The following is a 144,179-nucleotide window of genomic DNA, read 5'->3' on the forward strand; positions in this document are numbered from 1 at the left end:
CGTGTTTAAACATCGATAACTTGAACAACACATGGATCCAAATCATTTCTAGGGAGCATTGTTTGCCCATCTCTACCACTCACAAGCCTCTCCCTGGCTGAAGCTAGTGGCGGAAATGGTAACCACTTGACTAGAAGACGAGAGTCCTTGCTGTGTAGTCTCTGCCACACCAATAGACACCTTATTGTCCTTCCATGAGTCATTACCACTGCTTTCCTTATTATGCTTGCCTTCGCCTTTGTCCTTTGTAGAGGATCTACCTTTGCCTTTATATCTGCAACTCTATACAAATGACCACACTTCCCACAGTTGTAACAATGGCTATTGGTCTTCTTTCTAGAATCTGAAGCAGCAAGTGTCTCACCACCTTTATCAAAAATTTGAAATTTTCTTTCAATTATTAACACAACTTCCTCTTCAATGAGCAAAGAGTTGAGATCATCAAATTCCAGCTTTTCTTTTGTGATTTGTAGCTAAAGTGTCATAAACACCATTCTGTATGCCTCATGCAATTTTCTGAGTACCAAAGTAGCTAATTGAGTAGTGTTCATTTCACTTTTCATAGCCAATACTTGATCACAAATAACCTCAGCCTTCATAAGAAACTTGATGGAAAATAACTGTCTAAGAAGGGTAACCGCTCGCATCGTAGAATCCCAATCAAACATTCCGACGAGCTTGAACCACATATCATTGGGGCAGTCTTCAAAGTTTGCATGGCTAGAGAAATTTCCTTTGTAAGAGATTCCGCAATGGCCGACATTGCCTTCGCATTGCTCGGATCCCAATCATCACAAGATTTTTGATGCTCATCATTTTGAAGACGGGTGTACCTATTGTTGAAATCCCTCATAGGATGGGGCTTCAAAGCCGCATGATCAAATTACAATGGGTGTAACTATTGTCAATTAGTTTGTCGCTGGTGTTCGAGCAAGCGGTGGGGGGGCATGTTGCAGGTGCAAGATCTGAATATAAGGTGTGAGCTTTGCCCTAGAGTCACTAGAGTATGAGTCAAGGAAAAAGGTGCAATTATCCCACATGTAATGGTGCAAGGCTGTAGAGCTACTTAAAGCTCCTTTCATAAATAAACAATCATTCCAAATTTGCATTACATCCCTCTTGTTTATGGTGAGCTTGTGATGGGCTAGCAACTACTCAAGATCGTGTTTATGAGTCCAAGTTAATTGATCTTGAAACCTAATTCGCTTGAGTGATAATCTAGCCTACACACACTCACTTGTGTGCGCGATGTTTCTCTTTCATCCACCCTAGCTAGCACGATCCCATTCCCATCAAGTGGTATCAGAGCTCCATGGTTTGCTAGCTATATTTGTTTTCATACATTCTTGTGTTAGTGATTAGCATCTCCATTAGAGAGATTAGTATTTCTTAATCATCATTACAACCAATTGGCATTTTCCATAACTAGTAGCTATGTGTGGGCATGTCCATGGCATGCCCAAGAGGCCACTACCCTCCATGGCTAGGTAGGCTTGATTAGGGAGAGGACTAGTTTTTTTTGTGTGTTTGCATTTAGAACACATTTTCTACCCATTTTTGTGTGGTTTGCATCGTCAATTTTTTTCATCGAGTTCATTTTCTTCTTGCATTGATCACATAATCTCGAAGTGCTTGACACAATCTCTCTGTAGAGCATCCCATCATTTTTTTACTAAAATCACAGCGGGGGGGGGTGTTCTTTGCTGAATTTACTTTGCCATGTATTTTTTTTTAATGCCTCAACAAGCAAATTTTTATGGCTTAATGGTCTACTCACTATAGATAGTGCATTGGATGATCGGGGTGCGAGTTCAAAGCTCATATCCTGCTTTTAGTAAGGAGGCAACGTGGACGGATGCAAAGCAACGACTCAATGGAGCTTACTACTAGCGCTGGCGGGTCCGATAGCATCTGTTCACGTGCTAACCCCTTTGCCCATATGCTCGAACGTCAAAAGACATTGAACTTGGTTTTTTCGTCTTTCGGTTCCGTAAATTGGTAATCCCATGCTCGCCATTAGCCCACTTCTTCTTGTCCCTCTCCAAGGGGCACTCCCACGAGCAATTTTCCCACACTCCAAAGTCAACATCTACTTAGGGGGGGTTTCCCACGGGCTCTGAAGTAATTGCCCACCTGCAGTAAGAATCAAAAGAAGAGGCATTCCCACGAGCTACAATAGTATACAAAAGAGCTCAAGGCTTTCATCATAAAAAAGGAGGGAATCCAAGCACTTCAAAAGCAACCAAAGATTGTGAAGAGGGGCTTCACTCAAGGTGCTTCATAAATTAAGCGACAAAGAATCGAGCATTTGGAAAATTTTCATTCAAGTCTTGTAAAGCCTTACCCAAACACACATGAGCACACACATAATTCACGCAACTCTTGCAATGTATGTCATTACATCTATCATTAAGGAAAATAATGTCATCGTGCACTTGTACGGAATTTCACATACTAGCCTTGCAGAGTCTCCAAGTGCAAAGACCGCTTCAAGGCACCATGGGGAAATTCAAAAATTCACTTCAAAGGGAGGGAAAATAGGCAACAACATCATTAGCATCTGCATCAGCAATTTTTGCATTGCACTTGTTTTCTCAATAAAGCTCAAGACAGAGCTATGAAGACGTTGACATCATTGGCACCAACAAGGTGCGGCTAGAAGACAAAGACCATGAAGCAGTTGAAGACAAAGCATTGAAGAAGACGAAGGTGATCTTGGATTAGAGCGAAGTAAACATTTTTTCGAATTTCGTTCTTGGAGTGTGGCTCCTGGATTGGATTGTTATGTTGTGTGTGCTCTTGGATTGGAGTGTTGTCTTTCTTCATCAAGTTGTAGCCTCTCTTCAAAGGGAGGAATTTTTGTCATCCTTTGTGGATTTTTCATCCTTAGTGGATATGTATTGACAGCCTGTGTGGATATTATGTGTCATTCTTAGTGGATAAAGAATCTTCAACGTATTGTCCTAGTCCAAACCTCAAGGGGAGGATTGTAAGGTGTGAGCTTTATCCAAGCGTCACTAGAGTATCAGTCAAGGAGAGAAAAGGTGGAATCTTGTCCATGGTGAGCTTGTGATGGGTAAGCAACTACTCAAGGTCGTGTTTATGGGTCCAAGTTAATTGATCTTGGGACCTAATTCGCTTGAGTGATAATCTAGCCTACACACACTCACTTGTGTGCACGATGTTTGTCTTTCATCCACCCTAGCTAGCACGATTCCATTTTCAACACTAAAAACTTTAGTAGCTTCCTTCTTATACTCCAAAAGGCCTCAGCCAATCTTCCAAGTTGCTCCACAAGAAGGGTTTACCAAGGCATATTCGAAAACAAACACCCCCTGAAAAAGATGATCCAAATCTCCTAAACCGGAGCCAATTCGTGAGCCAAAGTGCCTCGGTCGCTGATGAGATGCACTCACCCAAATCCAACAGCTCCAAAACCAATGTTTCAAAACGTTATATAGGCGGGTCTGCAAAGGAAGGTGCACTTGACGAAGGGGCATCTCATAGGATACCATAACTTTGGGGGGGGGGGGGCTGATTAGATATGTTCATTTTTCACTTTTCTAATGGATGTAGCTATTTTTTAGTTGTACATTGGCTCTCTCTTCAAGTGTTCCTTGCTGATTTGGTCAAAATTAGAGGATTAGAAAAAGATGTGTGCCTTGCACACGTGCTTGTAGATAAACTTGAGATAGGTACAATATACAAGCACGAGTTTGGGAAATTTTGGACTTGATGATTTGGTTCAACAAGAACACAAAAAGTTAAAAGTGGCAATTTGGTCACAAATAAGGCACTAGATGGTGCAGGGAATGGCCATTCCCTGTAAAACCTATGACCAGCTAGCGATCGGCGGAGGCCAGGAGCCAGTGCTCGGAGTAGGTTTCACATGGAATGGCCACTCAGGGGCAATTCCCGACCGTCACGTGTCCAGGGGGGAGGGGGGCCAACTGTCGAAGACTACAGAGATCGTGCAGAGTACACTGGACAATAATTTCTTGCCCTGCACTGACCTGGTTGCCAATGATTGGTCTGCAGAAGTGGTAATTACAACTGCTGAGTTGTCTTCCATCAAATAGCTCCAGGAGAAAGATTACATGATTCCCTGCGCTGACCTGGCTGCCAGTGATTGGCGGCAGATATGATAATTACGCCTATTGAGGTGTCTTCAATCGGGTGGCTGCATGAAAAACTTAAGTGATTTAATCTTCCCTAAATGTACGACGGCCGAGATCATCAACCCCCCCGACCGTGGACTCCGACGGTTCCTTCGTATTTGTTCCTCTTTTATTGATTTCACTATGCCTCTATTATTCTCTAGCTACGTGACTTGGTGGAGGTAATATCTATTTTGCACTAATACATCGGAATTCCTAACAAGATGTATAGTCACAATGACTTACATAAGATGGTAGAAGAGTATGTGACTCCGCAGGTTTATGGCACATGAACTTGGGGAGCCACATACCCCACCAAAAATAGGGAAAAACATTGACTTTTTCATGTACCTCTATTCAACATGCTTAATTGATGGTCCACAATTGCTATCAACCAGCGTGATCCAATATGCAACAATTTCTCCCAAAGTTCTAAGAGTCGTCTAAGGCCTCATGTAGGCTGAAAACCTATCTCTCGCTAGCCTTACGAGATTCCATGACCTAGACCATTTGTACAACACATAACAAGAAACCTAGGCAATATGAGGGGCTCAACCGAAGGCACACATCTCTATATGAGGTTTTTTATTAGAGAGAGAGAGAGAGAGAGAGAGAGAGAGAGAGAGAGAGAGCAACGACATATCTGACACAGAACTGGCAAGGAGAGATTTTGTATGTTGTATCTGCTGCTAGAATAAATGCTTCTCTTAAGGTGCTGCAATTGAACAGCATGACAGTAGACCATGCGAGAGAGAAGCAGACTGACTGCATGCGCCAAAAAACATAGGCAGCATGACATACATATATTGCATGATCATGGAGACTCTCCAAATTCACCAAGGAAGATTGAGTGCAGCAAACAAATAGGTATATCTGAGACGGTTCAAAAAAAAAAAAAATCTACAATTCAGATAATCCCACTTAAGCCCAAGAAAAAGAGTAAAGTAATCTTTGTCCATTATGTCATGAATTCAGCCTACATTTGTTATATACATGAGATGAGAGACCATGTCTTTCTCTTGAAGTACAAGTAGTACCAACCTACTTTAACACTTGATAGTATGCAAATCGAAAAATTCTTCTCAAACCTGGAAAATTTTCGAGTCCAGTATTCCACTCTCACCCATGGCATATGAGATTATTTGCCTTTTTAGAGGACTGAAAAGCTGTGCAGCACCAAATGCCGCTGCCCGCGCCGCATTTATCGGACCAAAATCCATTGAGAACGCTTTTTGAAAGCCATCTAGGACAGCCATCATTGGCAAGTTGGCGAGTTTCTGTTTTTTTTCATACCTCTCTAGTAAGGAAACCTGCAAAATGACCATTTGAATTATTTTGAAATTGTCTAGTTCACCAAAGATTGTTTAAAAGTACTTCAGTTATCAAATCATAATACATTGCTTCGAGTTTTTGTGAAAGAAATGAGAGAGAGGCAGAGGGAAGTGAGTGAGCTCAACAGCAGCATGCCCTCCAATTGAAACCCAGCCACCCACCCTTTGCCTGCGCTTGCCTCCGCTTTACCAGCCTGCGCAATTCCCAGCCCAGCCTCCACCGGATCTCGTCAGCAAACCCGCCACCCACTCCCGCACCTGCACTCCCGTCGGCCATCCTCCACGGCACCAATGCCCCGCTCGCATCAGCCCGCACCCACATTTCCCGCCAATGCTAAAGTGCTTGGCAGGTTCTCCAAGCAGCTCTTTTAGGCAGCAGGTACTAAACAGGCCTTCTTGATTGGTTTCTCGCAGCCGTCTGGGAGACTTCTTGTTTGGAATCGCCTCCTACATCAGGTTGTTTCAGGGCAGAGAATGTATTGCTACAAGGATGTGAAGGTGCAGGATGATATGATGAGGTGTGCATTGATCCCCTTTGGGTGCGACATCTCTGACTTGACACCTTGGAGACACTCTCATAGAGGAGAAATGTTTTCATAGTAAAGCATTCTTTTGGGTTTCAGAGGAAGGTCAGAGTGTCTGAGTTTGAGGGATCTTATGCTGAGAAGATATTGCTGTTCAGCTGAACAGCAGTGGGGCATAGGAGGGCCTCAGTTGCCCTAGAACTCACCAAGAATCCTCCTAAGGAGACCAAACATCGAGGCAAGTTCAGAGTTATGTTTCACCCTCTCTTGACAAGGATCCTCCTTGCTTTATCTCTTGGGCCCGTCCGTACGCCACATCAGCAGTCTTACATGATTCCTCTTTTGAGGTTTTAGGCCCCTCGGCCGGTGTCTTCCAAGTTAGTGAAGGTTAGGGATTGAAAACCTAATCCCTTTTGTGTCTTGCTACGTCTTGTGATATACTTTGAAAGAAGAGTAATCGCCCCCGATTATGCTTAGAAAACAGACAAAGGACAAAAACTAGCTGACACCGACTCTATGTACCCATGAAAGACGACAGTCACTGAACATTCACATCATTATCCCCGTCAAGATCTCATATGAGAATCATGGTCATTGTAACTTATTTAGCAATCACATCTAGACCGTGCTGATCTTTTCACGGATGTCTTGATCTACTAAATCTCGTTACCATGACATTCACATCTCTCGTCAGGTGCGAGAGACAAAATGCTACAATCATTTCATCTTTGCGACACGTACTCAAACAATGCACACATGACAGAGCACATGTCCCTGCAAAGCTTGATTTACCTTGATAAAAGGAGTGTCTAGATCCTATGTGTACTCACCTACTTCAAAAATCTTGTCCTTGGTGCTCAGAATCGGTGGAACCTTTCTGGCACCCTCAACAACCTCAGTGGCACCTTCACCAAAGACGTGAACAGTGTTGTTGTAAGCAAACTCCACCAAAGGCAAACACTTCTCCCACTGAGTCTTGTGATCAAAGATATAGGACTTCAACAAGTATAACCTCTAAATTGGCTATCTCTAATTGCCCATTTTTCTGTGAATGGAATGACACAATGAGAATTTAAGCTAAGTGCGTATATTCTCCCACACTGCTCTCCACAACAAGCTCGTGAATCTAGCGTCTCTATCTGACAGTATACATGTAGGCATGCCATGTAGTCTAAACATTTGTGAGAAACAATTTGGCCAAATGATCGACTTTCACTATATTCTTTACCAGTATGGAGTGAGCCTGCTTACTGAATCTCTCGATGACTATCCACATACCATCATGCTGACTTTGAGTCTTTGGAAGATCGAAGATGAAATCCATTGCTATACTCTCCCAAGGCCAGATAGCAATAGGTAAAGGCTGCAGGAGACCTACCGATTTGTGTGTGTCAAACTATACCTTTCGACACACCAAACAGGCATGCGCAAACTCGTCCACGTCCCTCTTGAGGCCAGTAGAAATACACCTTTCAAGGTAATCTAGACGCTCTATGCTCAACAAAAGGAAAATTATGGTACTCCATCGACCTCTTTTTCCTCAAATCACGTGTGACACACAACATGGTTTTCCGCATCAGATATCCTTCCTTGATAGTATAACCTACAACTCGCTCCCCACTTTGTATCTGGTCAAAGATGTCTGCTAAATCGGGATCTGTCGCATATTGACCAAGCATATCCTCAAAGTTTTTGAACCTTGGTGATACCTATGGCTTTTGAGACAACACCTTTGCCACCAAATTCTCCTTTCTTGTAACATGAACAAGCTGAAAATGGAACCGAGACAAAATGTTTGCCCGTCTCATTTGCTTATTTGAAAGCTGCTTATAGGACAAGAAATATCTCAAAAATCTGATGATTTGTAAACACTGTGAGATTTGTTCCAAGTCAGAACGTATATCACCACCACTAACAACTCCTCATAGATCTGTGCAACCCTCTCAGGTCTAGAAAACATTCTACTCTCATGTCTTTAGCCCTCCTTCATAAGACCGCTCACAAACTGCTACCACAAGCATCATAGTAAACCTCAAATGGTTTCTACAAATCTAGTAATATCAAAACAAGACCAGTCGCCAACTTCTCTTTCAGTGTAATGAACGCCTCAATGTTTTAGGGTCCCTAAGTAAACAAAACACCTTTCTGAGTCAACGCAAAGAAATCTCCACAAATTTTCTAATGAACCGCCTATAATACGAGCACAAACCTAAAAAGCTTCGAACTTCATGCACATTCTTTAGTTGTAGCAGATTCCGAATGGTCTATATCTTGGCAGGGTCCATCTGTACACCCTTTGTTGAGACAATGTGTCCCAGAAAGTGTATCTCCAGCGGGAAAAACCCACTCTTTCTAACGTTGATCACCAATTTGTGTTGCCCTAGTGCCTCAAAAACCTATAATAGATGTTTCCAATGTTCTTCATTCTTGAAGAATACGATGATGTCGTCAAAGAAGGTGCCCATAATCTATCTGTACTCTCAAAAAATCCAGTCCAGTATCCTGTTGAACATTGCAGGAGAGTAAGACCAAAAGGCATCACTAAAGATTTGTACAATCTGAAGGATGTCTTGAACACAACCTTGTATACAACTCCAGGAGCAACCCTAATCTGATGATAGCCACTTTTCAGATTGATTCTCCTAAAGCGCGAAGAACCCTGTAGTCCGTTAGGTAATCATCGATCTTGGGTAGTGGAAACCTGTTCTTGATGGTAATTTTGTTGAGAGCTCTGTAGTCAATGCACATTCTCCAAGATCCACCTTTCTTCGAAACTAGAAGCACTGGTACAAAAGGTGATGTACTAAGTTGAATTAGACAAGTTCTTTTACTTGGTTCATTATTCCCTCATTTGGGGCTTTGCTCACTCTGTAGGGGGTTTCGTGGCATACTATCACATATCAAATTAATCATATGATCTTTAGGTCTCTCGAGAGGTAGCTCTTGGGGCAAACCCTCAGAGAAACAATCAGCCCGAGCTTGCAAAAATTCTTGGCGTTCTTGTTCTGACTCTGACAAATTTGATTTTTTATGCTCTTCCAAATCTCTCAAAAAGATCGAGTAAACAAAAAGACTGAATTTCATTAATTTAGTAATGGCCGAAGCCGATACAAGTGGGACGAATTTGCCCTTTGATTTTACATCTAGGACGATTTCTCGGCCTCTCTCTCTCTCTCTCTCTCTCTCTCTCTCTCTCTCTCTCTCTCTCTCTCTCTCTCTCTCTCTCTCTCTCTCTCTCTCTCTCTCTCTCTCTCTCATGGGAAGCGTCAAAGAAGTGCCAGCAGCTTCCCCCACGTGTAAGAAGACACATCCCTCGCTGGGCCCCCACAAAGCCTCTTCCATGCGGACAGGGAAAAGGATGTCGGCAATAGAGAAGGAAATGAGAGAATGGAGAAACGAAGTTGAAGAGTGGAGGAAGGAGAGGAGCACTGTTCTTCAAAGATGGACCGAAGAAAGAGATGGCATGTGTAGGAGGATCGCTTCGCTCGAGGAGAAAGTGGTCATCCAAGATTCCATCATCCGAAATCTACAAGCAAAAAGTGGGCAGCTCGAAGAAGACGATATTCAGCATCCATGATTGAAGGATTGAATACCATGAGAGAAGAAATACGGGTTATCAAGGAAGGTGAGGAGAAGAAGTCATGGACTACGGTCATCTCCGCAACACAAAAGAAAGTAGAGGAGGCTAAAAAATGGATTGAGGTTGCCAAGAAAGGGAAAGGTAAGGAAGCTCCTTGTACATCCACTCTTACTCACATGACCCTCGAAGAGGAACAAAGGAGGAGGATGCGGGCTCTACATGTGAGGGTAACCGGCCTCAAGGACATAAACAATGTGGAAAAAGAGGTCACAAGCCTCGATCCATGATGACCTCTCTCATATGCGCAAGTTTTGAGAGAGTGAGATCATCACCGAGAAAAATACCTGTCTTCTTGAGAGTAGGCCTCTTTCTCAAGAATTCCTTCTTCTCTTCCAAGGGGGGGAAGCGTAGTATGAGAGCTCTCCCTTTTGAAGATTCTCCCGGTCCATCACTCTTCTTGCCCACTCTCCATGCCTTTGTGTGTGAAGGCTTGTCCACCCTAATGCCAGAGATTACGGCGGCAAGGGAGAAGGGAAAGATGGCCTTTTACAGAGATGGTCGGGTGGTGATTGTAGAGCAGCGCTCTACATGACGGTGTGAGACCTATGGGACCACATTGAAGATGGCTACTTGGAATTGTAATGGATCTATGAGGTTGGACGTTTGGTGCCTTTGAGAACAGTTTCAGAGACAGGGACATTGTTTTCTTCTCAGAGACGCATCAGGCCCCCTGACAGCTTATGCCACACGTGGTGGGATACAGATGGGAAACAGCCCACAGGACAGTCGCAAGATCTGAGCATGGGAGTAGAGGTTCAGGAGGAGTGGCAATGCTATTTAGGGAGGACTTACAACCACGACTACATATTGTACGGAGAGATGATCATGCTAGATACATGTGGGTGAGGCTAAGAGTTGAAACAGGCCGATTTCTATACATTGCCATATGTTACTTCCCCCCGAGTACGTCCGTATATGTTGCATCCAGAGGATAGTCGCCTTTCTCGATACTAGATGATGATATATGGGAGGATGGTGATATCATCCTCCTAGGGGACTTCAATGCCCAAACGGGCAACTCTGAGACAGTCTTCTAGACACTTCAGATGAGATGCTTAGAGAGCTGGATGTGGGTGAATTGGGGCTTGACAGATGCTCACACAACAGAGAGCAGACGGAGTATGGGAGATATCTCACAGAGATGACGACTGCACATGGGTTAGCCACACTTAATGGCTTACAGCGATTTCCTTGAGCAGCCGGTTTCATATGCTTTCCACACAGACACGAGACCAGTACAGTGGACTATGTTATGGCACAGCCGAGCTTTATTCCTTGTATTCAAGATTTCATAGTGGGAGCCAGACCAATGGGCGTAGCAGTGGATCATGCACTTTTGACATTTTCTGTTTCATTTCAGTATAGTACAGCCCAGACATTAGGAGGTAGGTCACATACCCGTTATACATTCACACTAGAGACTGACTCAGTTTATACAGAGGACATCTTGTTAAGTATGGAGCCTGATTTACCCTTGTAATTTTTTGTCGTAAAAGCGCACATTTGTAAGGCCCCCATTATGAGGAGAAGCCATCGTGCGTGAAGGAAAATCACTCACCGGAAACCAAAATTTTCACCGGAATATTATGGCCGGACGGCAGCCGGAAAGTGGTCGGAAAACAACCGGTCGGTTGGCCGGTGGCCGGTAGTCAATGGCCGATGGCCGGTGGTCAGAAGTCAATGGCCGGTGGCCGATGGCCGAATTCAAAAGCGGACTTGTCTTCTCAAGGGCGGCCACACATGGGCGGATTGGAGGGTCCGATTTGGACTTATTCGCACAAGGGCAACTACACATGGCTGTCTCTCATAAGAGAGGGCAGCCCTTTTGGCCTATAAAAGGAAGCCATTTCTACACACATTTCATAGTGTGAAGTTGATGCAACAAGGTGAGTGTGAGGTGGTGAGAGTGAAGCAAGGCGGCAGCTCTATCAAAGGTTTAATCCCTTTGTAAACTACTTCTTCTTTTGAAGTGCTAAAGCCATTGAGTGGCTGCTTTCCCGTGGATGTAGCCCACATTGGGTGAACCACGTATATCGTGTGTACTCTCTCTCTCTCTCTACTCTATAATCTCGTGTGTGAAATCTCTCTCTCTCCATTAAGTAATCTACTCAAAAATCTATTTAGCTACGTCTTATTTTCAAACAACTCGTATTAGAACAAGGTTTGCTCGTAGCTAAATTATCTCAAGGAAGGATTCCTTGAATTGAGTGGGAGGTATGGCGGAGGAAGGGAAGCTCAAGATTGAGAAGTTCAATGGCAAAAACTACCAACATTGGAAGATGCGGATTGAAGACTATCTCTACCAGAAGGACCTCTATTTGCCACTAGGCGGTCTTGCGAAGAAGCCTGCAACAATGGCAGATGAAGCATGGATTGTCCTTGATCGAAAGGCATTGGGAACAATCCGGTTAAGCTTGGCGTCAACGGTGGCTTTCAATGTTTCAGAGATGAAGACCACGGAGGACTTGATGAAGTCACTTGACGACTTCTACGAGAAACCATCGGCATCCAATAAGGTATTTCTTATGAAGCGCTTGTTCAATCTAAAGATGGCAGAGAATGGTTCAGTTGCAGAACACCTAAATGACTTTAACACAAACATAAGTCAACTTCGATCGGTGAAAATCAATTTCGATGACGAAGTGCGAGCTCTCCTTATACTATCATCTCTACCGGATAGTTGGGACAGCCTTGTGATGGCTGTAAGTAATTCTATTTCTAGCACAAATACTCTTAAGTTTGATGATGTTGTGGGTGTTCTCCTAAGCGAGGAAATACGAAGGAGAAGCACAGGAGAATCATCAAGTGCTGCATTGTCAGTAGAAACAAGAGGAAGGCCTAAGGAGAGGTTCAAAAACCAAAAGGGTCGTGATCGCTCAAGGCGGAGCAAGTCACGCACAAAGTCAGTTCTTGAATGTTGGAACTGCGGCAAGAAGGGCCACGTCAAGAAGGATTGCTGGTCCAAGAAGAAGAAGGAGACAGAGTCTCAAGACAACAAGCCAACATCGGAGGCCAATGTGGCAGGTAAAGTAGAGCAAGATGCTCTAATTCTCTCATTAGACAATGTGTCTAATTCCTGGATAGTAGATTCCGGGGCTTCATTCCGTGCGACACCACACAAGCAACATTTCCAAGACTACACCAAAGGTAATTTTGGGTATGTATACTTGGGAGATGATAAAACTTGTGAGATTGTCGGCAAAGGTACAGTTTCTGTCAAAACTGCTAACGGAAATGAATGGAAGCTTAAAGATGTTAGGCATGTTCCTTCTCTTCGCAAAAATTTGATCTCTACAGGACAATTGGACGATGAAGGTCACAACATTGCATTCGGAAACAAACGGTGGAAGATCTCAAAGGAATCTTTGGTGGTTGCCAAGAGAGAAAAAGTCGGTACACTTTACTTGTGTACTGTTAGCACGCAACCTTCAGCTTGTGCAGCAACTACAGAAGTTGACAGTGCGGTGTGGCACTACCGACTTGGGCATATGAGTGCCAAAGGAATGCAAATCCTTCAAACAAAGAAGCTTCTACCAGGTTTGAAAGAAGTGGACTTAGAGTTCTGTGAAGATTGTGTTTATGGTAAACAAAAGAGGGTAAAATTTCAAAAATCAGGAAATGAAAGAAAAAATAAAAAACTTGAGTTGGTGCATTCTGATGTTTGGGGTCCTGTAAGTACACCATCACTTGGTGGCTCATTGTACTATGTAACATTCATAGACGATGCGACTAGAAAAACATGAGTTTATGTCATGAAGAATAAATCCGATGTATTTTCCATATTTCAAAGGTGGAAAGCTTTTGTGGAGAATGAAACAGGTACCAAGGTTAAATGTCTCAGATCCGACAATTTTAGGCGAATATTGCAGCCAAGCTTTTGAAAGCTTTTGTGCTAGCAATGGTATTCGGAGGCAAAGGACAACCCCAAGGACACCTCAACAAAATGGGATTTCGGAAAGGATGAACAGGAAAATCATGGAGCGAGCCCGAAGCATGCGGCTACATGCAGGCCTACCGCTTGAGCTTTGGACGGAAGCTGTAAGTACGTCTGTGTACTTAATCAACCGGTCACCCTCAACGGCATTGGATGGGGGAGTTCCAAAAGAGGCATGGACAGGTAAACCGGTGAATTATGCATTTCTCAAAGTGTTTGGGTGTGAGGCTTTCATGCACATAGATAGAAGCCTAAGATCAAAGCTAGATGCAAAGTCCAAAAAGTGTTTCTTCATTGGCTATGGAGAAGGAGACTTTGGGTATCGCCTATGGAATCCTGAAGATGGTAAAATCTTAAGGAGTAAGGATGTAATTTTTAACGAACAAAATATGTACAAAGATTACTTGGAAAGAAAACAAACAAAAGAAACAGGTGATGAGTACATGGAGCTTGAGGACGGTGAAGACTCGAGGACTGCAAACGGTGACAATGTGCAACAACGTCAACCAAATGAGGAGCCTCAATCTATTCCCCGAAGATCTACAAGAGCAAGTAGACCTCCAGAAAGGTTTGTTCCTTCCTTCAACCATCTCTTGATCTCAGATTCTAGAGAGCCAAAATCATACGAAGAAGCTATGCGACATGAATCCAAAGAAGAATGGACGAAGAGCATGCAAGTGGAGATGGACTCACTACATCGCAACCAAACATGGGAGTTGGTTGAGTTGCCTAAAGGTAAGCGGGCACTTCAAAACAAATGGGTGTACAAGGTGAAGGAAGAAGAAGGTGGAAAGAAAAGGTACAAGTCTAGGCTTGTGGTAAAAGGGTTTTCTAAAAAGAAAGGTATTGACTTCAATGAAATATTTTCTCCTGTTGTAAAAATGAACTCAATTAGGCTTGTCTTAAGCCTTGTGGCTGCTCATGATCTAAATCTCGAGCAAATGGATGTAAATACGGCATTCCCTCACGGTGACTTAGAGGAGGAAATCTACATGCTTCAACCAAAAGGGTATGAAGTAAAAGGTAAGGAGAAAATGGTTTGCAGATTAAAGAAGAGCTTGTATGGTTTAAAGCAAGCATCAAGACAATGGTACTTGAAGTTTGATCGATGGATGTTGGATCATGGATTCACAAGATGCAACTCGGATCACTGTGTCTACACGAAGAATTTGGGAGATGGGAAATTCATCATCCTAATGTTGTATGTTGATGACATGTTGATTACAAGTGCTAACATGCAGGACATCAAAGACCTAAAAGAGGAGCTGTCCAAATCTTTTTCAATGAAAGATTTAGGTGCTGCATAGAGGATACTTGGTATGAAAATATCAAGGGACAGGACGAAGAAGACAATAAAGCTATCTCAAGAAGATTACATCAATAAGGTACTAGAAAGGTTTGCAATGCAAAATGCAAAACCAGTTTCTACATCTTTGGCTGGTCATTTTAAACTAACGAAGGATATGTGTCCAAAGACACAAGAGGAGATAGCCTATATGTCTAAAGTTCCATATGCTGCAGCGGTAGGTTCTCTAATGTATGCTATGGTCTGGACAAGGCCAGACATTGCACATACAGTGGGAGTTATGAGTAGGTTCATGGACAACCCAGGTAAAGAGCATTGGCAAGCTGTGAAGTGGATACTTAGGTATCTAAAAGGGACAACATCAAATGCTTTGTATTTTGGAGGAACTGATATTTTTCTAGAAGGGTATGCTGATGCAGATATGGTAGGTGACAAAGATACTCGAAGGAGCACTACTGGCTATGTGTTCACGGTTGGAGGCACAACAGTAAGCTGGGCTTCAAAGCTGCAGAAAGTGGTTTCACTTTCTACCACGGAAGCAGAGTATGTAGCAATGACGGAGGCAAGCAAAGAAATTCTGTGGCTTCACAGATTCTTAGAAGAGCTTGGATTCAAACAAGACAATTGTGTCTTGTATAGTGATAGCCAAAGCGCTATCCATCTTGCGAAGAACTCAGCTTTTCATTCAAGGACAAAGCGCATTGAGGTGAGATATCACTTCATACGCACTCTTTTGGAAGAGGGACAGCTAAAGCTAGGAAAGGTGCATACAAGTGAAAATCCTGCAAACATGTTTACAAAGGTGGTCAACAAGGTTTTGCTCATCTTCAATCGGCATTCAAGGATAAGAAGCCAGAATGGAAAGCAGTCACAGGTTTGGTTTGGAGATCAGTCTCCAAGTGGGAGATTGTTAAGTATGGAGCCTGATTTACCCTTGTAATTTTCTGTGGTAAAAGCGCACATTTGTAAGGCCCCCATTATGAGGAGAAGCCATCGTGCGTGAAGGAAAATCACTCACCGGAAACCAAAATTTTCATCGGAAAATATTTCTTTTCGTCGGAATATTATGGCCGGACGGCGGCCGGAAAGTGGTCGGAAAACAACCGGTCGGTTGCCATATTCTCAAACAAGCCTCTCCATAACAAACTTGTCATGCGTGGATCACAGTCGCTAACAATCGACTGTGGCATGCCATGATACTTGAAAATATTGCTCATAAACACGCGTGCCATCTGATCTGGTTTTATCTTCTTCCTGACAGGAATAAAATGAGCCTGTTTGCTAAATCTGCAAATAATGGTCCAAATACCATCATTTCCTGTCTGCGTTCTCGGAAGATCAAAGATAAAATCCATAGCAATACTTTCCCGTGGTTTATCTGGAATAGGTAGTGGTTGCAATAACCCTGGTGCCTTTTGCCTGTCAAACTTGACCTTCTGGCAAATTAGGCATTCTCGCACAAAGGCATCCACATCTCTTCTCAATGTAGGCCAGTAGAAGAATGTCTCAACCGCTTTAACTGTAGCATCGATACCACAATGCCCTGCATACGGTGGGACATGACTCTCTTCCATAACTTTGCGTCGCAATGGCTTTGTGACACACAATCTGCCATGCATCATCATGAACCCGTCTTTAAGAAGATAGTGTTCATGACATTTTCCATCCATTAGCTGCTCGAAGACCCTTGCAAAATCTTCATCATTTGCATACTGTTCTCTCATATCATCAAGTTCATGATGATAAGGAATTGACATAGCTGAAATTTGTGGCTTCCTTGACAAGGCATCAGCCACAACATTCTTCTTGCCTTCCACATGCACAATCTGAAAATGAAACATGGACAAAATATTTTGCCCATCGCATATGCTTCTCAGATAACTTTGTCTGTGTCAAGAAGTATCTCAACGTCTGATGGTCCGTTTGGACAACAAAATCTACTCCTAGCATGTAGTGTTTCCAACTTAAGAGCGCATGAATCACAGCCAGTAACTCTTTCTCATAGACCTGCATGGTCATCTCTAGCCCTTGCAAAATTCTGCTCTCATAGGCTACTACCCTGCCATCTTGCATTAGCACTGCACCAATGCTACTACCACAGGCGTCGCACTGGACCACAAATGACTTCCTAAGATCTGGCAACACAATGACTGGATCTGAAGTCATCTTTTCCTTTAAGAGATTAAAAGCTGAAATCTCTTTCTGTGTCCATCTAAAGGTGACTGCCTTCTTTTGAAGAGCATGTAAAGGTGAAGCAATCTCAGCGAAATTTCGGATAAACCTTCTGTAATAGGAGCATAGTCCCAAAAAGCTTCGGACATCGTGCACCGTCTTCAAATCTGGCCATGACTTGATCGCTTCAACTTTTGCAGGATCCATTCTGACACCATCCTTTGAGACAATGTGTCCCAGAAAGTGGATCTCTTCCAGAAAAAACTCACTTTTCTTTGCATTGATGAGCAACCTATGACTGCGTAGCTCTTCGAACACAATGGCCAAGTGATGCCTATGCTCCTCTTCATTCTTTGAGTAGACTATCATGTCATCAAAGAATGTACCAACAAACTGCTGGTGTGGACGGAAAATTCTGTCCATCATCCTATTGAACGTAGCAGGAGCATTTGTGAGACCAAAGGGCATCACTATAATTCGTAAAGGCCAAACATCGTTCTAAAAGCAGTCTTGTGCACATCCTCTGATCTAATGCGGATCTGATGGTACCCATTCTTTAGATCTATCCTGCTAAACATAGCTGCTCCTTCTAATTTGTCCATAATATCATCAATTCTAGGTATAGGGAACCTATTCTTGATGGTATTCTTGTTCAGTGCACGGTAGTCGATGCACATACGCCATGAGCCATCCTTTTTCTGCACCAACAACACTGGAGAACAAAATGGAGATGAACTGGGCTGAATCAGCCCCTTTTCTAACAGCTCCTGTACTTGGCCCATTATCTCTTTCTGCTGAGCCGCACTAACCCTGTACGGAGGCTTATTTGGTGGGCTACTGCCTGGCACCATATCTATCGCATGGTCCTCGGGTCTCTCTGGCGGTAATTGAGACGGTAATGAATCGGAAAAACAGTCACTATACTGTTGTAAAAACATTGACCTTTCTTTATCTAGCACAGATAAATTTGATTCATCACAATTTGACACTTCACGTGCAAAAACCAAGTACGCAGAAAGATGCTTTTTCATTACAGAAGTAATAGCAGAAGCTGATACAGTGGGAATAGACTCCCCTTTAAGCTTTACATCCAGAATGTGAGTCTTTCCCCTGCTCTGTACAGTGATCTTTTTGTTGTAGGCATCCATGATTCCCTGTACACGAAACAACCAAGGAATACCTAGCAACACATCACATCCGTCCAGTGGCATGATGTAAAATTCTTCAGCATCTACATAGGACTGGATATGTAGACGCAACTTTCCAATGATGGGTGTCACAGCCTCTGTATGGCCAGGACATGCCAAACCTGCCTCTGCTGTATACCCAATCTCTTCAGGTCTGATTCCCAACTTTGAAGCCAATTCTGGGGAAATGAAGTTGGCTTTGGCACCTGGATCAAAGAAGATAAGCACTGTTTGATCCCTGACCTTTCCCCATGCTCTGCAAAGCTCACTTGCATCTGAATTTGGCTTGTCGCCCTCCATATCTGGCACTAGACCAACCATGGGCTTCTTTCCTTTCCTGTCCTCCTTGTCTTCAAAATCAGCTGGCCTTTTCTTTGTAGGACAGATGTAAGCAATGTGGCTAGGCTGCTCACAAATAAAGCATTTGTTCTCTTTCCTCAGGACCTTCTTTTGCTCTTCAGACTTGCGAGGAAAACGTCTTTTCCAATTCTTCGCTGGTCCCTTTTCTGATTCAGTCGAAGCTTTGCCATTCCCTGCGTTGGCTGGCTCCTGAGTCACTTTAGGAACCTCCTTGGAAACATACTTCTTCGCTGAACTTTTCTTGGTTGATCCTTCCTTGATGCCAGTATTGAATTCACAATCTTCTCCCTTGAGCAAACCATTGCCAGTGTTTGCTACCTCGATGAGCTGCGTCAAAGTAGTGACTTTGGTCTTCATACAGTACTTTCTCAATCCTTTAGGTAGGCCACAACAGTACTTTTCAATCTGCTCTGTCAATGGCACAAACCTATAGGAGGTTACTGGAAGTAGAGCTTTCCAAAACTTCCGATTGTAATCATCCAGATTCTTGCAAGTAGCAACATTAAGTTGGTGCCATTCTGTCATGACATCTGCTTCGAAATCATCAGATAACCATGGTGCTACAAAAATCTGCTTGAAATAAATCCATGTGGACGGAGCTTGCCCTTGAAGCAATAAACTTGTCCACCATTGTCCCGCATTCCCTGTCAAGAAAGTGGCTGCCTTGCGGACCTTTGAAGCCTCTGTAAAGTTTCCCCCTGCATAGGCCTTGTCAAACTGCTGGAGGAATGAGAGAGCCTTCTTCCTGTCATCAAACCCTGTAAAGGTCGTGAAAGACACACCTTTGCCACCTTCTTTGTATGGAGTTGGCCTCTCCAGCGGCGTTAAATTGTCATATGGAAGTGACTGAAACATGGGAACACTATTAGGGTTCATCTCTGTTCCTTGGCCGCTATTAACTTGACTTGGAAATGCCATATTTGGCTGCTGATTTGTAATTCTAGCCATACCAAAATTTGTCTGTGGCATCCCAAATTGGCCCTGAGTGCTCTGAAACCCTGGTAGCATGCCCATGACACCATGGGGTTAGGCATCATCGTTTGAGCACTCCCGAACACTGTTCCTGGCGTGTAAAACTGATTTCCAGGTGCATGACCAGCCATGCTCTGGAATACCGATCCACCTCCAAAATAGCCAGGGTGTACTGAAGGTGGTGGGAAGACCTGTTGCATAGCCTGTAGGTTACTTCCCTGGCCATTAGAACCAGCTATAGGCTGCTGAAAGGTGGCGGGCTGAACTAGTACAGCTTGAGAGACTGGCATCTCAGCCACCTGTTCTTGCACCTTAGGCACAGGTTGTGGAGCCTGCATGTTCTCCGTCAAGTGTACAGGTGTTTCCATTGACTGTGCAGTATGAATCACCTGTGCTCGAGCCTTAACAAGCTTTTGAATATGATCCAGTGACCCAACTTGCTGAGACGGAACAAGAGGTTGCAGAAAGGCTAAAAACCTCGGATTCTGCATTACTTGTGTGAACATAGCCACAGCAGTAGCCAACTGGGTCCTGAATATATCATCATCCGTCTGTGGTGGTCTTGAGGACTCACCCACTTCATGTGTCTGTTGACCCTGTGAAGAGGCAACCTCTTCAGTCACATCATCTGGTCTGTCAGTCATAATTGCAATTCCCTGTGTCTGGTCTATGATCCCCTGTGTCTTCAAGCCCAAACTGACCAAGGCTCACTGGAACCATGAAACCGGCCTGTTCAATCCAAAAAGGGCGGTAGACTTTACTTCAAACCTTGATTTAGCTTTCACCCATTATTAGTCGTCTATTTTACCTGTACTTTCAAGACACAACAAAGGGGAGAGGGATACAGGCTGCTAGATTGCACCTGTATGAGTAGACCGACACCAGATTGGCCCCTAACTTAGGCGCCCCTTTCGGTATTTCTTTATTGTTCATAAGAGGGAATAAACGCTGTGGATCCCTACAAGCTGCCCCGCACACACTTGGCTGAATTTCAACTGTTCCGGCCCGATTTCGGCAACATAACTGTATTAGACCCTTCACAGTCAGTATTCCCACGCATTGACTGACTTTCCCGATGCATACGGGCACTTTGCAAAACCTGGCGAGAATCTGCAGCACGCTGAATTCTCTGTTTTCAGCCCCGAAAATGCGCCAGATCGCCTGTACAGCGGTCCCCTTGCGTCCCCGAACCTCCTTGGGGTATTAGGGTCCGTTTAGGGCCAAAACCCTAAACCTGCAAAAATACACAGCAGGCTGTAATTTACGGTTTCGCGCTCCGTTTCGCGTGCCGGTCGCATCCTTAGCAAGTCCTCGATCTCCCGCACCTGTAGGACTACTTGCCCTTTGAATCAAACGAGATTTCTGGCGTGAAACCTCTCCGAATTCACCTGTACCTGCGGGGGGATTAGCCGCTAGCTAATCCAGTACCTGTGCAAGAGGCTCTTGCCTCGGTAATCGCGCATGAACCCACACAACTGTACATTGGTCAAATGAAGAGCCCACTAGAGGGGCATAACATACTGCCAAAGGGGAGAGAGAGGGCAGTGCGTAGCGTGCAGGGCATCACTCCTGGCACCGCACTGTGCATAAGAGGGGAAGCAAGCACTCCATAGCTCTTAACCTGTGACAAAATCTGAAAATGAGCCTCTCCCAGCTTAAAATTCAGCGCCCCCTTCTCTTGCATGAGGAAAGTGCACCAGAAGGTGCCACTTGGCACATTTATAAGCATTTTCCCGTTTCGGGGTTGCCACCTAAAAATCTCCCAACCGGTTGCCCAGTTGACTTCACGGCAGAGTAAGAAAATGTTCCCCTTGTCATTCCGGAGGTAATGACGCAAACACATTTTCAGGTCCCGAAATAGCAATTCCCTAAATTTTAGGAGATGTTGCCATTGTATCTTCCTAGGTCATTTGACCCTCTTTGTACACTGGCCACATCCAGAATTGAAATGTAGCCTCTGTAGCAAAGGATTCCACTTTGGCTAGTCAATGACCCCACTTGGCTAACCATAGTCCTTGTCCAACTTTAGTGCTCTCTTGCCCTCAGGCCTGGACTCCCTCTGGACAATTCCACACTAGCTATGCAATGCAAGGCAGTTAGATTTCCCGAGGGGTGTTTCCAAAAAGTGAAAGTAAATAGATAATAAGAAAGAAATCAACAAAAAGGATAGATAGTAGTCACACGCTGGTGACAGCCGGTGGTCGGAAGTCAATGGCCGGTGACCGGTGGCCGAATTCAAAAGCGGACTTGTCTTCTCAAGGGCGGCCACACATGGGCAGATTGGAGGGTCCGATTTGGACTTATTCGCACAAGGGCGGCTACACATGGCTGTCTCTCATAAGAGAGGGCAGCCCTTTTGGCCTATAAAAGGAGGCCATTTCTACACACATTTCATAGTGTGAAGTTGATGCAACAAGGTGAGTGTGAGGTGGTGAGAGTGAAGCAAGGCGGGAGCTCTATCAAGGGTTTAATCCCTTTGTAAACTACTTCTTCTTTTGAAGTGCTAAAGCCATTGAGTGGCTGCTTTCCCGTGGACGTAGCCCACATTGGGTGAACCACGCATATCGTGTGTACTCTCTCTCTCTCTCTCTCTCTACTCTATAATCTCTTGTGTGAAATCTATCTCTCTCCATTAAGTAATCTACTCAAAAATCTATTTAGCTACGTCTTATTTTCTAACACATCAATAGCCGTCTCTGCACAACTGGTCCTGGCCTCTCAGTGGAGGAGTGCATCACTTTGCTGACTGAGACACTGCATGGTGCAGCATCAGAGGCATACCCAAACACTCAGCCGGGTCGGAAGCAATATTCTGGGAGCATGCCCCAGAATAGTTGGTATGATGGGGAGTGCAGAGAGATGAGAGCCGTGCTTCAGAGGGGATCTTCTTTTAGGAGTCATCACTTACAGACAATCTCGGATTTCTTCCCGACGCCTTGTGCGACGGAAGAAACCAGCTTACTTGGCCCACATGGAGCGAGACTTGTATCAGCTATTCTTGAGTAGAGACTCATGAGAGGCATGGAGATTCTTTCATGAGCACTCCCCTCCCCCGGTGATTACTTCTCCTAATGTGTGGTGTCAGTATGCCTCATCGTTATATACGGTTCCTGGACAGGACCCCCTTCCAAATCCTACAGAGCCATGTCCACCTACCAACACCTTTACCACTGAGATGGTAAAGAGAGCCATTGATAGGATGAGAACCAGCAAGGCATATGATCATGATGGTCTAGTAGCAGAGCACTTTACACATGCTAGAGATATGCTGGTAGAGGTTCTTGCAATGTTGTTCAATTGTGCTGTGTGAGGGGTTACCTGAGACTTGGAGAGGTTGTCTACTATTGTGCCTATCTTCAAACCAGGTGGTCCTACAGAGCATGGGAATTACCGCACTACTATGGTTGGGCACACATTGGCACGGTTGTATGCATCCATTCTTGAGCAGCAGTTGAGTATGATTTGGGGGATTATGGCTCTATACAGATCAGTGATGGGACATGTATGCATTCCGGAGGGGATATCTGATTTAGTTCACTCCACCATTGGGGTGAAACAGGGTTGCCCATTGTCTCCTACTCTATTTGGTATGTATGTTGACGAGGTGTCTGATTACATTGACAGAGAGTGTGATAGAGGTGCCCAGCTAGCACAGACGTGGATCCCATTGTTGTTATATGCTGATGATATTGTGTTGATCTCTGACTCACCAAAGGGTATGCAGTGACAGTTGGATGCATTACACAAATTTGCAGAGGATAGTGGATTGTCTGTAAACCTTGGTAAAACCAAGGTTATGGTGTTTAACACCACACCACAGTGGATCAGGAGATTAGCACCGACTTTCACATATGGTCAAGAGATTGTAGAGTATACAGATGCATACACTTACCTTGGGGTTGTCTTCACTGGGCCGAGGTTTTCTTTGGGGAGAGCAGCAGAGACTAGACTGACTAGAGCTTTTGCGGCCTTCGTAGGCTTGGAGAGGATATGTTCGCAGGTTCAGTTCCAGGAACCTCGGACAAAGTTATGGCACTTTGATACCTTAGTAGCCTCAGCTATGTTGTATGGGGTGCAGACATGGGGACCTTCTATAGGCCAGGATGGTTGGAGACGTATGGAGAGGCCCTTAGTATCTATGATCTCTCGATTGATCAGAGCCAAGGCCTCCGTACCCCACGCTATCATTCGAGCAGAGCTAGTTGCCCCTCCTATGGAGATTGAGGCGCTTACCAGATCAGTCTCCTTTGTGCACAGCTTGTAGGATACTACTAGAGAGAGATATGCTAGATTGGCCCTTGAGTCTTCCATACAGTTAGCTCTTCAGGGAGACACTTCATGTCACAAAACGCGCACCATGTGCCAATAGAAAAGAACAGACTGAACAAACTTTTAGCACTTCAATACCAACTGAACTGAAAGAGAGAGACGACACGTGACACGGAGTGGCGGAATTCCACCCTAGAGAGTATTGGCCCCAAACCTTTGGCGCCCCTTTCGGTATTTCTTTATATTGCATCAACACAATACAAGCCGGTACTCCAGACTCTGCACCTTCTCCAGGAAGCATCCCACAGAATGAGCCCTTAGCACATATTTAAAGGCCCTAGGCCCCAAAAGCAATTTACAGTGAAAAGTCTTGAAACTCAAAAGCATCTTGTCCAAAAGCAATGCCAAAAAGCTGCCAACGTAATTTATGGAAATCCGTACAACTGCCACATCATCAGCCAGTGCAAAACACGAAAATCCGTATAGCCTGCCACGTCATCATGTCAACGCAATTTTCGGGTTTTGACCGTACAGCTGCCACGTCATCAGTATTGGCACAAGTCTTTCTCTCAGTGTGTGGGTCCTGCTTTATTTTAATCCTTTATGTCTCTTGGGGCCCCATCAGACGGGGTCCCCATAAGTTGGTAGGACTTCTTCTCTTACTTGTTCTTCTTAGGGTTTAGGCCCCTCAGCCGGCATCTGCAAGTTGGCTCTCTTCTTCAGGGCTTTGACACGCAACAGTTTGTGACATCTCCCCTTCTTGAAAAAGAGTAATCGTCTATCTGCAAAACAACTCAAGTTAGCTCAAAAATTTTCGAGGGTCATTCCGAGGGACATTCCGAGAGACAATCAGTTTGCTCTTTTTGTTAAGGAGTTAGCTTCTCCTTTCCGCTCTTTTGATCAACGAGTTAGCTTCTCCTTTCATCCATATAGGAATTCTTGATATTCCGGCGTAGTAAAATTAGCCATCACACCCAAGCCGTACTAATCTTTCACGGGTGTCTTGATGCACTAAAATTACATACCAGGGCAATCTCATCCAATTAGGAATATTCAATGGTTGGCACATCACAATGCAACACAAATGCTCACATATGCATGTTACAAGACATAGAAACACAAAGCCGCTGATGAACACTCCTCCCGCATAACCTAACAAGGTCCGGGCCGGAAAATATTCAACGACTCCCTCATCACTCCTCCCGCATAACCTAAAAAGGTCTGGGCCGAGAGATAACGAGGCTTTTTACAACCAAACGCCCCCTAGACCGCAGCCTACGTCGTTTGGAGGTGCTGAGAGTAACCACTGCTCCGACTTCTTAATACTCCTCCCGCATAACCATCAAGGTCCGGGCCGAGAGTCACAACAACAATTATTTTACAAGCATATAACCAAACGCTCCCCAGGCATCGACCTGCATCGTTCGGAGGTTTTCTAGCATACAATGAAACACTGCCCAGGCATCCGCCAACATCCTTCCGAGGTTCAAACAATACCAAAACAATATTTCTCACTTCTCCACCCGAGAGTAAAATCACCAATCAATGAAACTAGTATTAAAACCAGAGTCAAACATTTCAAATCGGCACCAAAACAGGTTCAAAACAGATACCATCCATTTCAAACAAATTTCAAACAGAATCACCAAACAAGTTCTCAATCAGATTTAAAACTTAAAAGCAATCTCGACATCAGTCGAGCTCGAAAAGTTGACTGACTTCCATCTTGAAACCTGCACCAAAAATTAGAGTTAGGTTCATTCCATAAGGTCGTAGCCGAGCACAGCATGGTCCATCGGCTCTTGGAAAGATAGTGTTTCTTTGGCGGCGATGGTAGTCCCAAGATAGGAATCGCACTGGACCTCCAAGGTCATCTGCTTGTGAAGAGACATCTACTGAGAGATGTCGAGGAATTTCAAGTTATAATCTTCTAGGGGTTCCATGGCAAGCATTTCAGGATACCCCACTCTGCCAGAAGTTGCACTCCAAAGGAAAATGTCAAAAACCATATAACTTTGGGCAAAATTCTTCTTGAAAGCTTGCCAAGTCCTTGGAAGTGTGCGGCTTGGTAGCTATAGACATCAACATCTCTATGGCACTGCCTCTGAGAAAAACAGCAGCTCGAAACAAATCTTGGATCCTTCTCTTGTAAGTGATCTTTATGGCTTATGCCTACAAGACGTGAGCGGTGAAGACGGGAGCGGAGCGCCCGATGCGCGATGAAGTAAGGGTGGGAGTGGCTAATAAGTCCCGGGTCGGAGCATGAAGCTTCTTCGAATAAAATTCCATTAGTCTCTGATTTGCTCTATCTGCTCTTTTGTGGGACCGATATGCTTTCAGAAAAGCACATGCCTGATGCTCCGATACCACTGTCACAAGACGGGCACCACGTGCCAATAGAAAAGAACAAACTGAACACACTTTTAGCACTTCAATAACAACTGACTGAAAGAGAGAGGCGATACGCGACACGGAATTCCACCCCAAAGAGTACTGGCCCCAAACCTTGGCACCCCTTTCGGTATTTCTTTACATTGCATCAACACAGTACAAGCCGGTACTCCAGACTCTACACCTTCTCCAGGAAGCATGCCAAAGAATGAGCCCTTAGCACATATTTAAAGGCCCTAGGCCCCAAAAGCAGTTTACAGTGAAAAGCCTTCAAACTCAAAAGCATCTGGTCCAAAAGCAATGCCAAAAAGCTGTCAGCATAATTTACGGAAATCCATACAGCTGCCACGTCATCAGCCAGTGCAAAACACGGAAATCCATACAGCCTGCCACGTCAATTTTCGGGTTTTGATCGTACAGCTGCCACGTCATCAGTATTGGCACAAGACTTTCTGTGTGTGTGTGTGGGTCCTGCTTTATTTTAATCTTTTATGTCTCTTGGGGCCCCATCGAACGGGGTCCCCATAAGTTGGTAGGACTTCTTCGTCTGTTACTTGTTCTTCTTAGGGTTTAGGCCCCTCGGCCGGCATCTGCAAGTTGGCTATCTTCTTCAAGGCTTTGACACGTCAGTAGTTTGTGACACTTCATGCTGGTATGCATCGATGACATCATGGTTTCAGACGCATGGTTTCACCATGGACAGGCTGCCCCCTTTCCAGTACTCTCTTCAGGCACCCTCGCTGTCTCTTACACGGGTGGAGATTACTAGAGTCATTCGTCGGGACCTGATACAGCTGGATACCAGGAGGACATGGATAGAGCCGCCACAGGAGTTGGGCACGAAGATGGCTTTCTATAGAGAGCATCTTCTCCACCTCACAGGAGATGGGTTTCTGATTCGACCCAGCTACATGGACACGCATACGTCTCATGGTTTGCGGTGTGCCATTGGTCAAATACGCACATCCTCACATCAGCTGGAGATTGAGACTGGTAGATTTAGAAGGATACCAGCAGACAACAGGATATGCCGCTTATGCCAGTTAGAGCCAAAGACAGAGCTACATTACATATGTCATTGCACAGTGTGGATAACAGACTTGGACACTCCAAGTCGAGAAATCTATCGTAACAGCACAAATAACCACTTCAAAACGGTTCACAGTTCACAATTGATTCGACACTCGCCCGGCGGAGTTCTGTGCCTAGAGATACTGGCCCCAAAGACTGGCGCCCCTTTCGGTATTTCTTTTTGTATTGATCTACAACTCAAAGTACAAGTAAGTCGCCTGGACTACCGTGAGTTACTGACTGCAGAGCGTCAGGATGCATGCAGGAAGCAGGTGTGGGCACAGATGCCTTGCCTTGTGACTGAGGAGATGCGTCAGAGGCTTGAGCTGCCACTTCAGCTTGAGGAGTTGCACACGGCTCTTAGTGCACTCCCCCATGGTAGCTGTCCAAGTGAGGATGGCTTGACTCCTAGTTTTTTCTTGGAGTACTGGGACTTGCTTGGCCCAGATCTCTATAGTGCTTTTCAGTACATCTTGCACACAGGAGAGATGCCTGACAGCATGAGTGAGGGTCTGATCTACCTCATTCCCAAGGAGGGTGGCTCCTTGGATGAGATTCGACAGTGGCGCCCCATCACCATCCTCAACTTAGCCTACAAAATCCTTGCCAAGGCTCTGAGTTTAAGGATCCAGCCACTTCTAGAGAGCCTTATACATGGGACTCAGACACGTTTTGCAAGGGAGCGCAGTATCCTTGACAACATCTTTACTTTTTGGGAGGCTTCTGCCCTAGTGCGGCTCCGTGGTGAGGATTTGGTGATTCTTCTTCTCGATTTTGAGAAGGCCTACGACAGAGTTGACTGGGACTTTCTAGAGGGAACTCCACGCAGAATGGGCTTCTCACATACTTGGATCAGAGGGGTGTCAGCTTTGTACAGACAAGCACACAGTCAGGTACTTTTGTCAGGAGGTAGAGGTGATTGTTTCATGCTGACACGTTCAGTCAGACAGGGCTGCCCTCTTGTCCCCTTCCTCTTTCTCTTCTATGCTGAGGCGATGGAGCAGGTTTTTGGTGTCGCAGCAGGTTGGGTTACGGGGCTTAGCACTCCCTATTCGGGGAGATGAGCTACTGGACGTTGAGTTTGCTGACGATTCATCCTTGTACTTGGATGGCAAGGAGGCCAACCTTCACAGGTGTGAGCAGGCTCTTGAGACCTTCTGTTGTGAATCTGGCGCACTGATCAACTGGAGAAGACAGTGGCTTTCTCGGTTGGTAGTGCTCCTGTGCCCGACTGGATGCCAGGCGAGGGTTTCAGGTGGATTTCCCCATGGACTGCAATTCGATACTTGGGTTGTCAGGTTGGTTTGGACTTGTCTCTCGAGCAGCAAATTGCTCCCCTCCTCCTGTCTATCAGGAGGAAGTTGTTACATTGGAGCTCCGCACGACTTTCTTTGGCTGGCAGAGTTGTAGTGGCCAACCAGGTGCTGTTGGCTACTATGTGGTACATCACTTCTTGCTGGATCTTCTCGAGTTCTTGTATCAGCCAGGTAGAGCCGCTGATCGGGAATTTCCTTTGGTCGGGGCGACACTCTGACAACCCGAGCCAAAGTGGCTTGCAGATCATCATTCTTCCTTGTTCCCAGGGAGGACTTGGGATCATAGACCCAGCACAGCACAGCAGAGCCCTTCTTGGGAAGTTTATCGTCCGAGGTTTTCTTCCAGGTGAGGAGCCCTGGAAGGAGTTCTTGTTACAACGGCTTCGTGCTAGGGTGCCTCACGCAGGAGGCCCTTGGCAACCTTCGACCAGATGGATCTTCACAGAGATGCGTAGAGTTGGTTTGAGTAGGAGACTGGAGGATCGCTCCGCTGTGCGGTTGCTTCGATCTTGGGAGCACTTGCGGCGAGGCCTGGAGCAGCGTCAGCCTACTTGCACGGAGGAGCGCCTGCGACAGCCCCTTGTTTGGAACCCCATGGTTAGCACTCAGAGAGGTCACTTGGTTGGTAGTCGGCCTCATGTTTCCTGGGGCCATGGCAGCGGGTCCAGCACGCTCTTTAGGTGACTGGTTACAGTTTTCAGGCTTGTCAGAGGAGGTGCATGGTGTTTCAGCTACTACAAGGCAAGAGAGGGGTACAGAGCATGTGCCAGGACATCTCAGAGGCAGTACCAGTTGAGTGGCTCACGCCTCTCGAGTCAGCAGCGCCCAGATGGATGGGAGCCTTCACGCGACTGGAGGTTCTCATCTCTGTTCGGGCTTGCTCAGAGACCGTTCCCTCCCTGTTTTTCGAGCTACAGGGTGAGGAACACTTACAGCGAGTTGCAGTAGAGGCCCCGCAGGTGGCAGAGTGCTGTTTTCATAGGATTCCAGTGGTGGGCATCTGTGGGAGGACTTGTGTCATCGATTCTGACCCAGCTAGTGGTGGGCATCTGTGGGAGGACTTGTGTCATCGATTCTGACCCAGCTGCTCTTGCGACTGGACATTGGAGACTGTGGGCTTGGGAGTGCTGTCCACTGGCCCGAGTACAGTGGGATCTTGTAGAGTGGCTTTGGAGGGACCCCTTCTCTTTTGCAGACCACCCAGGTGTCCCTTTCTTTCAGTACACTATTCGACTGGGACGTCACATACTGGCAGCACAGAGAGAGGCTCGCCTTGCTATAGCACCTCATTGGCAGGAGGAGGGTCTCACAGCTGAGTTCTTGGCAGCTTTTTGGGAGAGGTTGTGGGACTCCAGACTGCCGAGGCGAGTCACTTTGTTTCAGTGGCTGGTCGCACACAGACCTACAGCAGTTGGAAGCTGGCTGGTGCATAGTGGCTTCTCGTCCGCATGCACAGCTTGTGACCATCTTGTGAAGAGCCAACGTCACTGTCTTTGGGATTGTCCCTTGGCATAGTAGGTGTGGCTTCGTGTTCTTCGGCAGATGCCCGCTCTTTCCACGGCTCGGCAGTACACTTGGGGGGCAGCCGTTTGGTCCACTCTCACGGGCCCGGCACTTCAGTTTGAGCTATCATCCACAAGCAGGATAATAGTGATGCAGGGGGGGCGACCTACACTCCAGCCTGCCACAGAGCTTACTCCACAGGAGTGGTGCAATGAGAGACAGGTGTGTTGGAAGCTCATCAGTGGCCTGACACTCTGGTTCATATGGCGGGCCCGTTGCTTCCGCATCTTCGAGGCTCGCCCTGTACCACCAGCAGAGACTGTTCGGGATCTTTGGCTTGAACTTGTTCATACTCTCAGAGGACAATTCGAGAGACTCCAGGGCAATTCCAACCGCATGGGGGAGCGCAGAGAGGCTTTCCTTCGACTTTGGCGTCCTGGGCCATTTTTCATCATGGTCCAAGGTGTGCTCAAATGGTACTACCGTCCACCTGTGTGGCTCTTCCCTCCACCCATCCCCTGATCTAGCCTCATTGTACATATGTTTTTTCGTTGGGAAAGTCTCCCCATCATGATTGTTGTAGTCCTCTCTTGTAGAGGAGGTTGTAGCCCTATGGGCAGTTTCATTAACTAATAAAAGGATCTTTTCCTGGGGGAAAAAAAAAGTAAGACGCATGGACTCACTCTCAGACTCTGCGTCCAGATGCTCCGAGAAGTGAGAGCCCAGAGACCCTTTTAAAAGTTTACAAGGGATGCCAAAAGCAGAGCCCAAAAGCTGAGAATGAAAAGCTCTTTTAAAAATATAACACACTCTCTCTCTCTCTCTCTCTCTCTCTCTCTCTCTCTCTCTCTCTCTCTCTCTCTTGCTTAGTGTAAAACTAAAGCAAATATCAAAAAGCGCCATTGTAGGATTTGCGTAGGCTTTTTTTTTTTCAGCTTGCCATGCGTAGCCAAAAGCAAGCCCAGCACTGCCGCAAAACCTGGCTGCTTTTCTGTCCTGCTGCCGCACTGGCGTCCGTACAGCCTGCCATGTGGCCCTTCCTCCGCAGTTTCCGGGTACAGCCAACCACGTCAGCATTTAGGGGTTCTCTGTAGGAAATTATTGAGCGGGCAGCCACGTCATCATCTCTGCCAGATGGTGTATGTGTACTAGGCAGCCACGTGTCCATTTGTACCATACCTCCCTCTTGAAAGCATTGTAATCGCCCTCGATTAAGCCTGCAAAACAGACAGAAGCCATAAACTACCTTAGCAGACACTGACTGTTAGTACCGACGCACTAGGAACACACATCTAGCACATGTACCATTCGACAGTCACATCACACGAGATCACAAGACATCACTGAAAATCACAGGACATTCAACATTCATTCGGATCTTAGAGCATGATTTATCGGCAATGTAGTTAGCAATCGCATCTAGATCCACTCAGGACCTCATCGATGCCCAATTGACTAACCCCTATTGCAACCATGTCTATTCGAGATCATTCAAACCAAAATGCTGCAGTCATTTCGTCTATCAGTTCCTGCACTTAAAAACAAGTTAAGAACAAATCAAGTTCATATTCCGGAATTCCATTTCATAAAGTCATACAACAGAATATTGTCAGCTCTCAGTATCCTTGAAGCTCGAGGAGACATCAAAATCAAGGCATCTGTTGACAAAGGAGAGGAGTAACTCCCCTCTTGTGCATCCCACTGCACCAGATCTGCGGCCAAGCTGAATTCTGGGTTCCATCTGGAATAGACTATGCTAAACCAAAAGCTTCAAGGTAAAGATTCACAATGTGAGGAGTATCTGCTAGGTCCTCCTCCTACATCCACTTCGCATCCAATGCATGATAGTTCTTGAATTTACTTTACCCTTATTCTTTGTGTCCTTATGTGCCAAAATCTGTTCAGGAAGAAGGATCTCCTCGTTTTCTTCCACTTCCGATTGCTCATCAAGCTCCCCATCTTCGGGCACATCACCTTTAAAAGTTTTCAAGAGACTCACATGAAATGCATTGTAAATCCTCCAAGTGTCAGGCAGTTTCAGTCGGAAGGAGACATCATTGATCTTTTCGAAGATCTGGAAAGGTCCATAGTATCTCATACTAAGCTTTGGAAAAAGCCTCTCCTTTCCCTTTTTCTTTCTTAGGCGTGCCTTCTCAAAACGTAAGAGCACCCAATCATCCTCCTTCAATTTCAAATCGTGACGATGGCGATCCGCTGCCTTTTTCTGTCTTTCTTGAGATTTCTGCAAAGCCTCGCGGACCTTGGCAAAAGCCGTGTCTAAGTCGTGCGTATACTCATCAGCTTCAAAAATCTTATCTTTGTGCTTAGGAAGGGTGGAACCTTCGCAGCACCTTCAACAATCTCAAATGGCACCTTCCCCGTCGAAGAGTGTATCGTGTTGTAGGCAAATTCCACCAAAGGTAGATACTTTTCCCATTGAGTCTTCTGATCCGAGATATAAGACTTCAATAAATCTAAAACCACTGAATTGGCAATCTCAGATTGCCCGTCAGTCTGCGGGTGGAAAGATGACGAGAATTGCAACCGCGTGCCAATGTTCTCCCAAATTGCCTTCCAAAACAAACTCGTAAATCTGGGGTCCCTGTCGGAGACAATCGTCTCGGACATGCCATGTAATCTGAAAATCTGGGCCACAAACAGTCTCGCTAAGTGATCCACCTTGATTGTTTTCTTCACTGGAATGAAATGAGCCTGCTTGCTAAATCTGTCAATAACAGTCCAGATACCATCGTGACCACTTTGTGTTCTTGGGAGATCAAAAATGAAATCCATTGCAATACTTTCCCAGGGGCGGGTGGTTATATGGCAAAGGCTGTAACAATCCCTGTGCTTTATGCATGTCAGACTTGACCTTCTGGCATACCAAGCAACTGCGCACAAACTCATCCACATCCTTCTTGAGTCTCGGCCAAAAGAAGTCTCTCTCTACCCCTTTCATGGTGGTAGCAATGCCGCGGTGACCCGTAAAAGGCGGACAGTGGCATTCAGTCATAACCTTTTCCCTCAACGGCTGTGTGACGCACAACATGGTTTTCCTCATCAAGTAGCCATCCTGAATGGAATATCCCGCTATTGTCTCCCCATCCCGTATCCGTGTGAAAACGTCTGCAAAATCTCTATCCGTAGCATACTGATCGACCATATCCTTGAAGCTCCTATGATGTATCGCGGAAATAGCCAGAACCAACGGCTTCCGAGACAAAGCATCTGCCACCAAATTCTTCTGTCCTTGAACATGGACAATCTGGAAGTGAAACAGTGACAAGATGTTCACCCACCGCATCTGCTTTTCTGATAGCTGCTTATGTGATAAGAAATAGCGTAAACTCTGATGGTCTGTAAAGACAATAAAATCCGCTCCAAGTAGGTACTACCGCCACTGAGTAAGAGCATAACCGCCAAAAGCTCTTTTTCATAAATATGTGTTGTCAATTCATGCCTTGAGAACAATCGGCTCTCATAAGTAATGACATGGCCTTGCTGCATTAAGACCGCACCCAGACTACGACCAAAAGCATCACAATATACTTCAAATGACTTTTGCAAGTCCGGCAAAGTCAAAACTCGTCCCGTAGTCAATTTCTCTTTGGAAGTCTGAAAGGTGGTCACCTTTGTGGGTCCCCACGAGAAAGGGAGTCCTTTCTGTGTCAAGATATGCAAAGGGGAAGCAACCTCTGCAAATTTTCTATTGAACCGCTTATAGTACAAACACAGTCCCAAGAAGCTTCTAACTTCATGGATATTCTTCAAATCGGGCCAATCACGAATAGTCTCTATCTTGGCCGGATCCATTTGCACTCCTGCTCTGCTGACACAATGTGCCCAAAAAGTGTATTTGTGGTAGGAAAAATTCACTTTTCTTTGTATTAATCACCAACTTGTGATCTCATAATGCCTGAAAGACCTGAAGCAGATGATCTCTATGTTATGCCTCATTCTTGGAGAAAACAATGATATCGCCAAAGAAAGTACCAACAAATAGCCTGTACTCTCAAAAAATCTTGTCCATCATCCGGTTAAATGTCGCAGGAGCATTGGTTAAGCCAAAAGGCATCACCAAAAACTCAAATAACCCAAAAGTCGTCCGAAAGGCTGTCTTGTAGAGGTCTCCCGGCGCGATTCGGATCTGATGATATCTACTCTTCAAATCAATCCTGCTAAAACACGAGGATCCCTGTAATGTATATCATCGATCCTAGGAATCGGAAATCTGTTCTTGATGGTGATTTTGTTGAGAGCTCTATAATCGATGCACATTCTCCAAGATCCGTCTTTCTTCAAAACCAACAACAACACGGTGAAGTACTAGGCTAGACAAGACCCTTTTCCAAGAGGTCTTTAACTTGGTTCATAATCTCTTCCTTCTGGGCTCGGCTCACACGGTAAGGTGGCCAGTTTGGTGGTGTGCTTCTAGGTATCAGATCAATAGTATGATCTTCACGACGAGCAGGTGGTAACTCGCCTGGCAGGCCCTCTGAGAAGCAATCGGCATGAGAGTGGAGAAAATCTTGGCGTCCTTTATCAAGTTTAGACATATTTGTCCTATCCTCATCACTCAACTCTTTCATAAAGATCGAGTAAACAAACAGACTGGATTTCATTAATTTGGAAATGGCCGAAGCCGATACAATAGGGACAGACTTGCCCTTAAGTTTAATATCAAGTACAATGGTTCTGCCCGCTTTCCTCGCCCGATAGTCGACCACGGCGTTGTTCTTGTGGTACCAAGGAATTCCCAAGAGAACATCACATCCTTCCAAAGGCATTATGTAAAAGTCCTCATGCCCCAAATACCCTTGACAATGCAACCGATGTTTGCCAATGACAGTTGTAATGGCTACGTTCCTGCCAGGTACCGCTAGAACTGCCTCCGCAAGTGGTCCCATCCGATCGGGAGTGATCTCGAGCCGCGCCGCCAATTCTGGTGAAATGAAGTTGGCCTTGGCTCCTCCATCAAAGAAGATCAGGGCTTCTTGATCTTTCACTTTGCCCCAAGCTCAGCAAAGATCTGTACTCTAGTCCAACGTGCTGGGATCGGTACCCACGCAATCTGGAATCAATCCTGTTTTCATCTTGCCTTTTCTTCCACGCTCCTCAGCGGCTCTCGAACTCTCAGGCCTTTCGCGTCCTTGTCATTCTGTTCTTTCTGTGCCTTTTTAGGGCACTTCGCGGAGATATGTCCAATTTCCCCGCATCCAAAGCACTTCCCTTCCCTGATGTAGCGAGCTCTCTCCTGAGGAGTGAGCTTGGGTCGTGCATCCTTCTTTTCTGGGTTGCTCTTTCTCTTTCTACTTTCATTTGTCTAAGTCTGTTCGGCTCTTTGTGTCATGATCTCATTGGTGGGGTAGGTCAAACTGCCTGAGTGGATGGCAAAACCTCGTTTCGCATGACTCATCAACTCTTGAATGGAAGCTGACTTTTGTTCCAAGCAGTGATCTCGGATCTCTGTAGGTAGACCCAAGGTGAACCGCTCAATCTGTTCCTTGAACGAGATCTTAAATGAAGAGGCGGGTAGAAAAGAGCTCCAGAATCTCTCGCAATAAGCGTCCACTGTATCCTTCTTGGTCATCCGAAGATGGTTCCAAGCAGTTCGTATATCACGTTCATACTCTCAAGTCAGCCAAGAAGAAATAAAAAGCCTCTTGAATTTCAGCCATTTAACTGGCGCAGTCTTGTTTAATAGAAGCGTGAACCACCAAGTTCGAGCATTCCCCTAAGAGTAAGAGGCAGCTCTTCGAATCTTAGAGTGCTCTGAGTAACGCCCTCCCGCAAAAGCAATGTCAAACTGTTGTACAAAAGACAAAGCCTTCAAAGCATCTCTATATCCAGAAAACATGTCAAATTTGATTGACTGTCCACCTTCCTTAACTCTTGGACTTTCTTGCTTTTGTCTTCCAGAAAGTCATACTAGTTGGCTTTGTAAAAATTCTTCTTCTTTGCATAAAAGTTGATGTCATCAAAGTCCGAACTGTCTGTAGACGAGTCCTCTGTAGAATTGTCAATCACCGGGCGAGATTTAGACTTCCTTGCCCTTTCTAAAGCGTTGCTTTTTGCTTCGCTTTTTGCCTTTTCTGTCTTCTTCACTCTAGTCAAATGAGCTAGAAGAACTGTCAGAAGAAGAAGAAGAAGAACTGGGTACTTCTTCAAATCGAACACGCTTCTTCTGTTTTCTGGCCTTTTCAAATGTAGACTGACGACCCAAATAACCCGGGAAGTCAATGCCTTTCTTCTACTTTTTGTCGTGCTTTTTAGCTTTGTTCAAAGCTGAGCAATTCGTGCATCAACCACCTCTTTTAATTCCTTCTCTATATACTTCTTGGGAGTAGGAGGTTTCTTGAGAGTCGGTTTTGGGGGTGGTTTTGTGGTTTTCTGCCACTGCATGTGCACCTCTTCGAAAGAAGCCTTGCTCATATATTTAGCAAATTTCGGGTCCTTGGCAAAATTAAGCATCATCTTTGTTGCATCGCCGATCAATTGTCGACACTCCATCTCTTGACACTCCACCTGAGTAGGCCAAGGCGGGCCATACTCCTTGCGGGAATCTTCGTTGTGATCCCTTCCCGCATCTCCGGATGCAGAGGGAGTCGACTGATCTTTGCCTGAAGCCATAGGTGCCGCGGAAAAAAATCACGGATCAGATTTCCTTTAGAAGAGAAATCGGCCATGCTCTGATACCATTGTAACAGACTTGGACACTCCAAGTCAAGAAATCTACCACGACAGCACAAATAACCACTTCAAAACGGTTCACAGCTCACAATTGATTCGACACTGGCCCAACGGAGTTCCGTGCCTAGAGATATTGGCCCCAAAGACTGGCGCCCCTTTCGGTATTTCTTGTTGTATTAATCTGCAACGCAAAGTTCAAGTAAGTCGCCTTGACTCACTTTCAGACTCTGCATCCAGGTGCTCTGAGAAGTGAGAGCCCAGAGACCCTTTTAAAAGTTTACAAAGGATGCCAAAAGCAGAGCCCAAAAGCTGAGAATGAAAAGCTCTTTCAAAAATATAACTCTTTCTCTCTCTCTTGCTTGGTGTAAAAATAAAGCAAATATCAAAAATCCCCAACGTAGGATTTGCGTAGGGTTTTTTTTTTTCAACTTGCCATGCGTAGCCAAAAGCAAGCCCAGCACTGCCGCAAAACCTTGCTACTTTTCTGTCCTGCTGCCGCACTGGCGTCCATAGAGCCTGCCACATGGCACTGCCTCCGCAGTTTCCGGGTACAGCCAGCCATGTCAGCATTTAGGGGTTCTCTGCATGAAATTACTCAGCAGGCAGCCACGTCATCATCTCTGCTAGATGGTGTGTGTATACTGGGCAGCCACATGTCCAGTTTGTGACACAGTGTACTATGAGATACGGGGCCGTTTTCACTGCTTATTCAGAGAGGGTTTCGGTCCTTTCTCTAGGGTCATGAGTTATGAGGATCAGAGATGTCTTGGGCTATATCTACTTGAGTTACACAGATATAGAGACACTTTACTGGGGAGAGATAGAGAGAGAGAGTCCCAGAGACAGATTACAGATTTCTTTTCACTAGATATGGGACAGCCAGAGGAGCAGTCATCATTGCAAAGCTCGGCCCACACTCATTCGACCGCTACCGCAATCTCATCGACCGAGCACTGGAGCTACGGAGATCTAGATGGCCACGATTGAGGAGAGGGGCTACACAGCATCGATGGAGACTACAGTAGAGGATTCGAGCCATACTCTCTCGATATCCAGAGTGCAGATGAGGATGGATTCTAGTAGTAATATCTAGTTCTTTTGTACCCAGACATGGTATTAGATTCATCATTTTGTAACAGATTGGTCTCATAGGTCATTTTGGCTTTTAAAGACGTTAATACAACATTTCATTTCGTTTCATCTATGTGTCTGTTTGTGTGTTTGCAATAAAAGTGGGGCTTTGACCCTTTGCATTACAAAGAAATCGATCATCGGTCCATATACAAGAAATACGGGAAAAACCCTGAAGGACAATGAAATCATGGGAAAAATCCCATAAGAAACCACAGGATACATCTAGGGATAGGAATACTTTAACCAGGTGGTGAAGTGTAGGTATCTGGATAGCGATCAAGTCTACACAATCTGCCCAAAGCCCTGTCCACCTCGAGCGATGTAGCGAAAACCACAAAGTCCAATGCTGATAATTTGATTGTTATAAAGCAGCCGCTTTAAAACTCCTGTAGCAGCTCGCAAAAGCCAAGGGACTATGTGAAACTCCTAGGCCGTGCCTCCAAAATCATCCGCATCCATTCTAGCATTTCTTGATGATGCACTCCAAAAAAAACAGCGGATCTACGGCACAATCAAACTATAAGAGAGGTAGGGGGGACCCACTCACTGTCCACCTCAAAAGCCAGGGGAAGGTACCAAGATGCACATCTCTCTGACCAGACTAACTTCCCTAAGGCCTCTCTAAACTGGCTCTCAAACAAATTTGCAAACCGTCTGATAGCCATAAAGTAATTGGCTTCAACCATTGTCTGCTCCTATCTGGTATCAAAGACAGTCAGTAGGAGTAATCATGTGAAACATGTACTCTGAATCTGATCATGGAGGCTCTCTCTATGCCGAGGAAGATGTGACGTGTTCCTGATAACTGCACGAAAAGAATATCAACACATAGTGACCCACTTATGAAGGAAACATCTGGAGATGTCCATGGACCAACCGCAAAGAACTGAGTTGGCAAGATCTCAGAAAGTGGGACGTCTGCTGGAGATGCAAAGCCTGCTGAATAGTCAAAATCCTCAGCAAATTGCAAGGACTCGCTCGCCTGCTCTCTCTAGACAATGCCTATTGTGAGAGGTACCTACGGGTGAATCTATAAGAGATCCAAAGTTTGTTAGGCAGGTCTATCCTGTGGCAACTCAGGCTGCTTCTGAACTGCCAACGACTACTGATCCTCTTCAAACGCTCTCTCCAACTGCCCTGGAACCTCCTCTCGATCCAGGTCTCAAGACCTCTCCTTTGGAGGTCTCTCTGGGGGCTGCTCTGCCTCTACCAACCTCTGTTTCACTACCCTTCTGTAAAAAAGGATAGCTTGTGCATGTACCTGTCTACCTGCCTGTCTCTGTCGCAATGCAAAAAGGTCCGATCATGGCCAATATTGCCAGCCCACGTTCCCACAGGCAAACCAGTATGAACTATAAACAACATGTAGTATAGTATACAGCAGCTGATCTACAAATCGCAGAGAAAGGACCAAGCTTGAGGATCCAACCACTCCTCAAGGATTTGATCCATGCCATATTGACCGAGTTTGTCCAATATTAAGTATAATTGATAACATCTTCACTTTCTCAGAGGCCACAGCTTCGGCTCGTATGCATGATGAGGATTTGGTGGTGGTACTTTTGGACTTTGAGAAAGCGTACAATCAGGTGGATTCGAACTTTCTTGAAGGGACTATCCTCAGGATGGGCTTCTCAGACCACTACTCATAGGCGAGTGTTGGTTGCAAGAGGGAGGGACATGGTTTGCATTGTCCAGATCTATAGCCTCCTTGCGCCCTTTTGTTCTTGTTCTCTGCAGAGGCTCCGAGTAGCTATCTCAAGGCTTAGGAGGTGGGTTGAGAGGGTGCATACACCTATTCGTGATGAGGAGCTCCAAGCTGTCGGATCTTGAGTTTGAAGCGCATGTTAATTAACCCACATAGAACGGTGGCCTTTTGGTTCAGCTGCTTATAAGAAAGATGGACAGCCCGCACCTAACAAGATTGTCTAGTCACTCAGTACTTTACTTGCCTCTTAGGGTGGACTTGGGTTTATCAACCTTGTCTTTCAAAGATGGTCACTGCTGGGGAAGCTCATTATTTGCAGTCTCCGCCAAGGTGGTGAGCCTCGGAAGGAGCTTCTAGTCAGGTTACATGCTAGAGTTTCCCTAGCAGATGGCGCCTTAAGCATTTTGAGGGCCTAGGAGGAGCTCTCGTTCAAAGATAGCCCTTTTGCGTGGAGGAAAGGTGTTAGCAACCATTGATATGGAACCCATTGTTATGCATAGTGCATGGAGATGTTGTAAGCATTAGATTGCATGTAGCTTCGCATCCCATGGTTGCACGTCGCTCAGAATTTTGGAAGCTGGATTTAGATCTGTACCTTGCCTGAGAGAAACTGACGGACAGATCAAACCTTATGAGAGGAGGGCTGATGATGCGATAGGACATTCAAGCGGCGATCCCACCAAATTGGCAAACTCTTGTCGAGGTCCACACCCCATGTGCATGGGTGCCTTCACACATCTAGAGGTGTTGATCAATGTAAGAGCGTGCGCAGATAAAGGAAGAGTTCTTCTTTGAGGTGCAGGAGAAGGGACATCACGTTTGAAGCGAGTCAATGCAAGTCTTCCCTAGTCTCGGCGTGCACTTTCCAGAGGATCAGAGTTCTAGCAGCGGCACCATGCCAGTGGCTTATTGACCCAACAAACTTGAGCGTCATATCTTAATGGCTAGACAAGAGGCCATATAGGCAGAAAGCAGCACAGCATTTGTGTGAGTGGAGCCACACTGAGGATTTTCTTTCTGCCATGAGTCTCGTATGATTACTGTGTTCTAGTGTAGTGGGTGTCTCGCTTGACTAAAGTGACATCCCTTTGTTTGTCTCAAGTGTGGTTTCTTGACAACCACATGAACTAAGGAGAGAGATCTTTGATGGGCTTTGATCAGCAGTCTTTGTTTCAGGTTTATATGGAGGGATCTTTGTTTCCAGGTTTTCAAGGGATGGGCTTTTTGGCCGAAGTTGATCCACACTGTCAGAGGGCAGTATGATAGCATCCATGGCACATCGACAAGATTCTGACATCTGTGGCAGCCAGGACCAGAGTCATTTTGATCCAAAGTTTTCTTGAATATGCGAACAATTTTTGAATATGATAGCATAGATTGATGAAAACGCATATGGGAGTGCAAGCTAGTTTGCAAAAGAAAAAATCTTGCCGTACTGGCTGGCTTGATAGTCTTTCTCAAAAGAATGAAGGGAGACATGATTGCTAAGCTGTTTAGTAGTTGTCCAAAAGGCATCGATTCTACGGTCCCTAGTTACACTTGGACCCAAGAATCCAATGGATGCTACCAATATATGGCATCCAAGCCACTGTCAAATGGTTTCTTTTAAATGGAGCCCATTTCAGATCTAAAACATACAGAAATACTCATTATATCTGTGTTGTGTGCATAATTTCCATGAGTGTGCATGTGTGGGGTAGTTGTTTCTGCATACTCCTGGGTATGTATGCACATCCATATGCCCGTGAGCTGTGTAAAACATCCTCTGTATATAATTGCTTAAAACATAACATGAAAACAGACATACCTCCCCAATATCCGCACCAACTTCTATTCCTGCACTGAGTATGCTAATCAAAGAAGTGGCATCACCAAAACCCAGATTTACACCTTGTCCTGCCAAAGGATGCACAGTATGCGCAGCATCTCCAACCAAAACCACGCGAGGTGAAACGTAGTTGTATGCATGGGCCAAGCTTAATGGAAATGATGCCCTTTTAGATAAGCATTTGGTGATGTATGGAGGAGCTTCAAAAGGTTCCTTGCATGAAGAAGCAGTAACACCCAGAAACGATCCCAGTGGGCCAGCAAGCAACTGAGGGATGCGGGAAGAAGGAAAAGGACCAAAACTATCAACCAGTGCCTCATTAACCTTTGCAACAAAGTCTTCCTCCCCCATAGTTTTGAGTTCAATTGCCTGAAGTGGACTGGTGGACCATACTATATTGCTAAATGTAGCCCCCATGGGAAGAATCGCGATAGGACCTGTAGGTAAAAAGCGCTGCCATGCTGTAGAGTGACTTCTAGATGTCTCAAGAGTGCAAACCAATGCTTCTTGTTTGTATTCCCGCTTGAATGATTTCAACCCAGCCATTTCTCTGACCTTTGAGCTAGCTCCATCAGCTCCCACCTTTAATGAGAAAATTAAAATGAGTGTGTTATTCACATAGAAAACCTTGCATATTATAGATATTTTAAAATCTTCAAAAAAATCAATATTTACGTGAATCACTGTCAATCCATGACCGCGATATGTATTTAAGTCATTTGTGGGAAAACCCCTTACCTACCACAAGACGTGCATGCAAACGTTGCCCATCATCAAGCTCAACCTGCGCAAAACCATTCCTTGTTTCTTCCTCATTCTCTTCTCCCGCCAACTTTGATGGAGAATATGCACATCCCTTTACAGCCTTGACAGTTGCAGGACAGATTAACGAAGCAAAGCCAAGGTCCTGCATCATAAAAGATAATTAAAATTTGAAATCATGCTCGTACCTTGCAACTGTTTGAGAAATGCTCTATCCCTTGTTCAGTATTAAGAATCCATCTCAATCTACATCCACTTCAAGGAATAAAGACAAACAAAATCTGAATTATAGAAATAGCTAACCTGTATCCGGGTATATAGGGCTGACAAAATTACATTGTTCTCCACCACATAGCTGTGAACATAAAGGTGAAAGTGCTCAATCAAAAGATAATGAAAGACAAAAGTTTAGAGATCAGCAAAAGCAAGTAGAGAAAAGCTACCCTAGTACATGCTTTCCCACGTCGGCAGCATTATAGCGAGTGTAGCTTAGTCCTGTGTAATCCCATACCTGAAAAGAACAGATTTCTGTATTAGACTCTCTCTCTGAAAAAACACTTACAAAGCAAAAACTAAGACTGATTTGGTGTTACAAGCCAACACAAATGCAGACATCATATGCCGACCACATACATACGTATTTTGTATATAAGACTTTAGGATGTATCGTAATTTTCTGTCAAGGTACTTTAAAAGGTGCATAAGATTTAAACACTCCTGTGACACTTCTTGACTCACTAATGTGAAACTCATTTCTTCTAGCACAATTCTTGGCTGCCTTATGTGCAACTCCTAATAGATAACCTTGGGCATTCATTATAATGGTGAGAACGGATGTGCATGAGACCAGGAGCATAAGCAGTCAAAGTAAGGCATTAACTTGTGATTGTGCCTATTCATGAGTTCTTGCTGCTCCAGAAAGTGACTCAAAAACAACACAAATGCTCATTCAATAACGCCCTTGAAAGTCCAACAAAAGGACAGTAGCTGCACATTCAACAACATTAAGTCCAAAAAATTTAGGCCATAAACAAGCGATGAAATTTGGACAACAAAACAAACCCGCTTGAGGAAACAACCAACTAAATGGTCTGAGAAAAGCAAACAATTTGACCTCCAGTTCTAAGCCAGAGAAAAATTTAACACTTACCCACATAATTATACTAAACTCTCATAGAAGTCACAGGACAAGCTCAATTTACCTGCATAGAATCGAAAGGGGCATGCCTGCTGTATAAAATATACTTCCATGCATCAACCTCTGAGAAAAAAATATAGCTAAGACATTCTTTCTTGAAAACAGCCATGCCTAGCATTGAAAAGTTTGTCTGTTTCCTACTACTACAAAATACTACTGATCACCTTCCAAAAAATTAACCGTTGATGGTGTAAGAGCACTGACTCTGGGGTCAGGTATTGCACTTGTCTTATGCAACGTATGAGACCCTTCTGTTAAAGGCTTCCCATCAATAATGGCCACTCGCAATGAATTGGTTAACTTGTTGGTCGCTGCAAACCAACACTGGGAATGTTAGCAGCAAATATCAAATCTAAGGTAAGCTAAAGCATAAGTAAGTTGCATCTGATGATGAAAGCTAGTTCAGACAAGGTGAGGACTCACGATAGCATGCTTGCATTCGATGGGCGACAAGTGAACACATGCACAGATAGAGAAAGAGGAAGAAAGGACAGGTTTGTGTGTGTGTGGTGATGGTCGTGGTGGGGTGTTTTTTTTTTTTGTGTGTGTGGAAGGGGGGGGGGGGGGGGTGCTAAATTGGCTATTCTTTGAGACTTTTAAGTAATGATAATCTCTGCAAACATCCGTATAAACCTCCTATAGTAAGAAAATAAGCAAAAAAACTCATCACTTCAAGCACGATCTTCAATTCCTAATAGCCTCAACCTTGGCAAGATCCATCCTAACACATTCTGAAGATGTGAAAAGCCTCAAGTAGTGATCTCCCGCATGAAGAACTTATGCTGCTTCTCATTGATAACTAGCATATGTTGTCTCCTTGCTCCGAACACCTGTGCTAGATGTCATCAATGCTCGGCCTTGAACGTGGAGAAACAATGATATCATCAAAGATTGTGCCCACAAACTTCGTATGCTCTCTATAAAATCAGTCTACCAATCTGTTAGATGTTGCAGGAGCAATGGTAAGACCGAAAGGCATTACCAAAGACTCATACAATCTCAAAGACGTCTTGAAAGTTGTCTTGTTAACATCCCTAAGTGCAATTCTAATCTGACGATATCCACTTTTAAGATCGATTCTACTGAAACAAGTAGAACCCTACAATTTGTCAACTATAAGATCGATTCTTTGTATCAGTAATCTGTTTTTTACAGTGATCTTGTTGAGAGCACTATAGTCTTGCACGTTCTCCAAGGGCCATCCTAAACAAGAAGAATTGATGAACAAAAGAGAGAAGATCTAGATTGGATCCACAAACCTTGGTCAAAAGCTCGTTCACTTGGATCATCATTTTTTCTTCTTGTGCTCGGCTAACTTTGTACGGGGTTTATTGAAAGGTGAACTCCTCGGTACAAGGTCTACGCTGTAGTCTTCATGTCTTGAGGACGAAGTCCGCCAAGAAGATCGATGATGATGCAATGCCTCTTCTGGAATGATGGAATTTGTCACGAGGACGTGGCAATTGCTAACCTTAGTTGTTGGTTTCTTTCCAATGATTTTTGTTTTATTTTTGAGACCCTCTTTTGAAGTTGCAAATGGTCGGACATTGTATGGCGAATGTGAACGGTAGTTTCACCCGCAGACGGGAAGTTGGTCGGTACTAGAATTCGTATAGTAAGAGTATGTCTAGGCTCAGTGCAAGATCATGTAGGTCCCCCTATCGCACTTAGCAAGTTGGTGGATACTAGGAAATGAACTCAATAAAGGCATAAAGTCAAGGTGGGATCACCAACAGAAAGTATCCAACAGTTGGGCCACATTGCACTTTTGGATGCGGTCCCAATGAGGATAGATGGTCAGATGACCAGTGGAAGCCCAACAGACGCATCTCCTAAAAATTAGGGAACTGCTATTTTGGGCCGTGAAATGTGTTTCCGTCATTACCTTCGGTATGACAAGGGGAACATTTTACAACTCTGCTGCGAAGTCAACTGGGCAACCAGTTGGGAGATTTTTAGGCGGCAACCCCAAAACAGGAAAAAGCTTGTAATCGCGCCAAGTGGCACAATTTCATGCACTTGCCTCTTACAAAAAATTTGGGGCTGAATTTAGAGAGGACTCATTTTTCATGTTGTCAGAGGTTAAGAGCTATGGAGTGCTTTCTTTCCCTCTCATGTACAATGTGGTGCTAGGAGTGATGCCTTGCACACTACACACTGCTCTCTCTTTTCCCTACGTGCAGTTATGTGATGCCCCACTAGAGGGCTCTTCATTGACTGATGTACAGTTGTGTGGTTTCATGCTTTTGTGCTGAGGCAAGAGCCTCCTTGAGCAGGAACAAGGGTAGCTGACTGCTACTCCAAAGCAAGCACCGGTGAGGCTCATAACCTCACCGTACAGGTGCGTTTTCAACGCTGTGTATGCGCTATAAATTGACTGTTTTTCAGCCATACGGACGCCAGAACCATTAGGAATAGTGCCCCACTGGCAGAGGACAGTTAGGGGACTGTTTGGGACTGAAAACAAGGCAAAAACCAGTAAATACAGCGTGCTGAATTTACTGTTTTTGGGCAGGAATCAGAGGGTTTATGCCAGTGGAAGTGAGTTCCAGCACGGGAATTGGTTTCGCACAAGTTTTGGGGCTGTTATGCTGCCAAAATTTGGCCAAAACAGGTGGTATCTAGCGGGATACGGGTAAAGGATTCCCAGGACTACTTTGTAATTTACACTCAAAGTATAAAGAAATACTGAAAGGGGAGCCAATTTTGGGGCCTACAGGTTGTTGGCGTCTGCTCGGAGCATGCTAGCTTCCGAGCCGTGTGTGTGCTTAAGTGTTAATTCCCGTCGCAGGTTTCCTTTGCACGTTCTCTCTGTGTGTGTCTAAAGTAAAGAATTTCCGGTGAAAGCCAAAGCCTACCGTCCCACGCGCTGGTTTCAGAATTCTCCAAGAAGATGGAAGAGATGGTTGTGCAAACAATGCGAAGACTCCAAAGCTAATAGGCTAATTTGGATGGCACATTCTTTTGTTGTCAAAGGACGCTAACAAATCTTGATGCTCGCAATCAACATCTTCATGTTTCTAGTGCATGTCTTCACTGATACGATATGTCATGTCGAAGACATTATGACTACAAATATCCATGCTAGGATTTCTTTATGTTGAGGTGGTCGAGCGTGCACACCAAGTCAACTACCCTCTCCCAAGTGCATCACAACTATAAGCCCTAGTATACAGTGTTTACATTTCCTACGCTCAAGGCACATGGTCCTACGCGCAATGGCAGTTCAATGAGTGAGAGAAGCATTCTTGGGTGAAACGCTACAATGTCAAACACTCCAGAGACAAAAAAAAATTCAAAGATTAGCAGATTAGTGCAATCGCTCTAATACCAATGTCAGGTGCAGCGGAATTGAAAGGTGAAGATCTAGAGATTACACTTCCACAAATCTTTACTTTTTTCCTTGCTTGAATGTGTGCTGCTTAGCGCCAATGATGGTTCTTTTTATTTCCTTGTAGAAAGAGAGAGAGAGAGAGAGAGAGAGAGAGAGAGAGAGAGAGAGAGAGAGAGAGATGTGTAGAGAGAGAGGAGAATGACACCCGATGGGGTCTCAACCAACCCTCTCAAGGGCTCCCCACACCGTTCCCGATGTGGTATTTGCTTTTGATTGCGTGAATGGAATGTACACATATGCAATACCTCAAATGCAAACTCTATTGACTCAAATGGGGAATGTCGTCGCAGTAACTCTTCGAAATGAAGCACCTTTAGGGCTGACTTGATGCTACCTTTGGATTCGTCTCAATGAGGAGGGGTGGATCTGGAGCTGATTTGCGCTTCCGATGTGAGAGGAATGAAGGCCTGAAAACGCAGATGATGGTGGAGCCGATAATGGACAGCAATGGGAGCACTCAATGCGGCAATGGAATGGCCGAGAAGAGGTTCAATGGGCTGCCGAAGGACCAAGCTGCAACAAAGAATGCGCGTTTAGCAAGCGAGAGGCTTTTCCAATGAGGGATTGTGCCAACAGCTGAAAACGTTGGGCTGATTTGCTGGTCCGGAGGGGGCTCGCACTGAGATGCGAGTGCCAAGGCTGAAATTGCAGAATGCTAGGGCTGATCTGCAAAGATGCTAGGGCTGAAGCTAGCGTTGGCTCATCTGTAAAACACTAGGGCTGATTGCTAGCGCTGGCTCTTCTAATGGGAAACGCTAGGTTGATGCTCCTTAGATAGGGTAGGGTTACTGCTTGAGTATCCCAGAAGACTTAGGTAGGGCAAACTTGGCAGACAAAGTCATAAAAATAAATCATTTAAATTATTTACTAATAAAATTGACTAAACAAAGTTTTTGGGTGAAATTGTCGCACATCTGCCAACTTGGGAATCCGATTGACGCAAGGAATGGCTCGTTGGATTCCTCTAGCCTAAAACTACATGCACATCATGCCAAATGCCCACTGTAGTGTAACAATATGTGTCAAAACGCGTGTACAAACCATTTATGCAAGAGGGTTCCAAAACTGGTAACCTAATCTAATGGACTCGTCCGGACATGCAGGTCCTGCGAACAAGCTCACATGCAAGTCCTGCGAACAGGCTCACAAAATTGCCATTACTAAACATCCTAGAATTCTTGACACTCCTATCTAGAGATATGTACAGAATTGGCTCTAGAAGTCGATGAAGCATGTTCACGTGGCACACAGAGCCATGTGCACGTGACACAAACTTCCTATCCACCAATCTGTTAGATGTTGCAAGAGCAATGGTAAGACCTAAAGGCATTATCAAAAACTTATACAATCTCAAACACGTCTTGAAAGTGGGTGGAACCTTCTGAGCACCTTCAAATGGCGCCTTCTCCGTCGAAGAGTGAACTGGAGCTTGCTTGCTAAATCTGTCAATGACAGTCCAAATGCCATCGTGCCCACTCTGTGTCTTCGGGAGATCAAAGATAAAATCCATTGCAATACTTTCCCAGGGGCGAGTGGGAATGGGTAAAGGCTGTAGTAATCCTTGTGCCTTATGCCTGTCAAACTTGACCTTCTGGCATACTAAACAACTGCGAACAAAGTCATCCACATCCTTCTTGAGCCTCGATCAAAAGAAATGACGCTTCACACCTATCAACTCGTAAAAGGTGGACAATGGCAATCGGTCAAAACCTTTTCCCTCAACGGTTGTGTAACACACAACAGTGTTTTCTTCATCAAATAGCCATACCGTATGGAATACCCAAGCACTAACTCTCCATTCTGTATCCGAGTAAACACATCGGAAAAATCCGGATCAGTGGCGTATTGGTCAAACATATCCTCGAAGCTTCTATGATGGATCGCAGAAATAGCCATGACGAGGGGCTTCCGAGACAAAGCATCTGCCACTAAGTTTTTATGTCCTTGAACATGGACAATCTGGAAGTGAAATTGTGATAAGATGTTAGCCCACCGCATCTGCTTTTCCGAAAGCTGCTTCAGTGACAAGAAGTAGCGTAAACTCTAATGATCAGTAAAGACCGTGAAATCGGCTCCGAGTAGATAATGTCGCCCATGATCATGTAATGCCTGAAAGACCTAGCATGGATGACTACCATGATCACGTAATGCCTGAAAGACCTGTAGCAGATGGTGTCGATGTTCTCCTTCATCCTTGGAGAAAACTATAATATCAGAAAGTGCCCACAAAAGATCAATGCTCTCCGAAAATACTATCCATCATTCGGTTGAAAGTTGTTGGAGCATTGGTAAAGGCATCACCAAAAATTCGTATAAACCAAAGCTTGTCCGAAAGGCTATCTTGTGGACATCTCCCAGAGAGATTTTGATCTAATGATATCCGCTTTTCAAATCAACCCTGTTGAAACAAGAGGATCCCTGAAGTCGGTCAAGAATATCATCAATCTTGGGAATCGGGAATCTGTTCTTGATAGTGATTTTATTGAGAGCTCTATAATCAATGCACGTCCTCCAAGATCCATCTTTCTTTAATACCAATAAAACCGGAGAATAGTAGGGTAAAGTACTAGGCTGGATGAGACCCTTTTCAAGAAGGTCTTTCACTTGGTTCATGATTTCTTCATTTTGGGCTCGGCTAACAAGGTAAGGTAGCCGGTTCGGTGTTGTGGTTCCACGAATCAGATCAATAGTATGGTCCTCAGGATGAGATGGGGATAACTCGCCTGGCAGGCCTTCTGAGAAACAATAAGCATGTGTGTGCAAAAATTCTTGTTGTTTTTTGTCTAGTGCAGACATGTTCGTTCGTTGTTCATCATTCAATTCTTTCAAATAGATAGAGTAAACAAAAAGATTGGATTTCATTAATTTTGAAATGGCTGAAACCGATACAGGACGGACTCGCCCTTCAATTTTACATCAAATACAATTTTCCTACCCTTCTCATTTGTCAAAGTCACTTTCTTGGCTCGATAGTAGACCATGGCGTTGTTCTTATGGTACCAAGCGATTCCTAGGAGGACGTCACACCCTTCCAAGGACATGATGTAAAAGTCCTCGTGCCCTAAATACTCCTGACAATGCAAACGAAGTTTGCCAATGACAAGTGTAATGGCTACATCCCGTCCGAGCGCCACTAGAACTGCCTCCGTCGGTGGCCCTATCCTGTCTAAGCATACTCTCGAGTCGTGCTGCCAATTTAGGTGAAATGAAGTTGGTCTTGATCAAAAAAGATAAGGGCTTCCTAATCTTTCACTTTGCCCAAGCGCGGCAAAGTTCTATACTTTCATCCATCTAGCTTAGGTCGGTTCCTATGCAATCCAGTATCAATCCTGCTTTCATCTTGCCTTTTCTGCCACATTCCTCCGTTGCTCTAGTACTCTCTGGCCTATCTTCAGTCTGTCCTCGTTGTCCCTTTTTGGGGCACTTTGCGAAGATGTGCCCTTGTTCCTTGCAACCAAAACACTTCCCCACTTTGAGATAGTTATCTCTCTCTCTAATAGTCAATCGGGATCGTGTATCTTTATTTTCCTGGGGATTCTTTTCTTTCTAATTTCATTCGTCAAGATCTGTCTGGTCCTTTGAGTCCAAACATCTCGCAATATGCCTCCAAAGTATCACCCTTGGTCATCCGAGATGGTTCCAAGCAGTTCTCACATCTCGTTCGTACTCTTGGGTCAACCAAGAAGAAATAAAGAGCCGTTTGAACTTCAACCATTTGATCGGGGCTTCTTTCCTCAAAAGAAGAGTGGAACACCATGTTCGCTTTGTAAAAGTGTTTCTTCTTCGCATAAAACATGTGATCGTCGAAGTCCGAACTGCCATAGGATGACTCCTTCGTAGAGCTATCAGAAATTGGTTGGAACTGATCTTCTTTGCCTTTTTCTTATTCTTTCCAAAGCTTTGCTTCTTGCTTCGCTTCTTGCCCTTTCTGTCCTCCTCACTTGAGTCGAAAGAGGAGGAACTACAAGAATTGTCAGAAGAAGAGGAAGAAGAACTAGGTAGTCCTGGTCGGGCTCGCTACTGCCCCCCCCCCCCCCCCAGCCTGCACATGTCGCCCCTTTCCCTGTTACGCGTGGCCTGTTGTGTGTTGTCACTGCTGCGTGCTGCCCCAACCTGCCAATAATAGTTCGCTGCGCGCTGCAGTTTTCAGCCAGCGCACGCCCGCCTCATGTTTTTCGCCATTGCCGCCTCATCCCCTTTCGCTCGTTGCCCGCAGCCCCCACACAATTGTCCCCCCCCCCCCCCCCCCCAGTTTTGCTCGAAGGACTCGCCCCGCTGCACATTCGTGGTTAGGTGGGCTATCTTCAGCAAGGCTGGGCCTCGCCCTCATCCCTACCGCTCTTCTATTAGCAGCAGACACAGATGGAGGCTCAAGCTCCGCCACAGAGGGACTCTGATGAAGTACCCTCGCCCGACCCCCCTGAGCCCACCATTCGACTTGCTCTCACACCGACAGAGCAAGCGAGCCTAGCCGCAGAGGTGGAACGCCTTCAGGCCACTTCCGTCATCTGCAAGATTCTCGGCACCAGACCCAACAGAGGAGAAGTGCATGATCTTATCCAAGCCTGCCTTCTCGCAGAGGCGAGCAAGATCTTGGATGTTCAATTCCTCGGATGCGGCTACTATCAGATAGAGTTCGAGAGTTCCGAGATGGCGTCCAAGGTCATCGCTATGAGCCCCTTGGCCATCCGAGGAGTTCGAGCCCACTTTCAACAGTGGTGACATGGTTTTGATCAAGTTTACAGGTGTTCTAGTAGAGGAGGCAGACCTTCCTATCTCCGTCTACTTTCTTGGTTTGAGGAGAGAGTACCTTCCACTTTTGTCCACGATAGGCTCAGAGATTAGGATTATCCTAGAGACACCTCGCACGGCAGCCTCAATAGCTGCCAAGGCGGCCGGCATCCCTTCAATACGTGTTCTGGTTCGTGACACCCACATCCTCCCAAAGGTCATCCTACTACCTCGAGTAAGTGGGATTGGTTCCCCCAAAGCGTGTAGTATTCGGGCCTCCTGAATCAGTGTTTCATTTGCATACAGATGGGCCATTTGACAAAGGCCTGTCTTCGAAGGAGACCTCGACCCACAGCGCATGCGCAGCCTCCTAAGACTGAGCAAGCCAAGCAACCAGAGTCCAGACACATAGGACGCACAGGCTGGTACCTCGACTGAGACCGGTGATCAGAATATTAATAAGTGAAAAATGGATAAAATAGGGAAAATGGGTTCTCTGCACTGTAAAATGCTCATGATGGGTACTGACTGTCATGTTGATGATCATGTTGTGTGCAACCAGAGGATATGCAACTACTCTAAGAGCCTGGACATGCACGACCTGCGCATAGGCTCACAAAGGCGCCAGAACACTTCCTACACTGACCTACACCCTGGACCTGAAGTAGCTTGTCCACAAGCACATAGGGTTGGATGTGCACGTGAAATTTGGCATGCTACCATTAAAGCCATCCACAAATCTTTCCAAAATCTATTTATGCTTCTCATATAGAGCTTTTACCATTTGCTCAAGCTCGTCATCATATAATACATCATCTCTAACACTCTGCACATACATAACCATATCCTCGAGGCTTACCTCCTTTCCAATATGCTTCTTGCCTAGACAACCTTGTCATCCTCATGCTCAAAATCATCCAAGTCATTGTCTGAACTACTACCACAAGTCTCATACTTGCTAAAACACTCACAAGCCCTCGCAAGGCCACTGCAAACCACCTCATAGTCAAGGTTGGCGGCATTCACAATACAAACACCATCCTCTATATCAAAAAGACTCACTTCCTCATCACGACTTTCACATTTCAAAACCATCACTAGCATGCTCTCTCATATCCTCATCTCCGCCAATTTGATGCACAATTAGTTGTGGTGTCGATACTTCTAAGCTTCGCAAGTATTGCATTTCAAGCATGGTCCGTGAATTCAAGAGACGCCTACCCTTTTCTATGGTGCCGATCACCTCCTCTACAGAAAAGAAAGTGTTCCCTTCATGCTCGCCCAACTGCACTACCCCTCCTCCCACAACATAGAATAAACATGAGCCGCATGGTCCTCAAGCCCCTACCAGGTATAATCCGCTCTAACCTCGTCGTCAAAGATCAGTATATTCGTCGCCTTCTGTGAGGTCGAACCATTGCTTGCACATCCTCGTCAGGAGTGCTTGCAAAGAGCCTAGAAGTTGCCATGGTCAAATCATGTAACAAAGGTTATAATAAACCTCATGGAGACTCCCTCGACTTCTAAATTTAGGCCAATGTCTCTCCTCAGTGGGGGCACCATTTTCTGATGAAGACTAAAGATAAAATACTCTCTCCCTTTACTAGTTGCCTCTCAACTCTAAACCCTTATTAGCTTGACTGACTAACTACACACACGACCATTTTGACAGCTGCGACAGGAGCTCATTCATGACATCCCACAAGATACTCGGTTGATTCTTGAAATATCTACCCCAGCATTCTCTCCGCTTGTAAAGCCTATTTTGAGGACCTAGGCTCCATTGATTGAATACAATAAAGAAATACTGCCAAGGCGGCCTATTTCAGGGGCCTATCTATCTTAAGAGGGGCAATCCATCTCCATTGTACTAGTATTTGTTGTCTATTCGATGTTTGTTCTAGAAGGATTAGCCGCTTACAAAGCGGATGATGGGAGGTGAAAAGAGCAGTCACCTCATGTGCTGCAACTTTACTTAAAGGCTTTCAGTTTGGAACCCACAGTGAATTTGGGGCAAAGATCTAGAGCATGGGGGTAGTGTGACGCCTCTACTTCTCATGTTCAAGAGATCTCAATACAGCATTGCTTAATAATGGTTGAGAATACAAAATAGCTGCTAGTTTGTGAATACAGGTATGTACAATGCACAATGTTACTTTGGAAAGCATGTAATCAATTTGGCCCCAAGCAAGATGTAATTAACACTTATGTGAGCACCACTAAAATTGTGGGGCCAATCTTCAAAGCTTTCATGGAACCGTCTCTTTTTTTTTCAAAGGCTATTAGGGACCTTTATCCTCTCTAGGGGCCTATTTTCCAAAAGCTTTTGCATAGCCCTCTCTCATATATCATAGTTTTCCATATCACTTTTTACTCTTTTAGGAGCGATTGGCTACATAACTTCGTAAACAATGTTATGACCTTGTATTAGCTTGGTGGCTTCTTGCATAAACAATTTTATGGCCTTATGCTTCGATCTCATGGGGCTTAGAGCTTTATTTTTCTGTGCTTTCCACCTCCATGCTCTTTGGAATAATTAATGCACAAGGTTTCACACACATACACACACACACACACACACACACTTTTTCTGTAAATCTTGTTTGATAGAATTTACAGGTGGGAAACCTCAAAGCGAGGAAAACCCACAGAAAGAAAGGATGCAAAAAGCAGAGCACTATGAGGCTCCAAAGGCTAGAAACAGTCAAAGTAAATCCTATAGGTATCAAGAGTGACGTCTCCAGCGTCATAAGCGAAATACAACGCTTGACCAAGAGATAATTTGAAATAGGAAAAGGGGTCAACATAAGTGCCTTGGAACATTAAGGAGTTCCTATGATGCCAAATGGCCCACAGAGTCCAAAATCTGACCCAGGTAAAGAATGCCGCAAACTCAGATTGTCACGTGACACATCCCAACCCTATGTGTCCGTGGACAAGCTATACCACAGCAGGGTTCAGTCAATCTAGATTAGTAGTGATCTGGCACTTTTGTGAGTCTATTCGTAGACCGTGCATGCCGAGTCACTTAGCATAGATGCATATCCTCCGGTTGCACACAGCATGATCATCGGAATTCCCATCAGAATCCATTAGCATCAGTTAGGGGAATTTTCCAGTGCATTTAGCCTATTTTCCTATTTTTGGTTATTTTCACTTATTATTTTTAAGTGAACTTCCAACAAAAGTAGGTAGGGCAATTTTGCTAAGTTAATATATAAGCAAACCCAAGTTAGCACTTTCTGGCAGAAGAGGTAGCAGGAGCTTCCCGCTCAACAGGCAACTTCTCAGCAGTACCCCCCGTCAGCACCATCAGCACTTAGCCTCGCCATCTCCATTCCCTTGGCATTCTCCCTCTTGCAGTCATCGCCCACAACCACCAATTCCCGGCGTTAGTTTCCCCTGCAGATCAGCCTAGCGTTTTGGCAAAGGACAGATTCAGCTAGCATTTTGGTTTTTTAGCCCTAAACCACATCAGATCCACGCAGTTTTCAGCCTAGACACAGTAGCAGATCAGCCCCCAAGTTGGTTGCAGATGTTCCCCCATTTTCAGCCATAAAAGCGCAGCCAAAACAGTCATTTTCAGCCACGGAAACAGTCCCGAAATTCAGCGATTAGAAGATCTCAGATTTCAGCCACCAAGTCGTCGTCGTCGTCGTCGGCATAGTCCCATTGCATCAGTCCATTGCATTCGCATTGTACACCTTTGTGCAATCAAAGTAGACCACTCTCGCCGACAAGAGTGGGGCCTTCGGAGGAGGGTTTTACAACCTCTCGGGTGTCGTATCTCTTCTCTCTCCTTCTTCAGTCTCATTCACTTGCACGCACAATATCCACTCACTTTGTTCGCGATCATAGCACTCTCCATGAGTCGGAAGGCTCTCTCTTTCCCTAAGAACTAAAAGGAACCTTGAGCAATAAAGATCACTAATCTTGAGAAAATACAACATTCATTCCGATGCACCTTACATTGGTATCAAAGCTTTGGAAGTGTCCTGCATTACTCAAGGAAAGAACCACAAGAACCACAAGAATTTTTTTGCTTGTTGCGATCGCACGAACCCAAGTTTACTTGGGCGTGGCGATTCCTAATCGTGTTTTGTTGAAGAGTGACAAGAATCCCAAGAAAGAAGGGCTTGTCCAGTCTCCCCTTGTGTCTCTTTTCACTCATTGAGAGCGGACAGTGCACTTAGCGGCAGGCCAATTGACGTGAGGTGGGAAAAAGCAACCTTGGTGTGAGCGCAAGGCCGCCGAGGGGTGCGCCCACAGAAAAGGGTAGAACTTGGGTGAAGAGAAGATCCTTCTCCAACGCGATTTGCAAGCGAAAGAAAACCTCAAGAACCCCAAGAACCCAAGACCCTCAAGACTCAAGAACCTCAAGAACCCAAGATTCTCACGAATCAAGGACCTCAAGAACCTCAAGATCCTCAAGAACCCAAGTTCCTCGCGAGCTTAAGACCCCAAGATCATAGTGCATGGTCGTCACCCGAAGCGGAATGGATACTTCGCATACACGTGATGAGCATGAGAGAGGCGACGAAGACTCGTCCCCACCCGGAGATGATTTCTTCAACCCTCCCTCTTCGCCATCTACGCCACCAAGTGCACCAAACCCTATGGAGGAAATGGTCAAGCAGATGATGGCCATGATAGATAGACAAGAAGAAAATCGCCTTGCTCAGGAACGTGAGCGCGATAAAAGAAACGCAAAACTTGCGGCACAACAAGAAGCTAATCGCCTTGCTCTGGAACGCGAGCGCGATGAACGAAAAGCAGAAAAGGACGTCGAGCGTGAAGCTCAAAGGGAGATTCGCAATCAAGAGTTTATTTCCCACATTCTAGCCTCGAAGACCGAACCACCCAAAGATCGTGGGAGTTCCTCTAGTGGTGCAAGCCACGATGCGGATTCCAACCATCCAGTCTCACAGAAAAGTTGACTTTCAGTAAGTATGACGGTAAGATGGATGCTACAGTTATTCATTCTTGGTTGCATCAATTTCACACTACTTTTGCGACAACTAAGAAGACAGGAAATAGCAAAGTTTTGACGGCAGCTATGTACCTTGCCGGCGATGCCATCAATTGGTACCACGCATGGCAAGAGGCACAGCTAGCCGCGCACCTAGAGGCAGCCGACGATTTCACACCCCTCTCTTTTTAGTTGGGTTGATTTCCAAGACAAGCTCAAGGCGCGGTTTATGCCACCTCAGTACCTTGCACGATTAAAGGACGATTGGCGAGCTCTCAAGCAAAATGGTATGCCGGTTATGTCTTTTTCTCATCGTGTTTTGCAGTTAGGTACCCAACTACGCATGTCGGATGATGAGCGCAAAGAGGCTTTACTATTTGCATTGGATGAGTATATCAAATACGATGTCGAGGTATTCGATCCAATCGATCTCAACAAGGCGGTAGCGATTGCTCTCGCACAGGAGATGAAGCACAACAAGGGAAAGCCTAAGGAGAACAAGACTTCCACAAGTACCTCACAGACTTCTCAAAACCCTCAGAACGGTAAGAATGGTAAGAATGATAACTCTTCGAACCAATCTTCCAACAGTATCTCATCAAAGAATTCTTCCAATGAATCTAAGGGTAAGGCTAACACACCTGCTAAACCTAAGCTTACTCCAGATGAAAAGGTAGCACAAGGAATTGTAGGAGGATACATCACTTCGGAAGAACAAAGCACGTATTCTAAGGAAGGTCGTTGTTTTCATTGTCACATTAAGGGTCACATAAAAAGAACATATCCTAAGCTTGAGCCGAATGAATCTAAAGAACAAACAGCACCCACTACATCTGTCAATGCAATGAATGATAACACGATTGTGCCCAAAGTTTCTCAGGACCCTCCCATTGATGATTCTCTCATTAAATATTATGGTCGTACGTCGGGGCACCGTTTTGTCATATTGTTTGACCCACGTAGTATGCATGATGTGATCAGTTCCTCTCTTGTTGAGAGAGCCCGCCTCGAGGTTAGTCCGAGATCTCCTATCGAGGTCTCTGGCTTTCGTCCCGGTATGGACGCTCTCATCACAGAGGAATGCCTTGATGTGTTGTTTGCAATTCAACAGACTGCCTTCACTAGAAGATTTGTTGTTTCTCCTCTCTCAGGATGTGATATGATTTTGGGCATTCGATAGTTTCGTGATAATGACGCTCTCATGAAATTTGCAGCTAACACTATAACTCTCAATGCCGACAGTGATTCTCCTATTGTCATTCATGGAGAGGACATTGCTCCTTCTCCATCTCTCATTGCTAATATGCAGGACCAGGTTGAAAGAATTCGGGATAAGGAGATTCTCTCAATCTCTTTTTCTCCAAAGCATGATACACTATTTGCATGATTATGAGAAGCATGATGAATTGAATGATAATGATTTGCATGATGATTTGGATGATAAAGACAAGCATGATGATTTGGATGATAAAGACAAGCAAGATGCGTTGCATAAAGATGATGTGATTGTTCACAAGGATGATGTGTTAGTGGATGCTTTTTCTAGCGAAGCTAACCTAGTTGCAGATTCGATCAATCACGAAGAATCGATCTTGGCTCTCGAGCCTAGGTCCCAAGAACCCCTTCAGAAAGAACTGATCTTGGCTCTCGAGCCTTGGTCCAAAGAACCCTCACAGGAAGTATTATGTGTTCGCATGATTGATACGCACGCATTGTTCGAGTGTTTCATTCGTGACGGTTTCTTGTATTTTAGTCAACATCGTTATGTGATCCCTTTTCCTAGGCATGACATATTGTATGTTCAACACGTTTCTCTCATGGATGAGCACGAATGTATGCGGATTGTGTATGAAAAGCTGAAAAGTTTGTATGTCAAGAAGTCACATTCCATGTCTCTTCCTTGGCATGACACAATTTCCGAAAGAGCACATGACAATATGAGCACCAAGCATGGGCATTTCCATTGTGATTTGCCACAGTTGATTGATTTAGATCAAACAGAAAAGATTCGACCTCATTGTTTGCATGTGTTTGATGAACGGGTTGCCACTCAATCTCTATGTTCATCGACATTGCATACACGGTCTTTAGAGAAGACAATATTTTTTCCTTCACTTTACATGGAATGGGTATGTTCATGATTTTGTGTTGGAGATGGTTTCAGGAATTTTCAGCCATGGAGATTCTTGAAGACGAAAGAAGTAGGTCTCTAGACGAAGTTGAAGCATCAAAGGAGCCACAGAAGACTTTGTGTCTCTTTCGGCGCGGCCCAGAGAAGCAAGCATTGCAGACCTTTATGAAGTTCAAGTACCACACGACCCACACATCAGAGTGGGCCGGCGAAGAGTCCCTTCCAAGATTCCGGATGCTGTTGGCGATCTCCCTCGACGCCATAGAGTTCGGTACCAGTACCTCACTTTGAAAAGGAGGGGATGTCACGTGACACATCCCAACCCTATGTGTCCGTGGACAAGCTATACCACAACAAGGTTCAGTCAGTCCAGTCAGTCTAGATTAGCAGTGATCTGGCACTTTTGTGAGTCTATTCGTAGACCGTGCATGCCCAGTCACTTAGCATAGATGCATATCCTCCGGTTGCACACAGCATGATCATCGGAATTCCCATCAGAATCCATTAGCATCAGTTAGGGGAATTTTCCAGTGCATTTAGCCTATTTTCCTATTTTTGGTTATTTTCACTTATTATTTTTAAGTGACTTTCCAACAAAAGTAGGTAGGGCAATTTTGCTAAGTTAATATATAAGCAAACCCAAGTTAGCACTTTCTGGCAGAAGAGGCAGCAGGAGCTTCCCGCTCAACAGGCAACTTCTCAGCAGTACCCCCCGTCAGCACCATTAGCATTTAGCCTCGCCATCTCCATTCCCTTGGCGTTTTCCCTCTTGCAGTCATCGCCCACAACCACCAATTCCCGGCGTTAGTTTCCCCTGCAGATCAGCCTAGCGTTTTGGCAAAGGACAGATTCAGCCAGCGTTTTGGTTTTCAGCCCTAAACCACATCAAATCCACGCCGTTTTCAGCCTAGACACAGTAGCAAATCAGCCCCCAAGTTGGTTGCAGATGTTCCGCCATTTTCAGCCATAAAAGCGCAGCCAAAACAGTCATTTTCAGCCACCGAAACAGTCCCGAAATTCAGCGATTAGAAGATCTCAGATTTCAGCCACCAAGTCGTCGTCGTCATCGGCATAGTCCCATTGCATCAGTCCATTGCATTCACATTGTACACCTTTGTGCAATCAAAGTAGACCACTCTCGCCGACGAGAGTGAGGCCTTCGGAGGAGGGTTTTACAACCTCTCAGGTGTCGTATCTCTTCTCTCTCCTTCTCTCAGTCTCATTCACTTGCACGCACAATATCCACTCACTTTGTTCGTGATCATAGCACTCTCCATAAGTCGAAAGGCTCTCTCCTTCCCTAAGAACTAAAAGGAACCTTGAGCAATAAAGATCACTAATCTTGAGAAAATACAACATTCATTCCGCTGCACCTTATAGAGATTGCGGTGACTGGAGCACCCCAAAAAGCCAAAAGCGTCTATGAAAAGATCCGAAAGGAAAACGCAGTCAAAGAGCAGTGACACTTGCCGAATGAAGGCTCTGAAGTGGCGACAACGCCACAGTCTCCTCAGCTTCAAGGCATCTTAGGCAACGGGAAGGAGCAATATGCCATGCATGTAACACACTGCCAACAGGTAGAGCTCCCACCAAGTAGCACCACAAGAAAACACGTTCCTTCAAAGGTAGATGACTTTGCCAAATGCGAGACAATGTGTGGTGCCACCACAAGGATGACTCCGAAAGCGACCACAGTTGATTATCATGATGCACAATCCATACATCAGGCTGAAGGATGGCATAGACATTGTCTGCTGAAATGCAGTCCAATCTAGTAGTAGCCAGATTCCAATCGGAGAAGCGGGAGTCCACATGCAAAGGAGGAATGGGTGAGTGATCAGCAAGCATCCTTTGAATTTCCCGCCAAAGAGGAGAATAGTGAGGACCCAACCGAAAGCGGGACACCGCATCAGCGAACGAAAGAACATAACCCGAGTCATCAACTACCTGATGTACCTGACAGATTCCTTTTGAGAAAGAAAATACGCTTGGCGAGGAGACCATTGAACCAAAGTTGACGCGAAGGCCCTGCTCCCTGCTCCAATGCAGACTCTCCAAACGAAGGGAGTTACCCACAGAGGATTGTCCACCATGCCAAGCCAAATGCGAAGTGACAGTCTTCCAATCAACAATGAGAGAAGAAGTAAAGGGACATCCAGGAATGTGTCCTTCAAGCTTCCCAAAAACATCCCAATAAGTCAATTTCCAATGACCAAAAGATGGGATGACAATGTGCGTACACAAATGTGTGACCATGAGAGCCCAGGGTTGTTGCTGCTCCACCAAAACTCACAACAGCATAGCTTTCTGAGTCAAAACATGACGTCACAAGTCCAAAATATTTAACCCTCCAAGCAGCTTGAGAGAACATAGCTTGTCCATAGATAGAAGCCGAAGACCCTTCGCGCTAGACGAGGTCCGCCAAAAATTCTCTAAAATACTGGACATGAGGGACTGCGAGCGCAACCGAGGCCAAGATAGCGAAGACAAGCAAAACTGCACATAAGCTACAAGGATGCATTGGACAATCCTGAGACGCACATGAAGTGGCCACGTGGACAATTTCCAATAATTTAACTTGGAATACAGACAATGGAGCACCCAATCCAGTTTTTGCATAGCTGATACATACCAACCCAGCGGATAACCCAAATGGCGAAGCAAAACGTGCGGAGGAACAATCTCCCCAGGCCACAATATCATATGCCAGTCACACTCTTTCAGAGGCAATAGCTTGGATTTACAAAAGTTAACCTTGAGACCTGCTGCCAATCCAAACAAGTGAAGAGTAAGCATAATTTCCTGTACATCATCATAGTGATTGCGAGGCATAAACAAAGAGTCACCCACATAGGCCTGACCAGCAAACTGCCGTCCAGAAGGTAATGTCAGGCCATGTAATCTACCAGTGGAAGTCAAGGAATCCAAATACATAAACAAGGGGTGAGTAGCAATCGCATAAAACAAAGCACTAAGAGGGCATGCCTGCCTTACCGACCGTCCCAAAGGCCAAGATTCTGTGAGAGATCCATCCAACAAGCCTGCAGAAGTGTTATGTGCATACAAGAAAAGCACGACACGGGATAGCCTAGGGCCAAATCCCAAGTGCTACATGGTATCCGCAATATAATCCCAAAGAACAGTATCAAATGCCTTTTCAATGTCAACCTGCATAACCAAGACATCATGTCGAGTATATTTCCCATATTCCATACCAACGATGACATTCGCGAGGTTATCAATATTTGATGTCGTGGAATGAAGCCGTATTGAGATTGATGCAAGCCTTCATGCAGAAAGCACTTGAGTCGATTAACAAGCATTTTTTGCCATTAATTTGTATACCACAAGCATGAGTGTAATAGGCCTCCAATGAGAGAATTCTTCACACAATGCATGCTTAGGTATCAACTTGAGCAAACCTTCTTTCCAAGAGGAGGGCAATTCCTGTTATTCCCAAGTTGTATTCATCATGAACAACAGAGGTAACTTCAAATAATCCTAGAAAGACAAGAAAAATTCCACAGAGAGACCATCCCAACCAGGAGCTCTCCACCGGCCCAAATCAAGCAAGCTTGCATACAATTCCGACTCACTGAAAACAGCTTCCAAGTCTTGAGCCTGCTGCATGGAAAGAATGGGAGTAACATGCGATAGAAACATGTGACGCGCTTCGCGAGCTTCTCTCGTGGGAAAAGAAGGGGCCTCAAAAATCTTGCCATAATGAGAGTGTAGGGCTAGTGCTAGCTCCCGTAAAGTGGAGGTTCACTCCCTTGAAAGGTAATTTAACTCTCCGTAGAGCTTGAGATTGCCTGGAGTGATGCAAATGCTGGAAGAATTGTTTAGAAGCGCATCCTTTATCTGCAAAAGCCTGTTGACGAGCTCGAGTCTGCCATTTGGCCAATTTCCTCTCATCATTGTGCGTAACATAGTGCGAGCAGAAAGCAACTCAGTCATTTGAGTGTAAGAAAGAGAAGAATGATTAGCCAAGTGCATTAATCTGCTACAAGCATCCTTTGCCTAAGTAACCTGTTCCCTTAATTGTGACAAATAATCCTGGATAACACATTGAACACGCATAAGAAAGCGGAACCAAGCTATGTCCATATCAACGTTCATCTGAGAGATCAAAGGCGGGATGATATCAATCCACAATCATAGCGCGAAAAAGCTCACGCTTGAGATAAGCATTATTGACATGCAAAAGTCTCTTCTTGGATAGGCAGTCATAGACATCAAAAGAGCCAAAACGAAGATTCAAGCATACAGGAAAATGGTCTGAGAGACACATACCATAATCAATCCTCATCTCACATACGAAGTCATCATACTATTGCATGTGAAAAAGATACCAACGATCCAACCGAGCGCAATACATAGATTGAGCATTATGCTGAAAAGTGAATCCTGGATCAGCCGCATGCAAAGAGGGCCACAAATCAAGCCCATTACATGTCAACATAAACTAATCCCATGATTGCCGTTTCATATGAAGCACCTGAGAATGCCCAACAGTATTATCCGCAAGGTTTGATGCATTATTAAAATCCCCACAGAGAAATGCATTGGAACGCCAACAATAAGAGGAGATAGCACTCCACAACTGTGTCCTATCTGCAGAAGTTGTGCATGCATATAATCCTCCAAATTCGAAAACTTCCCCATTAACAATACAATGGATGACCATCCATCTCCCAGCCGGGTCATTGAAGACCAAGGTCGAGAAGAGTTCATGCCGAACAAGTATAAGCACTCCAAAATAGCCAGATAATCCTGCATAAGCTATCCAGCAGCCCGCAAAGTAAGAAGCATGTCCTGCAAATTGATGTTGGTTATGCTCTTGAAGAACCACAATGTCCGCTTTACATGTATGTACATAGTGCGAGGTGAGCCGCCACTTGTCGTGATTGCATAACCCACGCACATTATAGGAGATGCAATTCAAAGAACTATGCATTCTATATGGTATATACAGTGGGCCACGAAACGGGAAAAAGGGAGAAAAAGGGGGAAAAACTCAAGTACCAGTGCCCATCGACACATCCTCCCCAGCTGTAGGTACCTGAGGAGGTGGGTCAAGACCTGAACCAAGATGATTGAAAATAAAGGCACCTTGCGATGAAGAGGCTTCTCCTGTAACAACTTCCTTGTAAGAGCGAACAACCTTGTCCCAAGCTTCAACCAAAAAAGTGTTGTCATTACAAGGAAGTTTTTTTTTAGCAACATTCTTCAAAGGGGGCACATAATTACGAGAAGATGCCGGAATACGAGCTGAAGCGGCTTTAGTGGGTTTCTTGGACACTATCCAAGTTTGAGAGATTAAAACATGTTCTTTTCCTTTGTCTTTAATATTTGGAGAAGCAAAAAGTGCAAACAATTGTAATTGTTTCCCTTTGCCTTTATTCACCCCAGCTGTCGAGGAGGAGGATGAAGAACCTTTGGTTTGAACCTCAGTAGAAGATTTCAAAGGTGAGGGCGGTTGAGGGGTAGGGACAGCTGAAGGAGGTGGTTGCAAATTTGGTTTCGGACATTCGGATTGCATATGACCAAATTTGCCACAGCGGAAGCAAGAATTTGCAAATTTGTCCCATTTAAGTTTAAATGGACGCTTTCCAACCACTGCATCCCCAGAATCGATCGAAATACCTGCTAGTGTGGGAATATCCGTGTCACACAGAATACAAAAACGATTTGTGTTTGCATCCCAAAAGCATAAATTTTAATGGAGTTAGCTCATTTAAATCAGCTGAGCAGCCAACAAGGGAAGAAAGTGACGCCAAGTGCGAGGAAAGTCAACCACTTCAACCCAGACCGGACACTTGTGACAAATGAGGCTCTGATAGTCCTTAGTGAGAGCCTAGGGGAGTACAGGAGTCATCTGCGTATTGAAGAAAAGAGGAGACGTTTCAAGCAAAGCATCCCGAGCATCCATGTCTGCCAGCAAGACTTCATAGAAACCTCGCGCACCAAATTAAACCCCTCTGACTGCTTGCCGTTTAAGAAGTCAACCCAATGGCCTACATCCTGAGCAGTAGGCATTCTACCTGAGAAAAAAAGAATCACCGCATAACGTGCATATTGAGCCATAGTTACCCGGAACGGGAACTGGGAACCGGAACGGGAGGGTCCGGAATGGGACGGGAACGGGGAGGAGGAGGGGGGGCCGGAACGGGAACGGGGCCGGAACGGTCCACTATAGTAAGGCTTGCATTACCTCCATTCAGCTTAGTCCCAAATAAACTCCTAAACAACCCCAAAACTGCCCCCAAATCTGCCTCCTAACCTGCCCTCAAATTGCACCGAATATGTTCTCCAAACAGCCCCAAATGTGCCCCCAAATGCCTATTTTTGCCCGTTCCGCCCCGCGTTTTGCCGTCCCGCCTCATGTTGCACTTCGTTCCCCCCATTCCAGAACAACATTCCGGTTACACCCCGTTCCGAAACGGCATTCCGTTCCCATCTCCGTTTCGGGAACGGGACTTGTCCGGAACGCCATTTCGGAACGTTTGGGTTGTGTTCCCCCCGCTCCCTGTTACACTGTATTGAGCAACAAGGTCCATAAGCTCCTGTATAGGAATGCGCACTTCCATGACGGGGGCGGATCTTTTCCAAGCTTGATGTGCATCCTGGAAGTCCTCATGCAAACATTCTTTGATAAAACTTAAAGCATCTATGTCCGAAGTTTCCATGGCTTTCCGGCGCTTGTATATACACTGCTCAATCGAATCCATGTGAAGCTCACACACACACACACACACACACACTCTTTTTTTTTTGGTGTTTTGAATGCTATTCACACACACACACAGAGGCTAGCTGTACACAAACCCTGTTGTTTGCACACACACACCCACACACACTTTTTTGTACACACCCTCTTGCTTGCACACCACACACACACAACTGCATAGGTGAAGAAGCACCTAGGCCAAACCCTAACCTGCTAGAAATCCCTGACGCAGGCAGTCTACTGTATAGGATCGCGCGCAGACAGAGGAGATCCGCAGAAGCTGAGGGTAGCTGACCGTGGCACAAGCTGATGACGAGCTGTACGCGCGCAGGCTGAGGGTAGCTAATCCACCCTTAGAGGAGCGTAAACTGCAGATACAGGCTCATGCAGGCTGCCATATAGGTTTCGTGCAGGCAACAGTTTATATATATATCTATATATACATCTATTCTATATATAGATGTATATATAGATATATATATAAACTGTTGCCTGCACGAAACCTATATATATATATATATATATATATATATATATATATATATATATATATATATATATAGAGAGAGAGAGAGAGAGAGAGAGAGAGAGAGATCAACCTCCAGTCAGCCATTAAGACAAATTGATATATGAGTTTAAAAGCGCGGGGGGGGGGGCATGTACTACACTGGAAAATAGGAAGGAAAGACTTTCTTAAAACAGAATTTATTCCAAAGGCCTCATTAGCCAGTTAATGAAAAAAGCCTTGGCATTCCACTACATAGGACTGCATGGCAACTTCAAAGGACCAAATTGATTACTTGAAGCAAATGATGTCTCACCTAAACCACAGCAAACAGCAGCGCCAACCATCCCTCCCCCTATGATCACAACATCAAACTCATCCTTTGTATTCTGCACAAAAAACAAAGAACTCGTCATATCCAAATGCCTCAACAAAAACTTTAATCATTAGAGCTTCAACTGAGTAATATCACAAGAAGAACCTAATGTCCCATCAGAAAAATGAAAACAATGGCAGTTACAGTTCGAAAGTAGCTGCCTTTCTGAAAAGACATAAAATTATTTCCTTCTATCCTCCGCTCATCCTTCAAAGACGTCGCAGCCCACAACTTGCAGCGGAATTTTCAAAAACATATACCTTCATAACTTCAGAATAGTCTGAACTAACGAATCACTCATAAAACTATAAAAGCAAGGGACACAAAGAAAAAAAAAAAACTAAATCACTTTATGTGCTACGAAACAAAACTAGATAAAACAAAACATTATTAACTTAAAAATGTTTCTAGAAAAAGCATGCGCAAAATAAGTTGACGCAGCTTACTTGGCTAAAACTTAAAACAGTTGACTTTTGGGGCAGCATTGACTTTTCGCGCTCAAGCTTTTAGCAATGGCTTTTAAGAACACCCGCTTTTTGTACTAACTGATTTTTGGCTAGGGGCCTTTAAAAGAATGCCCAGGGGGGCACTCTTGGCAGATCAGCTTGGTAGCACAATCACAAAAAGAAGTACCGAATGGGGCGCTAGACTTTGCGGCCAGTGCATTTGGGAGTGGAACTCCACCACTTCGTGTCGCGAATACTTTGGTGGTTACAAGTTTAAGTGTTAAAGTATTCAGTTCTGTTCGTGTGTTGCTGTGAGATTACCACCTTGTCCATTACGTCCCTAGACATCAAGGTGGGCAGGTTGGGCACCTGCAATATGTCCGGCCAGTGTGAATCGACTCTGCATTATAGCACGCTGAATTCTCTGTTTTTGGCCTCCAATTTTCACCACAACACCTCTTCGGTGATTCCCTAGCTTCCTTGAAACTCCTAGGACTTGTAGGCATCAAAGCTGGCCGAACCCTACATCTGCCGAAAACCGCAGCAAGCTGTAAATCTCTGTTTTGCGCTCCGATTCACGTGTCGATCACTCTTGTTGGTAGCCCTCAAGCTCCCGCACTCGTAGGGTCAATTTCCCTTTATATTAAACGTGATTCCTCACGGGAAATCTCTCTAGATTGTCTTGAATAAGCACCCAAGGCTTTCTCGAGGCTCCCCTAGCATTACCTTACAGTTTAGGTGCAAAACCCTAAACCTGCAAATAAACACAGCAGGCTGTAATTCCCTGTTTTGCATCATTTTGAGCGGAGCAAACACGTCTACGCGTGTCTCAAAAGCTCCTGCATGTAATGGGATAGTTCCCTTGCGAATCGGATGAGTTCACACACGAGAAAACTCTCCATTTTCGCAATTTGTCGCCATGGAACTGTGCGTATCTATGGGGGATTAGCAATTAGCTAATCCAGTTCCTGTACAAAAAGGCTCTTGCCTTGGCAAACGGCATAAAATCCCCAAAACTATACATGGGACATCTGAGAAGCCCAACTAGAGGGGCATTACCATATGTGCAAAGGGGAGAGAGAGATACACGAGAGCAACTCATCGCGCTACATGAGACAAGGGAGAAGGCAAGCTTTCGATTCAAGCTTTGATCACCTACACCCACTACGCAAGCACACAGTGTTCACAACGATAAAAAACAGCCTCCTCAATTTTGGGTGGCCGCTCTTGAATGACACTTCTGGAGTTTATAGCTAGAGAGAAGAGAACACAAATGCGTACATGCGCACATCCAAGCACAAACAAATAGACCTACAGGTTGCTCTCCTACTGCCATGTGTCCGGTTTGCTCCTTTTTGTTTGATTCCTAGTACCCACCAGCTTATAAAAGCTTATAAAGTCCTACCAAGGCCTAAATTTAACCGAGCCTAGCCACTTTTTTACTAGTCAGATTCTAGTGCCGATCGGCCCAACCATCTCATGGCTACCTGGCCTTGACTTGTGCGGGTGAAACTCTCGGCTAACGGCCGTTTCACACCGTCCATGCAATGTTCGGGCATTTGTGATTTCAAAAAGAGGGTCCCAAAAATTAAATAAAAAGATCAAGGGAAAGAAGCCAACAAATATAGCTAGTTTGTCACAGCCTCGTGACACGCACCATGCCGGTCCAGTTTTCACCTGTGGCCATGAGCACTTGCCTCTTCAATTCCATCCCGACCCCTTCAAAGGGGAGCGGAAGGAGTTCGAAGAGACTGCCATTGACTCTTGGTTGGCGAAATGGACGGCCTACTTTGATTTGTATCGTTTACCGACGCCCAACGTATCGGTCAAATACATATCATATTGTAGGGCAAGGCCTACACATGGTGGGCAACGTTATAGCCTTAGCCAACAGCTTGGATAGATTTTTAGTTGGTTTTTTGCGATTGCTTCGTGCAAGTGAACAAGATCAAATGCTACAAGAAACTATTCAAGTTGGATATGGGAAAGAAAGCTTTGGACGCTTACTCACAGGAATTTAAGGACCTCGTCCACAAGACGAAGGCCTTGAAAAACCCAAAAGTCATTTTACACATGTTGTATCTATTCGGATTGCCACCAACATACCAAAATGAGGTATTGTGCAATTCATTGCACCATTGCAGGACATTTACAAGTTTGCGACGAATTACGACAATACTTTGGCCATGCCAGCACGGAGTGGCCCGGTAGTGGGGGAGACCTCTAGGATGACAAATCTAGTACAAACACTTTGGCCTTTAGCAAAGTTTAGTGTGACACCGCTAGATACAGCAGGTTGCAAGCACGTTGTAGTACACTTGTTTGTTGACACTCAAAGCTGCCCTTGGTATGTATTTATACATGAGGATTCTTGGACATAGGATGTAGCCTTACGGACTGCACGCTCAGCTTGGGCCTGGGTGGGACAGTCACTTCACCTGCGTCTGTCTAGAGATCGCTCGGATGCGGATTACTCCCCATCAAAGCCGGCCTCTAAGATAGCAAGGTTCGCTGCTATTGTAGCATCTGTTTTTTCTCATTGACTCCATGAGGATCGTCTCATGGAATATGCAAGGATTAGAAGGACCCCAGTTTCACTATCAGAGGGGTCGGTTGTGTCAAGAACTTCAGTGATGCCTGTGGGTGGCGAGATTGATATTCTTATGCTACAGGAGCATCATCTCTGTGACAGCTGCATTGGACGATGTGGTCAAATTTTGCGTGGTCGCTATGAGACATTTCGGTCAGCTGCATTTGGATCTGGAGGTATCCAGTGTTAGGTGCAGCGGAATGAATGTTTGCGCTTTGCTCAAGATGAGTGCTCCGAACTGTGCTCAAGGTTCCTTTTAGTTCCTATGGAAAGTGGAGCCTTCCGTTCTTAATGGAAAGTGCTATGATCACAAACAAAGTGAATGGACACTGTGCGTGCGAGTGGATGAGACTGAGAGATAATGAGAGAAGAGAGATACGACACCAGAGACGTTGTAAAACCCTCCTCCGAAGGCCCCAATCTCGTCGGCGAGAGTGGTCTACTTTTGATGCACAAAGTGGTACAATGCGTATGCAATGGACTGATGCAACTTGGGACTATGCCGATGACGACAACGGTGATGACGACGACGACTTTAGGGCTGAAATCTGTGGTCTTCTATCTGCTGAATTTCGGGGCTGTTTCGGTGGCTGAAAATGACTGTTTTGGCTGCGTTTTTATGGGCTGAAAATGGCTATCTTCTGCAACCAACTAGGGTTGAATCTGTTGCTGTCCTTAACTGCTGAAAACACTGCCTCTTCTGCTGCAGATTGACTAAAAATAAAAAATGCTGATGTTTTGGGGTGATGGCGATAGATCTGCAAAACGCTGGCAGATGCAAAAACGCTAGGGTGTATGTATCTGCTGCGGTCAAGAAATGCTGAAAAACGCCAAGCAATGGTGGGGACTGGCGATGGAAAACTGAAAACGCTAGGCTTGGGGAGGGAGGTCGCCAAGGCTTGCGGGTTCTGAGGGTACTACGGGGTTCTTGCTGAGAAGACGCCTGTTGAGCGGGAAGCTCCTGCTGCCTCTTGTGCCAGAAAGTGCTAACTTGGGTTTGCTTATATATTAACTTAGCAAAATTCCCTACCTACTTTTGTTGGGAAGTCACTTAAATTAATAAGTGAAAAATGTCAAAAATAGGAAAAATAAGCTAAATGCACTGGAAAAATCCCCTAACTGATTCTAATGGATTCTGATGGGAATATCGATGATCATGCTGTGTGCAACCAGAGGATATGCATCTATGCTAAGTGACTGGGCATACACGGTCTACGAATAGACTCACAAAAGTGCCAGATCACTTATAATCTAGACTGACTAGACTTACTGAACCCTGATCATGTTGTAGCTTGTCCACGGACACATAGGGTTGGATGTGTCACGTGACATCCCCTCCTTTTCAAAGTGAGGTACTGGTACCGAACTGTATGGCGTCGAGGGAGATCGCCAATAGCATCCGGAATCCTCGAAGAGACTCTTCGCCGGCCCACTCTGATGTGTGGGTCGTGCGGGACTTGAACTTCATAAATGTTTGCAACGCTTGCTTCTCTGGGCGGCGCCGAAAGCGACAGTCTTTTGTGGCTCCTTCAATGCTTCAACTTCGTCGAGAGTCATGCTTCTTTCTTCTTTAAGAATCTCCATGGCTGAAAATTCCTGAAACCGTTTCTAACACAAAACCATGAACATACCTATTCCATGTAAAGTGAAGGGAAAAAATCTTGTCTTCTCTAAAGATTGTGTATGCAATGTAGATGAACATAGAGACGGAGTGACAACCCGTTCATCAAACACGTGCAAACAATGAGATCGAGTCTTTCTCTTATGATCTAGAGCAATCAACTGTGGCAAAACAAAATGGAAATGCCCAAGCTTGGTGCTCATACTTTCATGTGCTCTTTCTGCAATTGTGTCGTGCCAAGGAAGAGACATGGAATGTGACTTCCTTGGGTGTAAACGTTTTATCTTTTCATGAGTAATCTGCATACATCCGTGCTCATTTCATGAGTGAAACGTGCTCAACGTACAATATGTCATGCCTAGGAAAAGGGATCACATAAAGACGCTGACGAAAATACAGGAAACGATCACGAATGAAACACTCGTACAATGCGTGCTGACAAATCATTCAAACACAAAGTACTTCCTGTAAGGGTTCTTTGGACCTAAGCTCGAGAGCCAAGATCGATTCTTCGGAATCTATCGAATCTTCCTGTGGGGGTTCTGTGGACCTCGACTCGAAAGTCAAGATTGATTCTTCGTGATTGATCGAATCTGCAACGAGGTTAGCTTCGCTAGAAAAAGCATCAACTAACTCATCCTCCTTGTGAACAATCACATCATCTTCATGCCTATCATCATGCTTGTGATTGGCATCCATATCATCATGCTTAGCAATATCATTCAAATCATCATGCTTATCTTTGTCATCCAAATCATCATGCTTGTCATTCAAATCATCATGCTTATCATCATGCAAATCATTGTGCTTATCATTGTCAATCAAATCATCATCATGCTTCACACAATCATGCAAATCCTGTGTGTCATGCTTTAGAGAAGAAGAGACTAAGAGAGTCTCCTTTTCCCGAATCTCTCGCATCTGTACCTGAGCTTGACAAAAGAGTCACAAGAACTCTTCCCTTCTTGCTTTGTTTTCGCGATCAAATTCTGCTTGTCTTTCTGCACGTCTGCGTTCCATTTATGCTTTTCTTTCGTTGCATTCACGATCCAATTTGGCTTGTGGCTTCCAAGCGTGCTTGCTCGTGCTCACGCACTATGGCTGCCATTCTTACGGTATTTCTTGCTTCGTGTTGTGAATTCAGTTCGATAAGCAACAGCTCCAACTCCTCCATTGGAGTTAGTGCAATTCTTGACGTAGATGGGGAAGGGGGAGGGTCGGAAAAACCTCCTGGTGGGGAAAATTCTTCTTCGCCTCTCTCATGCTCATCACCTCCAAGCGAAGTATCCATTCCGCTTCGAGTGATGACCATTCTAAAGTCGTGGGTTCTTGTGGGTTCTTGTGGTCTTGGGTTCTTAAGTTCACGAGGAACTTGGGTTCTTGGGGGTCTTGGGTTCTTAAGTTCACGAGGAACCTGGGTACTTGAGGGTCTTGGTTCTTGGGTTCTTGAGGTTCTTGAGGTTTTCTTTTGCTTGCAAACCGCGTCTGAGAAGGATCTTCTCTTCACCCGAGTTCTACTCTTTACAGCGGGCGCACCCCTTGGCGGCCTTGCGCTCACACAAAGGTTGCTTTTTCCCACCTCACATCGATTGGCCGGCCGCTAAGTGCACGGTCCGCTCTCAATGAGTGAAAAGAGACACAAGGGGAGGCTGGACAAGCCCTTCTTTCTTGGGATTCCTGTCACTCTTCAACAAAACACGATTAGGAATCGACACGCCCAAATGAACTGGGGTTCGTGCAACCTCAACAAGCAAAAAAAATTCTTGTGGTTCTTATGGTTCCTTCCGTGAGTGATGCAGAACACTGCCAAAGCTCTGATACCAATGTTAGGTGCAACGGAATGAATGTTTGCGCTTTGCTCAAGATGAGTGCTCCGAATTGTGCTCAAGGTTCCTTTTAGTTCTTATGGCAGGTAGAGCCTTCCGTTCTTAATGGAAAGTGCTATGATCACAAACAAAGTGAATGGACACTGTGCGTGCGAGTGGACGAGACTGAGAGATAGAGAGAGAAGAGAGATACGACACCAGAGACGTTGTAAAACCCTCCTCCGAAGGCCCCACTCTCGTCGGCAAGAGTGGTCTACTTTTGATTGCACAAAGTGGTACAATGCGTATGCAATGGACTGATGCAACTTGGGACTATGCCGATGACGAGGACGATGATGACGACGACGACTTTAGGGCTGAAATCTGTGGTCTTCTATCTGCTGAATTTCGGGGCTGTTTCGGTGGCTGAAAATGACTGTTTTGGCTGCGTTTTTATGGGCTGAAAATGGCTATCTTCTACAACCAACTAGGGCTGAATCTGCTGCTGTCCTTAACTGCTGAAAACGTGCCTCTTCTGCTCTACAGATTGGCTGAAAATCAAAAACGCTGGGCTGCCTACTAGCGTTAGTGAAAACGCTGAGGTTTTGGGGTGATGGCGATAGATCTGCAAAACGCTGGCAGATGCAAAAACGCTAGGGTGTATGTATCTGCTGCGGTCAAGGAATGCTGAAAAACGCCAAGCAATGGTGGGGGCTGGCGATGGCAAACTGAAAACGCTAGGCTTGGGGAGGGAGGTCGCCAAGGCTTGCGGGTGCTGAGGGTACTGCGGGTTCATGCTGAGAAGATGCCTGTTGAGCGGAAAGCTCCTGCTGCCTCTTCTGCCATTGAGTACTAACTTGGGTTTGCTTATATATTAACTTAGCAAAATTGCCCTACCTACTTTTGTTGGGAAGTCACTTAAATTAATAAGTGAAAAATGTCAAAAATAGGGAAAATAGGCTAAATGCACTGGAAAAAACCCCTAACTGATTCTAATGGATTCTGATGGGAATGCCGATGATCATGCTGTGTGCAACCAGAGGATATGCATCTATGCTAAGTGACTGGGCATGCACGGTCTACGAATAGACTCACAAAAGTGCCAGATCATAAGAATCTAGACTGACTGGACTTACTGAACCCTGATCATGTTGTAGCTTGTCCACGGACACATAGGGTTGGATGTGTCACGTGACATCCAAGGAGGGGTATGTATGACTATTGCGAACTCATGGCAGCTGGCCATTGTGAGCAGAGGTATTATTGTGCCAGGCAGGGCTCAGTGGATTACTATGCAAGTTCAAGACCACCTCATGGGTTTCCTGAACATATATGCGCCCAATGTAGCAAGTGCACGAGCAGAGTTTTGGTCTCATATTGTAGAGTCTTTGCTGCATGCAGAGCAATGGTCTGTTGGGGGAGACTTCAACATGTTGGAGGATCCCTCTGACAAGATTGGAGGTGGTCAGGCTATTGTACACGAGGCTGAGTTGGCATCTTGCGAGGAGCGCCTATGTATGACTTTGAGGGTTTCTGATGTTTGGCAGCATTCACGCTTCGTGAGGTCCCCTGAAAGCTTATCTTTCTCTCGCTGTAACCGCAGAGTAGGAGGAGTGAATCTATCTCTGATAGATCACTTCAACGCTAGTGACCACATCTGTGACATGGGGGGATCTATTTGCATCTTGGCAGGGACTACGCATCGTAGAATCGCGATCAAACATACCTACGAGCTTGAACCACATTTCGTTGGCAGTCTTCAAGGTCTGAATAGCTGCAGAATGGTCCTTTGTAAGAGATTTCGAAATGGCCGACATTGCCTTCGCATTAGCCGTATCCCGATCGACACACGATTTGAGATATTCTTCATCTTAAAGGCGGGTGTACCTGTTGTGGGAATCCCGTGTGGGACGAGATTCCGAGCCGTCGACAACATCCCATAAACCTTTCCATGAGAACCAGAGTCGCATAATCAAGTTCCAATGAGCGTAGTTATTCCCGTTCAATTTGCCGTAGGAGCTTGAGCAAGGCGGGGCAATGGTGAAGTTGCTAGATCTGGAACTCCGGGAACCTTCTCGCACTCCAAAGTGTGGCTGCACGAACCAAGCCGCAAGATCTCCAATTTCCTCGCCTCTGCCAAGCAGCTCCACACCCTCTCCTATCCCTCTCTCGAACTCGAAACCGCTCGAAACTCCCACCAATTGGCCACTCTAAGCCTAGCACTCTGCACTCCTCCAAGCCACGTGATAAAACTCTCCACCAAACTCCTCCAGGCTCGCCCTAGAAGCCCCTGGGAGACTCCAAATCTCCCCAAAAGTTGTTGACTTCGTGCCCACCAAGGCCAAGCCAAACCGGCTCCCTCACTGCAACCCAAGGAATATTCAACTTGTAGCTTACGGCGTTTCAAAACGCCACGCAGTCGACGGCGCCACTTTACGTTGGGGACTGGCTGTCGTAGGCAACGTTTCAAAACGCGTAGAGGCACTGGAGGGGAGGTGGCACCGTCGACTGAGTGGGAAAACGCCTACAGGGCGTCAACGTTTCAAAACGCACAAGAGGAGGGGTTTGTTGCTGTTGGCCGAGCGTCTCAAAACGCAGATGGGGAAAGGGAGTTTGTGGATCGCCGGCAAGGGAGAGAGGTAGGCTGTGGGGGGCGGCGTTTTAAAATGCTGCTGCTGCTTCTTCTCCGGACCGCTCCTCCACGCCAAGGGCTTCAAGCCACCTGCTCTGATACCATGTCAAAGTCGACGATGCGGAAGCGTAGAGACCAAGGGGAGTGAGCACGAGAGAGAGAGAGAGAGAGAGAGAGAGAGAGAGAGAGAGAGAGTCCTGAACCAATCAACCTTGGCAATGAATAACTGAATGTGTATACAATGGAGGCAAGGGGTTGCTTATATAGCACCCTCACTAAATTTCCCTACCCAAGACTTTGACAAATAAGTAAAGTAAATACCTAAAAGCCAAACTAATGGGATCACATTGGCAGTTCACTTGAGATGCCTAAACTTTAACACTCCCTTGTCTTATGTAGCGCAATAATTCCACTCTTGCGCACCTCTCTTCCCTCTGAATACAGAATCGTAATGCCCAGCTCAAGGGCTTTCCATCTGTATGTAAAGTTGTGTGGGTTCAGTGTGGGTTCAGCTGATTTTTGCTCTACAAGTGAACAAGTGTGTGTGAGTAGTGGGTGCAAGTGATCACAACTTTAATGGAAAGCTTGCCTTCTCCCTTGTCTTATGTAGCACGATGATTCCGCTCTCGCACACCTCTCTCCCCCTTTGAATAGAGAATCGTAATGCCCAGCTCAAGGGCTTTCAACCTCTATGTACAGTTGTGTGGGTTCATGCGCGTATGCCGAGGCAAGAGCCTCTTGTCCAAGTACTGGATTAGCTAATTGCTAATCCCCCGCAGGTACAAGTGAATTCGAAGAGATTTCACGCGAGAAATCTCGTCCGATTCAAAGGACAAGTAGCCCTACACGTGCAGGAGTACGAGGGCTTGCTACTACGGATGCGATCGGCATGCAGAACGGAGCCCAAAACAGTAAAATACAGCCTGCTGTGTATTTTTGCAGGTTTAGGGTTTTTACCCTAATTGATCCCTAATACCCCAGGTGGTTCGGGATCACTCTACAAGTGATCGGGTGCATTTTCGGGGCAGAAAACAGAAAATTTTGCGTGCTGCAGATTCTCGCCAGGTTTGGGAAAGTGCTCGTATGCGCCAGGAAAGTCACCTTTTACATGGGGATTTTGACTGTGAAGCCTCCTACTGCAGTTATGCTGGCAAAATCGGGCTAGAGTAGGTCATTTTCAGCCCGGTAAAAGTGGGACAGCTCGTAGGAACTTGCAGGTTTTCTCCTAAGTTTTATAAGAAAACAGAAATATCAAAAGGGGCGCCAATCTTTGGGGCCTACAAGGTGTCGTTGTCTGCTTGGAAGCACTCTAGCAGCTAGCTCCAAGGCCGTGCTTTGTTTGAAGTGTTAATTCCTCACAGGTTTCGTGAAGTTTCTCTGTGTCATAAAGTTCAAGCAAAGATTCGGGTGAGAGCTACAACCTGCCACCCTAAGGGCCAGTTTCACTACCGGCACAGTCGCTTGGTGTGGGCTTGGTGGTATGGGACACCATCCCTTCCCCTAGAGGCTTGCTCGTTAGCTACAGCTCCCACGCTCCGGGGTGAGCCCGTATTAGCTCTATGGCTGGGAGGTGAGTCCAATGTCTGCTCTCTATGCTTCTCTTTGTGTGAGTATGGCTTGTGTCACGTCACGTGTCCAGGATGGATCCGATGAGGGACTAACATTGTCAGTACCACGTCGGTTACAAAGGTATCAGAGATGGATGCAATATTCTTTTTTCCGAGAAAAAGATCCTTCTATTAGTTACTGAAACTGCCTATAGGGCTACAACCACCTCTTCAAGAGAGGGCTACAACAACCATGATGGGAGACTCTCCCAATGAAAAAAACAGCATATGTACATTGGGGCTAAATCAAGAAATGGGGGGAGGGAAAGCCACACAAGTGGTCGGTAATGCCATCGGAGCACACCCTAGACCATGGTGTAAAAAGGCCCAGGACGCCAGAGTCGAAGGAAAGCCTCTCTGCGCTCCCGCATGCGGTCGGAGCTGCCTTGTAGTCCCTCAAGCTGTCCTCTGAGAGTATGGATCAGCTCTAGCCAAAAATCGCGAACAGTCTCTGCTGGTGGTACAGGGCGAGCCTCAAAGATGCGGAAGCAACGGGCCCACCAGATGAACCAGAGTGTCAGGCCACTGATGAGCTCCCAACACTCCTCTCTCTCACTGCACCACTCCTGTGGAGTAAGCTCTGTAGCAGGCTGGAGTGTAGGTCGCCCCTCCTGAATCACTATCATCCTGCTGGTGGAAGATAGCTCAAACTGAAGTGCCGGGCCCGTGAGGGTGGACCAAGCCGCTGCTCCCCAAGTGTACTGTCGAGCCGTGGAGAGAGCAGGCATCAACCGAAGAACTCGTAGCCACACCTGCTGGGCCGAGGGACAGTCCCAGAGACTGACGCTGACTCTCCACAAGATGGTCACAAGCTGCACATGCGGCCGAGAGACCACTATGCACTAGCCAGCACCCAACTGCTGTAGCTCTGTGTGCGACCAGCCACTAAAACAAGGTGACTCGCCTCAGCTGTCTGGAGTCCCACAACCTCTCCCAGAAGGCTGCCAAGAACTCGGCTGTGAGACCCTCCTCCTGCCAATGAGGTGCTGCAGCGGGGCGGGCCTCTCTCTGTGCTACTAGTATATGACGTCCGAGTCGAGCAGTGTACTGAAAGAACGGGACTCCTGGGTGGTCTACAGAAGAGAAGGGGTCCCTCCAGAGCCACTCACCAGGATCCCACTGTACTCGTGCCAGTGGACAACACTCCCAAGCCCACAGCCTTCAGTGTCCAGTCTCAAGAGCTGCTAGGTCAGGATCTATGACACAAGTCCTCCCACAGATGCCCACTACTCGGATCCTCTGAAAACAGCACTCTGCCACCTGCGGGGCCTCTACTACAACTCGATGTAGGCGTCCCCCACCCTGAAGCTCGAAGAAAAGGGATGGAACAGTCTCTAAGTAGGCCCCGACTGAGATGAGAACCTCCAGTGGTGTGAAGGCTCCCATCCACCTGGGTGCTACTGGCTCGAGAGGCGTGAGCCACTCAGCTCGAACTGCCTCTGAGATGTCCTGGCACATGCTCTGCACCCCTCTCATGCCCTGTAGCTGGAAACCATGCACCTCCTCTGACAAGACTGTGAACTCTAACCAGTCACCTAAAGAGCGCGCTGGACCCGCTGCCATGGGACCCCAGGAAACATGAGGCCGACTACGAACCAAGTGGCCTCTCTGAGTGCTAACCATGGGGTTCCAGACAAGGGGCTGCCGTAGGCGCTCCTCCGTGCAAGTAGGCTGTCTCTGCTCCAGGCCTCGCCGCAAGAGCTCCCAAGAGCGAAGCAAACTCACAGCGAAGCGGTCCTCTAGTCTCCTGCTCAAACCAACTCTACACATCTCTGTGAAGATCCATCTGGTCGAAGGTTGCCAGGGGCCTCCTGGTTGAGGCACCCTAGCACGAAGCCGCTGTAGCAAGAACTCCTTCCACGGCTCCTCACCTGGAAGAAGTCCTCTGACGATGAACTTCCCAAGAAGGGCTCTGCTCTGCTGTGCTGGGTCAATGATCCCAAGCCCTCCATGTGAACAAGGAAGAGTGATGACCTGCCAAGCCACTTTGGCTCGGGCTATCTGAGTGTCACGTCCTGACCAAAGGAAGTTCCTCATCAGCCTCTCTACCTGGCTGATACAAGAACTCAAGAAGATCCAGCAAGAAGTGATGTACCACATAGTCGCCAATAACATCTAGTTGGCCCCCTTTCTCTTTCTGTTCTATGCGGAGGCGATGAGCAGATTTTTGGTGTCACAGCAGGTTGGTTTGAGGGGCTTAGCACTCCCTATACGGGGAGATGAGCTTCTGGACGCTGAGTTTGCCGACGACTCAGCCTTATACTTAGAGGGCCAGGAGGCCAATTTACACAGATGTGGGCAGGCTTTGGAGACCTTCTGCTGTGCATCGGGCGCACTGATCAACTGGAGAAAGACAGTGGCTTTCTCAGTTGGTAGTGCTCCTGTGCCAGATTGGATGCCAGGAGAGGGTTTCAGGTGGATTCCTCCAGGGACTGCAGTTCGGTACTTGGGTTGTCAGGTTGGTTTGGATTTGTCCCCCGAGCAGCAGATTGCTCCTCTTCTCCTGTCCATCAGGAGAAAGCTGTTACATTGGAGCTCAGCACGACTTTCGCTGGCTGGTAGAGTAGTAGTTGCCAACCAGGTGTTGTTGGCGACTATGTGGTACATCACTTCTTGCTGGATCTTCTCGAGTTCTTGTATCAGCCAGGTAGAGAGGCTGATCAGGAACTTCCTTTGGTTTGGTCGCGACACTCAGATTGCCCGAGCCAAGGTGGCTTGGTCGGTCATCACACTTCCTTGTTCTCAGGGGGGGCTTGGGATCATTGATCCAGCACAGCAGAGCAGAGCCCTTCTTGGGAAGTTCGTCGTCAAAGGACTTCTGCCAGGCGAGGAGCCCTGGAAGGAGTTCTTGTTGCAGAGGCTTCGTGCCAGGGTGCCTCAGGCAAGAGGCCCTTGGCAACCTTCGACCAGATGGATCTTTACAGAGTTGTGCCGAGTTGGTTTGAGCAGGAGACTGGAGGACCGATTCGCTGTGAGTTTGCTTCGGTCTTGGGATCTATTGTGGCGTGGCCTAGAGCAGCAACAGCCGACGTGCACGGAGGAGCGCCTACGGCAGCCCCTCGTCTAGAACCCCATGGTTAGCACTCAGAGAGGCACTTGGTTGGGAGTAGGCCTCATGTTTCTTGGGGTCCCATGGCAGCAGGTCCAGCGCACTCTCTAGGTGACTGGGTAGAGTTCACAGGTTTGTCAGAGTAGGTGCAGGTTGTCCAGCTACAGGGCATGAGAGGGGTTCAGAGCATGTGTCAGGACATCTCAGAGTCAGTTCCAGCTGATTGGCTCACGCCTCTCGAGCCAGTAGCACCCCGGTGGATGGGAGCCTTCACACGACTGGAGGTTCTCATTTCAGTCAGGGCTTGCTCAGAGACTGTCCCAGCCCTGTTCTTCAAGCTTCAGGGTGGGGGACGTTTACAGAGAGTTGCAGTAGAGGCCCCGCAGGTAGCAGAGTGTTGTTTCCAGAGGATCCGAGTTGTGGGCATCTGTGGGAGGACTTGCGTCATAGACCCTGACCCAGCAGCTCTTGAGACAGGACACTGGAGGCTATGGGCTTGGGAGTGCTGTCCACTGGCACGAGTACAGTGGGATCCTGGTGAGTGGCTATGGAGGGACCCATTCTCTTCTGCAGACCGCCCAGGAGTCCCTTTCTTTCAGTACACTGTTCGGCTTGGACGTCATATACTTGCAGCACAGAGAGAGGCCCGCCCCGCTGCAGCACGTCATTGGCAGGAGGAGGGTCTCACAGTTGAGTTCTTGGCAGCTTTTTGGCAGAGGTTGTGGGACTCCAGACAGCCGAGGCGCGTCACCTTGTTCCAGTGGTTGGTTGCACACAGAGCCACAGCAGTAGGGAGCTGGCTTGTACATTGTGGTCTCTCGGCCGCATGTACAGCCTGTGACCAGTTGGTGGAGAGTCAGCGACACTGTCTTTGGGACTGTCCCTCGGCCCAGCAGGTGTGGCTACGAGTTCTTCGGCTGATGCCTGCCCTCTCCACGGCTCGACAGTACACTTGGGGGGCGGCGGCTTGGTCCACCCTCACGGGCCCGGCACTTCAGTTTGAGCTATCTTCCACCAACAGGATGATAGTGATACAGGGGGGTCGACCTACACTCCAGCCTGCTACAGACCTTACTCCACAGGAGTGGAGCAGTGAGAGAGAGGAGTGTTGGGAGCTCATCAGCGGCCTAGCTCTCTGGTTCATCTTGCGGGCCCGTTGTTTCCGCATCTTTGAGGCTCGCCTTGTACCACCAGCAGAGACTGTTCGTGACTTTTGGCTAGAGCTGATCCATACTCTCAGAGGACAGCTTGAGGGACTACAGGGCAGCTCCGACCGCATGCGGGAGCGCCGCGAGGCTTTCCTTCGTCTCTGGCGCCCTGGGCCGTTTTACTCCATGGTCCAGGGGGTGCTCAGATGGCACTACTGTCCACCTGTGTGGCTTTTCCCTCCTCCCATCTCTTGATTTAGCCCCATTGTATATATGCTGTTTTTTCATTGGGAGAGTCTCCCCATCATGTTTGTTGTAGCCCTCTCTTGCAGAGGTGGATGTAGCCCTATGGGCAGCTTTCATTAACTAATAGAAGGATCTCTTTCTCGGAAAAAAAAAAAAACATCTAGTTGGCCACTACTACATTGCCAGCCAAAGAAAGTCGTGCGGAGCTCCAATGTAACAACTTTCTCCTGATAGACAAGAGAAGGGGAGCAATCTGTTGCTCGGGAGACAAGTCCAAACCAACCTGACAGCCCAAGTACCGAACTGCAGTCCCTGGGGGAATCCACCTAAAGCCCTCTCCTAGCATCCAATCGGGCACAGGAGCACTACCAACCGAGAAAGCCACTATCTTTCTCCAATTGATCAGTGCGCCCGATGCACAACAGAAGGTCTCCAGGGCCTGCTCACACCTGTGAAGGTTGGCCTCCTGGCCATCTAAGTACAAGGCTGAGTCGTCGGCAAACTCAGCGTCCAGTAGCTCGTCTCCCCGAATAGGGAGTGCTAAGCCCCGTAGACCAACCTGCTGCAACACCAAAAACCTGCTCATCGCCTCCGCATAGAACAGAAAGAGGAAAGGGGCAAGAGGACAGCTCTCTCTGACCAAACGTGTGAGCATGAAGCAATCACCTCTACCTCCTGCCAAAAGTACCTGATTGTGAGCCTGTCTGTACAAAGCTGACACCCCTCTAATCCAAGCATCTGAGAAACCCATCCTGCGTAGAGTGCCCTCTAGAAAGTCCCAGTCAACTCTGTCGTATGCCTTCTCAAAATCGAGAAGAAGAATCACTAAGTCCTCACCACGGAGCCGTGCCAGGGCAGAAGCCTCCCAAAAAGTAAAGATGTTGTCAAGGATACTGCATTCCTTGACAAAACCTGTCTGAGTCCCATGTATAAGGCTCTCTAGAAGTGGTTGAATCCTCAAACTCAGAGCCTTGGCAAGAATTTTGTAGGCTGAGTTAAGGATGGTGATGGGGTGCCACTGTCGAATCTCATCCAAGGAGCCACCCTCTTTGGGAATGAGGTAGATCAGGCCCTCACTCATGCTGTCAGGCATCACTCCTGTGTGCAAAATGTACTGAAAAGCACTACAGAGATCTGGGCCAAGCAGGTCCCAGTACTCCAAGAAAAAACTGGGAGTTAGCCCATCCTCACATGGACAGCTACCACGGGGGAGGGCCCTAAGAGCCGTGTGCAGCTCCTCAAGCTGTACTGGCAGCTCAAGCCTCTGACGCATCTCCTCAGTCACAAGACAAGGCATCTATGCCCAAACCTGCTCCCTGCATGCATCCTGACGCTCTGATTGGGACTCTGCAGACAATAACTCACGATAGAAGTCAGTAGCAACTGCACGCATATCCTCGGGCTCAGAAGCAACTGACCCGTCGGACCTCCTCAACTAACTGACCTTGGCATGCGAATGTCGAGGTCCCACTGCCTCAAAGAAAGCACCAGTCACTCTGTCGCCCACCTAGGTCCACTGAGATGCCTGTCGATGGAAAGCAAACTCATGTCGCCTCTCCTCTGTGCTAACAAGCTATGTCGAGCCTACTGTAGCTGCTCCTCCAACCAAGGACTGTCTGGATGCTGCTCCTGCATCCTCTGTAACGAAGCAATGCCCCGTCTGAGACGCTGCTCCTCCTCTCTCGCTGCAGCCCAGCGAGCCAGGGACTCCTGGAGAAAAAACCGGCTAAGCTGAGCAAGGCCTGAGGCCACTCTGTCAGCAGGAGAATCCTGCCTGTCCAAGCTCTCTGTCCAAACTACCCGCTCTCTGAGTGCTGAGTCCAACAAGACCCTCTCTGGGATGCAAAGCATCGTGCTCTCCCACTCCTCTGCCTGTCTGCCACTGTGAGGATCACTGGTGCATGGTCCGAGAAGGAAGTCCTTGCCAGAATGCCCACTGTCCCTCCCAAGTCACTGAAATGGTCACTAGTGTAGAAGCGATCTATCCGCGATAGATTCACTCCTCCCGCTCTGCGGTCCGAACGAGAGAAGGCAAGGTTGTCTAGAGGCCTCACAAAACCAGAGTGTTGTCAAACATCCGAGACCCTTAGAGTCATACAAAACCTCTCCCAAGCTGCCAACTCAACTCCATGCACAGTAGCATGGCTACCACCAATCCTGTCAGAAGGGTCCTCCAACATCTTGAAGTCCCCTCCTATGCACCAGTGTTCTGCCTGCGGCAGAGACTCAACTATCTGTGACCAAAACTCTGCTCGAGCACTCGCCACATTGGGCGCATAGATGTTCAGGAAGCCCACCAGGCAACCCTGAACCTGCATAGTAATCGACTGAGCCCTGCCTGGCACAATAATCCCTCTGCCCACAATGGCCTGCTATAAAGAGTCCGCAATAGTCATACATACCCCACCCTGGATGCCTCCAGGTCCAAAAGCAGCTGACCAAAAAGTATCATATCGTCCACGCAAGAGCTGACCACAACGTCTAATGCAGCTCTCACACAGATGGTGCTCCTGAAGCATAAGGAGATCATTCTCTCCTCCCACAAGGCAGCGCTGTAGCTCCTGACGCAGCCGGCCCCGCTGACGCTGAAATTGGGGCCCACCTAGCGAGAGAGAACAGATGCTGCCACAGCAGCTAGACGGGCTATCTTCGAGGCTGGCTTGGATGGGGAGTAATCTGCATCCGAGCGTCCTCTAGATAGGTGTGACTGCAACGAGTGCCTAGCCCAAGCCCAAGCAGAGCGAGCCGTGCGTAAAGCAACCTCCTCTGACCAGGAGTCCTCATGAATGTATACATAGCATGGCAAGCACTGTGTATCAGCAAAGAAGTAAACCACAATGTGTCTACATCCTACTGAATCTGGAGGTGTCACCGCAAACTTGGCCGATGGCCACAAAGTCTGAAGCATGTCTGTAACTCCTAGTTCTCCCATGTGGTGAGAGAACTCTAGGACCTGTGTGTGCAACCATCCCAACATTGAGTCGAGAGTCCACTCTGTCCGGTCCCTGCCGCAAAGGGGAAAGGAGAAGCCAACTGTTGAGTCCAAGGCCTCTGTCCCCCTAGCTGCAAGGAACAGAACATGGACCCTGAAGCAGGCTGCCTCATGGTCTGCTGAGGGGTCACCGAGAAAACGAGTGAAGTCATAATCGAAGATGTCCCATCGGCGCCAGATGTCAATGCTCGTCAGACCACGAGGGATAGCTGCCAGGGGAGACGTCTGTACCTGTAGAGGGGGCGCAAGAAAGGCTGTCCCTCTCTCACCAAGCGACTCGTGGTAAAGGCGCTGCCAAGAGATCCCCTAGCAGCCGGAGATGGCCCTGCCCCCTGGGACAACTGTGGAACTGAAGCGGGAGGGGGTGGAGAAGGAGCAGGGCGGAGCGGTGGAGAAGAGGGGCGGGGGGGAGCGGCAGAGGTAGAGGGGCGGGGGGAAGAGGCGGTGGGAGCAGGAGGTGGGGGGGAGGATGAGGAAGAGGGGGGGAACTCTGGGGGGGGAGGGGCTGTCAAGGGTGAAGTTGGGGTGGGGGCTGGAGCAGGGACCTCATCCTGCTCAAGAGGACCAAACCGGTTCCCCGTGGGAACCGACTGCTGCTGAGTAGGCGCCTGAGGACCACTCTGAGTGCCAGGCTGTCGCTGTGGCCCCTGTCGTCGTCGACCACGGACCTGCTGCCATCCCTCCTTCGCTGGAGCCCCAGGCTCAGAGAGTGGCTCTGCATGTGTGCGCTGTGTCTGTGTCTGTGTCTGCTGGCCAGCCCTTGCAGGTTGGGGCTAAGGCTGTGGTGTAGGTCAAGGCCTCCTCCGTGGACAGGCCTTCGCTAGATGGCCCATCTGTCGACAAATGAAGCACTGGTTCGAGAGGCCCGAATTCTCCACACTTTGTCTAAACCAACCCCCACTCACCCGAGGCAGAAGAATAACCTTCGGGAGCGTGTGTGTCTCTGACCAAAACGCGAACTGAGGGAATGTCAGCCGCCTTGGCAGCTACTGAGGCTGCCGTGCGAGGTGTCTCCAGGACAGTCCCAATGGCTGAGCCGATCCTGGACAAAAGAAGTAAGTACTCCCTCCACAAACCCAGAAAGCAGACGGAGATGGGGATGTCTGCAGAACATCCGAAGTAGGGTCAAAACCATGTCTCCACTATCGAAAGTGGAATCGTGCTGCTTGGATAGTCAATGGACTCATGGCGATGACCTTGGACGCCATCTCGGAGGTCTCAAGCTCGATCTAATAGTAACCTCGTCCGAGTATCTGTACGTCCAAGATCTTGCCCACCTCTGTGAGAAGGCGGGCCTGGAGAAGGTCACGCAGCTCTCCTCTGCTAGGTTTGGTGTCGAGAATCTTGCAAATGACAGAAGTCGCCTGCAAGCGCTCTACCTCTGCGGCTAGGCTCGCTTGCTCTGTCGGCGAAAGAGCAAGTCGAATGGTGGGCTCAGCGGGGTCGGGCGAGGGGGCTTCGGATGAGTCCCTCTGTGGAGGAGCTAGAGCCTCCATCTGTGTCTACTGCTGTGGCGAAGAAGCGGACGGTGAAGAGACTCTACAACCGAGCGCGCCGAGCATTGTCCGAAGAAACAGTGCTGCTAGAGCCAAGTGCAGGAGCCTTCGGGAAAGAAGAAGACGGGGGGGAAGATCGGATAAGGCTGGCAGTGTGCGGGATTTCAAGAGGCAGCGGGAGGGGGGGGGGGGATGGCGGCACAAGAGGGGGGCAGTGGACGGGCTGGGGGGCAGCGCGAGATGAGGGCAGCGGGCGGGTACGTGCAACAGGGGCCGGGCGGGCTGGGCTGTTGCGCGCAAGGGCAAGCGGGGGCGGGGGGCAGTGCGAGGGCAGCGGAGGGGGGGGACAACAATGGCGCAGCAGGGGGAGGGGGCGTTTAGCAGTAGCGAGCAGCAGAAAACACTTGCCAGATGGATGCAATATTAGTGTTACAAGCTTGGACACCCAAGCGAGAAATCAATAGCAACACACGAATAGAAATTGCAACAAACAAAATTGAAGAGAGAGAGAGAGAGAGAGAGAGAGAGAGAGAGACAAGACGAAGGACAGAGGTTTCACTTATAAAGGTAGAAGGGAGGGCCTAAAACTAGGACCTCCCATCTTGCTTTTCAACTGGCAAAGCATAAGCCAAAAATATGCTCCAAATCTGGCGCCAATTGCTCACACATCAGATGCCACATGGATGCCCATGATTTGCGGTGCGACTTGCACCAAGTGTCACATCAGCCCTTGCGTAATCTTTCAGGTTTCAATTTTTGTCCAAGGTGGTCTTCTCTTTAGTGGCCCTAAAGAGCGCCAATAGGTTTTGCCACATCATCACACTTGTGCACAGTTAGGTGGACAATTGAGGAAATCGGATGAGGAAAGGTTGGAGACCTCTCTTTGGATTGAACCACTTGATCAAGTTTGAAGTGGAAGCCAGTGATCCAAAGACATTAAAAGATGCGATACGCTTGGCTCAACTCCAAGAGATGAAGCACAACAAGGGTAAGCTCAAGATGGCCTACCATAATAGTAACTCTCTCTCGTGACTCCTCTAAAGACGAGGACAAAAATTCTAATGGGAGTGGTAACAATAAAAAGAACTCTCAAAATTCTCAATCTAAGAGTGACAAAGATAAGGATAAGGGTAAAGGAAAATATGATAAACCTCATGTCAAACTCGACGATGCGGAAGCGTAGAGACCAAGGGGAGTGAGCACGAGAGAGAGAGAGAGAGAGAGAGAGAGAGAGAGAGAGAGAGAGAGAGAGAGAGAGAGAGAGAGTCTCCTGAACCAATCAACGAATAACTGAATGTATAGACAATGGAGGCAAGTGGTTGCTTATATAGAAACCTCAGTAAATTGCCCTACCCAAGACTTTGACAAATAAGTAAAAATAAATACCTAAAAGCCAAACTAAATAATGGGATCACATTGGGCAGTTCACTTGATAACACCCTCTCTGCAGGTCATAGTGGACATCAATAGTGAGACCAAGTCGATGTAGAAGCTACCATGGACACCCCAGAAGTGGCCATCAACTGGATACACCTCGATGTTGCTCTCCTCGACTTTGTACCTGAAAGTAATGCCATCTTGAGCATCGCTTGCCTTTGTAGAAACTTTGAACTGTAGACCACACTACGTCCAATAATCCCCATTCGTGAATTGTGAACACATCACGTTCAGAACATAAAACTCCAAGATAATGAACTGCTGGAACACATCATGTCCATAATCTGACCAACAACTATGGATTGGTGCACTCATCCATAGAGTTTTAGACGTCTTATTGGTTCCCTGCTAGATGCATGTGCATTGAACTCCGACATACGGGTCCAAAGACCAATAACTTGAACTCCAACACAAGGGTCAAAATTAATTATAAGGAGCATTCATTTGCCCCTTCTGCCACTCACAAGCCTTTCTCTGGCTGAAGCTCTTGGTGACGCCTGTCATTTGACTAGATATCTGACGTCGAGGCCACTGTGGCCGCCGCCACATGTGCCATGCGAATCTCCTCTGTCAAATCTTTATTACCGTAATCTCTGTCCAGCTTGCCTTTATCCTTGTCTATTTGTAAGTTCCTGCTTTTGCCTTTGGCTTCAAACTCTCGAGCCAAACAAAGCGTCGAGTCACATTCATAACAATTGTGGTCATACCTCCTTGGTACCAAGGCAACTAACTGAGTACTGGTACTGCCATCCTTTCCAACTGACCTTTGTCGTTGTCCTCTAGCAAACACTAACATTTTCTTTTGACTTCACAAACTTGAGCCAAACAATTTGCCAGGTTCCTTGAGAATTGTGCCAGTGCATAGGCCGCTAACTAGATGGTGGATCCGTTCCATAGCCACTTGTTGCTTTTGGACGTTGTCGTCGCGGGCGCTCGAGCAAGGGGATGCCATGATGAAGTTGCAAGATCTGGTAGTCGGGTACCTTCTCACATTCCAAGAATCGGCTGCACGAACCAAGCCGCAAGATTTTCGAACAATTCCCTTGCGCCGCACCGCACACAATCCCGCTAACCCTCTCTGAAAACTTCAAGGGGTTACTGCTCCCAAGCCGCACAATCTCCAAGTGGAAGCCCTCGAACAGATGAAGGCTCCACATAATCCAGCTCCCAAAACTGCTCCAAACTACCGTGACTTCGATCTGTTGTCTAAAAGGTCCACTCTAGCCCGCTCCGCTCTTGAGCCATTCCCACTGCTTAAGACTCCAAAGCCGCTCCTCCTTCCACACTCTCGTCATTGCTATTGTCACCAAGGAGGGGCCAGGCGGTGTGCGTTTCAAAACGCTAAGGGAGGATAGGGGAGGAGGCGTCGCCAAGGTGCTGGGCCACCTGCGTTTCAAAATGCTAGGTGCCTGGCCGTCGTTGCTCACGGGGAGATCCGCGGGTTGCAGCGTTTTAGAACGCTTGCGGGAGGGCCGTCAACAGGCGCGCAACAGGAGGGTCCGACAGCGCAAAGGGCAGGTACCGACAGCATTTTAAAACGTTGTCGCTAGACGGGGTGTCACATGACACATCCAACCCTATGTGTCCGTGGACAAGCTACAGCATGATCAGGGTTCAATCAGTCCAGTCAGTCTAGATTAGAAGTGATCTAGCACTTTTGTGAGTCTATTCGTAGACCGTGCATGCCCAGTCACTGAGTGTAGATGCATATCCTCTGGTTGCACACAGCATGATCATCAGTATTCCCATCAGAATCCATTAGAATCAGTTAGGGGAATTTTCCAGTGCATTTAGCCTATTTTCCCTATTTTTGACATTTTTCACTTATTATTTTTAAGTGACTTCCCAACAAAAGTAGGTAGGGCAATTTTGCTAATTAATATATAAGCAAACCCAAGTTAGCACTTTCTGGCAGAAGAGGCAGCAGGAGCTTCCCGCTCAACGGGCGTCTTCTCAGCAAGAACCCCGCAGTACCCCCCAAGCCTGGCGTTTTCCATCTCCCATAGCCTAGCGTTTTTGGACATCTGCAGCACCTCCCCTCACTTGGCGTTTTCAGCATTGCTTGGTCGCCACAGTACCCTACAGCCTAACGTTTGCAGATCGCCCTCAAGCAGTTCAAGTTCCTAGCGTCTTCAGCTTGCAAGGTCGCCGTCATCCCCAGATAGCCCAGCGTTTTACTAACGCCACAGCAGCCAGCCAGCGTTTTAAGTTTTCAGCCTCACATGCAGCAGAAAGCTCAACGTTTTCAGCATTTAGAACAGCCGCAGATTCAGCCCTAAGGACATGCAGAAGACCCCCATTTTCAGCCCTAAAAACGCAGCCAAAACAGTCATTTTCAGCCACCGAAAACAGTCCCAGATTTCAGCCCCTAGCATTTTTGGACAGCAGATAGAAGACCACAGATTTCAGCCCTAAAGTCGTCGTCGTCGTCCCCCTCGTCGTCGTCGGCATAGTCCCAAGTTGCATCAGTCCATTGCATCCGCATTGTACCACTTTGTGCAATCAATAAGTAGACCACTCTCGCCGACGAGAGTGGGGCCTTCGGAGGAGGGTTTTACGTCTCTGGTGTCGTATCTCTCTTCTCTCTCTATCTCTCAGTCTCATTCACTTGCATGCACAGTGTCCATTCACTTTGTTTGTTATCGTAGCACTTTCCATTAAGAACGGAAGGCTCTCCATTCCATAAGAACTAAAAGGAAACTTGAGCACAATTCGGAGCACTCATCTTGAGCAAAGCGCAAACAATCATTCCGCTGCACCTAACATTGGTATCAGAGCTTTGGCAGTGTTCTGTATCACTCAAGGAAAGAACCACAAGAATCACAAAAAGAAAAATTGCTTGTAGCGATCGCACGAACCCAAGTTCGCTTGAGCGTGTCGATTCCTAATCGTGTTTTTTGAAGAGTGACAGGAATCCCAAGAAAGAAGGGTTTGTCCAGCCTCCCCTTGTGTCTCTTTTCACTCATTGAGAGCGGACTGTGCACTTAACGGCCAGCCAATCGACGTGAGGTGGGAAAAAGCAACCTTGGTGTGAACGCAAGGCCGCCAAGGGGTGCCCCGCGGAAAAGAGGAGAACTCGGGTGAAGAGAAGATCCTTCTCAAACACGGTTTGCAAGCGAAAGAAAACCTCAAGACCCTCAAGAACCCAAGTTCCTCGTGAACTTAAGAACCAAAGATCATAGTGCATGGTCGTCACCCGAAGCGGAATGGATACTTCGCATACAGGTGATGAGCATGAGAGAGGCGACGAAGGATTCTCCCCACCAGGAGATTTTTCCAACCCTCCCCCTTCGCCATCTACGCCACGAGTTGTACTAACTCCTATAGAGATGATGGTCAAGTCAATTATGGACATGATGCTGGCACAACAAGAAGCGACTCGCATTACGATGGAACGAAATGAAAGAAATGCAATACAACAACAAGAAGCGAATCGAGTTGCGTTGGCACAACAAGAAACCAATCGCCTTGCTTTCGAACGCGAGCGCGATGAAAGAAATGAACGAAAAGCAGAAAAGAAGGCCGAGCGTGCAGCTCAACGAGAGCTACGCACTCAAGAATTGCTTCGACAAGTGCTAGCCGCGAAGACCGAACACCCAAAGATCGTGGGAGTTCCTCAAGTGGTGCAAGCCACGATGCCGATTCCAACCATCTAGTCACAGAGAAGTTGACTTTCAGTAAGTATGATGGTAAGATGGATGCTACGGTTATTCATTCTTGGTTGCATCAATTTAATACTTATTTTGCGACAACTAAGAAGACAGAAAATAGCAAGGTTTTGACAGCAGCTATGTACCTTGCCGGTGATGCCATCAATTGGTACTACGCATGGCAAGAGGCACAGCTAGCCGCGCACCAAGAGGAAGCCGATGAGTTCACGCCCCTTTCCTTCAATTGGGCTGATTTCCAAGACGAGCTCAAGGCGCCGTTTATGCCACCTCAGTACCTCGCACGATTGAAGGACGATTGCAAGCAAAATGGTATGCCGGTTATGTCTTTCTCTAATCGTGTTTTGCAGCTAGGTACCCAATTACGCAAGTCGGATGATGAATGCAAAGAGGCATTCCTTTTTGGATTAAACGACTATATCAAGTTTGATGTAGAAGTCTTCAATCCAATCGATCTCAACAAGGCGGTAGCGATTGCTCTCGCACAGGAGATGAAGCACCACAAGGGAAATCCTAAGGAGAACAAGACTTCCACAAGTACCTCACAGACTTCTCAAAACCCTCAGAACGGTAAGAATGGTAAGAATGGTAACTCTTCTAACCAATCTTCCAACAGTCTCTCAAAAAAGAATTCTTCCAATGAATCTAAGGGTAAGGCTAACGCAATTGCTAAACCTAAGCTTACTCCAGAAAAAAAGGTAGCACAAGGAATTCTAGGAGGATACATCACGTCGAAAGAGCAAAGCACTTATTCTAAGGAACGTCGTTGTTTTCATTGTCACATTAAGGGTCACATAAAAAGAACATGTCCTAAGCTTGAATCGAATGAATCTAAAGAATCCACAGAACCCAATTCTTCTGTCAATGCAATTAATGATAACACGAGTGTGCCCCAAGTTTCTCATGACACTTCCATTGATGATTCTCTCATTAAATGTTATGGTCGTACGTCGGGGCAACGTTTTGTCATATTGTTTGACCCAGGTAGTATGCATGATGTGATCAATTCCTCTCTTGTTGAGAGAGCCCGCCTCGAAGTTAGTCCGAGATCTCCTATCGAGGTCTCTGGCTTTCATCCCGGTATGGACGCTCTCATCACGGAGGAGTGCCTTGATGTGTTGTTTGGAATTCAACAAGCTGCCTTCACTAGAAGATTTGTTGTTTCTCCTCTCTCAGGATGTGATATGATTTTGGGCATTCGATGGTTTCGTGATAATGCGGCTAACACTTTAACTCTCAATGCCAAAAGTGATTCTCCCATTGTCATTCATGGAGAGGACATTGTTCATTCTCCATCTCTCATTGCTAATATGCAGGACAAGATTGAACGGATTCATGAGAAGGAGACTCTCTCAGTCTCTTCTTCTCCAAAGCACGACACACAGGATTTGCATGATTATGAGAAGCATGATGAGTTGAATGATGATGATATGCATGATGATTTGATTGACAATGATCAGCATGATGATTTGGATGATACAGATAAGCATGATGATTTGCATGATCAAGATGTGATTTCTCACAAGCATGATGAGTTGCATCAAGAAGCTGTGATTGTTCACCAGGATCATGTGTTAGTGGATGCTTTTTCTAGCGAAGCTAACCTTGTTGCAGATTCGATCAATCACGAAGAATCGATCTTGGCTCTCGAGCCTAGGTCCAAAGAACCCTTACAAGGAGTATTATGTGTTCGCATGATTGATACGCACGCATTGTTCGAATGTTTCATTCATGATCGTATCATGTATTTTAGTCAGCATCATTATGTGATCCCTTTTCCTAGGCATGACATATTGTATGTTGAACACATTTCTCTCATGGATGAGCACGAATGTATGCGGATTTTTCATGAAAAGCTGAAAAGTATGTATGTCAGGAAGTCACATTCCATGTCTCTTCCTTGGCATGACACAGTTTCCGAACGAGTACATGAAAGTGGGAGCACCAAGCATGGGTATTTCCGTAGTGTTTTGCCACAGTTGAGTGATTTTGGTCAGGACGACAAGATTAGATCTCATTGTTTGCGTGTGTGTGGTGAACGGTTTAGCACTCCGTTTATTTGTTCACCTACATGGCATGCACAGGCTTTCAAGAAGCCAAGAATTTTTCCACTCACTTTACATGGGATAGGTATGTTCATGGTTTTGTGTTGGAAATGGTTTCAGGAATTTTCAACCATGGAGATCTTGAAGAAGAACGAAGCATGACTCTCAACGAAGTTGAAGCATCGAAGGAAACACAACAGACTTTGTGTCGCTTTCGGCACGGCCCAAAGAAGCAAGCGTTGCAAACCTTTATGAAGTTCAAGTACCGCACGACCCACACATCCGAGTGGGCCAGCGAAGAGTCCCTTCCAGGATTCCAGATGCTATTGGCGATCTCCCTCGACGCCATACAGTTTGGTACCAGTACCTCACTTTGAAAAGGAGGAGAAGGCACGTGACACATCCAACCCTATGTGTCCGTGGGCAAGCTACAGTATGATCAGGGTTCAGTCAGTCTAGTCGGTCTAGATTAGAAGTGATCTAGCACTTTTGTGAGTCTACTCGTAGACCGTGCATGCCCAGTCACTGAGTGTAGATGCATATCCTCTGGTTGCACACAGCATGATCTTCAGTATTCCCATCAAAATCCATTAGAATCAATTAGGAGAATTTTCCAATGCATTTAGCCTATTTTCCCTATTTTTGACATTTTTCACTTATTATTTTTAAGTGACTTCCCAACAAAAGTAGATAGGGCAATTTTGCTAAGTTAATATATAAGCAAAACCCAAGTTAGCACTTTCTGGCACAAGAGGCAGTAGGAGCTTCCCGCTCAACAGGCGTCTTCTCAGCAAGAACCCCGCAGTACCCCCCAAGCCTCGTTTTCCATCTCCCATAGCCTAGCGTTTTTGGACATCTACAGCACCTCCCCTCACTTGGCGTTTTCAGCATTGCTTGGTCGCCACAGTACCCTACAGCCTAGCGTTTGCAGATCGCCCTCAAGCAGTTCAAGTTCCTAGCGTTTTCAGCTTGCAGGGTCGCCGTCATCCCCAGATAGCCCAGCGTTTTACTAACGCCACAGCAACCGGCCAACGTTTTTGGTTTTCAGCCTCACATGCAGCAGAAAGCTCAGCGTTTTCAGCATTTAGAACAGCCGCAGATTCAGCCCTAAGGACATGCAGAAGACCCCCATTTTCAGCCCTAAAAACGCAGCCAAAACAGTCATTTTCAGCCACCGAAAACAGTCCCAGATTTCAGCCCCTAGCGTTTTTGGATAGCAGATAGAAGACCACAGATTTCCCTAAAGTCATCGTCGTCGTCGTCATCCCCGTCGTCGTCGTCGGCATAGTCCCAAGTTGCATCAGTCCATTGCATCCGCATTGTACCACTCTTGCAATCAATAAGTAGACCACTCTCGCCGACAAGAGTGGGGCCTTCGGAGGAGGGTTTTACAACGTCTCTGGTGTCGTATCTCTCTTCTCTCTCTATCTCTCAGTCTCATTCACTTACACGCACAGTGTCCATTCACTTTGTGATCATAGCACTTTCCATTAAGAACGGAAGGCTCTCCCTTCCATAAGAACTAAAAGGAAACTTGAGCATAGTTCGGAGCACTCATCTTGAGCAAAGCGCAAACAATCATTCCGCTGCACCTAACACGGGGGTTTGGGGGGGGGACTCCAAGCAGCGCCAAGGCAAGGGTTGGTGAGCGTCGGCAACAAAAATGCTGCATTTTAAAACGCAGGGGCAGCGACAAGGGGTTCCTCCACAACGAGCTCTTCTCAGTGTTTGCTCAAGGCAACCCCACGCTCTTCTCAAAGCTGCCCTCAACAAGACCCCCCCTCCATGCAAAGGCCTTCAATGTCGACACTCCTCTGATACCATGTCAAAGTCGACGATGTGGAAGCATAGAGACCAAGGGGAGAGAGAGAGAGAGAGAGAGAGAGAGAGAGAGAGAGAGAGAGTCTCCTCAACCAATCAACCTTGGCAATGAATAACTAAATGTATATACAATGGAGGCAAGGGATTGCTTATATAGCAACCTCAGTAAATTGCCCTACCCAAGACTAAAAGCCAACCTAAATAATGGGATCACATTGGGCAGTTCACTTGAGATGCCAAAACTCTTAACACCTCAAACTCACACCTTATCAGAAAGTTGTTCAAGGAATCGTAGGTGGTCAACTAAGTAAAGAAGAACACGCATTGTATGTAAAGGAACGTATGTGTTTTCATTTTCAACAGTAGGTCACATGTCCTAAGAAAGAATCTATATTGAACCCGCTACTGCATCAACTTCTGACTCCACCCCTCAAGTGAATGCTATGAGTATGGTAGAGCAAGAAGCTAAGCAAGAGGGGACTTTCGATGAAGATGAACTCATAAAATGCTATGGACATGTTAATGGTCAAAGAACCATAGGGCCCTAGATAGACAATCCTTGTTGGGATACACCAACTGGAAATGTTAAGAGTGGATGCGGATGATTTTGGAGGCACAACACGTGGGTGGGTTTCACAATCCCTTGGCTTATAGGAGGTTTTTACAACGAATATTTTATATCAATCAGATACTTAGCACAGGACATTGTGGAAAGAGCTTTTGGGCAAATTTGTGTAGGCTTATCACAGCCAACTAGTTTCATTATCACTTCTTGAGTAGAGTATCTTTATCCCTAGATGTATTTTGTGATTTTTTCCCTTATTTCTTGTATCTAGACCTATGGTCGATTTTATGTCATGCAAAGGACTTTTTTTGCTAGAAAAAAAGGGACAATCCTAACCATCAATGGCAACGGAGTACGCACAAGCGCCATCAGTGTCCACTAGGCTCTGGAAGCCTTTGTCAACGGTACCGACCAGAGCTTGCCACCATTCTGTCAGATTGTGCAAAGCCTTGTAGCTTCTCTTGTTAGCAAAGTTTGCACGACAGGACTCTCTCTCTCTCTCTCTCTCTCTCTCTCTCTCTCTCTCTCTCTCTCTCTCTCTCTCTCTCTCTCTCTCTCTCTCTCTCTCTCTCTCTCTCTCTCTCTCTCGCTTATGGCATTCAGATGTCGACTTGATCAGTCTTCATGGGTGAGCATGGTCACACGCAAGTTAATTTTTTTTAAAACGTTGGTCCACGTTTTCCTCCGAGCTTGAAAGTAGCCCAAGACTTTCAAAAAATCAAAAGAATAAGCTCATAGTTCTAGTGAAGGGCGCTTCTTTTTTAGAACAGTCTAAGCTATGGCCCCACGTTCTCCTAGGAATTCTCGTAACTGTCTTTCTTGGAGTCCAAGCTTTAGAGTGCGACCTTAGGTAACGCTTATTTAGAACCAAGTCCCCCACTATGCTAAGAGTAGTAGTACAATTAAATAATAGCCCTAAATAGGTGCCACACTTTTAGCTTTTAAAATTAGTAGGATAAAGTGAACATTCCCCAAATTGTAGTAGCCGGTTGCACCATGGGTTAGTGGGGGCAAGAGGGGTAACGCATTGCACAAAGTTTCTTTCGTCAAGGAGGTCGTGGAAGATACTGATTGGAAATGGCAAGCCTATGTTTTAAGGAGATCCTTTTAGCATTTATTTAGTAAATACTCACCCTACTATCCCATGGTGCGACCCAACTCCAATACTCAATCTTTTCTTTGTATTAGCCGCAACCAACAATGTCTAACCAATGCATGTGCTCTTCAACAAATGATCTCTTTCTTTTCTCATAAATAAAATTGCTATTGTGAGCCTTCTAACTTTTACAGGCGAGACCACTCTTTAGCTTTTTTTCCCCTTAATATTACTAAACTCACAAAGCAATAGGGAGACTCGGCTCTTACTGCTAGCACTAGGTGAGACCCAGCTCTGATCACCTCACGTTGCCAAACAAAACCTGAAAATGATGAGAAAAAAGGAGTACCAGGCGGCCTTGGGCCTGCTGCGTAGTAGTCGCCATGGCTCGCAACAGGATGGGCTGACTGTAGCTTCGTGCACTCGCCTTCAACGCCTTGCTCGTTGCAGTCCTCAGCCATGACATTTCGCCAAAGTTTGAACGACAGATTCTACGCACAATTTCCAATTTTCGTCTTGCAGTTTCATTTGCTTGATCAGCACTTGACGATCTTTGAATTTTTGGAGACGCCTTTGGATCCTTTTCACCCTTCACGAGAAGATAAGAATCACATTTGAGAAGGAAACTTCTACTCTCTTCAACTAAAAATCCTCACACACACCCACACATCTTTTTTTTGGCAAAAAAAGTGGTTGTGTATTTGTGTACAAAGAGCAAAAGTGTACAAAGAGACAGTTACGAATTCTCAAAGACGTATTACCCAGAGGATGTCCAAGATTGAGAGTACAAAGTGAATACTATGTGTACATCAAGGTGGTATGTATGAAAAGTGCAAGATGAACCATTGGGAAGGTGCATGATGCCATGTGATGTGTGCATGCTCCATGCTGAAAAGAACTGAAGATCTCGCCCGTGTCCTGAGAAAAGAGTATATATGCCTCTCGGCTTCCTTGAAGGAGCTCGTTGAAGTATCCCAATGGCTGCAAAGAGTATGCAGCAGCTGAATCTAGATAGCTATCAAAGTGGTCGATGTCAGGGAAGGTTGTGAGCCCAGAATGTGAGCACAGCGAGCCTTCCACATGATCCATAAAGAGATATTATTGATCATAGAAAACACCTATTAAAACGTCTCTTCTTCTTCTTCTTCTTCTTCTTCTTCTTCTTCTTCTTCTTCTTCTTCTTCTTCTTCTTCTTCTTCTTCTTCTCTCTCTTCTCTCTCTCTCTCTCATATTAGGACTTGAGTTCAAGATACGTCGGGTAGATCTTTCAAGTCTCTATGGATTGTTTCTACAACATTTAAAATTTTGTTTTCCTCCTCTCTCTCTCTCTCTCTCTCTCTCTCTCTCTCTCTCTCTCTCTCTCTCTCTCTCTCTCTCTGTGTGTGTGTGTGTGTGTGTGTGTGTGTGTGTGTGTGTGTGTGTGTGTGTGTGTGTGTGTGTGTGTGTGTGTCTATGTGTGTGCGCGCGTGCACGCAAGGACAAGTAGTTGATGTCTATTACTTGAGAAGCCTCTAAAAACACCCAAATGGTGTCGATTCTGAGGGCAAGTACAAGATTGTTTCAAAGCATGCTCAAAGGCAACGATTGGAAAATTATATACGATTGGCCACATGGACAAGCAAACTAGAAATCGGAAAGCCATGGAAAAAAACCTCTCCTAAAAGGAGTAAAAAGTGCACTAGCAAGTTAAGGGGAGAGAGGATGACAGCGGCCTTTGAAAATAGGCACTTCCGCCAGAATCTCACTCTGCAACTACATATCAAAGATCAATACCACCAAATAAAGCGTAAGGAATGACTGCCATTGTAGTAGCTTAATTTTTGCGGCCAATTGGTATCATTCGAAACCAAGGGTTGTGGAAAAACAGAAGGGAGGGAGCAGTCAATGACAAAGATGATAGAGAAGAAGCAACTAGCATCACCATGAAGTCTACCAAAAAGAGATGAAAAGGATGACCCATAGAGTGCTATAATCGGAGCACTCAGGGAGATGTCAACCAGGGTAGAAGGCAATCCACTTGCTGAAGATCACTCCTATAATCCAAGACTAGGGAGGAAAATTCTAGGAAGACAACAAAGGAAACTCTGAGCTCCATGGTAAGACCTCCATTAGTAGAAACATGTAGAGGGATAAGAGCGGGAGTGCGACATCCCAAAACAAAATCAAACAGGAAAAGCAAAGGCGGAAACAAAAACATGCAAAAACAAAACACTAAAAATCATACCAAGCAGACATGATTCACACACACCACAACAACAACAACACACCCAAAAGCAATCTTGAGAGGTACAAAACCAAAACTTCACTCACCTACACCCAAAACACACCCGCCCACCAAAGCAAGGAAGAAGAAAAGAAACACGCACACAAAAACCAAACAAAACAAGACAGAGGAAGGACAAAACCAACAAAATGTAACAAACTCTATATCATAAGGGGCCACTAATAACAAGCAGCTCGGCAAACACTAGGAGGATGGAGACAAGATGCAAAATACCAAAAAGCCAAGCATGCTAAAGTGTGCAAGAAGGTCATACTAGGTATTGAAACCCTATTGACCAACCATCAGGAATAGGGAGGAGAAATAGGTGTCGGAATGGAATTGCAACGAAAGACAAGAAAAGGTGAAAAAGTCACTCAAAGTATGGTTGCCAATGCGAGGTTGCTCTACAAGATGCCAAATGAAGGCAGGGTAGTGAGAGCAGTAGCAGCAAGTTGCACAAAAAATCAAAATGAGAGAAGCAAGAGATGAGCGGGTAGTAGGGCTATCGACTAGGGCAGTGCAGCGTACTACAGAGGGCACCTGACGAGGGTGGTTGGTTGTCAATGAAGTTGACGATTCATGACCTAAGACCCTAAAACCTAATTCCAAGAAAGACAAAAAATAGCTAGTAAATTACATCAAGAAGTTTGCAACCCGTCACAGCTTCTCTAAGTTGTTGCTTGCGGTCAAGCACTCTAGGCTTTCAAATCATATTTCATCCATCTCGTGAAGCACGTTCAGGGAACCGAAGCCCTTTGCCGATGACAAGGAAATTTGGTGTCGTATTTAGCATCAAAGTTGGTTTTGGCAAGGTAATTCGGCATAGAGAATTGGCAGTGTGGCTCTTGGATCTTTCTTTGTTTGGGCATGGTTGTGTTGTCAAAATGCTACCAAAAATTTTGCAAACATGTATATGTTCCCACAAAGCTTCCAAGATTTCTTGATCTCTCCACCACCGAGAGCGAGCAAGCTATTGCAACGGAGTTCTCAACGCCGCCATGCTCTTCGCGATTTCCATGCACTCTAATACCAATTGTGAGTGCACAAATGCAGTGTGTGTGCAGAGAGAGAGGCGGAGGGGGGGGGGGGGGAGAGAGAGAGAGAGAGAGAGAGAGAGAGAGAGAGAGAGAGAGAGAGAGAGAGAGAGAGAGAGAGAGAGAGGGAGGGAGAGAGAGATGTATATGGTCTCACAAAGCTTCCAAGATTTCTTGATCTTTCCACCACCAAGAACGAGCAAGCTATTGCGTCGAAATTCTCAACGCCTCCATGCTCTCCGCGATTGCCATGCACTCTAATACCAATTGTGAGTGCGCAAATGCAGTGTGTGTGCAGAGAGAGAGAGGCAGACAGTGCAAGTTTTTTATCTTTGACTGAAATTTCTTTAGTTTTTACATGATACACGTGACACTTCAAAAAACTCACTTATGGGTACCCAAGGCAACTCCGCAACTGGTGCTACACTAGGAACTTGCACTGCATGTACCTGTGCTTGCTAAATCAAGCTAAAAAGTCCACAAAAAGAAATCCACCTGCGTGATGTCCATATGTACAAATTTACAAAAAAAAAGGGTTCCTAAAATACACGCAACATAGTTTGATAACCCCCCCAGTCTGCTACAACATCCATGCTCAACAGTAGCATAAACATGTTGTCCACACAAATCAAAAGGCAAATGAGCACAAACTCCAACTTTAAGAGTAGAGATCATCCATAATAAGGCTTCTACACTTTGGCCATCACCCTGCACAAGCCCGTCTAAATGGAGTGCCATACATTCATTGGGTCCTCTAACTTCCTAAACTTGCAAAGGTTGAGATGATTTCAACCAAGACTCATGCTCATCATACCATTTCCTTGCATCCTCTTTCAAGCAAAAGAACAAAATTTTGAGCATAACCATTGGATCTTCCTTATTTACAATCAAATAAGTAAAATCTATCTTTTCAATGAATTCATCAACATCCTCATCTACATGACCATAAGATTTGGAAACTATGCCATCACGCCAATCAAACATGTAAACTGAAGGTCACTTCAAGCAAATCCTTTGTGGTGTGGCGGGCACCAAAACATTGTTGGGAAAAGAAGATCAAGGGGCACCTCTATAGCAATGTCTCCCAATAGCGCTCAAGACACAAGATCAACACCACAAATGGTATCAAAAGAACTCCCATAACACCACAATTCAAAGGCAAGTTATCTCTCACGAATTTACAAGCATACACCTACCCAAAAGACCACAATCAAAACTAGGAATGATCTACCCTGGCATGGATTTACAACACACACCAACTTCCACTTTCACCAAATAACTCTTCAACAAAAAAAAAATTTGAAGTGTAGATACACCACCAAACAAGAGAGCTTCCACAACCTACCATACATCAAACTACCTGCAGGCTACCATATCCTGTATCCTGCAGAAAATAGACTGTATCTCCCAAACCACAACTCCAAAAGGGATGCCTAAAAGCCACAAAAATTCTCTGCATTTTTTGCAACAAAATTTTTGAATACTACAAATTTCAAATCTATGCACCTCTATGTAAAAAATTGGCGTGAACAGCAAGCTACCATGGCCCGTAGAGGCAAGGCTAGTTGAGGGCGAAAAACTGCATGAAAAAGCTTGAAGGAGGCACAACGAGCAAAAACTTGCAAATTTTTGATATCTAGCTGAACTTGTTTATGTTTGTACATGAGTTTTAGTTATATACAAGCCTCACTTCAAAAAACTCACTAACAGGCACTTACAATAACCCGACAACTGGCACTACACTAGCGACTTGCCCTACATGTACATGTGCTTGCTAAAGAAAGCTAAAAATCCCACAAAAGAAAGCCCACACACACTTTTTTCACATCGAGTCACGTCCATATGTATAAGTTTTACAAAAAATGGGGTGTCCGAAATGCATGCAACAACGTCTACGAGCCTAATCTTCAATTTTAAGTGCTTAAATCACTTTGTTTTGACATTTTGACCATTGGAGAGTGACATTAGGCCTTAGGATGGCATGTTTGGGATGTTCTATTGTAGTTTTGGTGACCTGATACATGATGGATTGTGATTTGGGTACCTTGTCTGATCACAACCTGACTTTGTAGACATGTCCTCTGATACCTAATATAGCTTCCCTTAAAGTTTCATGACAATCCGAGTTCGTTTAGTTATCTCTATCTCTCTCTTCTTCTCTCTCCCCATCTATCTCCATCCCTGACCCCTACTCTCTCTCTCTCTCTCTCTCTCTCTCTCTCTCTCTCTCTCTCTCTCTCTCTCCCTTTCTCTCTCCATGTCCCTCTCTCCCACTAGAACTATTGTGAGAGAGAGAGAGGGAGGAGAGAGAGTAAAAATTTTAAATTTTGTAACTTTTCATTATCTTTCTCTCTTATCCTCTATCTTCTCCTACACTTACCTCTCTCTCTCTCTCTCTCTCTCTCTCTCTCTCTCTCTGCGTGTTTGTTGCACATGTCAATGCAAGGGACTTGCCGACACACTGTGTGCGAGCCACAAATGGCTCCAAGCACACAACTAGACTAATATAGCAAGCTCAAGAGAGCAAGGGTGTGTCACTCATCGCCCTACGCTCGCCTTCGTGGAGGATTCCTCGCCGCGAAGAAGAAGGAGCCGCCGCTGCACCGCGCTCAACCACTTCACCGCCGTCGTGCCGTTGTCGCAATGCTCGATCACTCTCTCTCTCTCTCTCTCTCTCTCTCTCTCTCTCTCTCTCTCTCACACACACACACACACACACACACACACACACACAAAAAGAGATGAAGAAGAAGAAGAAGATGGAGATGGAGCAAGAGCACTCTTCAATTGCACAAATGAGAGAATGAGTGAATTTTAGGTTTACTTGACTTTTATATGAGCTCGCCCCATTCACACTTGGGCACCCATGTTTAGCCAACTAATCCCTTGAATATTCCAGTTAGAGTGCACCTCTCATCGGCGATCACTCTTACCCTTTTCTTATTGGACCGACAAGCCTGGTACCTGATCTACCAAATAAATAATACGGCATCCATCTTAGGTGATAGGAATGTCCGTGAGGGTTAACATGCCCCCCTTCCTAATGTAGATTCTGTCCTCGGAAGCTATTGAGTTGAAGCTCGTTTATCGAGATGGAAGAGCATTTGAGATGAATGTCCTTAGCCTTCTTCAGTCACTGCAAAATCAAACAACATTGGCACAGTAATTGCATTGTCATATACAATTAAAAAGCATATGCAGTTGTAGGCAGACAATTTGATTGGTAATAGAATTTTAAACCATCTGTTAGTAATAAACATTAAATTGCAATATAATCAAACGCATAAATAGTTGTAAAGGTAAAAAATTAAACAAGTCTGGGGTCGCTAATTTAACGCTCGAAAGGCACTAAAGATCGACTATTAATACCATGGGCAAGCTTCTCAATTTTCTCTGGTCAATTAAGTCGTTTAATCGCAAGAGCCAAGTATTTCATGTCCAAGGGTTGACTAGAGGCTATACCTAGAAGACCTTGTAGTTAAGCTATGATAAAAGGAATTGCTCATGAAATCATCACCTGACTTATTTCCTTTTCTTTGACCCCTCAAAGTCTTTTCACATTGTTTCAATTTTGATGTGTGTGTTTATTTTGTATGCCTTGGGTTTTTTGCTTTTCAAGGAAAAGCGCCCACACTAGGAACCTCTAGGGCTCTAGTACCATAGGCGATACATGTGAGTGAAGTACCAAATAAAGCTGAGATTTCTCTTCCAGCTAAAGATTATACATTGTGGCACTTTGATTTTTATTTTTATTTTTATTCGTTTGTTTCCAACATTTTAACTTTGTAACTTTGGGGGGTCATATAACAATGTTACTCTCCCTAAGCTCATCACATTAGTAAACTCCCTTTATAATAGTTAAGCTAAAGGTCAATAAGGACTAAGACCACTAGAAAGCCCTAGTACATCGCACACAATGCTGCCTAAATCGAATTAAGAACCTAAGTAACCATTGATTATTAGGAAGGCATTCCCCATGGTATTAAGAGAAGATCTCTAACGCCTACCTTGGTCAAACTAGCTTAGTCGGATTGCTTGTTTTTTTAAAACCTAAACTAGTGATTATGACAAAATATTACATTGAATTTAATGTTTGATACTAACAAATGGGTTGAATATTTGCTACCAATCACAATTAAAGCAGACAAACATGGATGCAAAAAAGATAAGGGACCATGCTAATGGAGAAGAAACACCTGTTTGTGTTGATGATCGCGCTTGATTTGAAAAGTGAACGAGAGAAAGATCCCATGAAGGTCCAAATCCTAACAACAGCAACACATTCCTGTACACACTAGGAAACACAAAGAATACCTCTAGGAGGCACATCAGTGGAAAGAAAGAACTTTGCTAATCACTAAACTCTAAAACAGGAACACTCCTATCGTACTAATCCTACCTACCCTCCATCACTCGAGTGATGAGGATCAAAGGTGTTTGATGACATAGGTTTCTGTTTCAGTGTATCGGATGTGAATGTGTAGGTCTGGTCAATGTTTTGACTTTTATTGTGCATACTCGTTTGCTAATTGCTCTTGCTCTTTACTTTTTTTCTTTTTTTCTTTTTTGTGAGTATAAGGCTTTATATATACATTCCCTAAGATTGGTGATTGAGAGGTCAGGGAAAGAAGGGTAAGAGGGAAATAATTCAATAGGCTGACGTGAATGAAGACTTCCCCCCTTCCTTGGGTAGGTCATACTGTTTGAAATGAGCTCGTCACCCTTTCAAACCAATTGTTCCAGTTGGTAATAGGTGAGGATTTTTGCCAGTAGTTTTCTATTACCTTAAGTGCCTCATCGAGTTGCAAGGGTGGTAAGGTACTCTCCCAGGATCGAACTTGAAGTGGATCATCAGGTGATTCTTGAACATTGGGAGGTGTGGATTCCTTTGTAGCTTTATGGAGGTTCACTATTGTAGGTGGAGGCTGTGGAGAAGCTTTTATCTCTATGGATGCATTACATGAGGAGCTAGAAGCTTCATGGGACTCCCCCCTTCCTGAGTTAGGTGGAACAAATCGTTCTTTCTTTGGTACCCAAACTAGCTCTGGAGCGGGTGTGTAGCAATCTGTGATTTTTTTCTTTTCCCGATCGTCAATTCGTTTTGGAGCTACAGGAGTGGGCACACATGGGTCAGGTGACAGGTAAGAACACAATCTATATTTTGGCACCCAGATTTGATCATTTCCTTGATAGTAGCCTTGGGCTTCCAATAGTCATTTAGGTATCCACCACCACGTTTCCTTACATTTTTTGGGGCAAGTGGAACGTTTCTTACAAGGCTTCTGTTTTTTAGCACTAGCTATGGTCGCTAAAGAAGCTTTAGGGACCCACTTGTATGTTTTCTTCGTTATATTAGGATGAGTCTTGTCAGAAGCTATATGCATTGCTTGTAGCATATTTAAGGGTACGAGCATTTCATCCCCCTCAGGTGTTATCTAGGTCGTCCCCTTGTTTTCCCAAGTGTCTATGGTTGCTGCTAGGTGGACCCAATCCACATTTTCCGACTCAGTCATCCCAAGTAGTACATCCATATAAGGAGAATCTTCCCCAACATCAGTGTCCGTTTTACACGTGTAACAATACTGCAATGGGGCCGAGTGAACTGTGGTGTCAAATCTATGATCAATTATAAACCTGTTTCCTAGGGGATGTGCTCGACCAATTACAAGATCCACTCGAATGACAGAATCTCGGAACTGCAGGTAGACATGGTTTTTAGACCAGTCATGCACCATTTTTGCTTCCCTCATCAAAGGACATCCTAAGATCATCTCAGATGCCATAGTGTGCTTGGAGAAATGCATAACAATGAAGGTAACTCTTATTTTATGTCCAAAGACCTTGATCTTGAGATCTTCTAGCATCCCAATAGGTTTAACAATAGACCCATTGGCCATCTTCACTACTATGGTGTTGTGGTCGCAAGGTGAGGTCTTCCCATAGTTTCCCAATAATTTTTAGTCACAATGCTAACCCCAGCGCCACCATCAAGGATTCCCTTCACAGTTAATCCCTTAGTAGTGATTGGTATGGTCGCATTGGATTCATCACCCTCAAAGTATTGTCCCAACTTATTAACATGTATTTCTATAACAAGGTTCTCATCTAGGTTGGGTTGTGGATCTAAGTGTTCCTCCTCTATTGGCATCTCCCCAGCTCCATCCATCTGTGCAAATTGTGGTAGCCCAAACTTCAGTTCTCCATTGAGGAAGGCTCGAAGAGCTGAGACTAGCTCAGGGTCTTTATATAGTTTGGACATGATGGTGGTTCTAACTTCTGAAGACATGAAATCCATCAATTTGGCAATGTTTAACGGCACCTTTTGGGCTTCAGTGGGGAAGATGGGATCTCCATTTCTTCGATAGGATCAGGTAGTCCCTCTGTAAACATTCTTTCGATGAATAAGTGAGTACGCCCACTTTCCCATGACTTTAAGTCACTTTCTTCTTGGATGACACTAGGTATGGCTAAGGGTCTATGGACTTGGTGAGGTTGTTGTTGCGTAGGGAACACGGTGTCTGTAATCTGGATCTGTGTAGGTGTTGGTCCTAGATCCCTTTGGGTATCTTCTACCAAACTCCTTAATTGCTTGACTCGCTCGGTCTCCTCTATAGGGTTGGTAAGTTCCTATCTTCTTCTTGGATCCTGGCCATTGTGGCTTATGAAGAGCTTCCTTGTTGGTTTCTATCTTAGTGGTCGTTTTGGTCTCCATGGTTTCACCTGAATCAGAATCCTCTTTAGCGTCGTTCATATATATGGGTCGTCACAAGTCCCTATGTTGGTCTTTGAACTGGGGTCTGACTTTGCTGCTTTCTGCGATCTCTTCCTTCGTGTTTTCTTCTTTTTTTGAGATTGGGCAATTGATGTCGTGTTCTTTCCTCAAGAATATAATTTTGTTTGAGCATCGATCGTGTGAGTATATTTACTGGTACCACAAGTGTACTTTGTGATGGCTCCTCGGTAACCTCAATCAAGTTTAATGGCGTGATCTTTGGTGCATTTGGATTATTTGGACATTGGGCAATCAAATGATCTATGCCACATCGATTACACATGAGTATCGGCATTGTAGGCGTGCTCGCTTGATTGGTTTGCATTAGTGTGGCGTTCTTCTGTAGCCTAATAGGACACTCGGCCACACGATGTGGACCTCCACACTCATAGAATTGAAGAGGTGGTCTCTTAGCAGTGTAATTGATATTTTGGCCTCTTGCAGCAAGAGCAGCTACTTGATAGACATGTTTGACTTGTCCCCAATAGTCCTCCATGTAGTATTGTGGACTTTCTTCAATCATATCCATCCCATAGGCAATATTAGGGTTTATATCTTCTTCACAGCCTTCCAAACAAGCAATGGATGACTCACAACCCACTTGATTCACAGAAGTGATTCTCGGATGTGGTGGTTGTGGTCCTAGCACTGGAGGTGGTAAGGGTGTTGTTTGAACAACATTTTGGGCCCTAGGGACCATGTGTTGTGACATTTGTTCAAGAGGTGGGGCCGGCATCAACGCAGGCACTCGAGGTGTGTCTGTCCATGCTAAGGTTAGTCTATTGGCCATCGCGCGCTTAAATACTATGCAATCCTTAGCTTGATGACCATACCTCCCACAGGCATTGCAATTCCCATTGAATTTTACTCTAAAAAAGTAGGGCATTCACTGGTACTATGTGGTCCATAGCATACTCAGCACCATTGTTGCTCCCTTCTTGGATACATATGATTGTTTTGCGGAGCACGATTGTCTCTAAGACTCTCTTGAATGGCTTTGGTGAGATTTGCTAAAGTCATCTCAGATATCTTTGGCTCCTTAGCAATAGGCTTTAGGGTCATTGGCTGATGCCCTGATGCTTGCGAGCTAATAGATTTAGGCTCAATAGACACTCTTTCTTCTTGAATCATTAAATTATCCTCCAATTGGATCGCACTGGTGGTGACTGCTTCCCAAGTGGTGATACCTCTAATGACTAGGCCATTGTAGATATCCTCATGTCGTAATCCCCTAATGAATCTATCAAGCAATTGATTATTATGGAAGCGCTCATTTGGATTACAACGAAAATTCAAATGCTTCAAGCAACTAATAAAGTCTCTCACCGACTCTCCTTCCTCTTGTTGGGCTTTTTGGAGCTGAGAGGCTACACCCCAAAGCACTCCCTCTCGTATGTATTCTTTCAAGAATAGTATCCTAAGAGTAGGGTAAATCATTTTTTCTTTCGCCCTTAGGGTTCTATACCAATCCCCTGCCTTCCCACTTAAGGTTAGGCTTAAAGCATTACTCTTATGCAGGTCATTGTGTTCTCCTAGAGAATCACATATTTGTTCAAACACTTCGATATGATTTCTCACATCCCCGTCTCCACTAAATTTTTGTGTGAGCTTGGCTATTTGTACTGCCTTACTTCTAGGCTCTCTATCAGGCGTGTTACGCATATTCTCAGCGATAGATTGACCGATAGCTTGAGCAAATGTTGCCAAGTCACCTAAGTGAGCAAGCACCGTGGGTGAAGGTGCTCCAGAGACTATATGTGGAGTAGGTTTTGGCATTGGGCTTGGCGCATAGTAAGCCCTTGGGTTCCACGTTTGGTACGGTGTTGTGCCATGTGGCGATTCAAAGTTCATATGTGTGGCCCTAGGCATAGCAGACGTCGGATGTGACATGCTATTGCTAGCCGGTATGGTCCCATGGAAATAAGAGCTTGTGTGTTGTGGTTGTGGAGTATAGGTAATTGAAACAATGGGAGGGGTAGGGGCTAGATGAGTACGAGGACCCATGGGTGTATACGATTGGTACACAATTGTAGGTACTATTGCAGGCATTGAGCTACCATGTAGTGGTGCTTTACTAACAAATGAGGTCCATGGCGTGTTTCTCGGCATGCCCATCATTGGGGTAGGCATGGTAGCTGTGGTGTCATCGAGGAAAAGATGAGCTAGACTTGGAAAGGTAAAGCTATCACGTGTGGGCTCAGATTGCACTGAGACCCCTAGTGAAACAACATATGGGGGATCCATCGAACTTACTCAGGGAGTCTCCATTTGCGATAAGGTTGGTTGTTTAGCCTTCCCTCTATATAAGAATCTCATGAGGCCTGTTGAAGGCATGTGGATCCCCTTGTTCTATCTCTCTAGCTCAATGACTCTATGGATGACCTCACAAACTCTTTGTTGTTGATCCTCCACACTAGTAGTACCTGTTGTGGATTGTAGGACATCTAACCAACCCACATGATAGGTGTGACCTGTGTATAGGTCGGTTAGATTTTTCATTTGTAGTTCGTACTCCCAGTTCTCATTTAAGAACGCTCCATCTAGGATTGAGGTGCTAGGGATGTCCTTTGAACTAAATGCAATGTGGCTCTCTATGGGTTGACCCCTAGTGGTCGCTAATTCAGGAGCACTCGATTGCTCTCCTAGCAAAGATATTGACATAGGAACTTTCTCTTTTAACTCTCTTCGTTGCTCCACCTTGCGTACGCTCTCAATTTCCTTTTCCCTAGCCGCGATGATATATCGCTCAACCTCTTGCACTTCGGCAAGGCTTACCATCAGGTAATATAACCTCGGAGGGAAATAACTCTGAAGAGTCAGGGGGTGCAGTGAATGGAGTATTCACGTGCACACTCTCTAAGAGCATAGGGTCTTTGTGGTCATGAATAGAGAATTTACTTCCCCACCCCCCTCATTTACATCATTAACTCCATGTTCGGAGCGAGTGGCTCTACCCTGAGCGTGGGCTTGGGCTTGGGTCTAGGGGATATTCCCGATCCCGATCCTACCTTTAAATTTTTTATATTTTTATTTTTTTGGGATAAGGTCTCAGCGGCCGTGCTGTGCATGCAAGCACACACACACCTAACCTACCTACTTACAACTAATATAGCTACTGTTACACACTAACACACTACTACAGCAACTCCTTAGCTAACAGAACTACTTACTGTTCTTTACACAGAACTAACATTATGGATCTACTACCTTAATCCTAACACCTTATCATAGAGAAAACACAGTACCTTTCAACACCTTATTAACAAAAAAAAACACAGTACCTTTAACAAAATAATACACAACAGCAAAACAAACTCCTTCTCAACACACACACCTTTTTTCTCTACCATTCCTACAATTCAAAATGTACCACAAAGTAGCATAGAGTGCTACTCACGCTTAATGCAAGGCATTTCCCCGGCAGCGGTGCCAAAAATGTGCGTGTCTGTTGCACGTGTCAATGCAAGGGACTTGCCGATACATTGTGTGCGAGCCACAAATGGCTCCAAGCACACAACTAGACTAATCTAGCAAGCTCAAGAGAGCAAGGGTGTGTCACTCACCGCCCTACGCTCGCCTTCATGAAGGATTCCTCACCACGAAGAAGAAGGAGCCGCCGCTGTGCCGCGCTCAACCGCTTCACTGACGTCGTGCCGTCGTCGCAATGCTCGATCACTCTCTCTCTCTCTCACGCATACACACACACACACACACACACACACAAAGGAGATGAAGAAGAAGATGTTGGAGATGGAGCAAGAGCACTCTTCAATTGCACAAATGAGAGAATGAGTGAATTTTAGGTTTAGTTGACTTTTATATGAGCTCGCCCCATTCACACTTTGGTGCCCATGCTTAGCCAACTAATCCCTTGAATGTTCCAGTTAGAGTGCGCCTCTCATCGGCGGTCACTCTTACCCTTTTCCTATTGGACCGACAAGCTCGGTACCTGACTCTACCAAATAAATAATACGACGTCCATCTTTGGTGATAGGAATGTGCGTGAGGGTTAACACTCTCTCTCTCTCCCTCTCCCTCTCCCTCAAGTGCCATTGATAGGGGGAGGGAGTGTGTGTGTGTGTGTGTGTGTGTGTGTGTGTGTGTGTGTGTGAGAGAGAGAGAGAGAGAGAGAGAGAGAGAGAGAGAGAGAGTTTATTCTTGTCCTCGGAGGTCAAATATGACTTATGGGATCAAATTTACATGCGATGTTATATGTGTGTGGCTAATGAGTGATTCTTGATGCACCAAAATCATGGTGACAAGAGTCACAATGGAGAGTCCACACTATGGTTGGGAGAGGAAAGTTTGTAGGTCTAAGTCATGGCAAAAAATGTGAGGGAAGCAAATGTAGATGTGACCAAAAGCTGAGCACTCTAGTAGTGCGTTCTACTCAGACTTGAACTTGGAGCGAGCATAATGTGCGGAATTGATTCGAATCTTCTCCATTGTCCCAACGCACTGTCTTGAATTGAAGGGAGTGGGAGCTAAGCCGAATGGCTGCAATAGTGCATATCACTGACAAGGGGATAGGATCAAACATATAAGGGTGAGTACGGTTTCCTCTTTCAATGAAGAACATGGTTTTGTAGTTGGGGGACAATATGGGTGGTGTAGTGTATGAAGAGTGACCCACCAGATTCCTCCCAATCCATAATACATTGGGGGTTTAGAAAAGATTCATTCACTCGAAATTCTATTGAGGCATCATGTAGCAAGTGTAATGCATCCCATCTCCCAAACCAATTCTTTATGTCTTGCTCAAGATCTTGCTTTTATGCATCTTTTGAACCTTTTAGGTTGCTTTCCATGTAATTCTAGGAAGTGGATGTGGGGGGTTTTGACGCATATTTATCATGTACTATACAACCCTTTCCATGCCCATAACCTCAATTGGAATAGATCTCGACTCAAGAAGTAGGAGCATATATGGTGTTTGTGTCTTAACTTAGAGAAAGTTTGTAAGAAAACACTTTTGGACATTCTCAAACTCTTTCCAAGTAGACTTTGAGATGCTCCCGTTCCACACTTCAACTCCATATAGAAGAATCAGTGCCACCAATGTGTCAAAAAGATACTTCTTGAGAACCCAACATTTGATGTTTCCCACACTATACATGTTTTCAAATGCATAGTATGCTCTCTTTTCAGCTTCCAAATGATGCAGAGCACATTCATGCCACTTTTGATTGGCCCGAACCTCAAGGCCAAGGTACTTTTATCTCTCAACAACTTCAAGTGTCTCATTGTTGTACACGATGCATGGCTTCTCCTTATGGTTGATTTTCACAAGCATAACTTTTGTTTTGGATTCATTCACAATCATTCTCAAGGAAAGCCATTAGCTTTTGTGCATCCTTTGTGCTAGAAGCACTACATCATCCCTATACAACAAAAGCATGACTATTTCATTGCAAATAATGACCTCTTCAATGCCTTCTTCTTACATAAAGTCAAGTACCAATTGTTCCATTTGATTGATGTATAGACCAAAGAGAGTTGGTGAGAATGGATATCCTTGTTTAACCCAAATAGTGCGTGCAGATTTTTTTGGAATTCCTGTTCCCATGGGCAATTGACACATCACCTTCTCATGGATTTGAGAAACCGCAAGCATAAACTCACTTGGCACTTGGAGTTCTTCCATCCTTTTTCACAAATTGTTATGTGGAATCATATCAAAGGCTCTCTTAAAGTCCACAAAGCAACAATACAATCACTTACCTTTCAACCGACTTTTCACCATGAGAACACGAAGAGTGACAAGATGATCAATAATGCTATGGTGTCGATGAAAAATTGCTTGTCACTTTGCCCGCTTTCCATTATCTTTGACCCAATCACTAAATATTCTCCATTATGCACCGAAAAAACTTTTCCATAAGAGACCCAATCATTATAGTCCGGTAGTTATTTACATTCTTTGCATCTCCTTGTTTATGCAAAGGTTTGACCCGATTAGTGCATGCTTGATTTTCCATCTTCTTCTCTTCTTTTGAGTCATTGCCTTGTATGTATGCAAAAGATTTGATAGTTTCCTTTGTCCATAGTTGCATCTAGCTTTATCAAAGACTTTTGAGCATCTTGGTATTTTTCTAATCAAACCACCTTTTGCGCGATCTATTTTTGTTGATACCACGGTAATTATTAATGAAAAAAATTACTTGGCATAAAAACAAATAAATTTCTTGAAAGCTTCTCATTTAGTTTGCAATGGTGAATCATATTGAAGCTTTGTCATACATAGCTTTTACTCCATTTCAATATACATTGGTGCCCGTTTGAAATCCATACAAAGAGATAACTTCTCTTCCCTTTGGCTGAGAGTGAGAAACGGGGAGTGAGGGAGGGAAAGAGAGAAAGAGGAGAGAGAGAGAGAGAGAGAGAGAGAGAGAGAGAGAGAGAGAGAGAGTGAGAGAGTGATAGATGGAGATAGAGAGGGAGGAAGGGAGGGAAAGAGAGAGTAAGAGAGCAAGGGGAAGATATGGAGAGAGAGAGAGAGAGAGAGAGAGAGAGAGAGAGAGAGACGTGTTTATGAGGTATAGTTTACTATTTTTGTGTTTGTATAGTTGTTTTGGAAGAGGTTTGAAATGGCTCCTACAAAGAAACCTTATGTTGGAGCTTTTGTCGAGTTCATATATGATGGAGAAGCATTCAGATAGGGACAAATTTAGAAGACATCAAACTTAGAACACGTGCATGGAAGGAATTTATCATCGGGTTGTTGCTCTATCTCGATCATTGAAGTGTACGATGGCAAAGATGCTCCCCTTTTGCATGTACCCTCAATGGACATGGAGACTAACACTTTGAAAAAGGAGAACAATATCATCACATGGCCAAAAGACAATTTGGTAAGAAATTTCAAATGTTGACTCAATGCCATTTTTTGAATTGGCACATTTGAGATTCAAACATTGATCAAATGATTTACAACAAATTTCAAAGCCAACAAGACAAGGAGATAAACAATCAAAGGTATTTCCAACATCTAGTGTATGAGTGTTTTGTGTTTAGATACAACTTAAGAGAGAGACATTTAATATTCACCCCAAAGTTCGAGTTGATAGTAGACAACAAATGAGTCAAATATGCTTAGTATTGTGATGCGTATAAACAAGTAGGTCACAATTTTATAATCAATGCATTCTTTCTAGAGCATAAACTGAATTTGAATTTGTCTATAATATCCATGTAATCTCATACTGAATGACACTAGTTATGTGGTTACATCATACACAGACATGCTGTGGATGGTGCGTGCCTCTAGACTAGTCTCTGTCATGGCAAAGCTCCATGCATTGTATACAATTGGATGTAGGCATTGATAGAAGAGTTGGGAAAGAGGCATGGTACATCATTCCCATGGCTATAATGTCACATCTACTACATCCAGTAAGCGACCACCTTTGGAATAAAGAAGACTTTGCAAAACACATGAAACATATGCAGGTGTTGAAATGATACATAGATGTTACTATAGAATTTCTCAATTGAACAAAAAGTGGGGCATGAAGTGGTTGGAGTCAACATGGGAGGAAGTCACCAAGAACATCTGGTGCCCATAGTGGCCATGCAATATGAAGGTATTTCTCTGGAAGGTATTGTGGGGAGCCTTGCCGACGGGCATAAAGGCTTTGGCGAGAGGATTTGGCCGGGATAGATGCTCCCAATTTAGAATGGATAGCAAAGACCTTTTCCACCTTTTCAAGGAATGCCCTGTGATTAGCGGCCTTGCTTATAAGATATGCAAATGGGTGCAAAGGACCTGGAAGATAGGCTGCTATAAGAACGATATGTTCTTGGGAGGGAAGGTTCTTAAAATCCAAGAGCTGCTGAGTGAAACACAAATTGTTGGATCCTGCTACTTTAAACAAGTGTAGAAAGCTAAGAATGGTTGTTTATTCAACGAAACCATGGAAATAGCCAAGTTCACAGAAATAATACAAGAAAGTAGGGAGGCGATCCTGGCCTTTGGAAAACATGAGAAATCTGATGAATGGAACAAGGTAATTGGCAACACTTTAACTGTCTCTCATAGATAAGGACCATGCATTGTTCGTGGGGTGGCTCCCCTTTTAGCCGATGTATGAGGGACCTCTAAGAATTGTCATTGCTCGGCACAAGCATGGCAAGAATATGTAATCTTTTGGGGTTGTCAATATAATTTACTGACCATTGTGAGTTTTGCAGAATAAAAAACTTTAACATATACTTCATAAGAACTATATGCAAACATTGTTTCCACCTCATGCAAAATTTGTTTAATCATAGAGCCCTTTGACACATTGAGTCCATGTTAGTAGAAAACTTTGGAACATATGCTCCCATTTCCACCTTGCATAAAATTAGAGTATTTAGGCAGACCTTTGCATACACTATTTTTTCTAGAGGAGGAAACGTCTTCATACCTTCACACTTGATGGTTGCCTACTTGCACGAGATTAGTTGATGTGGTAGAGACTTTGAATATAATATTTTTGCTCTTGGTAGGAACCAATGGGTGGAGAGGGCTCTAGGTATTCCATCTTGAAAATACACTTTTGAGAGGTTTTTCACTTTAAACAAATGCTAGTATTGAAAAGTGAAATTTGTGAGGTCCTTTCTATGTATAGGTTTGCAGAAGACCTTAGGAAAAGATTTTCTTGGACACAATTTTTAAACAAAATATAATTGTTGGACACAAGATTTTGGTTTGCCTAGATCATTGGGCTAGAATTACAGAGTATTAACATATTGCATCTTGGATTTTTTGAGTGTTCTTCCAGTATGTCCAAAGCGCTACACATTATAGAAGGTCTTAAGATGTAGCCATTGAAGATATAACTGAGCAATTTATTGAGGAGTTGGAGAAAATACAAAGCAAAGAGATTTTGGATGCTATAGAATTCAAGGCAAAGAATATGACAAAGATAGAATAGTCCATTGATATACCAGTATATGAGCTTGATCCTTCACTGTACGCTAGAACTATGTGACGTAGCTTGTAATGACCGCCTTCTACCAGTAGACCAGTAAGGCGTGGTTTAGGGGGAGACCGCTCGGTCGTTGGTGCAGCCAAAGTTGGTCGACCATAGAAGATGACACAGGTAGGGATGTGTATGCTAGCATGTGCATGGCAAAGGGCTGGAGTAGATACAAAGATCCTAAGCAGACATGTAGCAGTGGAAATGTATGACTAATGTGGTTTTATAAGCCAAAAAGGCTTCAAAGTGGTTCAATTCGGATAGCAAGCAAAGATGATCTGAGGTGCAATTTATTTGCTTGGTGATGAAGAGCTTGGAGTGTTAAGGGAGCAGGTCTAGACGGCTCCTCAAACGGAGCTGTAGAGTGCAAGATATTGAAGTTTAAAGCTGGAAGTGTTTGCAGATCCTAGACGGATAGAGCAATTGATGATAGGTGGTCAAAGAGGATTTGAAGTGATGGATGTGTAGAGCTTTTTCAAATCATCAATCTGAGTCTCACGAGCCAAGTTACAATGGTTTGAAGTTTTACCAAGGGCCGGTCCTGACCCAGTTTAGTCGCCTTGCGAGATGCACAATCTGAGGTTTTTGGAGTTGGACTAGATTCTAGAGGGTAGCATGCACCATATGGAGTCAGTGGGAAGTGCGGACTTGTTAATCGGGTGCTTGAGCTGTGAGGTATGTGCAATTAAAGTTGGAGCATGTGCATGTGAAAGAGCATCACATGGTTTTTGGCCAATTTTAGATGTGTTGTTCAAACGGCTCGACGGAGTCAAGAGGTAGTGGGGTTTACACGGATCGAGGTCCAAGTTGAAAACTTTCAGGTGGTTTTTATGGCTTGGTCCTTTGTAGAAAATGACAGAGGGATGAAGTTGGAGAAGAAAAATAATTCTTAAGTGGGTTTTTTTAAGCTTTTTAAGGAGCCTTGGAGGGCAGGGCCTCGCAGCTTGGCATGTGGCGGCCAAATAACCCCATAGACGCATGCTGTCAATAAGTTTACAGTCTTGCCAAGAAAGCACAAGGCTTTTGGCTATGAGAGTTTGTGAGAAAACTCCAAAAACTATATGAAGAATTTATACCATAGATGCCATGAAGTCTAGGGTTTGGAAGGAAGTGCAATCAAAGAAGCCCCACTCTTTCTCTGTTGCACTCACACACAAAGAAAGAACACAAAAGAGCATATCAAAACAACACAAAGATAAAAACATCAAAGCTATGGTCATATCATATCATGAAAAATATGAAAGGGTTAATAGATGAGTTAATGGCGTTCAATCTTTGCCAACCAAACAGACTACAAATGGTTCTTTGGAATTCTAATTTTGTGCTTACCATAATATATATGTTTTGTCTAGTGATTGGGATTAATTGTGTGTACAAATCCTTTTGGTTCATAGCAAGATAACTACACTTATGTCAAAAGAAAAGTTATAATCTATAAGGGATAGTATGATGGGATCCGGTGAAAGAAGTATTTCATTGAGCCTTTTTGGGCCAAAGAGAAACACTATACATTGGTAAAAGTGAATTCTATGACTAATCCATATGTTAATTGTAATAGATCGCACAGAGTGGAAGCGATAGAAATTCACGTCAAGTGGATTATTTATCTAAGATAACTCTAGTATGTGAAAAATGTAGATATGAGAGAAGTGAAGAGAAGAGAAGTTTCCCTCCCAAGACCTATTCTTGTCCGTAGGTGATAAGGCTACTCCAGAGAGAGATGTACTTGTAGTGGGGAGAGATGTACCTTGTCTACTAGTGTTTCTTCACAAGAAGGTTATTGATAGAACGTTGTTGCTTGAATGCCTTCAAGAGAAACAATTATGACACAAGAGAGATGGAGATAGGAGTAGAGGTAGAAGTAGTAGAATACATGGAGGTATATGTTTGGCTTGTAGATGGAAAATAAAAATTCAACAAAATAATAAAGAAAAAAACACTTTACTTATCAACCCCTTCGAGAGTAATTGTCAATTTGATGAAGATGGCAAGTTATAGTAGACTTCGGCCTTGATTGACTAGAGTTGATTTTTACAAGGATTCTTTCAAGTTTAGCTAGCCTTCCTCAAAGGCAAGTATAGGGCTAAAGGATAATTTAGTATGAATCCTCTCACTCCCTCTTGAATGAATTTCAAGGAAGAAGAGGTCCCATTTTATAGGTGAAGGGAACCCCCCAAGGGTTACAGAAGAAAGAGAAGAGCCGGTGTAATAGGAACTGACAAAGTTTGAAATGGGCTGTCCCTGCATGATGTGGGTTGTAATGGAAATGGCTTATGAACTTTGAGAGTAGCGGAATTAGGAAAATTAGAGAAAACATTTTGGTGAGATTACTTTGTGAGCATAGAGGTCAACCAATCTGATGGTAGCAACATAAACACAATAGTTAACTTGGCATGAATAATACTTTTGCAAGAGAGAGAGTTTAGAGAACATGACAACAGTTGAGGACTGGATTTATGTGGATCCAGTCCTCCCTCCAGTAGGCATTTGTATTATAGAATAGCCTTGGGACAAGTGTCCCCCTTTCCCCTTTGAGAGAGAGGACTTGATAAATGCAAAAAAAATTAATTAAATCAATTTGAATCCCTTGGGAGGCCAACCAATAGGCTTTAGGAACACCATGAGGGCAACATGGGTAGGGGCATTACATGTGTCCTTCCTGCCTCTTGAGGCTTGGGATTTCCTTGTTGCTTGATATGCCTCTTGCATGTGATTGGCTAGGCTTGGAAGGGTCCAATGAGATTCAAGCATCAGCTACGTGGGGGGGTTAACCAAAGCAGCTTGGGGGGTATACTCTCCCACACACACCCTCATTGTGTGAAGTGAAAAGTGCAAGAGCTCCATCTCCTTCTCCAAGCTAGTAGGGAAGTTGACATCTTACACCAACACTCTTGGCTATGGAATGAAAATCCAACCAAGAGCCATGCTTCAATGCTTAAGCTTGCCATCTTCTCCATATTTGTTACTATGTTATTATGTATGCTAGCAAGAAGAGTGATGATAAGTGAAGAACTGCTTCTTTCTTCTATGGAATGTTTCTTCTTCCTCTTCCCTTCCCTCATTCCCCGCTAGCTCTCTCCACCTTTGAAGGTGTTTGAGGCCTTAGGACTGAGGCTTGGAATAGTTAATGATTTTTGCAAAGTTTATGCTATGCTCGTGATGCATGAAGCTTTCCATCTTCATTGCATCACCTAGGTCACAAGGAACACAAAAATTGTATTGTACCAAGTTTCTCTTGATGGGAGAATCTATAATACAAATGCCTATTGGAGGAGGGACCGGCTCTACATAAATCTGGTCCTCAACTATTGTCATGTTCTCTAAACTCTCTCTCTTGCAAAAGTATTGTTCATGCCAAAGCAACTAAGTACTCTGTTTATGTTGTTACCATCAATTAAGTTCACCTTATGCTCACAAAGTAATCTCACAAAAATGCTTTCTCTAATTTGCCTAATTCCACTACTCTCAAAGTTCATAGGCCATTTCCATTACATGGGTAGACTCGGGTCCACCATTTTGATCATATCTCCTCAACTGTGGCTACAAATAAAAAAGAAAAAATAGGAGAAGAAAATTCATCTCATAAGCTATGATCTCTATTTTATATACTTTTTCCAATTCGGATTGGAACCTTGTGTAAAAAAAATAATCAAAATAGGATACATTTCTAGCAAAAAAAGTCTTCTTGTGGTCCCCTTAGCTTAGACTTTCATTTGATTCCAATGGACACCTCATGCAATATGAAAGTATAACATTGCTCGTTGACAAAAGTTTGTAATCATCCTTGCAATAATGCGTTAAAATAGGTGTATCTTTGAAAATCATGCAAGCTAGTGTCCCACTAGGATTTGATTTCTTCCTAGTAGCTATTAAAAAGACATATAAGAAATATATATATATATATATATATATATATATTTTTTTTTTTTGAAAGTTACTCTAGATATAGGATCTAGTTAGGGTGTGAGATGATAATGAGATAGTAGAAAAATAGAACCAATGTTTTTTGCCCCAAGTTAAAGAAGCAGAGCTATTGATGCTTTTTTCCATAGTACTTTCTAACGGTAAGTAAAAACATGTTACCCTTGAGATAAGTATTAGGATGAGATAGAAAGATTATTATTATTCTTAAATATGCATATGTACATTATAGGAAATATACTTATGTATCTAAAATGTTGCAAGATAGATCTTGTAGCATTCGTTCCCACTATGTACGTGTCACAACATGACAACCCACAAGGCAAGAGACGAGGGTATATGTGCTGAAGGTGGAAACCTCCATGAGAATCAGAAAGGGAGAGCTCTCCCTTCGAGCTCCCATGAGGTGAGCTATGGTGACCTTGTCACTGCGTGAGGCTATCTTTGTGGCGGTTTTGGTTGTTGTGGGTGTGCGATGGCGCCTCTAGGCGAAGCCAGGTGGCACTGCATCACGATACAGATGCTGATGTGGCATGTCTAATGGCGATTGATCCTGCGGCCCTTACAGACGCTAAGTCTTTTGAAGGTAAAGGGGAGCCTCCACTAGCGCTAGCGCTAGTGTTGGGGGCCCTTCTCGTGACAATGCAAAGAGAGAGAGAGAGAGAGAGAGAGAGAGAGAGAGAGAGGCCCCACAAGGTAGTTCACATTCAAAGGAAAGAGAGCTGGCCGGAGTGATTCCAAAGAGGTGGATCATGTGCAATGAGAGGGAAATGGGGTTGAAAAATTGCCAAGTTGTCATGCCATGCAGCGGTTGCTATAAGTGATGATGCCAAGTGGATGCAATGCAAAACAATCCTAAAAGAGCTCTAGTTGAGCTGCACGAGAAGGAAGAGACCCAATTTTTTCTTTTCTTGTGCTTAGCCACTCCTATAAAAGGAGTTCTTCTATGAATGTATAGGGGCATTTTTGCCATTTGGGTCTTTTGCCTAAACCAATGAGCTACCCAAAGAGTTGATGTTTTGAAATTGAGCAAGTTTTTTTATTGCCTCCATGAGGAGGTTAAAGGTGAAGTTGAGGCGGATGGGCTCGTGACGTATGTTGAGGCGGTAGCGTTGGCAAGAGGCCGAACCAAAAAGATTCTGAAGAAGTGGCAAGCCAGGCAGGGGTTGTCAAGTGATGTGGTACCTAGGCCAATTGAAGCGGTGAAAGTCAGAGCCAAAGATGGTGTAAACAAATATGTCGGTGCAAGAAGAACCAAGAGATGGGGTGATTCCCATGCAAAGAGATGGGGTGATTCCCCTGTAAAGATTGCTAGCTAGAGAGGCTCCAACTGTGGAAGAAGTGAAGGTGGTTCAAAATCAAGCAAGAGATGTGCTGCTGAGTCAAGATACGGTTGTACAGGAGTCCTTTAAAATATGCTAGAGAGCAAAGGGTGCAGTTTTCAAACGAGATCAAAACGGTGAATCTGGAGGAGGTTCTAGAGCTCGAGATAGAGGATGAGGATGTGCAGAGTGATAGAAGATCTTTGGATGCTGATACGAGTTGGAAAACAGAGTCATCATATTCAAGATATGAAGAGTTTGATCTTTTGCATACGGTAGTCTATGCGTGTGAGGAACAGGAAACAATGCAATCCCATACGCTTGATGAAGACCAAGCGGAGGAGCCCAATCCTATGCCAATGAAGACCAAGGTCATGCGATTTGGGGAGAGTTTCTCTCTACTGTGGCAGAGCATGAGAATCGAGGGCTTTGATGGTGATGAGGAGAGCGTGGAGCCAAAAATGGTATAAGAGCTTCATATGCAGTAGGGATGCTCTATGGTGCATGATGGAGATTCCCAGATTGGGTCCAATTTTCAAAAGAGGTATGACACTCGTGGTTGAAAAGCATGCTTGTGAGTGCAATTGTACAGTGTACTATACATTAGCAGATACGAAGCTCCCTTGAGAGAAGCTCTACTTTACATGGTTGGGAGGGAGGGTCAAATGAGTTTGTTGGTTCAAATGATATGATGGTAGACCCAGGTATGTTGATGAGGCAAGTTGATGTTCGAAGAGATACAAAAATGCTATGGGCCTATTGTGTGCATGGATGGCTACGTGCTTGGGTAAAGCTCTATTGAAGGTGGGTACAAGTGGATGGAAGAAGTCAATGCCAAGTGTTTGATGCAGGTGGACGACAGGTTGTGATGTAGGGGGTGAGGCAACCCACTTGAGGTTTGGTAGTAGGTAGGAATAAAACCCTGTACATATGGTTTTGGTTTGATGATAGCATTTGCCAAGTGTGTACATTTCCTAAAAGAGTAAAGCAGCTTTGTGGTTGAACATAAATGTTCAACAATGGGGTTGGGCAATGATGGTGCATCCAAAGTTGTTCGACCATAGAAGATGACACATGCAGGGATGTGGAAGTGCATGGCAAAGGGCTAAGTATATACAAAGATTCTGGGTAGACAGGTAGCAGCGCAAATGTATGACTAATGTGGTTTTATAGGCCAAAAAGGCTTCCTAGTGGTCCAATTTGAATGGCAGGCAAAGATGTATCAATTAAGATTTTTTGGAGTTTGACCAGATTCTAGAGGGTAGCACACACCATATGGAGTCAGTGGGAAGTGACGGCTTCTTAATCGGGTTCCCAAGCTGTGAGATATGTGCAATTAAAGTGGGAGCATGTGCATGCAGAAGAGCATCAGGTGGTTTTTGGCCAATTTTGAATGCGTTGTTCAAGGGCTTATGGAGTTGAGAGGTAGTGGGGTTTTCACAGATCGAGGTCCGAGTTGAATGATTTCAGGTGGTTTTTATGGCTTGGTGATCAGAGCATTGTGCAGAGAATGGTAGAGGGGTGAAGTGGGGCAAAAAAAATGCTTCTTGAGTGGATTTTTTGAAGCCTTTTGAGGAGCCTTGGAGGGTAGGGCCTCACATGGTGGCCACATAACCCCATAGGCATCCACACAAGGTAGAAGACAAGGGTATACGTGTTGAATGCAGACACCTCCATAAGCATCACAAAGGGAGAGCTCTCCCTTGGAGCTCCCACAAGGTGGGCTATGGTGGCCTTGTCGCTGTGTGGGGCTATCTTCCTGGTGGTTTTGGTTGCTATGGGCATGCAATGGCACCTCTCGACAGAGCCGGGTGCTGCTGCATTGCGATGAAGATGATGATATGACATGTTCGATGGAGGTTGATCCCACGTCCCTTACGGGCACCAAATCTTTTGAAGGTAAAGGGGAAGCCCCACTAGCGCTAGCGCTAGTGCTGGGGGGCCTTCCCGCAAAAATGCAGAGAGAGAGAGAGAGAGAGAGAGAGAGAGAGAGAGAGAGAGAGAGAGAGAGAGAGAGAGAGAGAGAGAGAGAGAGAGAGAGAGAGAGAGAGAGAGAGAGAGAGAGAGAGAGGCCCCACAAGGCAGTTCACACGTAGAGAAAACAGAGCTGGCTGAGAGTGAGTCCAAAGAGGTTGATCATGTGCAATGAGAGGGAGATGGGGTTGAAAAGTCACCGAGTTGTCATGCCATGCAGTGGTTGCTATAAGTGATACGCACACCTTAATCCACACATGAATGGATTAATGAGGATTGAGAATTTAGGAGGATGAAATGCACAGAATTTGTTCCATCGCTACTCAGAAGCTCTTGCTCTCTTTCACTCTCACAAGCGCTCTCTCTCTCTCTCTCTCTCTCTCTCTCTCTCTCTCTCTCTCTCTCTCTCTCTCCACCCCCCTCGCCTTTGCTCCTTGCTATCATGGTGTTTCCCGTGCTGTGTGGGATGCCTACCCTTTGCTGCCATGCCATACCCCTACCCACAGGTGTCGTTGTCGCCCTTATTACTGATGCCTCACTACTATTGCCGCCATGAAGCATCGTTGTTTGTTGATCCACTACAAGTTTCAAAACTTTTTGCAGTTGCAAAAACGAGTGGAAAAATCGAGATCCACACCCATTGAGTGAGAAAACGACTTCACACGTGCGACCTTGAATGTTTCAAGCTCGAAAAACAATTTTTCCATTGAAAAAAAAATATTTCTCAAAAAAGTCAACATTCATTATAGAAAATTTAATTTTTTCAATTGATATTCTCTTTTTATTATTGTGAATTTTTTATACTTGCTCCAAAATTCTTCGATAAAGTGTGAAAATGAATGAAAAATTTGTCCTTTTTCTCAACTAATGAAAAATTTTGAAACTTGACGTCTCACTGTATCGTTCTCTGTGCTGCTTATCATCTTCACATTGTCATCCACGGCCTGGCCTCACACAATGCCATGTCGCACCGCTCCATCAACTTTTGTACTACCTGTCGATGCTATCACAACCCGCCAAGGCCACCACCACCACCTACTACAACGAAATCCATCGCCTGCAATCCGGATGTACCGCCGTCTCGTAGACAACGCTCGTCACAATCTCGGCTAACCCCGCCGCCGTCAAGTAGGCCTCACTATTTTTGAGCACCAATGCATAGCCACCTCTCTTGTCACCCTCGACGAAAATAACCACCCCCTCTCGGGCCCCTCTCTCTTCTCTGCATTTACAGAGAGAGCATGGGGTAATACAAAAGCTATGGAATAGTTACACCAAGGTTATCTACAAAGGTCTAAAATATTTACACCAAGGTTATTTACAAAGTCAGATTCTAATTAGCAAGCGATTAGAATCTTTCAACCTCTTACCAAGCCCTCATCCACTTGCACGCCCTGCTGCTCAGCTTCATGCCGCCAACGAAGGCTGAACGTAAACAGTGGTCTTCTACAGGAGGAATGCAGCTCGCCTAGCTTGGTGTTGAGGACAGCGCCAGTAGAAGCAGTTTCCATTAGCAGCGATTGATTTTGATAGCTGGGCATCATCTTAGATTCGCAACGATAACGATTTTTTTAAATCGTAGGGACATACTAATTATAATTTATAAGCTTTAAAGTAGCTTCCTAAAGGATTCTTCAAGTGTGGGACCAAGGGGGTTTTCAAGGAATGAATTTCCACGCCAACGTTTAGCTACTACAAACTCCATCAGCTATGGATTTCATGACACGTCCAACTCCCCTATGGATTTTACAATGCACTAGTAAAACGGCGCTGCTTTCGGCGGCGGCATGGCCCCTCTTACCCTCAAACCCCTTACTCTTGACAAATTTCATAAAAGCAGATCAAGAAAAGTGAAGCTCTCTGGCTCTCAAGGGCTCTCTCTCTCTCTCTCTCTCTCTCTCTCTCTCGCTCTCTCTCTCTCTCTCTCGTGCACACACACACACACACACACACACACACACACACACACACACACACACACACACACACGCGTATGCATATTGTATTCCTCATGTGTGTTGGGAGTTGGTGCCTGCTCATTGTCTTGTTGGCCAAGCTCTGCTCCACTGATGAGGATGACAGGATAATGTCTTTTGCCATCCTAACAACTGCTCCACTATCACCCCCATCGTGTGCTCTCCTCATCCCAAACCTAAATCTCATCTCTCTCTCTCTCTCTCTCTCTCTCTCTCTGTGTGTGTGTGTGTGTGTGTGTGTGTGTGTGTGTGTGTGTGTGTGTGGCCTCCCACAACCTACTACGGTACTACGACGGTTGACCTCAACAACCCAAGCCCAGTGTTCGAGAAAGACCAAATTCTTTGTCTTGAAATTGCGAAGAGGAAAATTTAAAAAATTAGGTTATTTTCTCAAATTTTACTCTATTTTGGGGTGGAATTTATCCTTTTCATCTTGCCCTCAAAATGCATTTTTGGAATTGAAAACGACACGATATTAAGCTGAGACACATTTTTCCCGAACATTGCCCGGACCTGAGGCCGCGCAATTGTCTCGACCCGTCACTTTTTTTCTCTATTTTGGGGTGGAATTTCTCCTTTTCCCCTTACCTGGGCCCAATGTTCGAGAAAAACAAATTTCCCAAATATACAAAATTCCCTTTCTTGAATTTGCGAAGAGGAAATTTGAAAAAATTAGGTTATTTTGTCAAATTTTTACACTATTTTTCTCTATTTTGGGGTGCAATTTGTCCTTTTCCCCTTGCGCGGGCCAGTGTTCGAGAAAAACCATTTTCCCAAACATACAAAATTCCCTTTCTTAAATTTGCGCAGAGGAATTTTTTAAAAATTAGGTTATTGTCTCAAATTTTTACATTATTTTTCTCTATTTTGGGGTGGAATTTCTCCTTTCCCCTTACCCGGGCCAGTGTTTGAGAAAAACCATTTTCCCAAACATACAAAATTCCCTTTCTTGAATTTGCGAAGAGGAAATTTTTAAAAATTAGGTTATTTTCTTAAATCTTTACACTATTTTTTTATATTTTGGGGTGGAATTTCTCCTTGTCCCCTTATCGGGCCCGATGTTCGAGAAAAACCATTTCCCCAAACATAAAAAATTCCCTTTTTGAATTTGTGAATAGTAAATTTTTAAAAATTAGGTTTTTTTTTTTTTTGGGTGGAATTTCTCCTTTTCCCCTTGCCCTCAATAGGCATTTTTGGAATTGAAAACGACACAATACTAAGCTGAGACACATTTTTGCCGAACATTGCCCGGGCCTGAGGTCGCGCAATTGTCTTGGCCCGTCACTATTTTTCTCTATTTTGGGGTGGAATTTCTCCTTTTCCCCTTGCCCGGGCCCAATGTTCGAGAAAAACCATTTTCCCAAACATACAAAATTCCTTGAATTTGCGAAGACAAAATTTTTAAAAAGTAGGTTATTTTCTCAAATTTTTATACTATTTTGGGATGGAATTTCTCCTTTTCCCCTTGCCGGGCCAGTGTTCGAGAAAAACCATTTTCCCAAACATACAAAATTCCCTTTCTTGAATTTTCAAAGAGGAACTCTTAAAGATTTAGGTTATTTTCTCAAATTTTTACACTATTTTTCTCTATTTTGGGGTGGAAATTCTCCTTTTCCCCTTACCCGGCCCAGTGTTCGAGAAAAACCATTTTCACAAACGTACAAAATTCCCTTTCTTGAATTTGCGAAGAGGAAATAAAAAAAAATGTTATTTTCTCAAATTTTCACACCATTCTTTTATATTTTGGGGTGGAATTTCTCCATTTTCCCTTGCGAGGGCCTCGTGTTTGAGAAAAACAATTTTCCCAAACATACAAAATTCCCCTCCTTGAATTTGCAAAGAGGAAATATTAAAAAGTTAGGTTATTTTCTCTATTTAGGGGTGGAATTTCTCCTTTTCCCCTTGCCCTCAACATGCATTTTTGGAATTGAAAACGACACGATATTAAGCTGAGACACATTTTTCCTGAACATTGCCTGGGCTTGAGGCCGCACGATTATGTCGGCCTGTCACTATTTTTCTCTATTTTGGGGTGGAATTTCTCCTTTTCCCCTTGCCCGGGCCCAATGCTCGAGAAAAACCATTTTCCCAAACATACAAAATTCCCTTTCTTGAATTTGCGAAGAGGAATTTTTTAAAAAATAGGTTACTTTCTCAAATTTTTACACTATTTTTCTCTTCTTTGGGGTGGAATTTCTCCTTTTCCCCTTGCCCAGGCCCAATGTTCGACAAAAACCATTTTTCCAAATATACAAAATTCCCTTTCTTGAATTAGCGAAGAGAAAATTTTTAAAAATTAGCTTATTTTCTATTTTGGGGTGTAATTTCTCCTTTTCCCCTTGCCCTCAACATGCACTCAAGGAATTGAAAAGTGCACGACATTAAGCTGAGACACATTTTTCTCGAACACGACCCAGGCCGGAGGTCGCACGATTGCCGCGGCCCGTACATCTCTCTCTCTCTCTCTCTCTTTGTTCTTCTTTTAAGTTCTCTCTCTTGCTCTCGGCGTTCATACACAACTGGAATAAGCCTGGATAGCCGCCATTGACTCTTTCTCATTCTCTCTCTTTGCGTTCGTATCCCGAGGCTTGCCTCTCTCTCTCTCTCTCTCTCTCTCTCTCTCTCTCTCTCTCTCTCTCTCTCTCTCTCTCTCTCTCTCTCTCTCGTTTGCACTCAGAGCTTGAGCCTATCATCACCGGCCAAAAGTCTCTCTTGTTCGCACGTTGCTGCATGGCACACTTGCATGAGCAAGGATTTAATGGCACGTGTCCGGGGGGGGGGGACGGCATCCCTCGTCACTATATGGCACGGTTCTAGGCTAGAGGGGATCTACGGCCCAAATTTGGGGACGCGAGGCGGCTTTAATCTCCGCCGTCGGATCACAAAGTGAACTAGGGGTGAACTAGGGATGGGTGAACTAGGGATGGGTGAACTAGGGGTGAACTGAGGGTGAACTAGGGGCGGATAAGCTAGGGGTGGGTGAACTGAGGGTGAACTAGGGGCACCTAAACTAGGGTGTGATCATGTGTCATGCCAAAATGGACATCGTCGCGCGCTAGTGTGGTGGTAGAGCATTCGTGTGGCAACCGAGACGTTCCAGGTTCGACCCACACCCCGCGAAGCAGGTGAACTAGGGGTGAACTAGGTGTTACCATATACATGTGGTAGTGATGTGTGTGAACACACTAGGACCGCCGGGGCATTTTTTCCCTCTTTAGGAGGTTTTTTCCCCCGTGCATTGTATATACGCCCATCACTCTAGGGCTATCTATCTTTCCATTGCACACTAAGTAACACACTCTCTATTGTGTGCCTTGAGCTTCCTTCGTCTTCTCCAAGCTGTGTGTGTTTCTCTGCAACCCTAATTCCAACAATTGGTATTAGAGTAGGTCACGCCCTCCCGGGCTTAGTCGCCAGCTGCTCCATCACACGCCTGCTCACTTTCTCCGATTTCAGTGAGCTTTGGCGAGCGATCGCAGGTCGACAAAAATTTTGGGAGAGCTTGAATCCGTTTCCACTACAGGCAGTACTGCACAGGCTATTTCGTCATTTTGTGCAGAATTTCTGTCAGTGCCTTTTTCTGCATAACAAGTGCCTTATAGTCTTCTACGGTTTGTGCTATATAGCACACGTTGTTCCCGCTTCGTTTCTCCTATTTTCGGGCAATTTTCACATCAGGTGCAGCATTTACCATGGCTGACAACAACAACACAGATGTGTTCAAGATGTTTGCTGCTGAGGACAAGTTGGATGGGGACAACTACCCTATGTGGGCTTATATGATGCAACATGTTCTTGTGTCAAAGGGTGTCTGGAACATTGTGCAGGGCATTGATGTACGTCCTGATTCTGAGGATGTAGGCGATGTTGACGATGTTGCAGGTCTTGCTGCAAGGATTGCAGCTGTTAGAGTTGTTTTGCCTACGGCAGAACAAGCTCGTTGGGATGTTAAGGATGCGCAGGCTCATGCATTGATTACGTTGTCTGTGAAGCGCACCATTGTTCCTCACATCCGTTCAGCAAAATCTGCAAAACAGGCTTGGGATATTTTAGCAGGTCTTTATGCAAGCCGCAATGAGGCTAAAATTGCTTTGCTGCGTAAAGAGCTGGAGTCGAAGATTATGCATGAGGAAGATGATATGGACACTTTCCTTGCTAGTGTCAACGATATCAATGAGCAGCTTATTTCTGCAGGTGAAGTCATTTCAGACAGTTCCCTTGTGCAGACTGATGCCTTACCAGATTCCTACCAGACTTTTGCTAGTACTTGGAAACTTATGACCCAAGGAAATCCTGAAGTTGTCAAGTTTGATGCATTATGCACATTGCTGTTGCAAGAGTCACTTTCCAAAAAAAACAGGACTATGCAGTTGAATAGGCTTTTATTGCTTCTCAAAGAAAGGGTGGTAACAGTAATGCAGCCACTTCTTATGGTTCTGCTACGAGTCGCAAAAATTCTGTTCCTAATACTTCTGCTGGCAGTACTTCGTCTGGCAATTCTGGTCATAAGGGTAAAAAGAAGATGCGTTGCCATTATTGTAAAGCCAATGATCACTTGATCAAGTCGTGTCCTAAGTTGAAGGCCAAAGATGCTAAGAAGAAAGAGGGTGGTTCCACTGCAAATGCTGGTTCCACTACAAATGCAGCCATTGTTGAGTCTTCTGTGAAAGGAGACTGTAATGCTGATGTTGATGCAGAATGGGCTTTTAGCGCAGAGTGCACTTACAATCCTGATGTCCATGATGCATGCTTGTCAGTTGCTACAGATTCACATGTGTGGTATTTTGACAGTGGTGCTACAAAGCACATTACCTCACATCGTGAATTGTTTACCTCTCTCGAGTCTGTCCCTCATGGGAATTCAGTCACTTGTGCCAACAACGCCTCTTATCCAGTTCAGGGAGTTGGAAAGATTGTGCTCACTGCTGCTAATGGCAGTTCCTTCACACTTGTTGATGCACTTTATGTACCTGGGATCAAGAAGAATCTCTTGTCTGTATCCGCACTTGCTAGACTTGGACTTGTAGTCAAGTTTGTGGATGACGGATGTACAGTTCATGATCTCAGTTTTGGTGATGAAATTGTTGCATCTGGCCTTTTGTGCCGTGGGCTGTATAAGCTCACTTTGTATAACAAGTGTGGACAAAATTTTGCAAATGCTGTCGCAGATTAAAGGGCTATTTTAGATGCAAAACTTTGGCATGCACGTTTTGGTCATCTGAATTTTGCCAGTTTGCTGCGTTTGCAGAAATCTGATATGGTTGCTTCTTTGCCGCCTCTTGAAGCACCTGTCAAACATGTTTGTGAAGGCTGTATTTTGAGTAAGATGCAGCGTTCTAAGTTTCCAAAGGATGGTTCAGTTCGGGCCACATGCAGGTTGCAGCTTGTGCATAGTGATGTTTGTGGGCCCATGCAAACTCCGTCCTTGGGCAATTACCTATACTTCGTGACTTTCATTGATGATTACTCCAGGCATGCATGGGTATTTCCGCTTAAAGTGATGTCCGAAGTTTTTATGTGCTTCAAACAATTTCTGGCTATGGCTGAAAATGTCTCGAAATGTACTATGGGCACCCTCCGTTCTGATCGAGGGGGAGAGTATATGTCTCATGAATATAATGCATTTCTGGCTAGTCGTGGGATAAAACACCAATGTACAGTGCCTTATACACCTCAGCAAAATGGTGTTGCTGAGAGGAAAAACAGGTCATTGACGGAAATGGCACGATGTATGGTCAAAAGTCAAGCTTTACGGCATTCTTTTTGGCTTGAGGCTATCATGTGTGCCACTTATGTACTTAATAGGTGTCCTACGAAAGCTTTGCAGTCTATTACTCCATATGAAGCATGGCATGATAGAAAGCCTTCTATTGAGCACATGCGTGTTTTTGGATGTTTGGCATATGCTTTGGTGCCACAAGTGCAGTGCAGAAAATTGGATGATAAGGCTGTCAAATGTATTTTTGGTGGTTATAGTGCTGAAAGCAAAGGTTACAGGTTGTATCATCCGAAAACAAAACATATTCTGGTTTCACGGTATGTAGTGTTTGTGGAAGATTTTGTTCAGCCCTTGCTGTCATGTACCAGAGACAGTAATGTAAGTTCACAGGACATTTATGACACTTTGTTGCCTCTTTTCAGTGGTGGAAAGACGAATGTAAGTTCCAATGAGGCAAATGTACAGCCTATGGGGGTTTCTGAAAATGTTTTAGATTAGCCTATTACTGATGCAGATATACATGATGTACTTGATGAGGAAAGGGCTGAAAATGAGCAGGCTAGAGGTATGCCAAAATGGCTGGTACACACTTTGCGTGATAGTAAATTGGATGCAGCTTTGTCTAGTCGTACTCGTTCAGGCTCTCGCCATGCATCTTATGCATCAGATTGTTATGCTTTGGCTGTGTCTAGCTTACATGATGTTGAGGAGCCTCTGACTTTTGATGAAGCACAAAATTCATAAAATTGGATGGCTGCCATGCAATCAGAATATGATGCACTTATAGAAAATGGCACATGGACTTTATGTGATTTGCCTCCTGGCAAAAAGGCCATAGGTACGAAGTGGGTTTACAAGTTGAAACACAAGCCGGATGGTGAGATCGATCGCCATAAGGCTCGACTTGTTGCAAAGGGTTATGCACAGCAAAAAGGCATAGATTATGAAGAGACTTTTGCTCCCACTTGTCGTATGATTACTGTGCGTTTTCTATGTGCATTGGCAGCTCATTTTGGTTGGGATGTACATCAATCAGACATTGTTACTGCTTTCTTGAATGGTGACATATTTGAGGAAGTTTATGTAACGCAGCCTCGCGGTTTTGTCATAAAAGGACAAGAGGACAAAGTGTGCAAATGTAACACTACAAGAGGCTATTCATATTAGCGACGCTCAAAAAAAAAATTCCCGGCGTCGCTTTGAGCGTCGCAAATTTACAAAGAAATTTGCGACGCTCATAGCGACGCCGGCTGGGCTAAAAAAATAACCGAGCGCGCCCAAAAACTCAGATCTCAGATCTGAGTTTTTCGGCGCCCTCAACCAAGGAGCAGGTAACCCTCTCCCTCTCTCTCTCTCTCTCTCTCTTTTTCTTCTCCACACACACACACACACACACACACACACACACACACGAGGAGAGGAAGGAGAGCCAGGTATGCTCCTTCCCTCTCCTCATTCTCATGTTCCCTTCCCCTCTTTCTCTCTCTCCCTCTCTCTCTCTCTCACACACACACATACACACATACATAGTGTTTTTGAGAGAGAGAGAGAGAGAGAGAGAGAGAGAGAGAGAGAGAGAGAGAGAGTACAAACAAAAACAAAAACGCACACACACATACATAAACAAAGAATGCACACACACATTGAGAGAGGAAGAGAGAGAGAGAGAGCATGCATAAACAAAAAACGCACGCATTGAGAGAGGAAAAGAGAGAGAGAACATGCATAAACAAAAAACGCACACATTGAGAGAGGAAAAGAGAGAGAAAACATGCATACGATCCAAGAAAACGCACACACATTGAGAGAGAAAGAGAGAGAAACTAATTTAACGTCGTAGGAAACTAATTAAAATTAAAAGACCTAAAGATCTAGCCGACGAGGAGTTGAACTCAAGACCTATTATTCAAGAGGGAAATGGCATAATCAATCTATCATACTTGGCATGGGTGATAGAAAGGTTATACCATTTATCTCTTTTTATTGGCACACACATCCACACACACGCACACACACAAGAAGAAGAGAGTTATAACGTCGTAGGAAACTATCTTAAAAGACGTTAAAGATTAGGTTAGATGTAGACTTACGTTAAATTAGATTTAGGTTTATTTTTAACTAGATTTACGTTTATTTACGCTAGATTTAGATTTACATTATATTAGATTAGATTTAGGTCTCCATAGACTGCGATGCCTGCATGAAGCGGGTGAAGAAAGCCCTCAATGGAATATAGGGTATTGCTGCCTTCACTCATGGTGGGCTCCGTCGATCCAAAAGTACTGGTGAAATGTCTTCAGAAGATAGGGAAGAAGGTGGATCTTCAGGGCGGCAAGAGTCACTACATCCCCGACACAATGACCATCTAGACAACCTCTAGTCATTCAACAACAACTTCAAAGTTAGTAACAAAAGCAAGAACGGTCTAAAGGGCCAATTGCTGTCGTCAGATGTGGATGGACATGAGGCAGCGTCACCGCCGGAAGTTAACTCTCACATCTTTAGTGATGAGAATGCCAACTCTTGCCGAGTTATGTGAAAAATTATGTGTTAAATCAGTTTTAAGGTTCTTATAATCCCTGTTAGTTTAGTTCTTTGTTTTTAATATAACATAATTTACGTTAGATTTAGATTTATGTTATATTAGATTAGACTTAGGTTTATTTAGGTTTACCCACACACACACACACGCACACACAAGAAGAAGAGAGTTTTAACATCGTAGGAAACTATCCCAAAAGACGTTAAAGATTAGGTTAGATGTAGACTTACGTTAAATTAGATTTAGGTTTATTTTTAGTTAGATTTACGTTTATTTACGTTAGATCGAGTCCACGCAAGAATTACTTACGGATTAGGGTTTAGAGTTAGACGAACAATGAAAAGATCTACTGTGAAAAGATGTTAAGATGCTGTGAAGTGCTACAGCTAGAGAAGAGGCAAAGGGGTTTTGTCCACTACATGCAATATCATGTAGACGTGGGTGTGTAGATTTCTTGTACCCACAAATATAGGTATTGACCAATAAAGACGAGATTATAACCCGGTGGTTCTGATCTCCGTGCACCTCTAGACCAAGGTGTGCGGGGATTGGACAGGACTAGAGAATGTGAGGTAAAGAGAGAGAGAGAGAGAGAGAGAGAGAGAGAGAGAGAGAGAGAGATAAGACGAAGAATGCCAATAGAATATTAAATTTGTTGTCCAGGTTATAAGATTTTTATCCTCATTATGAGTAGTGACGAGGATGTGGGACCGTCCAACCGAAACACCTATCTCTCAACGAGGGTCTTATGTCCTTGTAATCAATGCAAGCATGCTGTGCGACGGACAAGACGTGTTTCTTTGCAGCACGTTCGCGAATTTGGCGAGTTCGATCCATCTATTATAGATCGAGTTGTTGCCAATTATAACTCGTCGGACTCTGAAGCTGGCCAACAAGCAGCAATCTTGCAACCCAATAGACGTGTCCGCAGGCGCTTTGGTCAAGCAGCATATGTGAGGCCACAAGATGTAGCCTCTGACAGCTCGGGGGATGATCATGCAGAGCACATTCCCAACGAGGCAATGTTTGAGCCCGAGATTGATGAAATGATCGAGACGATCATGGATTCAGAAAGGCTTATCTATGATGATATGAAAAGTGAAGCCGATACGCCATTGTATAATGGAGCACGCATGTCTAGATTGAAAGCACTCCTGGTTCTTCTCAACATGCAGGCAAAGTTTGGACGGAGTGACACTAGCGTCACAGTGCTTTTCAGGTGATCTATTAAAATTAGTTTACTTTAATAAAACTCTAAATGTATAATGATTTGATAGATTTTTACACGACTGTATCGTATTTTTATGTTGTGTAGATTGCTGAAAGAGCACATACTACCAGCTGATAATGTGATGCCAGATTCCCGAGATGAAGCAAGAAAGATTTTGCGAAACTTGGGGATGGATTACAATTCTATCCATGCTTGTCCTAATGACTGCATTCTTTTCAGAGGGGAATACATAGACATGGAGAAGTGTCCGAAATGTGATTCCGAAAGATATCGAGTAGATCTCCACGGGACAAAAATTCCACAAAAGGTTTTGCGACATTTTCCTCTGCTTCCTCGCATCAAGCATTTCTTCGAATGTAAGTCCATGGCCGCCCTAGCATCATGGCATGAGGAGAATAAATCTTCGGATGGTGTGCTACGAATTCCTGCAGATTGCGTAGCCTGGAAACATATAGATGGAACATGGTCGGATTTTGCCAGGGAAGCTCGAAATTTACGCTTAGGCCTGGCTATGGATGGCGTAAATCCATTTGGTCAAAGATCAACATCTTACAGTGTATGGCCCGCTGTCATCGTCAACTACAACATTCCCCCGTGGTTGACTACGAAGAAGGGGCACCTATGGCTAAGCTTGATTGTGCCAGGGCGATATAAAGTGGGGAATATGGATGGGTATCTTCGTCCACTATTGGAAGAGCTACAACAATTGTGGATTGGCATAGAGGTGGTGGATATGAGACGACACACAGGACGATGGAATGCTTTGATCAGAGGCATTCTAATGTGGACCATGCATGACTATCCCGGGCTAACAGAATGCTCAGGTGATCTATTGACACTCCTCACTCAGACACTGTAAATCTTGTTTTTTCCCATAGTTGATCTATTATCATGTGTATACATGCAGGGCTTCAAACAAGCGGATACAGAGCATGTGTCACATGTGGACTTAGACTGAATGCACGTAGGGCACCCTCAGTGAAGAAGCAAATCTACGAAGGTCATCAAGCGTATCTTCCAGAGAATCATGTGTTACGCGACGGCTTTTTGGGAAGAGAGCCACCAAGGATGTCTACACAAGCATGGTTAGAGCAGAAGGAGATGTGCGATGACGGATTGCCTCTAGTGATGAAGAGACTATCTCTATGGTACGAGTTACCATACTGGCCCCGACTCATGATCAATCACTTGCTCGATCCAATGCACATATTCAAGAATGTGGGTAATCTACTATGGGACCATCTGACCGGCAAGAAAGATACTTTGGGAGCCAGAGTTGACCTTAGAAATGTGGATCGTATGGAGCAATATTGGCCGCAAACAGCGTCTGATGGATCGATAAAACTCCCTAAAGCACCATGGATTTTCACAGGAGCCCAAGAACGCAAAGTAAAAGAGACCATTCGATCTTTGCGGACCACCCACTGGCGTAATGCACTCGCTCCGAACGTGTTTTACTAAAGAAGGAAAGCTTACCGGTTTGAAGTCACACGATTGGCATAAAATGTGTCAGGTACGTTCATATGGACTTTAATATCATTGCATAAAATGTGGACTTTAATATCATTGCTGCACATACTTTACAGTTTATTTTACCGGTTGCCATTGAGGGATGTTTGTCTCTCGACATCCGTAACACAATCTACAAACTTGCAAAGCTGGTGCAATGGATCTCACAAAAGGAGATCAACGTAGACTCCATACCATTCGCCAAACTAAATGCTGCGGAGCTTGTGTGCATGTTTGAGAAACATTTTCCTACTACCATGCTAACCATTCAGGTGCATCTTCTTGTTCACATAGTTGATGAGGTGGAAATAGCTGGCACAGTTCATTCCAGATGGATGTTCTTCTTAGAACGTTTCATGAAAACGCTTAAGGGATATGTGCGTCAAAAGGCACGTCCGGAGGGTAGCATGGCAGAAGGTTGGTTGGTATCAGAGTCCCTAGTGTACATTGGAGAGTGGCTAGACGGATTTGATAAAGCCCGGGACACGCTATGGCGAACCATAGATGATGAGAGCATATCTGGGATTGTCATGTGCAATCTCGGTGTTGAGAAGAAGATGACGGAAGATCTAGAGGCTAAAATCAACCGATTTTGCATGCTTCACAATCCAGTGATGCAAAAGTGGATTTCACAATATGAGGATGCAAAGCAAGAGCGTCAAAGGGCACGAATCGAGTGGAGACGGGGAAGACGACCACCGATGCACTATCCAGCGGTTCTGGAGAGCCTACCAACCTTCATGAGCTTAAGATGGTTGCACAACCAATTGAAAAGCGCACAACAATGCGGTGACGAAGTGACTGAGGAAGAGTGGGAGTACTCTCGGGGTTGCGCGACCAAGGTAAGTTTGCAATGTACGACTAGCAAGTGACTTTATTTATAAACGTTTGAACGGCCACTCATAATCTTTGTTCGTTGTAGTATAAGTCATACACAACAGCATGGTGTAAAGGTCGACATTTTAGGGTGGAACGAATCGACAAAAAGCGTTTTACTCAAGATTGTGGAATCATGGCAAAATTTGAACAGTCTAGTCGACGACGTTCCTCTGATGCAGATCCTGTGGTGGCGGAACTCACTTACTTCGGCACGCTGCAAGAGATTTTGAGGATCGATTACAGAGGATTTTTTGTCGACTTGTTCGACGTGCAATGGTTCAAGATAATCATGGAGGGTCGCAACGCTACTGTGCGTAGAGGAGAGTCTGGTTTTCTTGAGGTGGATTCTACTAAGAAATGGACTGACCTAAGAGACACTTTCGTACTACCCGAGCATTGTGAACAAGTAAGTATGTAAATAGTTAACATCCCCCTTTTACAAGTTATGTGCTTGAAAGCTCTCATGTAAGTTATGTGGCTACTACTCTATATGGGGTGCATGCAGAGGAGCTACAAAATGAAACACAGGATATGTGTTTAAACGGAGAGCTCTATATAGATATAGGAAGCTATGCTGAGTTATGTGAGGATGAGAGAGAGATCTCTTAAAGCCACAAATATTGTATTTGAACAATTTTGCTCCGTGTTGTAAAAGCTCTGGCTCTCTAAGTACCTTCCATGGTGTATAACGCTCTTTTCTACTCGCGCTCACATCTTTTGATTGAAAATTCTGAGTTTTCGACTTGCCTCTTTTATCACTCAATTCATTGCGTCATGGTATTTATATGCGTCATTACGTCATTGTATTTAATGGTCTTTGCGTCATTGTCTACTCTATTCATTCAATATTAAGTTTAAATATTCGTGTGTTTAATGCAGGTATGGATGATGAGGAGTTTCTTTCTTCTTTGTCACCGCAGCAGAGACAGTGGTACGTGGAGCGTCATCGCTCTGGCGCATCATCGCACGTTCCTACTCCATCCGCATCTCCCTCTCTTTCGGAGCATTCGGCGCGCTCCGAAGCTTCGGCGTCGACGAGACGAGCTTCACACTCGTCTAGACACCGGCGCTCTAGTGGTGGCGGTGGCGGTTGTTGTGGGGATTCCGCCACCGATGCCTCCACACCGCCTCGTGTTCGACGAGGCTCTTTACCCTCCCCTTCTTTGCCCGCCCCCACACCAGCCACAGCATCGCCATCTACGCCAGGTTTTGCACGGCTGACTGTTCCTAGAAGCTACACACCTCTACCTACTCCGCCAGGAGCCACCCGACTCGACACTCCTCGCTTCGGGGCCCAGACGCCGGTGGAGACACCTAACGTCCGTACCCCCATCGACACGCCACTAGAGACCCCTGCCGGGACACCCAGGTTCACGCGTCACCGGCCAGAGGGCTTGTCTTACTCCGTCGACTTCAGCGGCGACATCATCATGGATGATGACGGCAAGAAGGTGATCTCGCGCATGCGTGGTCTTTGCTCTCAGCTGTTTAGACACTACATACTAAACAAATGGAGTGAAGTACCAAGTGATTTAAAAAACAGAGTCATCAGCATACTTCATGATGAGTTTCCCGTTCCAACACGGGATCAGCGCTTCAATGAAGACCTGATGAAGATTCGAATGCGCGAATACTGCAAACACAAGCGTTCCGAAGTGCAAAAAGCAATCAAGAATGGGTGGAACAGGCCAGATTGGCTGGCCAAAGAAGATTGGAAGAATGCGAAGAAAGCAGCGCACGAGAATCCCGACAAGTGGAAGCAACAAAAGGATGCAGTCAGAGCGCGAGTAGAGGCAGGGAGCTCGCACCACTTGGGGAGCGGTGGATGGGCATCATTTGAGGCCGATTTTGTAAGTGTTTTCACATTGCTCTTTATGTTCGATAGTTTAGGGTTTATGAGTTTTTTAATTCTAACATAATGAAATCTTTGTATGTTTTGACAGTGGTCGATGACAGGACGTGATCCCACACCGTACGAGCGCGAGTACGCAGGCAGGAAGGGCTTAAACGCCCTGATGGACATTCTCAGTTCTCGCGGCGGCATGGTTAGTATTAGGGTTTACTCTTTTCTATTTTTTGTATTGTTTTATAAATGTCGTTATATGTTTATACTTACTGAAAGCTGTCTTATTGTCTTTTTTTGCAGAATCCGACAGATACGCCGCTTGGACGCGATGAGACGTCTGATTAGACGACGTCACTTTAGCCGTAGCTAGATAGCATTAGTTTAGGGTTTCTCATAGCTTATGTATCATGAGACAGATTTTATACGTCTTTTTGAACCATGTATATTATTACATTTGTCACCGCAGTTCATTTTGCCAATCAATTCTTTATGCCTATGATGTTGTACAATTGTCATTATTACATTTGCCAATCAATTCATTTTGCCTATGATGTGTACAATTGTCAATTTTACGCTTGTCAATTTTGCAAACAATGCGTCTTGTGGGTGACTATTTTGGGTCTATTATCTACCCTTGCACTCTTTTTAAAAAGTGAATCAAGTACAATATGGTTTATGGGTGGCAGGGCATTCAATGCCCTGTCACCAAATTTTTTTTCTCTCGGGCGTCGCTATAACCGTCGCTATTTATGGCTCTGTAGCGTCGCTATAGACTTCTGTTTAAACGTCGCTATAGGGGTCGCTATATGCGTCGCTATGAGCGTCTCTATATAGCGACGTTCATAGCGACGCATATAGCGACGCTCTCGTAGCAACGCTCGTAGCGACGCCGGGGGTTATAAAAACCCAGTGTATTTCCGTCGCTAACAGCGTCACAAGAGCACACAACCTCTTGTAGTGTAACAAGGCTTTGTATGGGTTGAAGCAATCTCCTCGTGCTTGGTATGAGAAAGCTGACACTCATTTGGTCAAACAAGGCTTTTGTAACAGTCCAACAGAAAGCACATTGTATGTAAAGCATGAGGGTGATGTACTTCTCATTGTGGTTCTTTATGTTGATGATTTGCTGATCACTGGACCAAATGAGAGACATATTGCTGAATTTAAGGCTGATTTGAATGCTACTTTCAAGATGAATGATTTGGGGCTGTTGCATCATTATTTGGGTATACAGTTTAAGCAGTGTGATGGTGGTATTGCCTTGTGTCAGAAAAGTTACATAGAGACATTGCTATGTAAGTTTGGACTTGAGGATTGCAAACCTATTGCCACTCCCATGGAAATAGGTTTGAAGTTGAGTCTACATGATGCTGGTGATCCTGCTGATGTCACTCTTTACCAAACTACTGTTGGCTGCCTCATTTATGTATGCAACACGAGGCCGGATATTCAAATTGCAGTCTCACAGGTGAGCAGATTTATCATAGCCCAGGGTCTAAGCATTGGCAGGCTGTCAAAGGGATTTTCCGCTACCTTAGTGGCACTTTACATCTTGGCTTGTTTTATCCCAAGGGGGGATCATTGCCGCCAGACTTACATGCTTTTTCGGACTCAGATTGGGCTGGTTGTTTTGACACGCGAGTGTCCACAAGTGGTTTTTGTTTCATGCTTGGCAGTTCATGTATATCATGGTTGAGCAAGAAGCAACCTACTGTGGCCACTTCGAGTTGTGAGGTTGAGTACAGGACAGTCTTCACAGCTACGGTTGAGTGTGTATGGCTTAGACGCCTTATGGCTGATTTGGGTGTTGGACAGCACACTGCCAACACTATCTACACTGACAGTCAGAGCGCATCGGCAATTGCGAGGAACCCAGTTTTTCATGCTCGCACAAAGCACATTGAGGTGCATTACCACTATGTCAGGGAGAGGCTCTCAGCAGGAGAGATCAGCTTGGTTTATGTGCCAACACAAGACAACCTTGCAGATCTTTTCACAAAGGCATTGTCTCGTGAGAAGCTTGAAGCTTTCCGCAAAGCTTTGGGCTTACTCCCCTTTGTGGACTGATCCTGTCCTCAGGGCATGGCACTTCCCTTTACTCATGTGCCAGCTCTCGTTCACCGCATCACTCCAGGGGGGATTTGTTACCATATACATGTGGTAGTGATGTGTGTGAACACACTAGGACCGCCGGGGCATTTTTTCCCTCTTTAGGAGGTTTTTTCCCCCGTGCATTGTATATACGCCCATCACTCTAGGGCTATCTATCTTTCCATTGCACACTAAGTAACACACTCTCTATTGTGTGCCTCGAGCTTCCTTCGTCTTCTCCAAGCTGTGTGTGTTTCTCTTCAACCCTAATTCCAACACTAGGGGGGTGAACTATGAGTGAACTTGGGGCGCCATTTTTGCCCCGAGTTCACCCCTAGTTCACCCCCAGTTCACTGCGTGATCCGACGGCCGAGATTAAAGCCGCCTCACGCCCCCAAATTTGGGCCCTAGATCCCCTCTGGCCTAGAACCGTGCCATATAGTGACGAGGGACGGACTCCCTCCCCCTTTTATTATAGTGTAGATAGATAGATACTTTCTGGGACAATGCCTGGCATCCTTGGGCATTGATGATGATGATAAGGATTTTAGTTTTTTACTTTACTTCATTTTTAGGTATTTCTCGCTCCCTACCCGCGTGTGCTCAAACCCCGAGCTAGGAGCTTCTGTAGCAGAGAATCGGGCTAAGGCTGGGGGAGTAGACAGAGAGTGTTGAGTAAGGACAAAGCAAGCAAAGCTTTTGGAAAAGTCGGTGAGCAGGAGGTGAGAATTGAAGCCTGTCGAGTTTTGGGACAGCATTCAAAAAGGCTGGAATTGAGTGCAACACCTCCTTGGATGCAATCGGCCCAGAGCAAAACCGGGGGCAGCAGAGTAGCTTGCAAGCAAGTGTGGTGGTGATCTCTCTCTCTCTCTCTCACACACACACACACACACACACACACACACACACTCTGGCAACAGAGCCCGTGAGCAAGGCAAAATTGGGGCAGAATCAAATTGAAGCCATCGAGCCCTTGGGAATTTTGGGCAGGCACATCAATGACTTGAGCATCTAAAATCGGGCTGGGCATCACGCGAGCAGCACTGATGAGGACTTGCAGGTCTCGAGACCAGAGAAGCGGGTACAACCGATAAATCGGGCAAGCTGCAGGCAAATCAAAAGCTCAGCTTGGTAGAGCAGGAATCACTGACTGTGGTGGTGTCTCTCTCTCTCTCTCTCTCTCACTCACTCTCACACACACACACACACACACACACACACACACACACAAGGTGCAAACAGAGGACTGCAGTGCTGCAATCGACCACACACACACCCTCGTTTGCAAAAATCGACAGAGCAGGGCAGAATTCGGATTTTTTTTTAAAAAGCCCTTTTTTAACACAAACCATGTGTGCAAGGTCTTGTTCTTGCCACTAAAGCCCTCAACAGTCTAGCAATAGGGGAGTGCGAGTGAAAGATAGCGAGCCAAGTGAGAAATCGATTGCAACCAAGAAGGTGCAATTGAGCAGCTCCTGAATCAAGCTCAGGAGCACACACACATCCTCGGCATTGACCCCATTTTCTCATCGAATTCTTGGCATCTGCGTACAAAGAGAGAGAGAGAGAGAGAGAGAGAGAGAGAGAAAGAAAACTCAAAAACCGACCGTTCTTTGTCTCGCGCTCACGCGCACACACATTGACGTGTGCAGGTGCGGGTGAGTAAGCTCAGTACGCAAGCTCAGTGGGAGATTTTGGATGCGAGAGCCATGGCTACGATACGTCTACATCTAGCCGAGTCAGTGTTCTTCACTATCATAGGGGAGACAACAACCATGAAACTTTGGGATAGCTTATGTTTAGCATGGGAGAGCAAAAGTGCATCCAATAAAGTTTTTCTCATGAAGAAGCTTATGAAGCTCAACATGAAAGAAGGCAGCACAGTTTCTGGTCACTTAAATGAGTTCAACTCATTGTTTAATCACCTGACATCTCAGGGCTTTAAGGGGTTTGATGACGAGCTCAAGTCTATATTCTTGCTATGCTCTCTACCCAGTTCATGGGACATCTTTTGCACAGCCATTAGCAATTTGGCTCCAAACGGCAAGTTAGTATTCAATTCTGACAGATGCGTTTCTCACTGAAGAGATTCGACGTAAATCTCTCGATGGTGCTAGTCATGGAGATGCATATATGGCGGGCAATTCAACGAAGGCAAGAGACCGTGACATGAACAAATACATAAGCAAAAGTATAGAGCGAAATCCTCGAAGTCCTAGCAGACACATGAACCAAAGTAGAGACCACAATGCTAGAAATGTCGAATGTTACTATTGCCACAAGAAGGGCCATTACAAAAAAGATTGTCGCAGTTTTCTAAGAGATAAAAAAAACATGCAAAAAGATAATTATGGCAAAGGCAAAAGTACAACAAAGATTGAGGAGCTCAATGTGGTTGAGTCTCCCATACTTACCACTGCAGTAGAGGATGCTCCTCCTCAAGTGATGAATATTATGCCAATAGAGATTCATGCAGAGGTGACATCAGATCCCTCAAATGTTCTCATTTTCACTTCAGATCTCACTCCTGATGCTTTGGTTGCACAGGATGAGGGTTATGCACAAAATTGGATTCTTCATTCTGGTGCAAGTTTTCATGTCACACCGCATAGAGAGTGATTTTCCTCTTATATATCCATGCATGGCATAGTCAAGCTTGGTGATTACTATGAGCGTGTTACCATTTACATGTGGTAGTGATGTGTGTGAACACACTAGGACCGCCGGGGCATTTTTTCCCTCTTTAGGAGGTTTTTTCCCCCGTGCATTGTATATACGCCCATCACTCTAGGGCTATCTATCTTTCCATTGCACACTAAGTAATACACTCTCTATTGTGTGCTTTGAGCTTCCTTTGTCTTCTCCAAGCTGTGTGTCTCTCTGCAACCCTAATTCCAACAATTGGTATCAGAGCAGGTTGCGTCCTCCCGGGCTTAGTCGCCAGCTGCACCAATACATGCTTGCTCACTTTCTCTGATTTCAGTGAGCTTTGGCGAGCGTTCGCAAGTCGACAAATACTTCGGGTAAGCTCGAAGAGCTTGGTCTGCTCAGATTTTCGATTTGGGCTCATTTCCGCCTCCGTTTCCACTACAGGCAGTACTGCACATGCTATTTCGTCATTTTGTGCAGAATTTCTGTCAGTGCCGTTTTCTGCAAAACAGGTGCCCGGTTTGTGCTATATAGCACGTGTTGTACCCACTCCATTTCTCCTATTTTCGGGCAGTTTTCACATCAGGTGCAGCATTTACCATGGCTGACAACAACAACACAGATGTGTTCAAGATGTTTGTTGCCGAGGACAGGTTGGATGGGGACAACTACCCTATGTGGGCTTATATGATGCAACATGTTCTTGTGTCAAAAGGCGTCTGGAACATTGTGCAGGGCATTGATGTACGTCCTGGTTCAGAAGATGTAGGCGTGTATGTAAAGCATGAGGGTGATGTACTTCTCATTGTGGTTCTTTATGTTGATGATTTGCTGATCACTGGACCAAATGAGAGACATATTGCTGAATTTAAGGCTGATTTGAATGCTACTTTCAAGATGAATGATTTGGGGCTGTTGCATCATTATTTGGGTAT

At 45.2% G+C, this 144,179-nt stretch overlaps 1 protein-coding gene across 1 annotated transcript; it reads right to left on the reverse strand.

The window, feature by feature from the left end:
* Positions 1 to 5,092: 5,092 nt before the first annotated feature.
* Positions 5,093 to 97,141, reverse strand: LOC147439459 (FAD/NAD(P)-binding oxidoreductase family protein). The gene is made up of 9 exons (XM_086485305.1): positions 96,903 to 97,141; positions 66,230 to 66,302; positions 43,618 to 43,764; positions 43,458 to 43,516; positions 42,699 to 42,766; positions 42,559 to 42,610; positions 42,236 to 42,400; positions 41,473 to 42,075; positions 5,093 to 5,467 (listed from the first exon to the last, which is right to left on the reverse strand). The coding sequence occupies exons 1-9, from the start codon at positions 97,017 to 97,019 to the stop codon at positions 5,240 to 5,242; spliced, it is 1,512 nt and encodes a 503-aa protein (XP_086341431.1). The 5' UTR covers positions 97,020 to 97,141; the 3' UTR covers positions 5,093 to 5,239.
* Positions 97,142 to 144,179: the final 47,038 nt, after the last annotated feature.

This window comes from Adiantum capillus-veneris, chromosome 16 (genome assembly GCF_014529385.1).
Source record: "Adiantum capillus-veneris isolate H3 chromosome 16, ASM1452938v2, whole genome shotgun sequence".
Classification (NCBI taxonomy): Eukaryota; Viridiplantae; Streptophyta; class Polypodiopsida; order Polypodiales; family Pteridaceae; genus Adiantum; species Adiantum capillus-veneris.

What these genes read in the sequence shown, in the direction of transcription:
- LOC147439459 (XM_086485305.1), bottom strand. Translation starts at nt 97,019, where the DNA reads ATGTCATGGCTGAGGACTGCAACGAGCAAGGCGTTGAAGGCGAGTGCA. An exon ending in CCCCTTTCGATTCTATGCAG is followed by an intron (nt 42,767 to 43,457) that starts GTAAATTGAGCT and finishes TGTTCTTTTCAG; the next exon opens with GTATGGGATTACACAGGACT. An exon ending in GTGGGAAAGCATGTACTAGG is followed by an intron (nt 42,611 to 42,698) that starts GTAGCTTTTCTC and finishes TTATGTTCACAG; the next exon opens with CTATGTGGTGGAGAACAATG.